Source organism: Mobula birostris, chromosome 26 (genome assembly GCF_030028105.1).
Source record: "Mobula birostris isolate sMobBir1 chromosome 26, sMobBir1.hap1, whole genome shotgun sequence".
NCBI classification, from domain to species: Eukaryota; Metazoa; Chordata; class Chondrichthyes; order Myliobatiformes; family Myliobatidae; genus Mobula; species Mobula birostris.
Genome location: NC_092395.1, coordinates 51,810,049 through 51,942,295, shown reverse-complemented (window position 1 = coordinate 51,942,295; position 132,247 = coordinate 51,810,049). Strand labels below are relative to the sequence as shown.

The following is a 132,247-nucleotide window of genomic DNA, read 5'->3' as shown; positions in this document are numbered from 1 at the left end:
CTTCCAGTCAGAGGTTAAAGCAGACTGGAGCAGTTACTTTGATACTGTATGGCCATAATGACTTCATTAAAGCAAACATCAATCCAAACTCAGGTTTAGATATTAATGTCATGCTGACATCAATTCTGGCTGTGATACCAAAGTGCTTCTACATAGCAAATGAGACCTGCCAACTGCTTAAGGGAAAGAATAAGGTGGAGAATTGTCAAACAGCATTGCCACTACAAAAGAAATGTTTCTGTCCTATTGATTTTGATATGATCTATTTTCCCTAGCAATGGTGCCCAGAACAGCTCCAAAGCTTAAAACATCAGAGAGCCACACCAGATAGAAATGTCAAAGGAGCAGTGAGGCACTGGTGAGCAGCTTCCTGTACCAGTGCATTGGTTTCAGGGAAGTCTAACTTTGGGCCTGGTCTGGTGGTACAGGTTGGTCAGTGTCCAACAACCAGGCTGAGTTCTGGTGCCACCTGTCTGTTCCTCTACAACAGTGCAACACAGTACAAAGGATTTCTGAAAGTGGCAATGCTAAACAAGCAGACAGAGTAGCGAAATAAAACAGTAGCTTCAGTAGTTGGAAGATAGAACATAAGAGAAGGGAAATCTTGGTATAACTTAGGCTACAGTTGTATATAGTTCTGGTTGCCACACTGAGAGGAGGTTCACCAAGATAAAAACAGGTCCAAGATGGCTCCAAGCTCAGTTTCCAGTTTTTTTTTCTAGGTGTATAAGGAAGGATTTTGGGACTAAGGGGAGTTAAGATCAGGAAATACACATCAAAGTTGCTGGTGAACGCAGCAGGCCAGGCAGCATCTGTAGGAAGAGGTGCAGTCGACGTTTCAGGCTGAGACCCTTCGTCAGGACTAACTGAAGGAAGAGTGAGTAAGGGATTTGGGAGGGGGAGATCCAAAATGATAGGAGAAGACAGCAGGGGGAGGGATGGAGCCAAGAGCTGGACGGGTGATTGGCAAAAGGGGATACGAGAGGATCATGGGACAGGAGGTCTGGGAAGAAAGACAAGGGGGGGGGGACCCAGAGGATGGGCAAGAGGTATATTCAGAGGGAGAAAAAGAGTGAGAGAAAGAATGTGTGCATAAAAATAAGTAACAGATAGGGTACGAGGGGGAGGTGGGGCCTTTGCGGAAGTTAGAGAAGTTAAGATCAGGATCTGGTTTAGGGACAGGGATGTGGGGGAGTTAGAGGTCAGGTTAGAGTCTAAGTCTGTGCATTGTGTTTGAACACCAGTGATGTGGATGTGGGACAGCCACAAGTCTGAATCTTAGTGAGTCTGCTGGGAAAGTCAAAGCCTGAGCCTGAGTCCAGTGGAGGCTGGAGGCTGAAGATAAGTCTGTCCTGGGGTTAGATGGCTGTGTATGTGTGAGGGTTGGAGGGAAGAACAGGGCTTGTTCTGTTGTTTAGTTGCTTGCTTTGTGTTACTCTGCTGGACATACTATGTTGCATCCAGAATGTGTGGCAACACTTGTGGACTGCTCCCAGCACACTATTCGGTGTGTTGTTAATGCAAATTATGCATTTCATAAACAAAAGAAAATCTGCAGATGCTGGAAATCCAAGCAACAAAATGCTGGAGGAACTCAGCAAGCCAGGCAACATCCATGGAAAAAAGTACAGTCGACATTTTGGGCCGAAACCCTTCAGCGGGACTGCCTTTCATTGTATTTTTTGATATACACATGATAGATAAACTTGAATCTTAAATATCGGTAAATTGATTTATTGCAGTTGCGTGTACTATTACATTATATGGTCACATTATAGTCGCAAGTGCAGTGGAAATCTTGTTTTGCATTCCATTCATACAGATCAAAACATTACGACAGTGCATTGAGGTAGTACAAAGGAAAACAATATCAGAATGCGGACTAAATTGTTGGAGTTACGGAGAAAATACAGTGCAGCTGGATAATGTGTAATATCATTGAGATTGTCAAATCAAAAATCTATCTTACTGTACTTAAAAACATTACAAGATTGGACAGGATCTAACATGCACTAAGCCATGTTAATTATTGTTCAGGCTTTTATTTTGAAATATAGCTCTGCTGATGTTAATTCTGATTGCACTGACTACTTTAATTCTGATGGCGCTGCTGCCTTTAAATTTGAAATATAGTTGGACCACATGAGGAGGGAGGCCATTTTGTTTTGGCAGAGTTTTTCAGTCAGACTGAAGCACATTTATACAATCATGCATTTTCATTCTTGCATTTGCACCATTGAAACCATCGTCAGTAGGGGTCAGTTTAGTTTATAAGAATGCAATCTGAGCAATATTTTGTGTTAATATTACATAAGTTTATTCTTGATCTGTATAGTGTTTGATCAGCCTTAATAATTTAAGGAATGCTTACATGCCATTAATCTTCTCACATACTTTCAAACTTAATTAACTCATTCTGTGTATAATTTTGGATATTTTACATGCAAGTCTAGCTTCATATCTTCCTAATTTCTTATGGATGTGTAACTTAGTCATCATAAATTTGCTGCATTAAGTAAGAATATTTTTCTAGTTAGTTCTCAATTTAACACTATTAATTGTAATGAGAGTGCTGCCCAAATAAAGCACTTAGAGCTCAGACACTATATCCTGATTCCTTGTTCAGCTGAGTGGGCTACTAGTGAATGAAAGTGTACTTCCTACTTCACACACAATATCCCGAATCAGGCCCTGGTCTATCCCAATACCTATATATCTGCTCCATCAGAATACCTTCCAATAACTGATTCAGTATAACACTTGGAGCACTAGTGGAGGCACACCTATTCTGGTATAACACTGAGATACAATACTTCAGGGACAGATTTGTCAGTGTATTTTCCTTGGGAACAGAATTGAATTGACTTTATTACTTACATCCTTCATACATGAGGAGTAAAATCCTTTGTTACATCTCCATTTAAAAGTACAATGTGCAATTTATAATAAATAGTTGTTCAACAGGACAGTCAATATAACATAGAAATACAATTGCATCAGCATGAGTTAATCAGTCTGATGGCCTGGTGGAAGAAGCTGTCCTGGAGCCTGTTGGTCTGGGCTTTTATGCTGTGATACCATCTCCTGGATGGTAGCAGCTGGAACAGTTTGTGGTTGAGGTGACTCAGGTCTCCAATGATCCTTCAGGCCCTTTTTACACACTTGTCTTTGTAAATGTCCGGAAGAGTGGGAAGTTCACATCTACAGATGTACTGAGCTGTCCGCACCACTCTCTGCAGAATCCTGTGATTGAGGGAAGTAGACTTCCCATACCAAGAGACATAGGAACAGAAGTAGACCATTTGGCCCATCGTGTCTGCTCTGACATTCAATCATGGTCTGATCCAATTCTTCCAGTCATACCCACTCCCCTGCCTTCACCCCATTCCCTTTGATGCCATGGCTAATCAAGAACCTATCTCACTCTGCCTGAAGTATACCCAGTGATCTGGCCTCCACAGCCACTTGTGGCAACAAATTCCATGGATTTACCACCCTCTGACTACATACATGAGGTTTAGGAAGCAGGGATCAGATGGGTCTATTGAGAAATATAGGGAAGCAAGAAAGGAGCTTAAGAAGGGGCTGAGAAGAGCAAGAAGCAGGCATGAGAAGGCCTTGGCAAGTAGAGTAAAGGAAAACCCCAAGGCATTCTTCAATTATGTGAAGAAAAAAAATGACAGGAGTAAAGGTAGGACCGATTAGAGATAAAGGTGGGAAGATGTGCCTGGAGGCTGTGGAAGTGAGCGAGGTCCTCAATGAATACTTCTCTTCGGTATTCACCAATGAGAGGGAACTTGATGGTGAGGACAATGAGTGAGGTTGATGTTCTGGAGCATCTTGCTATTAAGGGAGAGGAGGTGTTGGAGTTGTTAAAATACATTAGGACGGATAAGTCCCCGGGGCCTGACGAAATATTCTCCAGGCTGCTCCACGAGGCGAGGGAAGAGATTGCTGAGCCTCTGGCAAAGATCCTTATGTCCTCGTTGTCCACGGGAATGGTACCGGAGGATTGGAGGGAGACGAATGTTGCCCCCTTGTTCAAAAAAGGTAGTAGGGATAGTCCGGGTAATTATAGACCAGTGAGCCTTATGTCTGTGGTGGGAAAGCTGTTGGAAAAGATTCTTAGAGATAGGATCTATAGGTATTTAGAGAATCATGGTCTGATTAGGGACAGTCAGCATGGCTTTGTGAAGGGCAGATCATGTCTAACAAGCCTGATAGAGTTCTTTGAGGAGGTGACCAGGCATATAGATGAGGATAGTGCAGTGGATGTGATCTATATGGATTTTAGTAAGGCATTTGACGAGGTTCCACACAGTAGGCTTATTCAGAAAGCCAGAAAGCATGGGATCCAGGGAAGTTTGGCCAGGTAGATTCAGAATTGGCTTGCCTGCAGAAGGCAGAGGGTCATGGTGGAGGAAGTGCATTCAGATTGGAGGATTGTGACTAGTGGTGTCCCACAAGGATCTGTTCTGGGACCTCTACTTTTTGTGATTTTTATTAATGACCTGGATGTGGGGGTAGAAGGGTGGGTTGGCAAGTTTGCAGACGACACAAAGGTTGGTGCTGTTGTAGATAGTGTAAAGGATTGTTGAAGATTGCAGAGAGATTGATGGGATGCAGAAGTGGGCTGAGAAGTGGCAGATGGAGTTCAACCCGGAGAAGTGTGAGGTGGTACACTTTGGAAGGACAAACTCCAAGGCAGAGTACAAAGTAAATGGCAGGATACTTGGTAGTGTGGAGGAACAGAGGGATCTGTGGACACGTACACCCAGATCCCTGAAAGTTGCCTCACAGGTGGATAGGGTATTTAAGAAAGCTTATGGGGTGTTAGCTTTCATAAGTCAAGGGATAGAGTTTAAGAGTCGCGATGTAATGATGCAGCTCTATAAAACTCTGGTTAGGCCACACTTGGAGTACTGTGTCCAGTTCTGGTCACCTCACTATAGGAAAGATGTGGAAGCATTGGAAAGGGTACAGAGGAGATTTACCAGGATGCTGCCTGGTTTAGAGAGTATGCATTGTGATCAGAGATTAAGGGAGCTAGGGCTTTACTCTTTGGAGAGAAGGAGGATGAAAGGAGACATAATAGAGGTGTACAAGATAATCGGAGGAATAGATAGAGTGGATAACCAGCACCACTGTTCAATACAAGAGGGCATAGCTTTAAGGTAAGGGGTGTGAAGTTCAAGGGGGATGTTAGAGGAAGTTTTTTTACTCAGTGGTTGGTGTGTGGAATTCACTGCCTGAGTCAGCGGTGCAGGCAGATACACTAGTGAAATTTAAGAGACTTCTAGACAGGTATATGGAGGAATTTAAGGTGGGGGGGTTATATGGGAGGCAGGGTTTGAGGGTTGGCACAATATTGTGGGCTGAAGGGCCTGTACTGTGATGTACTTTTCTATGTTCTATGTAAAGTAATTCCTCCACATCTCAGTTCTCAATGGCCATCCTTCAATCCTGAAGTCATGCCCTCTTGTCCTAGAATCCCCTACCATGGGAAATAACTTTGCCATATCTAATCTGCTCTGGCCTTTTAACATTCGGAATGTTTCTATGAGATCCCCCCCTCATTCCCCCGAACTTCAGGGAATACAGTCCACGAGCTGCCAGACTTTCCTCATGTGGTAACTCTTTCATTCCTGGAATCATTCTCATGAACCTTCTCTGAATCCTCTCTGATGTCAGTATATCCTTCTAAAATAAGGAGCCTAAAACTGCACAAAATACTCCAAGTGTGGTCTCATATGTGCCTTAGAGCCTCAACGTCACATCCCTGCTCTTATATGCTATACCGCTAGAAATGAATGCCAACATTGCATTGGCCTTCTTCACAACCAACTCAACCTGGAGGTTAACCTTTAGGGTATCTTGCACAAGGACTCCCAAGTCCCTTTGCATCTCTACATTTTGAATTCTCTCCCCGTTTAGTCTGACCGTTTATTTTTTCCATCAAAGTGCATGGCCATACACTTTCCAACATTGTATTTCATTTACCAGGCAGTGATGCAGCCAATCAGGATGCTCTCAATTGTGCCCCTGTAGAAAGTTCTTAGGAAAGTTCTTAGAATAGGTGAGAACAGGAGTGTGACTGTAAAACTGCGTATTGTACTGCTGGGAATAAGGATGGATCTAAATGAACAAAATGACCCTGGGGTACAGGTTGATAAGTCCAAGAAAGTAACACCTCAGGAGAGAGAATGTTGAAGAGGGCAGATGCGATGTCTGAAAATTTTTAAAAAGTATTGCAAATGCTGGAAATCTAAAAAAGAGCAGAAAATGAGAAAAAAGCTCAACAGGTCAGGCTGTATCTATGAAACCATTAAAGTGTCAGTGGAAGTGATAGCAGACCTGGGAGTCACAGAGGGAGCAGTCCCTGTAGAAGCAAAAGGGACGGGAGAGGAGATGTAGAATGTTGTTGCAATTTACAGAATTTATTATGTGTTATAGAATGTTAAGTCTGCCTTATTCTGAATTGTTTAGGAAACTTTGCTCTCAGCACCTAAACAGGAGCATAATCCTGGGGACATCAATGTTTGGTATTCCAGATTCAGATTAATTTATCACGTGTACTGTACATCAAAATGTACAGTGAAATGTTACTTTTGTTAACAACAAACACCATAAGGATGTTAACACCATACCTCGACATTGTTTTATGCCCCCTTGTTCAAACCCTTCCCACCTATGTTCGTGACACTTCCCACACTCTGAATCTTTTCAATGATTTTAAGTTCCCTGGCCCCCACCACTTTATTTTCATCATGGATGTTTAGCCCCTATATACCTCCATCCCCCACCAGGAAGGTTTCAAAACTCTCCACTTCTTTTTGGATTCCAGACCAAACCAGTTCCTCTCTACACCACTCTCCTCCATCTAGCGGAATTAGTCCTTACTCTTAACAATTTCTCCTTTGGCTCCTCCCACTTCCTCCAAACTAAAGGTGTAGCTATGGGCACCCGTATGGGTCCCAGCTATGCCTGCCTTTTCATTGGCTTTGTGGAACAATCCTTGTTCCAAGCCTGTACTGGTATCTGTCCCACTCTTTTCCTTCGCTACATCGACTGCATTGGCGCTGCTTCCTGCATGCATGCTGAGCTCATTGATTTCATTAACTTTGCCTCCAACTTTCACCCTGCCCTCAAGTTTACCTGGTCCATTTCTGACACCTCCCTCCCCTTTCTTGATTTTCTGTCTCAATCTCTGGAGACAGCTTATCTACTGATGTCTACTATAAGCCTACGGACTCTCACAGCTACCTGGACTATTCCTCTTCCCACCCTGTCTCTTGCAAAAATGCCATCCCCTTCTCGCAATTCCTCCGTCTCCGCCGCATCTGCTCTCAGGATGAGGCTTTTCATTCCAGGATGAAGGAGATGTCTTCCTTGTTTAAAAAAGGCTTCTCTTCCTCCACCATCAACTCTGATCTCAAACACATCTCCCCCATTTCACGTGCATCTGCTCTCATCCCATTCTCCCGCCACCCCACTAGGGATAAGGTTCCCCTTGTCCTAACCTACCACCCCACCAGCCTCTGGGTCCAACATATAATTCTCCGTAACTTCCGCCACCTCCAACTGGATCCCACCACTAAGCAAATCTTTCCCTCCCCCCCCCCCCCAGCTTTCCGCAGGGATCGCTCCCTACACGACTCCCTTGTCTATTTGTCCCCCCCATCCCTCCCGGCACTTACTCTTGTAAGCGGAACAAGTGCTACACATGCCCTTACACTCCTTCCCTCACTTCCTCCCTCAGACAGTCCTTCCAGGTGAGGCGACACTTCACCTGTGAGTCAGCTGGGGTGATATACTGTGTCCGGTGCTCCCGATGCAGCCTTCTATATATTGGTGAGACCCAATGCAGACTGGGAGACCGTTTCGCTGAACACCTATGCTCTGTCCACCAGAGAAAGCAAGATCTCACAGTGGCCACACATTTTAATTCCACGTCCTATTCCCATTCTGATATGTCTATCCACGGCCTTCTCTACAGTCGAGATGAAGCCACACTCAGGTTGGAGGAACAACACCTTATGTTCCATCTGGGTAGCCTCCAACCTGATGGCATGAATATTGACTTCTCTAACTTCCGTTAATGCCCCTCCTTCCCCACGTACCCTATCCGTTATTTATTTATTTTATATAATTTTTTATCTTTCCCCCCTTTTTCTCTTTTTTCTCCCTCTGTCCCTCTCACTATAACTCCTTGCTTGCTCTCCACACTCCAGGCTCCCCTCCCCCCTTCCCATCCCATGATCATTGCCCTTCTCCAGCTCTTGGCTCCATCCCTCCCCCTCCTGTCTTCTCCTATTGTTTCAGATCTCCCCCTCCCCCTCCCACTTTCAAATCTCTTACTATCTCTTCTTTAAGTTAGTCCTGACGAAGGGTCCTGGCCCAAAACATTGACTGTACTTCTTCCTATAGATGCTGCCTGGCCTGCTGCGTTCACCAGCATTTTGTGTGTGTGTTGCTTGAACTTCCAGCATCTGCAGATTTTCTTGTGTCACCATAAGGATATGCTGGGGTCAGCTTGCAAGTGTTGCACATTCCTGCGCCAATGTAGCATGCCACCAATACAACAGAACCAACAAGCACCAAAACGACAAAATCAAACAAGTCCATTCCAAGGCAGAGAGAGTCAGTAAATTTAAATTCTTTGATATTACATCAGAGGACCTGCCCTGGGACCAGCACATAACAGCCATCACAAAGAAGGCACAACAGCATCTCTACTTTCTGGGCGTCTTGCATAGACTTGGCGCGTCATCTAAAATTTTGACAAACTCCTACAGATGTACAGCGGAGAATATCTGCCTCAGAATCCAGTATGGAAACACCAATGCCTGGGAATGGAAAGGTCTACAGAAAGTGGTGGATTGTACCCAGTCCAACATGGGCAAAGCCCTTTCCATCATTGAGCACATTTACAAGAAGCACTGCCACAAGAAAGCAGCATCCATCATCAAGGACCCAGGCCATTCATTCTTCTCGTCACTACCATTGGCAGGAGGTACAGGAGCATTAGGTCCTACGTCATCAGGTTCAGGAAGTTATTACCCCTCAACCATCAGGCTCCTGAACCAGCACAGGTAACATCACTCACCTCAACTCTGAACTGATTCCACAACTCATCTTGTCAGTATTATTTATTTACTTTTTGTACAATTTGTATTCTTTTGTACATTGATTATCAGTCTTTATGTATATTTTTCATTAGTTCTATTATATTTCTTTATTTTCCAGTAAATACCTGCAAGAAAATGAATCACAAGATAGGATATGGTAACAAAAATGTACTTTCGTAATAAACTTACTTTAATTTGACTTACTTCCAATTGACCTTTAGGCTTTTATCTTTGATATCATCGCCCGGACTATCCAAGAGATGATGAAATCTGGGCTCGCTGACTCATTGCCCCTTGAGCCTCCTGCTCACATCAACTTCCAATCCCAGGACCCACTGACCTGGGATGGTCCAACACCTGCAGATGTCCTTTGTCACACATCCTCATTGCTAGCCTCTGAGCGTGTAGTGTAATGGCCAATGAGCAGGTCATGGCAATGTAAGGAAAGTGCAAAGATTTCACTTGCACAGTTAAAGGGTGCCGAAATTCTTTCACTTTACAAATGTATCAGCACAATATCATGAGGATACAGCAAGAGGCAGTCATATTACACTGACTATACCCTCCGCTTTTTCCCTCCACTGACCTAGATCACAACAACGTGCTGTGCTACTCAGACTCTCTCAGTAACACTATACCCTTATCCTTTCAGGAGGAATGCACACATAGTGCCACAAACAGAGTGAAACCATATGAAAGTTATCATCTGGGCAATGAATTAAGGGTCAGACCAAGAGAGGAGGGGATAACACAATTCAAAGTTACCATCACACCCCACACCCAAACTTCTAATCTCTCCTCCAGTCTATATGACAATTGAAAGCATATTGACACAGATGTTTTCAGAAGTTATGGAACATATTGCACCTTCTTTCCCTCCTTTATGTTAATGGCTGCCTATGCAGTGATCTTTGGTGATAACTTCCATTTATAGTAACAGCTGAACAAAGGAACCTTCAACAAAGCTGTTTATTCTAATTGTAACAACAAGAAACCCACAATCCACATTATGATGATTTCATAATGTTGTCTGTCACATGACTTATTTACATAGCTACTCACACACCACAGTGCTCTTTTTCCTTTTTTTCAAAACTTTTTATTAATTTCTTACATAAAGGAATACAGAGTACAGTAGGATATATATCGATTACAATATATTGAAATCACAGATAAACCTCATTTTTATTTTTGGTGCAATACTGAAATCACAGATACCCCATATCCATATAAAATTAAAATTAAACATAATATTGAAAAGAGATAATTTTATTATACAAAAATCTAAACCCACTGCCAGAAAAAAAACAGCTGTTGGGTTTTAAAAAAAAAGAAAAGGAAGAAACATATAGTAAAACATATTATTAGCCACATCTGTGCTTAATAGCAAATCAAAAATTTTGAAAATAATTCAAAAACAGTCCCCACAATGTTAAAAAATCTTGTCTAGGTTCAGAAATTGAACAGCGAATCTTCTCTAAATTTAAGCATGACATAACATCATGTAACCAATGAGTATGAGTAGGCAGAGTGGAATCCTTCCCCTTAGCAACAATGCCCTCCTGGCTGTGAGAGATGTAAAGGGCAAAATATGCAGATCATGTGTCTCCAAAATAATATCATTTCCTCCAACAATACCAAATAAGGCAGTCAAAGGATTTAGGTTTTAAATTTACTTTAAAAAACACCAAAAAAGTTTGAAATATTTCCTTCCAATATTTTTCAAGATTCGGACAAGTCCAAAACATGTGAGCCTGACAGAGATACCCGCATGGTGTGTTGCCTCCCAGGTGCCAGGGTACGGGATGTCTCGGATCGGGTCCTGAATATTCTGAAAGGGGAGGGTGAGCAGCCAGTTGTCTTGGTACATGTTGGTACCAATGACATAGATAGGACAAAGGAGGAGGTCCTGAAGAGAGATTTCCGGGAGTTAGGAAGGAAGCTGAGAAGCAGGACCTCTGGGGTAGTAATCTCAGGATTGCTACCTGTGCCACGTGCTAGCAAAGGCAAGAGTAGTCGGATCAGGCAGATGAATGGTGGCTGAGAGACTGGTGCAGGGGGCAGGGCTTCAGATTCTTGGATAATTGGGATTTCTTCTGGGAGAAGTATGACCTGTTCGAAAAGGACAGGTTACACCTGAGCCCGAAGGGGACCAATATCCTGGCGGGAAAGTTTAATAGAGCTGTTAGGGAGGGTTTAAACTAATTTGGCAGGGGGATGGGAACCGGAATGACAGAGCGGAGGAAGGGGAAAACAGACATAAATCTAAGATAGTGAGCAGTAAAGATGTCAGGAAAGACAGGCAGGTGATGGGGCAAATTTGTAGCCATTGGGATGAGTTGCAGTACAATAAAGTTGCAGTGAAATCCAAGCGAAAAGTACCAAATACTGCTCTAAAGGTGTTGTACTTAAAAGCACGCAGCATAAGGAATAAGGTGGATGATCTTGTCGTACAGCTACAGATTGGCAGGTATGATATTGTGGCCATCACTGAGACGTGGCTAAAGGATGCATGTCTCTGGGAGCTGAACATCCAAGGATACACGGTGTATCGGAAGGATAGGAAGGTAGGCAGAGGGGGAGACGTGGCTTTATTGGTAAGAAATGATATTAAATTATTAGAAAGAGGTGATATAGGATCGGAAGGTGCAGAATCTTTATGGGTTGAGCTCAGAAATAGCAGGGGTAAAAGGACCCTGGTGGCAGTTATTTATAGGCCTCCAAACAGCTGCAGGGATGTGGACTTCAAATTACAACAGGAAATAGAAAAGGCTTGTCAGAGGGCAGTGTTATGATAATTGTGGGGGATTTTAACATGCAAGTAGATTGGGAAAATCAGGTCGGCACTGGATCTCAAGAGAGCATTTGTAGAATGTCTGCGAGATGGCTTTTTAGAACAGTTTGTTGTTGAGCCCACGAGGGGATCGGCTGTACTGGATTGGGTATAGTGTAATGAACCGGAGGTGATTAGAGAAATTGAGGTGAAGGAACCGTTAGGAGGAAGTGATCATAACATGATTGAGTTCACTGTGAAATTTGAAAAAGAGAAGCCGAAATCTGATGTGGCAGTATTTCAGTGGAGTAACGGAAATTACAGTGGTATAAGAGAGGAACTGGCCAAAATTGACTGGAAGGGGACACTGGCGGGAAAGACGGCAGAGCAGCAGTGCCTGGAGTTTATGCGAGAAGTGAGGAAGGTGCAAGACAGGTATATTCCAAAAAGAAAGAAATTTTCGACTGGAAAAAGGATGCAACCGTGGTTGACAAGAGAAGTCAAAGCCAAAGTTAAAGCAAAGGAGAGGGCATACAAGGAAGCAAAAATTAGTGGGAAGACAGAGGATTGGGAAGTTTTTAAAAGCTTACAAAAGGAAACTAAGAAGGTCATTAAGAGGGAAAAGATTAACTATGAAAGGAAGCTAGCAAATGATATCAAAGAGGATACTAAAAGCTTTTTCAAGTATATAAAGAGTAAAAGACAGGTGAGAATAGATATAGGACCGATAGAAAATGATGCTGGAGAAATTGTTATGGGAGATAAGGAGATGGCAGAGGAACTGAACGAATATTTTGCATCAGTCTTCACTGAGGAAGACATCAGCAGTATACCGGACACACAAGGGTGGCAGGGAAGAGAAGTGTGCGCAGTCACAATTACGACAGAGAAAGTACTCAGGAAGCTGAATAGTCTAAAGGTAGATAAATCTCCCGGACGGGATGGAATGCACCCGTGTGTTCTAAAGGAAGTAGCTGTGGAGATTGCGGAGGCATTAGCGATGATCTTTCAAAAGTCGATAGATTCTGGCATGGTTCCGGAGGACTGGAAGATTGCAAATGTCACTCCGCTATTTAAGAAGGGGGCAAGGAAGCAAAAAGGAAACTATAGACCTGTTAGCTTGACATCGGTGGTTGGGAAGTTGTTGGAGTCGATTGTCAAGGATGAGGTTACAGAGTACCTGGAGGCATATGATGAGGAAGGCAGAACTCAGCATGGATTCCTTAAAGGAAAATGCTGCCTGACAAACCTATTACAATTTTTTGAGGAAATTACCAGTAGGCTAGACAAGGGAGATGCAGTTGATGTTGTATATTTGGATTTTCAGAAGGCCTTTGACAAGGTGCCACACATGAGGCTACTTAACAAGATAAGAGCCCATGGAATTACGGGAAAGTTACATACGTGGATAGAGCGTTGGCTGATTGGCAGGAAACAGAGAGTGGGAATAAAGGGATCCTATTCTGGTTGGCTGCCGGTTACCAGTGGTGTTCCACAGGGGTCCGTGTTGGGGCCGCTTCATTTTACATTGTACATCAACGATTTGGATTATGGAATAGATGGCTTTGTGGCTAAGTTTGCTGACGATACAAAGATAGGTGGAGGGGCCGGTAATGCTGAGGAAATAGAGTCTGCAGAGAGACTTGGATAGATTGGAAGAATGGGCAGAGAAGTGGCAAATGAAATACAATTTTGGAAAGTGTATGGTTATGCACTTTGGCAGAAGAAATAAATGGGCAGACTATTATTTAAATGGGGAAAGCATTCAAAGTTCCGAGATGCAACAGGACTTGGGAGTCCTCGTACAGGATACCCTTAAGGTTAACCTCCAGGTTAAGTCGGTAGTGAAGAAGGTGAATGCAATGTTGGCATTCATTTCTAGAGGACTAGAGTATAGGAGCAGGGATGTGATGCTGAGGCTCTATAAGGCGCTGGTGAGACCTCACTTGGAGTAATGTGGGCAGTTTTGGTCTCCTTATTTAAGAAAGGATGTGCTGACTTTGGAGAGGGTACAGAGAAGATTCACTAGAATGATTCCGGGAATGAGAGGGTTGACATATGAGGAACGTTCGTCTGCTCTTGGACTGTATTCCTTGGAGTTTAGAAGAATGAGGGGAGACCTCATAGAAACATTTCGAATGTTAAAAGGCATGGACAAAGTGGATGTGGCATAGTTGTTTCCCATGATGGGGGAGTCTAGTACGAGAGGGCATGACTTAAAGATTGAAGGGCGCCCATTCAGAACAGAAATGCGAAGAAATTTTTTTAGTCAGAGGTTGGTGAATCTGTGGAATTTGTTGCCATGGGCAGCAGTGGAGGCCAAGTCATTGGGTGTATTTAAGGCAGAGATTGATAGGTATCTGAGTAGCCAGGGCATCAAAGGTTATGGTGAGAAGGCGGGGGAGTGGGACTAAATGGGAGAATGGATCAGCTCATGATAAAATGGCGGAGCAGACTCGATGGGCCGAATGGCCGACTTCTGCTCCTTTGTCTTATGGTCTTATGGTCTTATATGGATTAATGAAGCTTCTCCATTATTTACATCTATCACAAAAGGGAGATATATCCGAATAAAAATGAGACAGCTTATCTTTAGACATATGGGCTCTATAAACCACTTTAAATTGTAGAAGGGAATGACGGGCACATAACAATGTGGTATTAACTAATTTAAAAATTTCATTCCAAGTGTCCTCAGAAATTGAAATCTGTAAATCTTGTTCCCAAAGATTTTTAATTTTATCTGAAGGAATATTTCTCATTCCCAACAAAATACCATAAATATTAGATATAGATGCATTATGGAAGGGTTTCAAATTAAAAATTACATTAAGTAAATTTTTATCTGGACTTTTAGCCAATGTATGTACTTGAGAACGTAAAAAGTCTCTAATTCGTAAATATCGAAAAAAGTGAGTTCTCGGTAGGCTATACTTAGCTGACAGTTGTTCAAATGAAGAGAGACTATCTCCAAATGTTTCTCCAATCATGAAAACATTTAATACCCAATATATTCCACTCTTTAAAAACTACGTCAGTCATAGAAGATTAAAAAAAAATAGTTAGAAAAAATGGGACTGGAAAGTGAAAAACTCAATAAACCAAAATATTTTCTAAATTGTACCCAAATCCTCAAGGTGTGTTTAACTGCAAGATTATCAGTTAGATTACTTAAAGATAAAGGAATTGAGGATCCGAGAAGAGAAATGATAAAAAATTTATTAACAGAGTTAACTTCTAAAGAAACCCAGACCGGACAGTCTTGTCAATTAATATAACTAAAATGTAAGATTCCGTATATTTACTGCACAGTGCTTTTTTTTTACCCCTTTTCTTCAAATTGTTACTTCCTGTCATCCTGAAAGCAAAATTCCCAGTCCCTTCCCATGCTTGGACCTCTATGAACAGCACCATTGCCAATGCATAAAATATCTCGGTGCAAAGTGTTACATATCCCGTGAGCATGATGTAATTATCTTGTGAGCATTATGTCATTATCTCGAGATGGACATGATGTAATTGTCTCATGATAGCGGGGTGATGTGATGTCACGTGATGGCATGGTATAAAAGAAAAGCCCGCCACTGTGACGCAGTTTTCATTTTTATTTTTTGGTGCAATGTTGTTGTTGCTGGTCAGATGTTTTGGAGACACCACCGATTTTGTTTATTGTACGTTTATTTTCCCCTTATAGTCCAGTATCGGAGAGTGAAGACATTACCAGCATTATCTGAACCCAAAGCATTGGGTAAAGTTAACGTCGTTCAGCGTCTTGGGAATGAACGACCTTTTTGAATTTTCATTCAGGAATTGTGGCATGCGCATTTGAGTTATACCCCTACAAGGTTGGGAAGGTTTGTGCAGTGACCACCCTCCAGCCAAAAGTCAGTTCCTTTAGGACACTTTATTTCTTCATGATTTCTTCAGACAAGGCTGTGATCAGCAGATTTGTCATTACTTCGAAGGAATCGGTGTTTCGGGGAAGTCTCTCCTTAATGACTGTATAAATCACTTGGACTTATTAAACTACCACCTTAAGACTGTGCTTAAGTAATATCTGTTAAGAATTAAGTTCAACTGTTTGATAACTATAGACGCATAACACCATTAACCCGTTTAAGTTAGTCGTTTGTTTACTTTTCCATATTTTTGAGTAGAGGTTAATAAATTTTGTTGTTTATTTATAAAAACCTGACTCAGTTTCATATCCATTGCTGCTGGTGCATAACAAAAGTGACTCTTGAAAAATATACAAATATATCAGAAAATGTAACCAGGAAATAATCTGTAAGTGCTGCATGGATAACTTTAACTGCTGCAGTAAGCCACTCTGAAACAAGGACAGAAAATGTTGGAAATAGTCAGTGGGTTAGACTACATCACCGGGAAGAGAAACAGAGTTAATGTTTTGGGTCAGAGAATCTTTGCCAGAACTGAAAAGGAGGCAAAACAGTAGGGAGGGTGAGAAGGTGATCTCTCTGATAAGGTGAAACTGGGTATTCATGGTGATAAATGGTAAGCAGTTTGTCTGGTCAGTGACTGAATGGGAGCAGTTAGAGGGTGAGAACATAGACCAAAGAATGTAGACAAAAGAACATGGAAGCTGCAAAACGCACAGAAGGAGGACACAGCCGATAAATCAGGCTGGGCAGCTCCTGCAATCCCAGAGAGAGAAAGAGCAATTGTCACAGGTGACTGAAGACTAAGAAATGGAGTTGTCTGAAATTGTGGAATTCGATTTTGAGTCCAGAAGACTACAATGTCCCTTGATGTTTCACAAGCGGCTACAAACCAAGAGGTCAAAGTGGGAGTGGGACAAAGAATTAAAGAGGCTGCAATGGAGCTCAGAGTCAGCCTTGCTGATTGAACATAAGCATTACGCAAAGTGATCACCCAATTACCCTTTGATTTCTCCAGTGCAGAGAAGGCCACATTAGCAAAGAAGGTGTATGGCATCCTTGCCTTTATTAATCGAGTCATTAACTTCAAGAGCCAGGACCTTGTATTGCAGATTTATATATGACCATAAAATTTAGAAGCAGAATGATGCCATTCAGCACATTAAATCAGCTCTGCCATTTCATCGTAGCTGATTCATTTCCGTCTCAGCCCCAATCTCCTACCTGCTCCCTGTGTCCCTTCATGCCATGACTAATCAAGAATCTATCACCCTCTACCTTTAATATACCTAAAAACTTGTATGTGGCAGCAAATTCCAGATTCACCTCTAGCTAAAAATGATTCCAGATTTAAATGGCTTGTCATTTGAAGAGTATGTGATGGCCCTGGACCTGTATTCACGAGAATCAGAAGAATGAGGGAAGACTTAATTGAACCCTATTGAATGGAAAAGGCCTTGATAGAGTGGATGTGGAGAGGACGTTACCTATGGTAGGAGAATCTACGACCAGAGGACACAGCCTCAGAATAGAGGGGCATCCTTTTAGAACAGAAATGAGGAGGAATTTCATTACCCCTGTGGCCCAGAAGGGCAGGAAACTGAAAGAATGGCAGCAGTGACAGGGGACTCTATAGTTAGGGCAAAAAGGAAACATGGATGGTAGTTTGCCTCCCAGATGCCAGGGTCCGCGATTTTGCTGAATGCATCCACAATATTCTGAAAAGGGAGGGTGAGCAGCCAGAAATTGTCGTACATCCTGGTACCAACGCCATAGGTAGAAGGAGGGAGGAGGTCCTGAAAATAGAATACAGGGAGTTAGAAAAGAAGTTTCGACTCGTAAAGGAGAATGAGGCAGTCATAGATGAGTGCTACAGGGAGGTAGTCACACCTAGGCTGCCGGAAGCATGTTGTTGGGTGACAGTCAGAGGGGGGAAAGCAAAGGTGAGTAGATAGGTAGTGCAGAGCACCCCTGTAGCCATTCCCCTGAATAATAAGTTTACCATCCTGGATACTGTTGGCAGGGACAACTGACCAGGGGTGACCCATGGTGGCAGGGCCTCTGGCACTGAGTCTGACCCTGTGGTGCAGAAGGGTGGGACGGAGAAGAGGAGAGCTGTCGTCATTGGAGACTCTATAGTCAGGGGAGCAGACAGGAGATTTTGTGGTCATGAGAAGGACACCCGCATGGTTTGTTGCCTCCCGGGTGCCAGAGTCCGGGAAGTCTCTGACCAGGTGCACGACATCCTGGTATGAGAGAGAAAGCAACCAGAAGTCATGATACATGTTGGCACCAACAACATAGGCAGGAAGAGGGATGAGGTCCTGAAGTGTGAGTTTCGGGAACGAAGCAGAAGGCTGAAGAACAGGACCTCAAGGGTGGTGTTCTCAGGATTGCTGCCAGTGCTACGTGACAGTGATGGTAAGAATTGGAGGAGATGGCAGTTGAATGTGTGGCTGAGGAGCTGGTGCAGGGAGCAGGGTTTTAGACTTTTTGGATCATTGGGATCTCTTCAGGGGAAGTTGGGACCTGTACAGATTGGATGGGTTGCACCTGAACTTGAGGGGGATCAATATCCTTGCAGGTAGGTTTGCTAGCATGGTTCAGGAGGGTTTAGACTAATTTGCAAGGGAGATTGGGACCCGGAGCGATAGAGCAGTGAAAGAAGTGCATGGAATAAAGCTAGTTCTAACATATAGAGAGGCTTTGAGGAAAGGGAAGCAGAATAAACGGTGTAAAGATAGTAAGGAAGAAGAGCTAAAGTGCATGTACTTCAATGCAAGAAGCATCAGCAACAAAGGTGATGAACTGACAGCTTGGATACATACATGGAATTACGATGTAGTGGCCATTACAGAGACTTGGCTAGTACCAGGGCAGGAATAGATTCTCAATATTCCTGGATTTCAGTGCTTTAAAAGGGATAGAGAGGGGAGAGAAAGGGGAGGAGGGGTGGCATTACTGGTCAGGGATACTATTACATCTACAGAAAGGGTGGGTAATGTAGCAGAATCCTCCTTTGAGTCAGTATGGGTGGAAGTCAGGAACAGGAAGGGAGCAGTTACTCTATTAGGAGTATTCTAGAGGCCCCCTGGTAACAGCAGAAATACCGAGGAGCAGATTGGGTGGCAGATTTTGGAAAGGTGCAAAAATAACAGAGTTGTTATCATGGGTGACTTTAACTTCCCTAATATTGATTGGCACCTGATTAGTTCCAATGGTATAGACGGGGCAGCGTTTGTTAAGTGTGTCCAGGACGGATTCCTGTCACAGTATGTTGACGCCATCTGGGGGGAATGCCATACTAGATCTAGTATTAGGTAACAAACCAGGTCAGGTCACAGATCTCTCAGTGGGTGAGCATCTGGGGGACAGTGACCACCGCTCCCTGGCCTTTAGCATTATCATGAAAAAGGATTAAATCAGAGAGGACAGGAAAATTTTTTAATTGGGGAAGGGCAAATTATGAGGCTATAAGGCGAGAACTTGTGGGTGTGAATTGGGATGATGTTTCTGCAGGGAAATGTACTATGGACATGTGGTCGATGTTTAGTGATCTCTTGCAGGATGTTAGGGATAAATTTGTCCCGGTGAGGAAGATAAAGAATGGTAGGGTGAAGGAACCATGGGTGACAAGTGAGGTGGAAAATCTAGTCAGGTGGAAGAAGGCAGCATACATGAGGTTTAGGAAGCAAGGATCAGATGGGTCTATTGAGGAAGATAGGGAAGCAAGAAAGGAGCTTAAGAAGGGGCTGAGAAGAGCAAGAAGGGGACATGAGAAGGCCTTGGCGAGTAGGGTAAAGGAAAATCCCAAGGCATTCTTCAATTATGTGAAGAACAAAAGGATGACAGGAATGAAGGTAGGACCGATTAGAGATAAAGGTGGGAAGATGTGCCTGGAGGCTGTGGAAGTGAGCGAGGTCCTCCATGAATACTTCTTTTCTGTATTCACCAATGAGAGGGAACTTGATGATGGTGAGGACAATATGAGTGAGGTTGATGTTCTGGAGCATGTTGATATTAAGGGAGAGGAGGTGTTGGAATTGTTAAAATACATTAGGACAGATAAGTCCCTGGGACCTGACGGAATATTCCCCAGGCTGCTCCACGAGGTGAGGGAAGAGATTGCAGAGCCTCTGGCTAGGATCTTTATGTCCTCGTTGTCCACGGGAATGATACCGGAGGATTTGAGGGAGGTGAATATTGTCCCCTTGTTCAAAAAAGGTAGTAGGGATAGTCCGGGTAATTATAGACCAGTGAGCCTTACGTCTGTGGTGGGAAAGCTGTTGGAAAAGATTCTTAGAGAAAGGATCTATGGGCATTTAGAGAATCATGGTCTGATCAGGGACAGTCAGCATGGCTTTGTGAAGGGCAGATCATGTCTAACAAGCCTGACAGAGTTCATTGAGGAGGTGACCAGGCATATAGATGAGGGTAGTGCAGTGGATGTGATCTACACGTTTGTACATGGATTTTAGTAAGGCACTTGACAAGGTTCCACACGGTAGGCTTATTCAGAAAATCAGAAGGCATGGGATCCAGGGAAGTTTGGCCAGGTAGATTCAGAATTGGCTTGCCTGCAGAAGGCAGACGGTCGTGGTGGAGGGAGTACATTTGGATTGGAGGGTTGTGACTAGTGGTGTCCCACAAGGATCAGTTCTGGAACCTGTACTTTTCATGATTTTTATTAACGACCTGGATGTGGGGGTAGAAGGATGGGTTGGCAAGTTTGCAGATGATACAAAGGTTGGTGGTGTTGTAGATTGTGTAGAGGATTGTCGAAGATTGCAGAGAGACATTGATAGGATGCAGAAGTGGGCTGAGAAGCGGCAGATGGAGTTCAACCCGGAGAAGTGTGAGGTGGTACACTTTGGAAGGACAAACTTCAAGGCAGAGTACAAAGTAAATGGCAGGATACTTGGTAGTGTGGAGGAACAGAGGGATCTCGGGGTACATGTCCACAGATCCCTGAAAGTTGTGTCACAGGTAGATAGGGTAGTTAAGAAAGCTTATGTGGTGTTAGCTTTCATAAGTCGAGGGATAGAGTTTAAGAGTCACGAGGTAATGATGCAGCTGTATAAAACTCTGGTTAGGCCACACTTGGAGTACTGTGTCCAGTTCTGGTCGCCTCTCTATAGGAAGGATGTGGAAGCATTAGAAAGGGTACAGAGGAGATTTACCAGGATGCTGCCTGGTTTAGAGAGTATGCATTGTGATCAGAGATTAAGGGAGCTAGGGCTTTACTCTTTGGAGAGAAGGAGGATGAGAGGAGACATGACAGAGGTGTACAAGATAATAAGAGGAATAGATAGAGTGGATAGCCAGCGCCTCTTCCCCAGGGCACCACTGCTCAATACAAGAGGACGTGGCTTTAAGGTAAGGGGTGGGAAGTTCAAGGGGGATATTAGAAGAAGGTTTTTTACTCAGAGAGTGGTTGGTGCGTGGAATGCACTGCCCGAGTCAGTGGTGGAGGCAGATACACTAGTGAAATTTAAGAGACTACTAGACAGGTATATGGAGGAATTTAAGGTGGGGGCTTATATGGGAGGCAGGGTTTGAGGGTCGGCACAACATTGTGGGCTGAAGGGCCTGTACTGTGCTGTACTATTCTATGTTCTAAGCTGAGAAGCAGGACCTCAAGGGTAGTAATCTCAGGATTGCTGCCTGTGCCACGCGACAGTGAGGGTAGGAATACAATGAGTTGGTGGATAAATGCATGGCTGAAGAATTAGAGTAGGATGCAGAGATTCAGATTTCTGAATCATTGAGACTGCTCCTGGGGCAGGTGTGGCCTGTACAGAATGGACGGGTTGCACTTGAATCCAAGGGGGAACAATATCCTGGCGGGGAGGTTTGCTAGAGCTGCTAGGAGTGGTTTAAACTAATATGCCAGGGGGATGGGAAAAAGTATGATAGAGCTGAGGATGAGCCAGCAGGTTTACAAGTAGATGGTGTAATATGTATAATGAATGTAAGGAAGGACAAACCAATGATTGGGTACAACTGCAGACAGAGCAAAGAGTTAAGTTGAACCAGAGAGGCAAAATTCATAAGGGCGAAGGATGCAGGACTGGAGGTGCTGAATTTAAATACACGTAGCATTCGGAATAAGATGGACTAACTCGTTGCTGAATTGCAGATTGGTCGGTATGACGTTGTGGGCATCACTGAGTCATGGCTCAAAGAAGGCCATAGTTGGGAGCTTAATATCAAAGGATATACCTTGCATCAAAAGAACAGACAGCAAGGCATAGGTGGTGGTGTGGCTCTGTTGGTAAGGGATGGAATTACAGCTTTAGAAAGAGGGGACATAGGGTAAGAGAATATCGAATCTTTGTGGGTGGAGTCAAGAAACTGCAAGGATAAAAAAAACTATTATGGGACTCACAGATAGGCCTCCAAATAGTGGCCAAGGTGTGGGGTTCAGATTGCAAAAGGAGCTGGAAAAGGCATGTAATAAGTCTACTGTCACTATTGTAAAGGGGGACTTCAATATGCAAGGGATTTGGGAATATCAAGTTGGTATCGGATCACAAGAGAGGGAATTTGTCGAATGCCTACGAAATGGCTTTTTAGAGCAGCTTGTGCTTGAGCCTACTAGGGGAAAGGCTATCTTAGATTGGGTGTTGTGTAGTAAACCAGATCTTATTAGGGAGCTTAACGTAAAGGAACCCTTAGGAGGCAATGATCACAATATGATTGAACTCATACTGCAATTTGAGAGGGGGAAGCATAAGTCACATGTATCAATATCACAATGGAATAAAGGGAATTACAAAGGCATAAGAGAGGAACTTGCCCTGGTGAATTGGAGGGGGATAATAGCAGGGGTGATGGCAGAACAGAGGTGGCTGAGGCTTTTCTGGGGATAGTTCACAAGGCACAGGATAGATATGCCCACAGAGAAAGAAGTTCTCAAATGACAGGGGTAGGTAACTGTGGCTGACAAAGGAAGTTAAAGACTACATAAAAGCCAAGGAAAGGGCATATAAGGTAGCAAGAGTGAATGGGAAATTAGATATTTAGGAACCTTTTAAAATCTAACAAAGGCAACTGAAAAAGCTACAAGAAGGGAAAAGATGAAATATGAAGGCAAACTAGCTATAATATAAAGCATATACAGTTATAAAGCTTTCTTTACAACCCTATTTACCTGTGACACCACTTTCAAGGAATTATGGATCTGTATTCCCAGATCTCTCTGTTCTATGCACTCCTCAGTGCCCTTTCGCTCATAAACAGTAACAACAATCCAATTGTGTGAGTAGGCCCCATCAAAAATTAGTAAACATCAAAAAATTATAATAGGTATAATCTCACGTGAAAAAGTATCAGTATTGAATATACATGTAAAAATAAAATTAGTTTTTTAGGTAGTAATTTTCCCCCTACCCGTCAGTCTGGGGCTTTGTATTGCCACGTGCTCTTGTTTGTTTTCATGTCCCATGTGCTCTTGTCCCCGCTTATGCTCTACTCCGGCCTCTGTTTTACTGAGTAATCCGCCTCTCACCTGTTTTGCTGCCACTTCTGTCTCATTGTGCTCCACTTATCATCTGCCTCTCTGTTTATTGCTCAGTGTATTTCAGTCCCCCCTGTGTTTTCACCTGTTTGTTGCCAGATTGTACCAGTGAGTTTTCCTGAGCCTTTCCAGCATTCGTATCTGAACACTGTCCGTCTGAATATCAACTCTGCCTGTTTTCTGATTCTGGTTTTTGGATTTTTCTGGATGTTTTGATCTCTGCCTGAACTTTGACGCTGACTTTGTTTGCACCTCGGGATTTGTTACTCAATTAATATCACTGTGTGCACAGTCTGCGATTGGATCCCTGCTTCAGCATCCTGACAGCTATTATAAGTGCAAATTCTATGTGACAATAAATAGTGTGTACTTAGCAAGAAAAGCACATTGAACTTCCTTTCAATATATGATAAGAATCAGGGATTTAATGGAAGTTGTAGTGGTATACAGTGATGATAGACTTCACACGTTCCTGCCCTCTGCAGTTCAGCCGTTTCTGGCAGATGACCCTCAGTGCAGTAACTGTAGCCTTCACGTTACGTTTTATAAGCATTATAACACGTATGGGTCAGTGAAAGGCAAGCAGAACCAGCCTTTGCTGCATACTCGGTGATTAACCTTGCTGCAGACAGCCCCACCCAATCCAAGTTTGTTTGTGGTACACTTAATGCTTTAATTCGATTTCTACAATATGGGCCATGCCATATTAATCTGTTTCTGATAAGGGTTTTGATTTGGAAAATCTGGTAACTTCTGACTGCTTTTCAGTTTGAATTAGATGTGAATGATTCCTTATTAGCATGTAATTATCAATAACAAATCATGAGCTGGTGGACCATGCCTGCCTATTCACTGCCTAATCAGTGACTTGGAGCACGTGGAGTGGGCTGCTCAGCAGGGTGTGAATGGTGATCTGTACATGGTCAAGCAGGAGCAGAGGGAGGGGCATGACGCATGCTCCCCCCCCCCAACACACACACACACACACACACACACACACACACACACAGTCTAAGCTGTTTTTCTGCCTCATTTCTATCACCTAGCACATTTTTCCCATTCATTTCATTCAGGGTCCCATGAAGTTACATATATTAATTTCTTTTCTATTTATATATATTATAGTAACATTTCATTGAAACTAATCTTATCACTGCCCATCCACAAACTCCTGTGGCCCCCAATTTATTGTTTTTTACTTGTGGCCTTACAAAATTTAGCATGACCTCCTGGGAGGGGGGCATATGGCCCATGCTGAGAACCACTACCCTAGAGCAAAGAAGATGGGATGGTGACCTTGTTACCAAAGCTTAATTAGCATATGGTTCTTTCCAAAACTCATTAGGCCAACACATGTACGTGACTCTTGCACTGTATATTTGAGAATATGTTTAGTGTATCTGTATACAAATTACATATGTTTCATATGTCATACTTATCCTTGGCAACAATTGCTGTCATGACTTCAAACACAAAGTTCTCAGACTAATTGCTTTCAGTGTTAAAACCATGTAGCAAAAGCTTGAGTCTGGAAGAAACTCACAGAAAGATTGAATTTATTTCCTCACACTTTGACGCTGTTCTGTCTCCCCTTGTCCTAGTCCCTTCCCACCTTTCTCCTGAACACCTCACATGCCCTCCACTATTTTGATCACTCCTGATTCCCCAGTCCCCACTGCTTGATCTTCACTCTAGACGTCCAGTCTTTATACACCTCCAGAAAGGTCTTCAAGCCCTTCTTCATTACTCATCTGCCTGGCTGAACCTGTTCTTCCCTGAAACAACTCTTGATTTCATATTCTTTCTAAAATTCAAAGGGGTAACCATGGACACCCCAGCTATGTCTGTCTTCTGATTGGGTTTGAGGAACAGTCCATGTTCCTAACTTTCTCTGGTACAACTCCTCAACTCTTTTTCTGTTTTTTCAATAACTTTATTGGTGCTGCTTCTGCACCATGTGCATACAGCTCATGAATTTTTTAAAAAAAAATCTTAACTTGTACTGTATTCTGCATTGTATCTTACAATACTAACAGCAGTGTATTTTCTTTTACTAACATAGACTAATAAACCTTTTATTTCACACCTTGGAACTTATAACATGTGTGACTTTGCCTCAAACTGTGTGAGACTGTATGTATGTCTAGTCTCTGTATCTAGCTGGAAGTTTGACTTGTCTCCCAGACCGTGTGTGATACAACTGTGATTGTGCTTGTCCTTCATCAATGTCAGTCTCTCGAGTGGCCTCTGTGTCTTTGCGGTCTGCATCACTCTTGGTGTCGTTTATTTCCAAGTCTGTATATGTGGAAATGTCCTGTGCATCTGTACGTGGAAACTTCCTCTCGCCTGTCTTCAGCAGATGCTCCCTGTTCCTCCTGTAGACTTTTCCATTCAGCGTGCGAATTATGAAGGATCTTGGTTGCTGATGTCTGTTCACAACCACAGCTGGTTGCCAAGTGTCTCCTCTCTGTATCCTGACATTTTCACCTGTATGCAGATCTGGCAACTATCTTGTATGTCTGTCATAGTAGCTTTTTTGCTTTATTTGCTTGTACTTTTGCTTGTCATGTACTTGAGCATTACCTTCAAGAGTCAGTAGAGTTGTGGATGTTGGCAGTCTGGACTTCAGACGACGTCCCATCAACAGCTGTGCAGGAGAGAACCCCACACCCTCAATCGGTGTGTTGCGGTATTCAAGCAGAGCAATGTAAGGGTCACCGTTGCTGCTTTGTGCCTTCTTGAGCACGTTCTTGACAGTTTGTACAGTTCTCTCTGCTTGTCCATTAGACTGAGCGTGCCCTGGACTGGAAGTAACATGTTGAAATTCCCAGCTTTCTGAGAACCCTCTGAACTCACCACTGGCATATTGTGGACGATTGTCACTAATGACAATATCTGGAAAATCATGTCTTGCGAGTGTCGACTTCATTGCGGTAATGACACCTCGACTGGACGAGTCACTTAACTTGGTGATCTCCGGATATTTTGAATAGTAGTCCACACAAAGCAGATATTCTGCACCATTGTAGTGAAAGGGATCTGTGCCAATCTTCTCCCATGGTCTTCCTGGTAGTGGGTGGGGAAGCAGAGGCTCTCTTGGATTGCTGTTTTTGTTTTCATTACAGACAGCACACTGAGACACAATGTCCTCTGAGTTGATATGCCTGGCCAATAGAGAATGTCCCTTGCTCTTTCTTTACATTTCACTATCCCAGGTGTGACTCATGAATTCTGCTGAGCATTTCCTGTCTCATTTTGTTTCGATAAGTTTTGCCGTTTTGAACATGAGTCCTGATGCATAGCTGATTTCGTCTTTAAGTGTCCAGTATTTCTGCATTTCCTTTGGAACATCTTTTCTTTCTGTTGGCCATCCATTCATTGTAATGCCTCTTAGCATTTGCATTTCAGGATCATCTGCAGTCGCTTTCCTGAACCCTTCTCCTCAGAGATGGGTAGCTGAGGTGCAACCCAGTTGACCTCCAGCTCCCTTCCTAGCAACTCTTCCTTTTGCTCTTTGAGGTAAACACGGCTCAAAGCATCAGCGATGTACAGTTCTTTTCCTGGCTTATAGGTGACTGTAAGAGTGTACCTCTGTAAGCCTGAGAAGCATCCTTTGCAGACTTGTAGGAGCTTGGTGGAGTGGCTTTTTAAAGATGCTCTCAAGTGGTTTGTGATCACTCTCAACCTGGATTTCTTTGCCATATACATATTGGTGGAACTTCTCACACCCATAAACTATGGCGAGTAATTCCTTCTCGATTTGAGCATATTGGCGTTGACAGTCCGTAAGTGCTCATGATCCATACGCCACATGCCTCCCATCCTGTAGTATAACAGCTCCTATCCCCTCCGAACTGGCATCCACAGACATCGTCACTGGTTTATTGGCATCATAGAACTTGAGTGCTGGTGCATTGTGTTATGTACCCCGTAACTGGGTTGCCAAACCAGCAGAAATGGACCACTCAGTTGGAGTCTGGATTACTGGAACTAAGAAAGTTTTATTAAAGAAATAAGCAACACAGTACTCTAATAGTAAGGATATAAATGCAACAGGTTAGCAATGAATAAACACACATGTACACAGAACTAGGATAATAGGGTCACTCAGCTCTATCGCAGTCTAGGGGTAAAATGATCAATCACAAGTAAACAGAGTTCAGTTTTGTTCAGTTCGCAGTAATCGCCGTCGTGCCGTTGGGGAGAGAGAGAGAGAGAGCGAATGCTGATATTCAAATCGGATTCAACAGACCTTTGATATTCCTCACAGTTAGCTTTCGGGCGAGTCCTTTGTAATGTCTTCTGAGGTCACCGACTGTGACCCCTCCGTCCAGATACGATCGTTCCTCTGCGGTGAACCCGGCACCCAGGCAAGGGTGGACACACACACCTGGTTCCTGCCGACCATACCTTTCCACCCTGTGTGTCTATGGCTGGTCCCGTGTTCAGTCCTCCAAAAACTCCCACCGACTTGTGGGGGCACACTGCTTCCAGGGTCTTGTTACCTCGTGGTGTCGTGTGTGTTGTCTTAGCGAACCTGCCCCTTTTTATCCTCCTGCTGGGGTATCGCCTGTCCATCACACTTCAAACAGTTCAGGGTTCAAAAGGAGCCGGTCTTGACAATACTCAGACCGGTGTCTCCTTCCATTAAACTCTCTTGTCTCTTCATTAATATTTCCAAATGCTGCTCCATTGTCTTACTTATCTCTCTCTCCTGAAGACAGGTGGCAGATCAACTGTTGATCCCACTGGTGCTAGCACAGGACAGCTAACATCTTAGTCTATGTGTACTTTTGTAACCTTCTTTCGTCACAATTGGTAACCAACTGCTTCAATGTGTCAAAACTTTTTATCAATATTCTTGATGCATACCTCCTGTTCCACTTCAACTGTGCCAATGAACATGTCACTGTTGCCCTCAATCTGTTCCACAGCATGCATTTTCCTTGCGTGCTCCTTCGATTTGCACATCTTTGCAAAGTGATTTCTTTTCTGGCATAACTTGCATATCTGACCAAAGGCTGGACATTTTCTGTATCCATGTTTATAACCACATCTGTTGCAGTTAACTTCCTTTTGATCATCCTGTGGAGCTGGCTTTGTCCTACTCTTATCAGTTCTCACAGTTTTTATTTTGTGCACTTCAATCTCTTCATTGAGCACTTTAACCTGACTTGACTCGATCTTGCTGGCACGGCAAACATCAATTGCCTTTTCTAATGTAAGGTCCGCCTCTCTCAATAGCCTGTCTCTCATTTGATCATCTCATATGCCGCATACAATCCTGTCACATATTAAAGAGTCATGCAGTTGTCTGAACCCACAGTCTTTTGCCTTGTTCTTCAAATCTGTTACGTAGGCGTCTATGGTCTCCGTTGGTCCTTGAGCCCTCGTGAAAAACACGTGTCGGATGTACGGCAGGTTTTCTCTCGGTTTGCAGTAACCTTGAAACTTTTTCAACACTTCAATTTTAACTTGCTCATCATCTTGGAAGACAAACGTGTTGCAAACCTTTATTGCCTCTTCTCCCGCTACGTGCAGAAACATAGCACATTGCACTTTCTCCGTCTTTTCAGCTACGCTGCTAGTGGTGCAAAACAGCTCAAACTTCTGGATCCATATTTTCCAGTTCTCAGCAAGATTACCTTGTAGGTTAAACTTGACGGTGGCTGTAACTGTAACATCTTTTACGTGTCTTCTCTTCCTTTTTTTTTGTGATTTCTTCTGACACCATGTAATATTGATGTGACTCGGACACCGCTGTAGATTGAACAACCACTTTTATTCAACAGACTTCCATGTTTTTACCTCTCTACATCCTAACATCATACGTACTCTGACGCTACGAATACTCACACAATACATTACAGTCCTGATGGGCCCCTGCCGACACTGTAAAATGCTGCTGTACCAAGCAAAAAAAGGCAAGAACAAGAGCAAAGGTCGTACTGGTCTAAATATCAAAGCTGTGGACCAAGACATTGGTTTAGGCTATAAACTTACAGGCCTTATGAGGGAGGACAGAAAGTAATGCAGATTCTTAGTTTGAAGGACAACATCTAAAGCATTCAAAAATTGACCTAGGCTTAGTTGGCTTAGTAAAGTTATAAGGGAGACAAGTATGATGTACCAATCTTAAATTTTCATTTAGCTATTGCTGCACATACCATAGGCCTTATTTCTCAAACAATACCAAAGCATTTTTATCTAGGTATTTTTCTCAACCGTGTGTTCTGAGAAAGTAAAATGGAAATGAGAGACAAAAAGGCCAAGAGAGATGGCACTATGGCAAACTAGGAAATACTCCAACAATCTTTCTGAAAAATAAGATGTAGCACATACTAACCTATTGCTGTGCTGTGTGGCTTGCAGAGTAAAGACCACATATTAGTTACTAAGTTTGTAAACAGTCAGCTATTAGCCTATTAACACAAAAACAGGAACAGCACTGACACACAAGCCTAAATATTTACGAAGTCAGAGGCTTGTTTTTTCAAAATTAAAGCCTAGTTCTTCTGGATTTCTTTGCAGCAAAGTCCTTGATCAGATCACTAAAATCCAGTTTCCGAACAAGATCACTTTCAAGTGACATCAGAGTAAGATGACTCAGCCTGTCCTGTCCCATTGTGGATCTGAGCCTATGTAGTTGCCGTTATCAGGCCTGCCAAATATGTCACTGGATAGCCAGTTCCCTCTCGACCAAAAACTTCACAATCGCCAACACTCTTCTCAATACATCAGTCCAGTAGACACACTCTGACTCGAACTGTTTTTGCAGTTCTGTATCTATTCTTCCACTGTCAGACGCTAGTGTAGCGTAGGTCAGTATCATTTTCCATATAACCATATAACCAGAGATGTTGGAATAAATAATTATTTTATTTTAAATGTCCATACAACCATAACAGCATGGAAACAGGCCATCTCGGCCTTTCTAGTCCATGCCGAACTCTTACTCTCACCTAGTCCCACCGACCTGCACTCGGCCCATAACCCTCCATTCCTTTCCTGTCCATATATCTATTCAATTTAACTTTAAATGAGAACATCGAATCTGCCTCAACCACTTCTGCTGGAAGCTCGTTCCACACAGCTACCGCTCTCTTTCCTACATTTTTCCTGTGGTGGTCACTATTGTCACGCTCTCCTATGCGCTCAGCGGCATGTTTCCAGTGGCTAAAGCCAGTTTCGAAGGTGGACTGACAGTGAGGATGCGGCATGCAAAACAAAACACACAGCCGGTGGGAGGGGAATATAAGAGCCATTGCCTTGATATATACTCACCATTTACGAGCTTGCGTTTGAAGAAAACATCTCTGCTGTTTGTATACTCGTTCTGAAGCTTTGATATCCACATCCTTATTCTGGCAGGGCTCCGGCCCTTTCCTAGCCCAGTATACTCGGACTGAATCATCTAACGTTTCCTTTCCCCAGCGAGCAGGATCAGTGCTGTAAGGATCCTCAGTAGCAGTAACGCTAACATTAATGGCGGCCCGACTTGGTTGTTCGGAGGCCTTTGTGGTCGGGAATCCCAAAGTTATGCCTTCTGCCTCTTCAACGTTAGCTGCTGACCGTGGCAAGGACGGTGGTCCTGTGCTAATGCTGACGCTAGTGCTAGCTGTTGAACAAGTCTCTGTTTGTCCACCGGTCTCAGTCTGTGACAAGAGCCATGTACCGCCGCATCATCGAGAACAGGTTTAAAAAATTCTGTCAATTTCAATGTCTTTTTTAATGCTTCTTTCTCACGGTCCTCTTTTTCTTGTTTCTTTTTTCTTTTCTCTGCTCCACTCTCGTATTTTTTTGTTCGCCATGATGATGGCTACCTATTTTGGGCCCCTCTGCAGCTCGAGCCTCTGGGCTGCAGCCCAGTCTAGCCCTGACTAAAGTCCGGCCCTGCTAATCACTGATACATACTATAAACTAACCGAGTCTGACTGCTACAGAAAATAGTTTATCCCCACATTGCTCCTATAAGGATATTACCTTTTTCTCCTAGTTTTTGCATCTCCACCGCAGCTGCTCTCAAGGTGAGACTTTCCATTCCAGGGCTTCCAGGACCTCTTTTCAGAACACACAGCTTCCCTCTACTGTGGTTGATAGAGTTCTTTCCTGCATCTCCTCTGTTTAGTCATAGTCATACAGTCTGAAAACAAGCTGACCACAGTGCCCACTGAGCTAGTTTTATTTGCCTGTATTTGGCCCACATGCTTTTAAATGCCTCCTATACCCAATGACTTCTAACTGTTCCAGAGTTTGTTTTTCTGCCTTCTGCTCTCATCACACTCCTCTCCAGGCAGAAGAGCGATAGAGCTCCTGGAGTCTGCCCTAACAGTTTCAGCATTCAACTCATCATCCTTTTCCATCTTCACCAGCCATACCTTCTCCAGCTTTCTGCCAAGGACCACCCCCTCTCTGATTTCCTAATCCATGCATCTCTCCTCACCCACCTCTCCCTGTCCCCTGCAATATTCCTGCTTTCTCTGGGGACCACTTTTCTGTGATTACCTGGTCTACTCACCTTGCTCCCTGTCACTTTCCCCTTGTTCCTACAGCTGCTTCCTCATCACCACCCAGAGACCTAAACAGCCCTTCAGACAAGGATTCACGTACATTATCTACCGCATTCAGAGCCCTCAGTGGACCCTGCTCGACATGAATGGGACTGGGCAAGTGATTGGCAAGCACCTCAGGTCTATTCCAGCTCCATGCCATTTCGACTATCCATTCCTTCCATAATGGCAGCTGGCCTTTTCCACTGTCAGGGTGAGGTACAACATAAACTAGAACAACACGATATTGTGCCTGGCTAATGTACAATTGAACGACATGAATACAAACTCTTCCGGTTTTAGGTGACCATCCCTTCTTGTGGCTATCCGTGAGGACAGATGGGTGCTGAGCAGAGTCTGCAGTGAGACCTGCGGACTGACCAGACTCCTGCTTCCCAAGCCGCCGAACCAGATTAAAAAGATCAAGACGTCAAAGCTGAGGGAAAGGGATGAACCGGTTTTTAGTTCACTACTCTGCGAGATTTACTCGATTCAGCTCTAAACTAACTCTGCGGCTGCGAATTCACTTTCGGGGATTTGCATTTCATGTTCTGTGTGTTAATTGTTTACTTTTTATTGTTTGCACACTGGTTACTTAACGGTCTTTGTTATGTGGGTTTTTAACGGGTTCGATTGAGTTTTGTAACTGCCTGCAAGAAAACGAGTCTCAGCGTACATTGATAATAAATCATTTTGAACTTTGAATGTTGCGTCTCTAACGCCGGCTTCCCCGTTCATAGGAAGTGGCCGTCCATTCTGGAATCACATGACGGTGCTGCGGGCTGGGCTCGGCTCGGAGTTGGGGACTGGAAGCAGGTGGGTGAGGAGACAGGAGTGAAAGGGGGCTGGTGGTCAGACTGGGGCGGGAAGGGAAGGGGTGAAGATCGGACAGGACAGCTCCCCACTGCCGGAGCGCCCGAGACGCGGACTGTTTACGCCTTCCTATGCTGCCCGACCTGCCGAGATCCCCCGGCACTCCCCGTGACCTCCGACTGATGATCGGTGGAGACATGTTCGTGCTAGGGTTGTTCTGCCGTTTCTTACTCATTTCTGAAGGTAGAGCGCCTACGTGTTTCGGACTAGATCAGGGATCTGTCGGCTGAACCGCAACCCGAGAAAGGGTTTAACCCAGGATTCTGTGTTTCACTTGTAATAATGGCGGGACCCAGCATTTTTTGCCCATATAAGAAACCGGCAACTCGGCTCCTGTTTCGGCCACGCCATTTCCTCAGCCTGACAGCAGCGAATCCAAGCAACACACAAAATGCTGGAGGAACTGAGCAGGCCAGGCAAACCCAGCTCCTTATTTGACCTGACTGAGCCTCTATCCCACTTCAGATCACCCACACTTTGGGGGTCTCGTCGGGCGGAAAGGACCGCGCTTTATCTCTAAGTAAATAAATTAATAGATAAAATAACATACTGCAATGTAAGATATTAACTTACCTTAAATTTGACGATGATACAACCGTGGGCTCTACCTCACATCTACCGCCCCCCATCCCCCATCCCGTCCAGGACATATACTGTACCAGGAGCATTACGTTTGCAGAGTCCCCAGTCAAGGACCTCTCTCATCCAACGCACAGTTTCTTTGACCTCCTACCATCAGGTAGAAGATACCACAGTATAAAGACAAGAACTGTTAGGCGGGATATCAGTTTCTCCCCACCCCCAGGCTTTGAGACTTCTGAACACTCTGCTACTTCCCAGTATACATTATTTATGGTAGTGGCAGTAGCATTATACTGCTGTATATTTAACTATATGCCATATATGCACTTTTTTGTAAAATTGTAAATCTATAGAATACTTTATTATTCTCTTAAGATTATTAGGTGTGCTGTATATGATATACGTACTGTGCTTTGCAGCTTGGTCCCAGAGAAACGTTGTTTCATTTGTATACATATCTATAATTGAATTATAATAGATGGAAACATAGAAAACCTACAGCACAATACAGACCCTTCAACCCACAAAGCTGTACCGAACATGTCCTTACTTTGGAAATTACCCATAGCCCTCTATTTTTCCAAGCTCCAAGTACCTGTCCAGGAGTCTCTTAAAAGCCCTTATCGTATCCGCCTCCACCACCGTCGCCGGCAGCCCATTCCACGCACTCACCACTCTCTGTGTAAAAAAACTTACCCCTGACATCTCCTCTATACCTACTTCCAAGCACCTTAAAACTATGCCCTCTCATGCTAGCCATTTCAGCCCTGGGAAAAGCCTCTGACTATCCACACAATCAATGCCTCTCATCATCTTATACACCTCTATCAGGTCACCTCTCATCCTCTGTCGCTCCAAGGAAAAAAGGCTGAGTTCACTCAACCTATTCTCAAGGCATGCTCCCCAATCCAGGCAAATCCTTGTAAATCTCCTCTGCGCCATTTCTATGGTTTCCACATCCCACATGAGGCGACCGGATCTGAGCACAGTACATCAAGTGTGGTCTGACCAGGGTCCTATGGAGCTGCAATATTACCTCTCGGCTCCTAAACTCAATCCCACAATTGATGAAGGCCAATGCAGTGTATACTTTCTTAACCACAGAGTCAACCTGCGCAGCAGCTTTGAGTGTCCAATGAACTCGGACCCCAAGATCCCTCTGATCCTCCACACTGCCAAGAGTCTAACCATTCATGCTATATTCTGCCATCATATTTGACCTAACAAAATGAATCACCTCACACTTATCTAGGTTGCTGCAACATGTAGGCATGGTTGATAAATGGCGAATATGTAATGACACAAGTACTGGATAACAACCATTAACAAGTGTGATTTTCAACTATTGACCTTGACATTGCTTGCCATTATGACCTCTGACCTCCTGTGCTGTACTATTGACCAGAATCTTACTAGATCAGGCCTTACAGATGGGTGGCTAATAGTCCTGTGGAAGTTGGAGCAGTTGAGTACAAATTTTAAAACCAAGCATGCTGTTGGGAGTTATAAAGTTCATGTTAAGAAATAATCATACTATAAATTTGCAACACATTTTAAACAAGCTGCCTCTCCTGTTAGTGTAACAGGTGGATAAAAGGGAACTGAAATTATATTCAAACAATTTGAAAAATGGACCACAATTTAAAATAATGAGTGCTTTTTCAAACTATCAGATTGAACTCCACTAATTTCAAACTCTATTCAGCAATAATGTTGCGTGTCAGTTACTTGCTCAGTCACTAGAAATTTGGTGTGTTTTTTCCCCGAGAGCAAATCTTGGCCAGATATTAGTATTCACCAGATTTTTGAGGCAAAGGTGTCAATAGATGTTGACAAGATAAGTAAATAGAGTTAAGCAGGTTAGTCATTAAGTTATGCAGTGGTAACAGGATCAACTGGGCCGATTGCCTTTCTTCAGTGTCTGTGCTGATTTCTCACATTGAGATTCCCAGACAAATATGAAAATACCAATAATTTATACATACAGAAAGATGGAGGAACATAGAGCAGATAAGTGCATGTTGTTGCATTTTGGAAATTCAAATCTAGGTAGAACTTTCACAGTAGAGCCCTGGAGAGTGTTCCAGGATAGACGGACCTTGGAGTTCAAGTATATGGTTCCTGAAAGTGGGGTCAGTTGGTGGTGAAGAAGGTTTTTTTGCACACTGGTGTTCAGCAGCCTGAGTATAAAGATTGTGGGGTTGTGGCGTGGGTTGTACAGGATGCTGGTGAGGCTGGTGTTCAGTTTTGATCACACCTTAATGAAACTGGAGGAATAGAAGAAAGATTTACTAGAATATTGCCAGGACTTGAGGGACTAAGTTATAGGGAGAGGTTGGACAAGTTCGGACTTCATTCCTTGGAGGGGTATGTATAATCATGAGGAACATAGATAGGGCGAATCTATAGCCTTTTTTTTCCAGTATGGGGAATCATGAACTCGAGTTTATAAGGTGAGTGGAGAAAGTTTTTAGAGGAATTTGAGGGCTAATTTTATTTACAAAAACAGAAGCATGGTATGTATATTGAATGAGCTGCAGAAGGAAGTGATTAAGACAGGTACAATAATGTTGGACGAATACATGGATTGGAAGTGTTTGGTAGGTTATGGGCCAACATGAACAAATAGAAAAGCAACAGACACTGTTGCTGGAGGAACTCAGTAGGTCAGGCAACATCTATGAAACTGAATAAACAGTCAACATTTCAGCTGAGGTCCTTCTTCAGGACTGAAAAGGAAGAGGGAAGACACCAGAATGAGGCACGAACTAGAGAGCATAGGTTTGAGCAAATGGAACTGCGTTGAATGGGGCATCTTGGTTGGCATGGACCAGATGAGCCAAAGGGCATGTTTCCATGCTGCAACACTACAGTAAAGCACAAGAACTGGTCCTTCTGGCTATAGTCTTGACTGACTATGATACCAAATTGAAATAATCCCGTCTGTCCGGTCTTCATACATATCTTTCCATTCCCTACCTGCACACGCCTCTTAAATATCACATTCACATCACTAGATACTTGTGTATTGGTTTCATATGGAAAATGTGTATTCTACACTTCAGAGCAAATCTAATCTAGCTTTAAGGAACTGAATCAAGAACTGAACTTTGCTCACAGAAAACATTGTAAGGTCCTCTACAAGCAAAACGCTCAGCGTTTCCAAGTCCTATAGACGTTACATAATTAATTTCTGACACACATTTCCTGTTTCTATCTAGGTTTAAATCTGAAGGATGAAACTCCAATTAATGCTGTTGATTCTCCTCTACTATTTATTCCGACTCGAAGTACAGTGCCGTGAGTATCCAGCGTAGAATCAACTCATTTGAACCAATTAGTTTTTAGTGGTGACATAAAATACTGCAGATGTAGGAATCTGGAGCAACTAACAATTTTCTGGAGGAACTCAACAGGTCAGGCAGCTTTTGTAGGGGAAAATGGACAGTTAATATTTCAGGCCAACATCCTTCATGTGGACTGAAAGAGCAATGGAAAGATACCCAGTATAAAGAGCTGATGGGGTAGAGCTGAGAAGCAGTAGCTGGATCTGGGTTAGTATCGGTTGATTGGCAGATAGATTGAGGTGGGGGAAGAAAAAGATGGAAAGAGTGACAGTGGCTGGGAGGTGATAGATGGAGGCAAAGGAGGGCTGCAGGTGATCAACTGATAAAAATGGAAGCTGGAGCTTAGAAACAAATAATGGTGGTGGCTGAGCAGATGGGAACCAGGCAGGGAGATGACCCACTGGGAGCGGTATGTGGGTGATAGGCAGACGAATGTGGGAGGAGAAAGAAACTGGATGACAAAAGTCTTGGTGTGGGGTGTGTAGAATGTGTGTATGCAGAGCTGGGTGGATGAGAAGGATAGAGAAAGGAACCATTTTGGATGGATTACCTGAAATCAGGAAATTCAGTGTTCATTCTTTTGGATTGTGGACTGCCTGGGGGAATAAGAGGGGCTGTTCCTGTAGTTTGCATTTGGCCTCATTCTGGCAGTGGAGGAGGCCCAAGATGGACAGATAGGAATGGGAAGGAGAGTTGAAATGGCTAGCAATCGGGGTAATCAGCATAGTGGACAGAGAGCAGATGCTCAGAAAAGTGGTTGCCTGGTGTGCAACTGATCTCATCATCATACAGAGGACCACATTGTGAAAACTAATTGAAATAGACAGTGTTGACAGAGGTGCATGTGAACCTCTGTCTAACCTGATGAGGGGTGTTTAGGTCCCTGGATGGTGGAAAGGACGAAGTGCAAAGACCGCTATTGTATCTGTGATTTCAGGGGAATGTACATGGTGGGGAGTGAATCAAAGAGACACAGCAAAGCTTTTCTGGACTTAGGAGCCTTCCCAGCTATTGAGTAAAACCATGGCTGTTCCTCTGCTTCAATCCCACTTTCTGATATTTCTATCCCACAATATCCTCACTATCCAAAAATATGACTTTGCCTTGCATGTGCACTGCTCAGCAAACTTATAGTCCTCTAGAGGTACAGAATTCCAAAATTTCTCCCAACCCCTATCTAAAGTCCTTACTTTGAGTCTCCAGTTAGAGAAAATAACATCATCGTATCTACCTTGTCAATCCTTCTGTGAATCATTTAGGCATCAGTGAGATTACTAATTCTTCTAAAATCCAAATGAGAGAAGCCATCCAATATTCTCCAGCCAAACAGACCAATCTTTTTGCATCCTCTACTGGTGTGCCTCCAAGGTTTTTCTTAGAGGTGCAAACCCATATGTTCAGTCTTCAGGATTGCTGTAACCTCTCATAATAGCTCTGTTTTTCTTTGCAATTTCTTCACTGGTGACATGGCCCTTGAATGGAGACTAGAGCTGTGGGCAGGCAGAGTTGGTTTTGGTAAATTGATGAGTTTAAAATTATTGTCATATGTGCTGAGATACAGTAAAAAAAAACTTACCTTGTATGCCAATCATACAAATCATTATAGCAGAGCACTGAGGTAGCACAAAGGAAAACAATAACAGTACAGAATAAAGTGTTAGAGAAAGTGTAGTGCAGGCAGATAATAATCTGCCACACATTAATTTAGCTTCCCCTTAACGAATGTTTGCTATTTGCCTGAATGGATTTCTGTGGTAGTGACTTCCACATTCTAATCATATTCTGGGTGGAAAAAAAAAATCCAGTGAGTTATTTTAGTTTTGATTACAAGTGGCCTCTTTTATACCCAGTCTTGAAATTGCTTAGAACTTGTCCATTTCTGACAGATCAGTACCTTTAATTTTAAATATATTAATCAGTGCTTGGATCCTAACCTGTCACTATAAAAGTTTGCTCTGATATTGTGAGTATAGCGGAAGTGTAAAGAGTCTGTATGGGGATGTGGGCAAATTGAGTGAGTGGGTAAGAGCAAGGCCTGGCTTTCCTTGCCTGGTCTGCCTTAAATGTCCCACAGGAAAGTTGAAGGCTCCTAACTGCTGTCTGAATATTTAGTAGAAAAGGGCAAATGTTCAAGTGACACCTCGTAATCACCTGCAGACAGACAGTGAACGCTGGCCCAACCAGTGACACTCAGATTCCCATAAATTAATACATTTATTAAAATCAAGTGTTTATACTGAACCTGCAGTATTTTAAGTCAAGTTAACAGTGATGATTGAAATGGTTTATTAATCAAGAGTAATGAGGGAAATCCAGTGGACTTATTCTGAACCAACAAGAATTCAAGCATACTTAAAAAAAAATATAGAAAAACAGACAAATACAAAATAGTATTGCTGAAAGTTATAACCATATAACAATTACAGCACGGAAACGGGCCATCTTGGCCCTTCTAGTCCGTGTCGAACTCTTACTCTCACCTAGTCCCACTGACCTGCACTCAGCCCATAACCCTCTATTCCTTTCCTGTCCATATATCTATCTAATTTAACTTTAAACGACAACATCGTACCTGCGTCAACCACTTCTGCTGGAAGCTCGTTCCACATAGCCATCGCCCTCTGAGTAAAGAAGTTACCCCTCATGTTGCCCCTGAACTTTTGTCCTTTAACTCTCAACTCATGTCCTCTTGTTTGAATCTTCCCCACTCTCAATGGAAAAAGCCTATCCACGTCAACTCTATCAATCCCCCTCATAATTTTAAACACCTCTATCAAGTCCCCCCTCAACCTTCTACGCTCCAAAGAATAAACACCTAACTTGTTTAACCTTTCTCTGTAAGTTAGGAGATGAAACCCAGGTAACACTTTAGTAAACCTCCTCTGTACTCTTTCAATTTTATTGACATCTTTCCTATAATTCGGTGACCAGAACTGTACACAATACTCCAAATTTGGCCTTACCAATGCCTTATACAATTTCAACATTACATCCCAACTCCTATACTCAATGCTCTGATTTATAAAGGCCAGCATACCAAAAGCTTTTTTCACCACCCTATCCACATGAGATTCCACCTTCAGGGAACTATGCACCATTATTCCCAGATCCCTCTGTTCTACAGCATTCTTCAATGCCCTACCATTTACCATGTATGTCCTATTTTGATTAGTCCTACCAAAACGTAGCACCTCACATTTTTCAGCGTTAAACTCCATCTGCCATCTTTCAGCCCGCTCTTCTAACTGGCCTAAATCTCTCTGCAAGCTTTGAAAACCTACTTCATTATCCACAACGTCACCTATCTTAGTATCATCTGCATACTTACTAATCCAATTTACCACCCCATCATCCACATCATTAATATATATTACAAACAACATTGGACCCAGTACAGATCCCTGAGGCACACCGCTACATACCATCCTCCAATCTGACACACAGTTATCCACCACTACTCTCTGGTGTCTCCCATCTAGCCACTGCTGAATCCATTTTACTACTTCCATATTAATGCCTAACGATTGAACCTTCCTAACTAACCTTCCGTGTGGAACCTTGTCAAAGGCCTTACTGAAGTCCATATAGACAACATCCACTGCTTTACCCTCGTCAACTTTCTTAGTAACCTCATCAAAAAATTCAATAAGATTTGTCAAACGTGACCTTCCACGCACAAATCCATGTTGACTGTTCCTAATCAGACCCTGTCTATCCAGATAATTATATATATCATCTCTAAGAATACTTTCCATCAATTTGCCCACCACTGACGTCATACTCACAGGCTGATAATTGCCAGGTTTACTCTTAGAACCCTTCTTAAACAATGGAACCACATGAGCAATACGCCAATCCTCCGGCACCATCCCCGTTTCTAATGACATTTGAAATATTTCTGTCAGAGCCCCTGCTATTTCTACACTAACTTCCTTCAAGGTCCTAGGGAATATCTTGTCTGGACCCGGAGACTTATCCACTTTTATATTCCTGAAAAGCACCAGTACTTCCTCTTCTTTAATTGTCATACTTTCTATAACTACCCTTCTTGTTTCCTTTACCTTACACAATTCAATATCCTTCTCCTTAGTGAATACCGAAGCAAAGAAATTGTTCAAAATCTCCTCCATCTCTTTTGGCTCCGCACATAGCCGTCCAGTCTGATTCTCTAAGGGACCAATTTTATCCCTCACTATCCTTTTGCCACTAACGTAACTGTAGAAACACTTTGGATTTATTTTCAAGCAACACACATCAAAGTTGCTAGTGAACGCAGCAGGCCAGGCAGCATCTCTAGGAAGAGGTACAGTAGACGTTTCGGGGCGAGACCCTTCGCCTGGCCTGCTGCGTTCACCAGCAACTTTGATGTGTGTTGCTTGAATTTCCAGCATCTGCAGATTTCCTTGTGTTTGAAGATTTATTTTCACCTTACTTGCCAAAACAGCCTCGTATTTTCTTTTAACTTTAATTTCTTTCTTAAGATTCTTTTTACATTCTTTATATTCCTCAAGCACCTCATTAACTCCAAGCTGCTTATATTTAATGAAGATCCCTCTCTTTTTCCGAACGAAGTTTCCAATATCTCTTGAAAACCATGGCTCTCTCAAACTTTTAACCTTTCCTTTCAACCTAACAGGAACATAAATATTCTGAACCCTCAAAATTTCACCTTTAAATGACCTCCATTTCTCTGTTACATCCTTCCCATAAAACAAATTGTCCCAATCCACTCCTTCTAAATCCTTACGCATCTCCTCAAAGTTAGCCCTTCTCCAATCAAAAATCTCAATCCTAGGTCTAGTCCTATCCTTCTCCATAATTACACTGAAACTACTGGTATTGTGATCACTGGACCCGAAGTGCTCCCCAACACGTGCCTCCGTCACCTGGCCTGTCTCATTCCCTAACAGGAGATCCAGCACTGCCCCTTCTCTAGTTGGTACCTCTATGTATTACTCCAAAAAACTATTCTGCACACATTTGACAAACTCCAAACCATCCAGCCCTTTTACAGAATGGGCTTTCCATTCTATGTTTGGAAAATTAAAATCTCCCACAATCACAACCTTGTGCTTACTACAAATATCTGCTATCTCCTTACAAATTTGCTCCTCCAGTTCTCGGTTCCCATTAGGTGGTCTATGATACACCCCTATAAGCGTCACAACACCTTTCCTATTCCTCAATTCCACCCAAATAGCCTCCCTAGACGAGTCCAATAATCTATCCTGCCAGAGCACCGCTGTTATATATTCTCTGACAAGCAATGTAACACCTCCCCCTCTTGCCCCTCCTATCCTATCCCACCTGAAGCAGCAAAATCCTGGAATATTTAGTTGCCAATCACACCCCTCCTGCAACCATGTTTCACTAATAGCTACAACATCATATTTTCAGGTATCAATCCATGCTCTAAGCTCATCCACCTTTCTTACAATGCTCCTAGCTTTAAAATAGATGCATTTAAGAAACTTTCCACCTCCCACTCTTTGTTTATCCTTAATGGAGCAAACAACTTTGTTACCTTTTTCTTCCTTTTCCCCTACATCAACCTCCCCTCTCCTAGTCTCCTTAATTTGATTCCCTCTCCCCAACCATTCTAGTTTAAAGTCACCTCAGTAGGCCTCGCAAATCTCCCTGCGAGGATATTGTTCCCCTTAGGATCCAAGTGCAACCCGTCCCCTTTGTACAGGTCATGCCTGCGCCAATAGTGGTCCCAATGATCCAAGAACCCGAATCCCTGCCCCCTGCTCCAATCTGTCAGCCACGCATTAATCCTACATCTCATCGCATTCCTACTCTCACTGTCGAGTAGCACAGGCAGTAATCCTGAGATTACTACCTTTGCGGTCCTTTTTCTCAACTCCATTCCTAACTCCCTGTATTCTTCTTTCAGGACCTCTCCCCTTTTCCAACCTATATCATTGGTACCTATATGTACCACGACCTCTGGCTCCTATCCCTCCCACTTCAGGATCTCTTGGAAGCGATCAGAAACATCCTGGACCCTGGCACCAGGGAGGCAAACTACCATCCAGGTCTCCCGACTTCATCCACAGAATCGCCTAACCGACCCCCTAACTATTGAGTCCCCTATTACTACTGCCCTCCTCTTCCTTTTCCTACCCTTCTTAGCTACAGGGCCGGACTCTGTGCTGGAGGCACGGCCATTGTTGCTTCCCCCAGGTATGCTGTCTACCCCAACAGTACTCAAACAGGAGTACTTATTGTCAAGGGGCACAGCCACAGCTACAGGGGTACTCTCTATTACCTGATTCTTCCTATTCCCCCTCCTAACCTTGACCCACTTGTCTTCCTGCCTTGGCCCTGGTGTGACTACCTGCCTGCAACTCCTCTCTATCAACTCCTCACTCTCCCTGACAAGACGAAGGTCATCGAGCTGCAGCTCCAGTTTCCTAACACGGTCTCTTGGGAGCTGCATCTCAATGCACCTGATGCAGATGTGGACATCCGGGGGGCTGGGAGACTCCACATCCTCCCACATCCAGCACTGGGAATAACAAGCTGCCCTCACACTCATACTTCCCCCTCTCTTCAAATAACAGGGAAAAAAAAATGAAAAACCAAACCCTCTTCGCCTCGCCCGTTTCTGCCTAAGCCCGTTGAGCCAAAGCCCTTAAGCCTTCACTCTGTTCCCGGCTCACTACGATGCCCACTGTATAAGGCTGTGTTCCTTTTAAATCTTCCTGGCTTCACTCCCTGATGTCACGCGCCTGCGCAGTCCTGCCTCTCTCAACACTGATGAATAAAACCGAAAAATTCAAAAAAGGCTTCCTTCACACTCCCGCTCCGAAATTCTCAGTCTTCCTTCTCTGAATTAAACCCGAATCAGGATTTGTGTCCTTTTAAATCTTCCTCGCTTCAATCCTGAAACTTATATTTGGAACAGTGCTCATTAACCAAAAATATTTATTTTCCTTTCCATTTCTCCTACCTAACCTAGTGAGTATTTGAGAGGTGCTTTACAGGAGCATTAAGCAAGCCCAAACCCACAGTCAATCCCGCACTCACTCATTTTGGCCAGACATTCGCATTTGCATGGCCATATTGCAACCATTACAAAGTGCCTTTACTATTTCCAGAAGTCTCTAATGATCAGAGACATTTATAAATAAGTAAAAATGTTTGCATGGCCTTGATGGGACCCGAGTTTATATCTCCAAATCATCAGTCCTGGCCTCTGAATAATGAACACCGAACTACTGATTACACCCAAGATCCGAACTACTATCACCACAACTTTCCTCCCCAAACCATTTACCATTCTGCCACTATTCACTAATTAATCTACTTTCCATTATATTTCTTAGCTTACATTGCCATTTATATCTTCTCTCTGTTACTTTTGGTTTTGCCGTACCTTACTGGCCTTTCATAGAAACATAGAAAACCTACAGCACAATACAGGCCCTTCGGCCCAGAAAGTTGTGCCGAACATGTCCCTACCTTAGAAATTACTATGCTTATCTGTAGCCCTCTATTTTTCTAAGCTCCATGTACCTATCCAAAAGTCTCTTAAAAGACCCTATCATATCCGCTTCCACCACAGTTGCCGGCAGCCCATTCCACGCACTCACCACTCTGAATAAAAAACTTACCCCTGACATCTCCTCTGTACCTACTCCCCAGCTCCTTAAACCTGTGTCCTCTTGTAGCAACCATTTCAGGCCTGGGAAAAAGCCTCTGACTATCCACACGATCAATGCCTCTCATCATCTTATACATCCCTACTTTCTGCATACTTGCTCTCTTAATAGGGAGCATATCTGCTACATAACTGAGTCATGTCCTCCAATTTCACTCTTCAAGCCTTCTCCCAGCATTCCCTATCCTTGCATCAAAGAGTTTGTGGATCTTTTCCTCTCTGCCAAACATTCCCAACTACTCTTAGCATCCTCCACCCCACCCTATTGGCCTATACTTGCAGCTGATTTCACTCATGTATCCTACTTCAATCTCTCTCCAGTCCTCAGAAATCCAATCCACCTCTGTTCAAAGCCTGTTTATTGCCTGAGGTTCAGACTTTAACCAGCTCCCTAATTTGTTTCAATGGATCTATCTTTGATCTCCATTCCTTCCTGAATTACTATCACTCTGTGAAGTGATTCACAAGCACAATCCTGTACAGTCTAGCCTTTTTGTTTGTTTAGCTATAAGTTGACATAATCATAGTTTCCACATTTGAACATAAATGGAGATCTTAATTTTATACCCTACTACAGTGTTTTCTTAACTGGATCACATTCTTGGGCTGAAGCAAACCATGTCCTATCGTGAGATTCAAACCATATACTATATACCCCTGAAACATTGTGTCTCACTGACATTCATTGACCATGTCACTGCTCTGCAGTGAATCAAAATTCCTTGCCATTACATCCCTCACTTTCTCCATTACCTGTGTAATCTTGCAGCAACTTCGTAAACTGTTACTCTTTTTGAGCCAACCCCACCAGCCATTAACTCTGACCATTTCTTTCTTAAAACTCTTCTTTTTCTTTTTAAATACCTTTATTGATATTATATAAATTACATGAATACAAATACACAACTCATAAGGATACAAGTAAATAATACGAATTACATTACATTTAAATCACAGTAATATGATCACAGTATCCCATATTCCAAATCAATCATGTATAAAAAAAACTCTTGAGCCTATTTCTTTTACCAGGTCCTTTGATCCCTTTAATTGATTATGATTCAGAGTTGAGATAAATGAAATAGTCAGGCCACTTGGCTATCTTAAACCCGTTCTTCATATTGTTAACTTTTTATTTCTCAAATCAATTTCCTCAATCTCTACCAATCCACTAGATTGCTGTCATTGTTCCCTGGGACATTTTGACTTGCTGATTCCAGGAATGTAGCTCCTTTATCAAAAGCATCAGGTTATGGCGAGTTAACCTGACGCAGTGACTGAGCTCGGATTTTCTGATATGTGTGGCACATCAACCCACAGGATTCATTTGGATGATTTCAAATTGTTCTAGTTGAGGTTCACTCCCATGCACTTATTTTATGCCTTTATTATTGTGATTGCATCCTGATTCTTATTGCTGTCTCTGTCTGTAAACAGAAACTACCATGAAGCTTAAGACACCTGAAAGTGTTGATTTAGAAGTTGGTAGTCTTCGAAACATCAGTGTTACTCCAAGGTGGGTGTTGTTTGATTTAATCCTTAGACAAGCAGAATACCAGCTTGGTAATTAGTTGCATAAGTCTTGATGCATGGGGAGGTTATTACAATTCAGAAAAAATGTACAAATGCAGTCAGTCTTCAGTTCTTAAGGCAATCCCAATATTCAGGGAATTGTGAATCATCTGTACCTTAACCCAATAAAATTACACTATAGGAGGAGTGCCATAGCACTGGAAAGACTGCAGATGAGGTGGTGCCTTGATTGGTGCACTTAAGTTCTGGGGAGAGTCATAGGGTCTTACAGTATGGAAACAGGCCATTTGGCCTGCCAACCCCACACCAACCAGTGGACTTCTATTCACGTTAATCCCATCTCCCAGCACTTGATTCATAGCCTTGTGTCCAGATGTTTGAAGTGCTTGTCTAGATACTTCTCAAATGCTGTCAGTGACTCTGCTTCCACCATTCACTCAAGCAGTGTGTTCCTGTTACTCCCTCAGGTTCTTTCTGAATTCCTTACTCTACCCTACCCTAAATATACGTTCCCTACTTTCACTCCCACTTGAATAACTTTCCTGCAGGCTGCTCATCTGACTCTTCAAATTTTTATGCAGATCAATTTTGCCCCTCTTAACCTTCTCCACTCCAGAGAAATCACAACCCCTTAAATCTTAAGATAGCTGTGGATACGGATAAGTATGGACCCTACAGGAAATCTTAAACTGGGGGAAGTCAAATTATGGGAAAATTGGACAGCAGCTAGGTAGAGTGAATTGGGGACAGATATATTTGGGCAATCCACATCTGTCAGTAACCCTGTCAATCTTCACATCATCTGCAAAATTGCTGATCATGCCACCAGCATTTGCATCCAAATCATTTAGTAACAGCAAATATCCAACTGTCACTAGTCATGGACATCTAATCAAAAAAAAACATAGCCCTCTACCGTCACCCAGTGTCTCCTGTTGCCAAGCCAATGTTGGATCCAATGTGCCATCTGGCCCTAGATTCTATTGGCTCTAATCTTTTGGATTCATCTTGTGGGACCTTGTTGAAGGCTTTACTGAAGTCTGTGTAAACCACATCTATTGTACCATACTACCTATTCAAATAATACAATCGTATTGGTCAGACAAGATTTGTCTTTGACAAAACCAAGCTTGAGATCTCTGATTGGTCCCTGCTCTGTCCCTCAGAATGTTGTTGAATAAGTTCTCGACTTCTGATGTTAGACCCATGGGTCTGTAATTACAGACTTCTTGGAAAAAAAACTACATTTGCTCTCCTCAAGTCATCTGGTATCTCAGTTATGGCTGGTGAAGATTTAAGAATCTCTCCCTATCTACAGCATTCCCTTACTTTGCCTCCCACAGCAGCCTGGTATTAATCAGAATCAGTTTACTGTCACTGACATACGATATGTCATGTATTTTGTTATTTTGCAGCAACTGTACAGTGCAATAGATAAAAAATACTAAGTTACAATAAGAAATATTTTAAAAATAAGTAGTGCAAAAAGAGAACAAAAAGTGAGTTAGTGCTCATGGGTTCATGGTCTGTTCAGAAATCTGATAGCGGAGAGCAAGAAGCTTTTCTAAAATTTTGAGTGTGTCTTCAGGCTCCTGTAGCTCCTGTCTGATGGTAGGGTCCTTAAAGATTCCCACTTTCTTGAGGCATTGCCTATTGAAGATGCAGTCGATGGTGGGAGGCTAAAGCCCATGACGAGTGCCTAAGTTTATAATGCTCTGCAGATTTTTCCAAACCTGTACATTGGTACCTGCATACCAGACAGTGATGCAACCTATATAAAATTTACATATATAAAATTTTTCTAGAGTCTTTGGTGACATACCACATCTTCTCAAAGACTTAATGAAATATAAGTCACTAGCTTGTCTTCTCTTTAGTTGCATCAAATGTTGGGCCCAGGATAGATCTTAAGAGATATTGACACCCAGGAACTTGAAACTACTCACCCATTGATGAGAACTGGTATGTGTTCTCCCGACTTCCCCCTCCTGAAATCCACAATCAGTTCTTTGGTCTTACTGATGTTGAATGCAAAGTTGTTGTTGTGACGCCACTCCACTAGCCAATCTGTCTCACTCCTGTACACCTCCTTGTCACCACGTGAGATTCTGCCAACAACAATTGTGTCATCGGCAAATTTATAGATGGTGCTTAAGCCACACAGTCACAAGTATAGTGCGAGTAGAACGGTGGGCTAAACACACATCCTTAAGGTGCTCCTGTGTTGATTGTCAGGAGGAGATATAATTTCTGCTACTGATTCACTGTGGCCTCCTGATGAGGAAGTGCAAAGGATCCGGTTGCAGAGGCCTGTTTTGAGACTTGTTGACTGGTACTGAGGGGATGATAGGACACTGAGCTGTAATCAATAAACAGCAGCCTGATGTACGTATTGCTGTTGTCCAGATGGCCCAAGGCTGAGTGAAGAGATCTATTGTGGCAGTGGGCAAATTGCAGTAGATCCAGGTGTTTTATAGAACACAATGTTGTGCTGACCACATAACCTACTCTAGAAACTGCCTAGAATTTCCTTACCACATAGCCCTCTATTTTTTTAAGCTCTATGTACCTATCTAAGAGTCTCTTAAAAGACCCTATTGTATCTGCCTCCACCACTGTCACTGGCAGTGCACTCTACGCACCCACCACTCTCTGTGTGAAAAACTTACCTCTGACATCCCCTTGTACCTACTTCTAAGCACCTTAAAACTGTGCCCCCTCGTGTTAGCCATTTGCAACTCCCAATCCTCTGATAATTTTCCCGTCCCTATTGATGATGCAAAGATCATCGCCAAAGGCTCAGCAATCTCCTCCCTTGCCATGCCCCATAGTAGCCTGGGGTATATCTTGTCCAGACCCAGCAACTTATCTAACTTAATACTTTTAAGCCCTGGGAAAAAGCCCCTGGCTATCCACATGATCAATGCCTCTCATCATCTTGTACGCCTCTATTGGATCACCTTTCATCCTCCATTGCTCCACGGAGAAAAGGACGATTTCACTCAACCTATTCTCATAAGGCATGCTCTCCAATTCAGGCAATATCCTTGTAAATCTCCTCTGCACCCTTTCTATAGTATCCACATCTTTCCTGTAGTGAGGTGACCGGAACTGAACACAGTACTCAAAGTGGGGTCTAACTAAGGTCTTATACAGCTGTAACATTTCATCACGGCTCTTGAACTCAATCCCATACCTGATGAAGGCCAACACACCATATGCCTCCTTAACAACATTGTCAACCTGTGTAGCAGCTTTGAGTGTCCTATGGACAAGGACCATAAGGTCTCGCTGATCCTCCACACTGCCAAGAGTGTTACCATTAATATTATAATCTGTCTTCAAATATGACCTACCAAAATGAGCCACTTCACAGTTATCTGGGTTGAACATCTGCCACTTCTTAGCCCAGTTCTGCATCCTATCGATAACCTGCTGTAACTTCTGACAACCCGCCAAACTATCCACAACACCTCCAACCTTTGTGTCATCAGCAAACTTACTAACTCACCCTTCTACTTCCTCATCCAGGTCATTTATAAAAATCACAATGAGGAGAGCTCCCAGAACAGATCCCTGAGGCACACCACTGGTCATCGACCTCCATGCAGAATATGGCCTGTCTACAACCACTCTTTGCCTTCTGTGGGCAAGCCAGTTCTGGATCCACAAAGCAAGGTCTCCTTGGATCCCATGCCTCCTTATTTGCTGAATGAGCCTTGCATGGGGAACCTTATCAAATGCCTTACTGAAATCCATATACACTACATCCACTGCTCTACCTTCATCAATGTGTTTTGTTACATACTCAAAGAATTCAATCAGGCTCATAAGGCAAGACCTGCCCTTGACAATGCAATGCTGACTATCCCCAATCAGATTATGCTTCTCCAAATGCTCATAAATCCTGCCTCTCAGGATCTTCTCCAACAACTTGCCCACCACTGAAGTCAGACTCACTGGTCTATAATTTCCTGGGCTATCTCTATTCCCTTTCTTGAACAAGGGAACAGCATTTGCAACCCTCCAATCCTCCAGAACCTCTCCCATCCCTATTGATGTTGCAAAGATCATTGCCAGAGGCTCAGCAATCTCCTCCCTCACCTCCCACAGTAGCCTGGGGTATATCTCATCCGGACCCAGAGACTTATCCAACTTGATGCTTTCCAAAACCTTCAGCACAACCTCTTTCTTAAAGTCTATATACGCAAGCATTTCAGTCTGCTGTAAGTCATCCCCACAATTGTCAAGGTCCTTTTCCCTGATGAATACTGAAGCAAAGTATTCATTAAGTACCTCCGCCACCTCTTCCATGCACACATTTCCACTATCGCACCTGATTGGTCCTATTCTCACTTGGCTCATCCTCTTGTTCTTCACGGACTTGTAGAATGCCCTGGGGTTTCCCTTAATCCTGCTTGCCAAGGCCTTCTCATGACCCCATCTAGCTCTCCTAATTTCATTCTCGAGCTCCTTTCTGTCAACCTTGTAATTTTCTAGAGCTCTAACAGTACCTAGTTTCTTGAACCTTTCAAAAGCTTTTCCTTTCTTAATTAGAATTTCTGCATCATTTGTACACCATGGTTCTTTTACCGTACCATCCTTTCCCTGCCTCAATGGAACATACCTATGCAGAATGCCATGCCAATGTTCCTTGAACATTTCCCACATTTCTGCCATGCATTTCCCTATGAACATCTGCTCTCAATTTATGTTCCCAAGTTTCTGCCTAACAGCATCATATCTCCCCCTATCATAATTAATGTTTTCCCAAATTGTCTGCTGCTATCCCTGTCTAGCGCTGTGGTAAAGGAAATAGAGTTATGATCACTGCCTCTAAAATGCCCTCCTACCGAGAGATCTGACACCTGACCAGGTTCATTTCCCAATACCAGATCAAGTACAACCTCTCCTCTAGTTGGCTTATCTACATATTGTTTCAGGAAACTTTCCTGAATACACCTAACAAACTCCACCCCATCCAAATCCCTTGCTCTAAGGAGACGCCAGTCAATATTAGGAAAGTTTAAATCACCCATCACAACAACCCTATTATTATTGCACCGTTCCAGAATCTGCCTCCCTATTTGTTCCTTGATGTCTCTGTTACTATTGGGGAGACTATAATTAAACTCCCAGTGGAGTTATTGTCCCCTTCCTGTTTCTGATTTCCACCCACAATGACTCAGTAGACAATCCCTTCTTGACTTCCTCCTTTTCTGCAGCTCTGATACTATCCCTGATTAGCAATGCCACACCCCCACCTCTTTTGGCTCCCTCCCTGTCCTTTTTGAAACATTTAAAACCTAGCACACTCATCAGTCATTCCTGCCCGAGACATCCAAGTCTCTGTAATGACAACATCGTAGTCCCGTGTACTGAACCACGCTCTAAGTTCATCCACCTTGTTTATGATACTCCTGGTATTAAAATAGACACATCTCAAACCACCTGGCTGAGTGCATCTTTGCTCTATCATCTGCCTATCCTTCTTCACAAGCTCCCTACAAGACGTCTCTACTTGTGCGCTGACCGCTCCGTCCTCTGCCTCTTCATTTCGATTCCCACCCCTGCAAATCTAGTTTAAACCCTTCCCAATAGCATTGGCAAGCTTCCCTTCTAGGATGTTGGGCTCTCTCCAGTTCAGGTGCAACCCGGCCCACTTGTACAGATCACCCCATCCCCAGAAAAGGTTCCAACGATCCAAGAATTTAAAACCCTGCCCCCTGCACCATATCCTCATCCACTTATTCATCTGTGCTATCTTCCTGTTCTGACTTTCCCTAGTTCTTTGCACTGGGAGTATCTGGAGATTACCACCTTGGAGGTCCCCCTAACTGTCGAGTCCCCTATGCCTGACTTCACCCTAACCTTCTGAGGCTCAGAGCTAACCACAGTGCTATTGGTGTGGCTGCTGCTGCCTTGCCCAGATAGGTCATCCCCCTCAGCAGTATCCAAAGGGGTATACCTGTTGCTGAGGAGAATGGCCACAGGGAGTCCTGCACTGACTTACTGTTGAAGATAACGGGTGATGAGGAATGTGTGCCATCTAATTAGGATGGTAAAACTGAGAGCAGGTTTCTCTGGTGAGAGACACTAAGGTGGGCCTTGAGACTTTTGTTCGGTGCGAGATGAAGAGAACTGGGAAGTGTGTTACGACTCGGTGGGAGATTTGTTTGTTTGAGGTGGATTGCGAGCGACATTCGGAAGGTGGTGTGTGCTCAGTAACCCAAACAGGCTGAAAGCAGAGCAGACCGCTCTTACAGAACTGATAAATGAAATACATACAGCATAACAGTAAAGATGTGAACTAAGACATTACACTCCCCCGCCCCAACCAAAATAGTTATGTCCTCTTGATTTTGAAGTAATTTGTCATTCCGTCATTAATAACACCATTAGTAATTATGGGCCCCAGCGCGTGAGTGACTGAGACATTCAACAAGTCCAACTTGTGTACATTTGACTGTTAAATTAAAATGGGCCCTTTTTTTTTGTTTTCCTTTACTAACCCTTAAGATTCATAAATATAAATATATTCATAAATATTTTGTGGCACTAATTTGTAACAGGGTAGCACATTACACAGCATCCACACTAACAGGAGTTTGGTGGAACCGGAGAGTGTCTTCCCTAGACTTGCACAACCGAGAAAACCAGGGGGCTTCCACCTGGAATTGCTTTTTTGCTCTTCAGAGAGCCTTCCGTAGATCATGCCTGGACTTCTTGTAGAGTACCGGATCACCGGTCTTGAACACCACAGACCCAGCCCTCAGCAGACTGTGAATCTCCTGATCTTTCAATTCTTCTGGTTTGGGTATGCCCCATACGTTCTCAAAGGCACACACTCATTCACATAGTTCTTCATGAAGTTGGTAACAACTCATTCAGATCTGACAATGCATCCCAGAATATGGTCCAATCCACCGGTTCAAAGTGGTCTTATAAGTGGTCCTCCATCTCCCTTTGCAGCCTGTATGCCAGGAGTAGGAACACAGCCAGGTGATCAATCTTGACAAAGTGCATGGGTAGGATGGAACAGTAAGCATTCTTAATGGTCTTGTAACAATGGTCCAGTGTATTACCTCCTCTGGTTCAACAGGTGACGTGCTGGTGGTAGTTGGTCTGGGACTTCCTCAAGTTGGCCTGTTGGAAATCCCCCACAGTGATTGGGAAGCCATCAGTATGTGCTAACTGATGATTGATAATCACGGTCTTCAGTTACTGCTTGATGTTGTCCGGGTGGAATATAACTACAGCCAAGATGATGGTGGAAAACTCCCTCGGCAGATAAAATAGATGACATTTAACCACCAGATTTTTCAAGTTGGGGGATTAGGATTGAGATAAAACCACTGCATCTGTGCACATTGGTGAGTTATTTGTGAAGTAAACACCATCAACTCTGCCTTTATCTGATACCATTGCCCAGTCCATGTGGTGGAAGTTTGAAGCACACTGGCTGAAGCACTGGGTCTGGAGTGCCGGGGTAAGCCGTACACATTACAGCACAGAAACAGGCCTTTTGGCCCTCCTTGGCTGTGCCAAACCATTTTTCTGCCTCGTCCCACTGACCTGCACCTGGACCATATCCCTCCAGACACCTCTCATCCATGTACTTGTCCAAGTTTTTCTGAAATGTTAAAAGTGAGCCCACATTTACCACTTCATCTGGCAGCTCATTCCACATTCCCACCACTCTCTGTGTGAAGAAGCCCCCGCTAATGTTCCCTTTAAACTTTTCCCCCTTCCCCTTTAACCCACGTACTCTCATTTTTTTTCTCCCTTAGCCCCAGTGGAAAAAGCCTGCTTACATTCACTCTATCTATACCCATCATAATTTTATATACCTCTATCAAATCTCCCCTCATTCTTCTACACTCCAGGGAATAAAGTCCTAACCTATTCAACCTTTTTCTGTAACTCAATTTCTCAAGTCCTGGCAACATCCTTGTAACCCTTAACAGGAGGAATTCTGCAGATGCTGCAAATTCAAGCAACACACATCAAAGTTGCTGGTGAACACAGCAGGTCAGGCAGCATCTCTAGGAAGAGGCACAGTTGACATTTCAGGCCGAGACCCAAAGTGCTCCCCAACACATACCTCCGTAACCTACCCTGTCTCATTTCCTAACAGGAGATCCAACACTGCCCCTTCGCTAGTTGGTACCTCTATGTATTGCTCCAAAAAACTATCTTGCACACATTTGACAAACTCCAAACCATCCAGCCCTTTTACAGATTGATTGATTGATTGATATTTATTTATAAATCAATACTTTGATTTATAAAGGCCAATGTACCAAAAGCTCTCTTTATGACCCTATCTACCTGTGATGCCACTTTTAGGGAATTTTGTATCTGTATTCCCAGATCTCTCTGTTCCACTGCACTCCTCAGTGCCCTACCATTTACTTTGTATGTTCTACCTTGGTTTGTCCTTCCAGAGTGCAATACCTCACACTTGTCTGTATTAAACTCCATCTGCCATTTTTCAGCCTATTTTCCCAGCTAGTCCAAACCCCTCTGCAAGCTTTGAAAAACTTCCTCTCTGTCCACTACACCTCCAATTTTTGTATCATCAGCAAGTTTGCTGATCCAGTTTACCACATTATCATACAGATCATTGATAGAGATGACAAATAACAATGGACCCAGCACTGATCCCTGTGGCACACCACTAGTCACAGGCCTCCACTCAGAGAAGCAATCCTCCACTACCACTCTCTGGCTTCTTCCATTGAGCCAATGTCCAATCCAATTTACTACCTCTCCATGTACAAACATTTGTATACCCAGTGGTTGTATCTTCCTAACTAACCTCTGATGCGGGACCTTGTCAAAGGCCTTACTGAAGTCCATGTAGACAATATCCACTGCCTTCCCTTCATCCACTTTCCTGGTAACCTCCTTGAAAAACTCTAATAGATTTGTTAAACATGACCAACCATGCACAAAACCATGTTGACTCTACCTGATAAGTCCCTGTCTATCCAAATACTTGTAGATCCTATCTCTTAGTACTCCTTCCAGTAATTTACCTACTACCGATGTCAAACTTACCGGCCTATAATTTCCCGGATTACTTTTCGATCCTTTTTTAAACAATGGAACAACATGAGCTATCCTCCAATCCTCCGGCACCTCACCCATAGTTACTGACATTTTAAGTATATCTGCCAGGGCCCCTGCAATTTCAACACCAGTCTCCTTCAAGGTCCGAGGGAATACCCTGTCAGGTCCTGGGGATTTATCTACTCTGATTTGCCTCAAGGTAGCAAGCACCTCCTCCTCTTTAACCTGTGTAGGTTCCATGACCTCACTACTTGTTTGCCGTATTTCCATAGACTCCATGACAGTTTCCTTAGTAAATACAGATGCTAAAAACCCATTTAAAATCTCCCCCATTTCTTTTGGTTCCATACATAGCCGACCACTCTGATCTTCAAGAGGACCAATTTTATCCCTTACTATCCTTTTGCTCTTAATACACCTGTAGAAGCTCTTTGGATTATCCTTCACCTTGACTGCCAAAGCAACCTCATGTCTTTTAGCCCTCCTGATTTCTTTCTTTAACTATTTTTTGCACTTTTTGTAGTCCTCAAGCACCTTATTTGCTCCCTGTTTCCTATACATGTCATACATCTCTCTCTCCTTCTTTATCAGAGTTCCAATATCCCTTGAAAAGCAAGGTTCCTTATTCTTATTCACTTTGCCTTTAACCCTGACAGGAACATACAAACTCTGCACTCTCAAAATTTCTCCTTTGAAGGCCTCCCCCTTACCAATTATGTCCTTGCCAGAAAACAACCTGTCCCAATCCATGCTTTTTAGATCCTTTCTCATTTCTTCAAATTTGGCTTTTTTTCAGTTTAGAACCTCAACCCAAGGATCAGATCTATCTTTATCCATGATCAAGTTGAAACTAATGGTGTTATGATCACTGGAACCAAAGTGTTCCCCTACACACACTTCCGTCACCTGTCCTAACTCGTTTCCTAATAGGATATCTAATATTGCATCCTCTCTAGTTGGTACCTCTATATATTGATTTAGAAAACTTTCCTGAATACATTTTACAAACTCTAACTCGTCTAGACCTTTAACAGTATGGGAGTCCCAATGAATATGTGGAAAATTAAAATCCCCTACTGTCACAGCTTTATGTTTCCTGCAGTTGTCTGCTATCTCTCTGCAGATTTGCTTCTCCAATTCTCGCTGTCTATTGGGTGGTCTATAATACAACCCCATTAATGTGGTCATACCTTTCCTGTTTCTCAGCTTCACCCCTATGGCCTCGGTAGACAAGCCCTCTAATCTGTCCTGCCTGAGCACTGCTGTAATATTTTCCCTGACTAGCAATGCCACCCGCCCCCCCCCACCCTTCATTCCTCTGCCTCTATCACGTCTGAAACATCGGAACTCTGGAACATTAAGCTGCCAGTCCTGCCCCTCCTGCAGCCAAGTTTCACTAATGGCTATAATGTCATAATTCCATGTGTCAATCCACGCCCTCAGCTCGTCAGCCTTCTCCACAATACTCCTTACATTGAAATAGACACACCTCAGAAGATTATTACCACCACACACAACCCTTCTATTTGTGACTTTGCATGAACTTTTAACATCATTTATTTTCACCCCGGCTCCGCTATCTGCTCTGACACTCTGGTTCCCATCCCCCTGCAAGGATATTGGTCCCCTTATAGTTCAGGTGTAACCTGTCTCTCTTGTACAGGTCCCACCTGCCCCAGAAGAGGTCCTGAAATTTGAAACCCTGCCCCCACCCCAGTTCCTCAGCCACGTGTTCAACCGCCAGAGCATCCTATTCTTACCCTCACTGACATATGGTACAGGTAGCAATCCTGAGATTACCATCCTCGAGGTCCTGCTTTTTTAACTTCCTACCAAGCTCTCTATACTCTCTCTTCAGGACCTCCTCACTCTTTCTTCCTACGTCATTGGTACCGATGTGTACCATGACATCTGTCTGATCACCCTCCCACTTCAGAATGCTGTGCACGCAATCAGAGACATCCCTGACCCTGGCACCCGAGAGGCAACAAACCATCTGGGGGTCTCTGTCACGACCACAGAACCTCAAACTATCGAGTCCCCTATCACTACTGCTCTCCTCTTCTTCTACCCTCCCTTCTGCACTGCAGAACCAGATTCAGTGCCAGAGATCTGGCTGCTGCAGTTTATCCCAGGTAAGTCATCCCCCCCAACAGTATCCAAATCGGTATCTTTATTGTTGATGGGAATGGCCACAGGGGAACCCTGCTCTGCCTACCCTTTCCCCTTCCTTGCCTGACTGTAACCCAATTACCTGTGCGCTGCTTCTTTGGCGTAACTACCTCCCTGAAACTACTATCTATAAACACCTCATTCTCCTGAATGATCCGGAGGTCATCCAGTTCCCTAATGCGGTTTGTTAGGAGCTGCAGCTGGATGTACTTCTTGCTGGTGTTGTTGTCAGGGACACCGGAGGTCTCCCTGACTTCCCACATCCCGCAAGAGGAGCATTCCAACATCCTGCCTGGCATTCTCTCTACTCTAAACAAACAAAACAAAAACTTACCAGAACCTACCCTCGCCTCTGCCTATTCATGCCAAAGCCTGTTGAGCCAAAGCCATCCCACACTGCTCCCTCTCACTCCGCTGCCCGCTGTATATGATGGTCTGTTTTGTAAACCTTTGGTGCTCTGCGTCATGTGCCTGCGCAGTCTAGCCTCTTTTCCCTGAGCAGCGTAAAAAAAAAAGACTTCTCTCCGAGATTCTTTACTCCTTCACTCTCAGCCTCTTGCTCCGATTAAAAAAAAACATAAAAAATGCTGGTGAACGCAGCAGGCCAGGCAGCATCTATAGGAAGCGGTACAGTCGACGTTTCAGGCTGAGACCCTTCATCAGGACTAACTGAAAGAAGAGCTAGTAAGAGATTTGAAAGTGGGTGGGGGGGAATCTGAAATGATAGGAGAAGACAGGAGGGGGAGGGATGGAGCTGAGAGATGGAAAGTTGATCCCTTCCTACATATGTTCGTGACACTTCTCATGCTCTGAATTTTTTCGATGATTTTAAGTTCCCTGGCCCCCACCGCTTTATTTTCACCATGGATGTCCAGTCCCTATATACTTCTATCCCCCACGAGGAAGGTCTCAAAGCTCTCCGCTTCTTTTTGGATTCCAGACCTAACCAGTTTCCCTCTACCACCATCCTGCTCCGTCTAGCGGAATTAGTCCGTACTCTTAATAATTTCTCCTTTGGCTCCTCTCACTTCCTCCAAACTAAAGGTGTAGCCAGGGGTACCCATATGGGTCCCAGCTATGCCTGCCTTTTCGTTGGCTTTGTGGAACAATCCATATTCCAATCCTATACTGGTATCTGTCCCCCACTTTTCCTTCGCAACATCGACGACTGCAATGACGCTGTTACCTGCACACATGCTGAGCTCGTTGACTTCATTAACTTTGCCTCCAACTTCCACCCTGCCCTCAAGTTTACCTGGTCCATTTCTGACACGTCCCTTCCTTTTCTAGATCTTTCTGTCTCTATCTCTGGAGACAGCTTATCTACTGATGTCTACTATAAGCCTACGGACTCACAGATACCTGGACTATTCCTCTTCCTACCCTGTCTCTCGCAAAAATGCCATCCCCTTCTCGCAATTCCTCCGTCTCCACCGCATCTGCTCTCAGGATGAGGCTTTTCATTCCAGGACGAAGGAGATGCCTTGTTTTTTAAAGAAAGGGGTTTCCCCTCCTCTGCCATCAACTCTGCTCTCAAACGCATCTCCCCCATTTCACACACATCTGCTCTCACCCCATCCTCCCGCCACCCCACTAGGAATAGGGTTCCCCTTGTCCTCACCTACCACCCCACCAGCTTCCGGGTCTAACATATAATTCTCCGTAACTTCCGCCACTTCCAACGGGATCCCACCACAGCTTTCCCTCCCCCCTCCACTGCATCCCGCAGGAATTGCTCCCTACGTGACTCCCTTGTCCATTCGTCCCCCCCATCGCTTCCCACCAATCTCCCTCCCGGCACTTATCCTTGTGAGCGGAACAAGTGCTACACATGCCCGTACACTTCCTCCCTCACCACCATTCAGGGTCCCAGACAGTCCTTCCAGGTGAGGCGACACTTCACCTGTGACACTCACAAAACGCTGGAGGAACTCAGCAGATCGAGCAGCATCCGTGGAAAAGATCGGTCGACGTTTCGGGCCAGAACCCTTCGTTAGGACTGTAGAGGGAAGGGGCAGAGGCCCTATAAAGAAGGTGGGGGAAGGGTGGGAAGGAAAAGGCTGGTAGGATCCAGGTGAAAAACCAGTAAGGGGAAAGATAAAGGGGTGGGGGAGGGGAAGCAAGGAGGTGATAGGCAGGAAAGGTGAAGAAGGAATAGGGGAAAACACAATGGGTAGTAGAAGGAAGCAGAACCATGAGGGAGGTGATAGGCAGCTGGGGAAGGGGGCAGAGTGAAATAGGGATAGAGGAAGGGAGGGGGAGGGAATTACCGGAAGTTGGATAATTCTATTTTCATTCCAAGGGGCTGGAGACTACCTAGACAGTATATGAGATGTTGCTGCTCCACCCTGAGTTTAGCCTCATCATGGCAGTAGAGGAGGCCATGTATAGACATACCTGAATGGGAATGGGAAGCAGAGTTGAAATGGGTGGCTACTGGAAGATCCTGTCTGTTGTGGCGGACAAGTCATCCGTGAGTCAGCTGGGGTGATATACTGCGTCCGGTGCTCCCGATGCGGCCTTCTATATATTGGAGAGACCCGACGCAGGCTGGGAGACCGTTTTGCTGAACACCTACGCTCTGTCCTCCAGAGAAAGCAGGATCTCCCAGTGGCCACACATTTTAATTTCTTTTCTTTCCAGTCTTTTTATTAATTTTCAATATTATAAACATAACAATAATATTGATAAACAGAGAATAGGATTACATTATTAATAGCTAACATTTGCAAATATAAAATTGTTGGTAGTACAAGTATGTTAGATCTCCCCAACTCTAAATATAATTGAACATGGTAAAAGATAAATGGAAAAAAAACTAAAAAAAAACCCCAAACTAGAAAAGGAAAAAAAAACACACTAAATTAAGCTAACCAAAACTAGACTAAATTAAACAAAGCTAAAACAAAGTCGGGCTAACATATTACATTGGATATAATCGTTAATGTCATTAACTCCACTCCTCTATCCGTATATTTTTAGTTAGAAAAAAAAGGCTTTGAAAAGGTCAAACTGCATCATATGAAAATGTTGAATAAATAGTCTCCAAGTTTCTTCAAATTTAAGGTGGGGCGGAATCCAGAGGATGGACAAGGAGTTATAGTGAGAGGGACAGAGGGAGAAAAAAGAGAGGAAAAAAGAGTGAAGGAAGAAAAAAAAATAAATAAGGGATGGGATACGAAGGGGGGGGGCATTAATGGAAGTTAGAGAAGTCAATGTTCATGCCATCAGGTTGGAGGCTACCCAGACGGAATATAAGGTGTTGTTCCTTCAACCTAACTGTGGTTTCACCTTGACAGCAGAGGAGGCCGTGGATAGACATGTCAAAATGGGAATGGGACGTGGAAATTCTCCGTAACTTCCGCCACCTCCAACGGGATCCCACCACTAAGCACATCTTTCTCTCCCCACCTTTCTACTTTCTGCAGGGATCGCTCCCTACACAACTCCCTTGGCCATTTGTCATCCCCCGCCCCCTATCCCTTCCCACCAATCTCCCTCCTGGCACTTATCCTTGTAAGCGGAACAAGTGCTACACATGCCCGTACACTTCCTCCCTCACCACCATTCAGGGCCCCAGACAGTCCTTCCAGCTGGGGTGATATGCTGCGTCCAGTGGCTCCCGATGTGGCCTTCTATATATTGGCGAGACCTGACACAGGCTGGGAGACCATTTCGCTGAACACCTATGCTCTGTCTGCCAGAGAAAGCAGGATCTCCCAGTGGCCACACATTTTAATTCCACGTCTCATTCCCATTCTGATATGTCTATCCACGGCCTCCTCTACTATCAAGATGAAGCCACACTCAGGTTGGAGGAACAACACCTTATATTCCCTCTGGGTAGCCTCCAACCTGATGGTATGAACGTTGTCTTCTCTAACTTCCGTTAATGCCCCACCTCCCCTTCATATCCCATCCGTTATTTATTTGTTGTTATTATTTTTCTCTCTCTCTCCTTTTTCTCTCTCTGTCCCTCTCACTATACTCCTTGCCCATACTCTGGGCTTCCCCCCTCCCCCTTTCTTTCTCCCTGGCCTGCCGTCCCATGATCCTCTCATATCCCTTTTGCCAATCAACTTTCCAGCTCTTAGCTCCATCCCTTCCCCTCCTGTCTTCTCCTATCATTTTGGATTGCCCCCTCCCACTTTCAAATCTCTTACTAGCTCTTCTTTCAATTAGTCCTGACGAAGGGTCTCGGCCCAAAACGTCAACTGTACCTCTTCCTATAGATGCTGCCTGGCCTGCTGCGTTCACCAGCATTTTTTATGTGCGTTGCTTGAAATTCCAGCATCTGCAGATTTCCTCGTGTTTGCTTAAAAAAAAGCCATTGTGTTTTTGTGGAACGAAGTATGCAGCAGTCCCTGATGTCCCTCTGGTACAGCAGTTTTTGCTCTAAGGTCCTTAATTTTATTTTCCAGATACTGTACATTAGCCAGCATGATGGAAGGGAGTGGAGGCATCAGGACCCTAAGTTCAGTTTTACCTGTAGCCCAGCACATTGGCCATGTTTTCTTAAAGGGAAGCTGTACTGGATACCTGGATGTACATAAACTGCCCCTAATGTGCACCATTCTTTCTGGTTATTCCTTTGGTCATAATATTTTTATAAAACCCTTTAGATTTACCTAAATCCTGTCTGCAAGTAATTTTTGTGATCCCTCTTTGTCTTTCTAGTTTGTTTTTTAAGTGTGACTCTACACCCTTGATGGGTCCTCCTCGTGAGGGCTTGCTTTCCTTGGATGGAAGGAGGCTGAGCGGTGACTTGGCAAAAGCATATTAGATTATGAGAGTGAAAGTCAGAGCCCTTTATCCTTGGCAGGAGTATCAGAGGCATAGGTTTAAGGTTAGAGTAAGGAGACTTGAAAGGAATCTGAGTGGTAACTTTTTTTCTTACACAGAGGCAATGGTAGAATCAGATACAATTACTATGTTTAAAAGACATTTAGCCGGATAGTTATATTGGCAAGGCATAGGATACAGTCCTATAATGCAATCAATGTAGATAGTTAATATGGTTAATAGTCGATTGAAGGGCGCATTTCTGCATCATACGCTTCTATGAACTTCTCTTAACCGATATAACCAAAGACAAAATATATAATCAAAAATTATTGGATTTGTGAGACTGTTGTATACAAATTAGTTGCTGTCTTCCCTCAAAACTTTGACTGCATTTGGACATCCTAGGGTTTTGAAAGTTGCTATATAAATGCAGATAGTTACCATTATGAGCATGAAGAAATGTTCTGTTCTTTCCTCAGTGAACCTCCGCAGGAAACATTATTTATTAGGTTTAATATGACGTTCTCATCTAAACAGACCTCAATTGTTGAGCTTCCAGAAAATGTAAGTAATGACAGAATCTTCTGCTTAATGTTACATTTAGTTGGATGTTTGTTTGCTTGGGAGATTTCTATGAGGCGGAAATCATGAGCGTGGCTCATTGGACACATAAAATAACTGGCCTCTCCTGGCAACACAGATAACAGTAGACTATTTCATTGACTGTCAACAAGAAACAAGTTGCATTTTTATCAGAAAATATTGATTTTGCCTTGTACTGCCAGCCCACTGTAAAAGTACTGCTGTCTTTAGTTCAGAATTCAGTAAGTGGATGGGCCATTGATGAATCTTCCACAATGGATCCAATTTGTACATGGTAGTTTGCCTCCTAGGTGCCAGGGTCCGGGATGTTTCAGATCACGTCCAAGACGTCCTACAGTGGGAGGGAGAATGGCCAGAGGTCGTGGTACATACTGGTATCAATGACCTAGGTAGGAAAAGGGAAGAGCTCCTGAAAAAAGACTACAGGGAGTTAGGAAGGAAGTTGAGAAGCAGGACCGCAAAGGTAGTAATCTCGGGATTACTGCCTGTGCCACGCGAATGAGGTGGAGGTTAAATGCGTTGCTGAGGGATTGGAGCAGGGGGCAGGGATTCAGATTTCTGGATCATTGGGACCTCTTTTGGGGCAGATGTGACCTGTACAGAAAGGACGGGTTGCGCTTGAGTCCCAGGGAGACCAATATCCTGGCGGGGAGGTTTGCTAAGGCTACTGGGGAGAGTTTAAACTAGAATTGTTGGGGAGTGGGAGCCGAACTGAAGAGACTGGGGAAGAGGAGGTTGGGTCACAAATAGAGAAAGCTTGGAGACAGTGCGAGAGGGAGGATAGGCAGGTGATAGAGAAGGGACGCGCTCAGACCGAAGGTTTGAGATGTGTCTTTTTTAACGCAAGGAGTATTGTGAACAAAACGGATGAGTTTAGAGTGTGGATCAGTACTTGGAGATATGATGTGGTGGCCATTACAGAGACTCGGATGGCTCAGGGACAAGGATGGTTACTTCAAGTGCCAGGCTTTAGATGTTTCAGAAAGGACAGGGAGGGAGGCAAAAGAGGTGGGGGCGTGGCACTGTTGATCAGAAATAGTGTCGTGGCTGCAGGAAAGGTGGGCGCCATGGAGGGATTGTCTACGGAGTCCCTGTGGGTGTAGGTTAGGAACAGGAAAGGAACAATAACTTTACTAGGTGTTTTTTATAGGCCGCCCAACAGTAACAGGGACATCGAGGAGCAGATAGGGAGACAGATTCAGGAAAGGTGTAATAATAACAGGCTGAGATTTTAATTTCCCAAACATCGATTGGCATGTCCCTAGAGCGAGGGGTTTAGAGGTGTGTTCAAGAAGGTTTCTTGACACAATATGTAGATAAGCCTACAAGAGGAGAGGCTGTACTGGCTCTGGTATTGGAAATTAACCTGGTCAGGTGTCAGATTTCTCAGTGGGGGAGCATTTTGGAGATAAGGATCATAATTCTATGTCCTTTACAATAGCATTGGAGAGAGATAGGAACAGACAAGTTAGAAAAGTGTTTAATTGGAGTAAGGGGAATTATGAGGCTATCAGGCAGGAAATTGGAAACTTAAATTGGAAACAGATGTTCTCAGGGAAAATGTACAGAAGAGATGTGGCAAATGTTCAGGGGATATTTGTGTGGAGTTCTGCATAGGTACATTCCAATGAGACAGGGAAGTTTGGTAGGGTACAGGAACTGTGGTGTACAAAGCCTGTAATAAATCTAGTCAAGAAGAAAAGAAAAGCTTACAAAAGGTTCAGAGAGCGAGGTAATGTTAGAGATCTAGAAGATTATAAGGCTAACAGGAAGGAGTTTAGAAGGAAATTAGGAGAGCCAGAAGGGTCATGAGGAGGCCTTGGTAGGCAGGATTAAGGAAAACCCCAAGGCATTCTACAAGTATGTGAAGAGAAACATAGAAACATGGAAAATAGGTGCAGGAGTAGGCTATTCGGCCCTTCGAGCCTGCACCGCCATTTATTATGATCATGGCTGATCATCCAACTCAGAACCCTGCACCAGCCTTCCCTCCATACCCCCTGATCCCCGTAGCCACAAGGGCCATATCTAACTCCCTCTTAAATATAGCCAATGAACTGGCCTCAACTGTTTCCTGTGACAGAGAATTCCACAGATTCAGCACTCTCTGTGTGAAGAAGTTTTTCCTAATCTCGGTCCTAAAAGGCTTTCCCTTTATCCTCAAACTGTGGCCCCTCGTTCTGGACTTACCCAACATCGGGAACAATCTTCCTGCATCTAGCCCTTTAGGATTTTATATGTTTCAATCAGATCCCCCCTCAATCTTCTAAATTCCAACGAGTACAAGCCTAGTTCATCCAGTCTTTCTTCATATGAAAGTCCTGCCATCCCAGGAATCAATCTGGTGAACCTTCTTTGTACTCCCTCTATGGCAAGGATGCCTTTCTTCAGATTAGGGGACCAAAACTGCACACAATACTCCAGGTGTGGTCTCACCAAGGCCTTGTACAACGGCAGTAGTACCTCCCTGCTCCTGTACTCGAATCCTCTCGCTATAAATGCCAGCATACCATTCGCCTTTTTCACCGCCTGCTGTACCTGCATGCCCACTTTCAATGACTGGTGTATTATGACACCCAGGTCTGGTTGCACCTCCCCTTTTCCTAATCGGCCACCATTCAGATAATAATCTGTTTTCCTATTTTTGCCACCAAAGTGGATAACCTCACATTTATCCACATTAAATTGCATCTGCTATGAATTTGCCCACTCACCCAACCTATCCAAGTCACCCTGCATCCTCTTAGCATCCTCCTCACAGCTAACACTTCCGCCCAGCTTTGTGTCATCCGCAAACTTGGAGATGCTGCATTTAATTCCCTCATCCAAGTCATTAATATATATTGTAAACAACTGGGGTCCCAGCACTGAGCCTTGCGGTACCCCACTAGTCACTGCCTGCCATTCTGAAAAGGTCCCGTTTATTCCCACTCTTTGCTTCCTGTCTGCTAACCGATTCTCTATCCACATCAATACCTTACCCCCAATACCGTGTGCTTTAAGTTTGCACACTAATCTCCTGTGTGGGACCTTGTCAAAAGCCTTTTGAAAATCCAAATATACCACATCCACTGATTCTCCCCTATCCACTCTACTAGTTACATCCTCAAAAAATTCTATGAGATTTGTCAGACATGATTTTCCTTTCACAAATCCATGCTGACTTTGACCGATGATTTCACCACTTTCCAAATGTGCTGTTATCACATCTTTGATAACTGACTCCATCAGTTTCCCCACCACCGATGTTAGGCTAACCGGTCTATAATTCCCAGGTTTCTCTCTCCCTCCTTTTTTGAAAAGTGGGGTTACATTAGCCACCCTCCAATCCTCAGGAACTAGTCCAGAATCTAATGAGTTTTGAAAAATTATCACTAATGCATCCACTATTTCTTGGGCTACTTCCTTAGACACTCTGGGATGCAGACCATCTGGCCCTGGGGATTTATCTGCCTTTAATCCCTTCAATTTACCTAACACCACTTCCCTACTAACAGGTATTTCGCTCAGTTCCTCCATCTCACTGGACCCTCTGTCCCCTACTATTTCCGGAAGATTATTTATGTCCTCCTTGGTGAAGACAGAACCAAAGTAATTATTCAATTGGTCTGCCATGTCCTTGCTCCCCATAATCAATTCACCTGTTTCTGTCTGTAGGGGACCTACATTTGTCTTTACCAGTCTTTTCCTTTTTACATATCTATAAAAGTTTTTACAGTCAGTTTTTATGTTCCCTGCCAGCTTTCTCTCATAATCTTTTTTCCCCTTCCTAATTGAGCCCTTTGTCCTCCTCTGCTGAACTCTGAATTTCTCCCAGTCCTCAGGTGAGCCACTTTCTCTGGCTAATTTGTATGCTTCTTCTTTGGAATTGATACTATCCCTAATTTCTCTTGTCAGCCACGGGTGCACTACCTTCCTTGATTTATTCTTTCGCCAAACTGGGATGAACAATTGTTGTAGTTCATCCATGCAATCTTTAAATGCTTGCCATTGCATATCTACCGTCAATCCTTTAAGTGTCATCTGCCAGTCTATCTTAGCTAATTCATGTCTCATACCTTCAAAGTTACCCCTCTTTAAGTTCAGAACCTTTGTTTCTGAATTAACTATCTCACTCTCCATCTTAATGAAGAATTCCACTATATTATGGTCACTCTTACCCAAGGGGCCTCTCATGACAAGATTGCTAATTATCCCTTCCTCATTGCTCAAAACCCAGTCTAGAATAGCCTGCTCTCTAGTTGGCTCCTCGACATGTTGGTTCAAAAAACCATCCCGCATACATTCCAAGAAATCCTCTTCCTCAGCACCTTTACCAATTTGGTTCACCCAATCTACATGTAGATTGAAGTCACCCATTATAACTGCTGTTCCTTTATTGCACACATTTCTAATTTCCTGTTTAATACCATCTCCGACCTCACTACTACTGTTAGGTGGCCTGTACACAACTCTCACCAACGTTTTCTGCCCCTTAGTGTTATGCAGCTCTACCCATATCGATTCCACATCTTCCCGGCTTATGTCCTTCCTTTCTATTGCGTTAATCTCATCTTTAACCAGCAACACCACCCCACCTCCTTTTCTTTCATGTCTATCCCTCCTGAATATTGAATATCCCTGAACGCTGAGCTCCCATCCTTGGTCACCCTGGAGCCATGTCTCTGTGATCCCAACTATATCATAATCATTAATAACAATCAGCACTTTCAATTCATCCACCTTATTACGAATGCTGCTTGCATTGACACACAAAGACTTCAGGCGCTCTTTTACAACTCTCTTAGCCCTTATACAATTATGTTGAAAAGTGGCCCTTTTTGATGCTTGCCCTGGATTTGTTGGCCTGCCACTTTTACTTTTCTCCTTACTACTTTTTGCTTCTACCCTCACTTTACACCCCTCTGTCTCTCTGCACTGGTTCCTATCCCCCTGTTGTGAACTAACCTCCTCTCACCTAGCCTCTTTAATTTGATTCCCACCCCACAACCATTCTAGTTTAAAGTCACCTCAGTAGCCCTCGCTAATCTCCCTGCCAGGATATTGGTCCCCCTAGGATTCAAGTGTAACCCGTCCTTTTTGTACAGGTCACGCCTGCGCCAAAAGAGGTCCCAATGATCCAAAAACTTGAATCCCTGCCTCCTGCTCCAATCCCTCAGCCATGCATTTATCCTCCACCTCATCGCATTCCTACTCTCACTGTCGCGTGGCACAGGCAGTAATCCCGAGATTACTACCTTTGCGGTCCTTTTTCTCAACTCCCTTCCTAGCTCCGTATGTTCTCCTTTCAGGACCTCTTCCCTTTTCCTACCTATGTCATTGGTACCTATATGTACCACGACCTCTGGCTCCACACCCTCCCACTTCAGGATATCTTGAACACGATCAGAAATATCCCGGACCCTGGCACCAGGGAGGCAAACTACCATCCGGGTCTCTGGACTGCGTCCACAGAATCGCCTATCTGACCCCCTAACTATCGAGTCCCCTATCACAACTGCCCTCCTCTTCCTTTCCCTACCCTTCTGAGCTACAGGGCTGGACTCTGTGTCGGAGGCACGGCCACTGTGGCTTCCCCCAGGAAAGCTGTCCCCCCCCCCAACAGTACTCAAACAGGAGTACCTATTGTTAAGGGGCACAGCCACCGGGGTACTCTCTATTACCTGACTCTTCCCCTTTCCCCTCCTAACCGTGACCCACTTGCTGCCTCCCGTGGCCCCGGTGTGACCACCTGCCTGTAACTCCTCTCTATCAACTCCTCACTCTCCCTGACCAGACGAAGGTCATCGAGCTGCAGCTCCAGTTCCATAACGCGGTCCCTTAGGAGCTGCATCTCGATGCACTTGGCGCAGATGTAGACGTCCGGGAGGCTTGGAGACTCCAGGGCCTCCCACATCCAACACCAAGAACAACAAACTGCCCTCACACTCATACTGCCCCTCTCGTCAAATAACAACAGAAAATGAATACCAAACCTTCCTCGCCTCGCCTGTTTCCACCTAAGCCTGTTGAGCCGAAGCCCTTAAGTCTTCACTCTGCTCCCGGCTCACTCCGCAGCCCGCAAACTACGCTGCCCGCTCTGAGGATCTGTTCCTTTTAAATCTGCCGCGCTGCACAGCCCGACGTCACACGCCTGCGCAGTCCCGCCTCTGAACGCCGATGGAGGAAAAAAAAACGAAAATTTCAAAAATGTCTTCCTCCGCACTCCCGCTCCGACTCTCAGACTTCCTTCTTCGAATCAAACGCGAAGCAAGATTTCTGCCCTTTTAAGTCTGCCGTGCTGCACTGCCCGACGTCACACGCCTGCGCAGTCCTGCCTCTCTGAACGCCGTTGGATAAGACGTGAAAGAATGGGACCTATCAAGTGTGACAGTGGGAAAGTGTGTACGGAACCGGAGGAGTGGCAGAGGTACTTTCCCTATGTGACTCCCTTGTCCATTCGTCCCCCCATCCCTCCCCACCGATCGCCCTCCTGGCATTTATCCTTGTAAGCTGAACAAGTGCTACACCTGCCCTTAGACTTCCTTCCTCGCCACCATTCAGGGCCCCAGACAGTCCTTCCAGGTGAGGCGACACTTCACCTGTGAGTCGGCTGGGGTGATATACTGTGTCCAGTGCTCCCGATGACTGCTCTAACTTCTGTTATTCGCTCTCTCTCCTCTCTGTCCTCTCTCTCCTCTCTCTCCTCTCTCTCCTCTCTCTCCTCTCTCTCCTCTCTGTCCTCTCTGTCCTCTCTCTGTCCTCTCTCTGTCCTCTCTCTGTCCTCTCTCTGTCCTCTCTGTCCTCTCTGTCCTCTCTGTCCTCTCTCTGTCCTCTCTCTGTCCTCTCTCTGTCCTCTCTCTGTCCCCTCTCTGTCCTCTCTGTCCTCTCTCTCCTCTCTGTCCTCTCTCTCCTCTCTCTCCTCTCTCTCCTCTCTCTCCTCTCTCTCCTCTCTGTCCTCTCTGTCCTCTCTGTCCTCTCTGTCCTCTCTGTCCTCTCTCCCCTCTCTCCCCTCTCTCCCCTCTCTCCCCTCTCTCCCCTCTCTGTCCTCTCTGTCCTCTCTGTCCTCTCTGTCCTCTCTGTCCTCTCTGTCCTCTCTGTCCTCTCTGTCCTCTCTCCCCTCTCTCCGCTCTCTGTCCTCTCTGTCCTCTCTGTCCTCTCTGTCCTCTCTGTCCTCTCTGTCCTCTCTCCCCTCTCTCCCCTCTCTCCCCTCTGAAGGGCCTGTTTCTGTACTGTATTTTTCTATTATTAAGTGCAGAATAGGACCTATCAAATGTGACCGTGGGAAAGTACGTATGGAACCAGAGGAAATAGCAGAGCTTCTTAATGAATACTTCAGTATTCACTATGGAAAAGGATTTTGGTGATTGTAGTGATGACTTGCAGCAGACTGAAAAGCTTGAGCATGTAGATATTAAGAAAGAGGATGTGCTGGAGCTTTTGGAAAGCATCAAGTTGGATAAGTCGCTGGGACCGGATGAGATGTACCCCAGGCTACTGTGGGAGGCGAGGGAAGAGATTGCTGAGCCACTGGCGATGATCTTTGCATCATCAATGGGGACGGGAGAGGTTCTGGAGGATTGGAGGGTTGCGGATGTTGTTCCTTTATTCAAGAAAGGGAGTAGAGATAGCCCAGGAAATTATAGACCAGTGAGTCTTACCTCAGTGGTTGGTAAGTTGTTGGAGAAGATCCTGAGAAGCAGGATTTATGAACATTTGGAGAGGTATGATTAGGAGTAATCAGCATGCTTTGTCAAGGACAGGTCATGCCTTACGAGCCTGATCGAATTTTTTTGAGGATGTGACTAAACACATTGATGAAAGAAGAGCAGTAGATGTAGTGTATATGGATTTCAGCAAGGCATTTGATAAGGTACCCCATGCAAGGCTTATTGAGAAAGTAAGGAGGCATGGGATCCGAGGGGATGTTGCTTTATGGATCTAGAACTGACTTGCCCACAGAAGGCAAAGAGTGGTTGTAGACGGGTCATATTCTGCATGGAGGTCAGTCACCAGTGGAGTGCCTCAGGGATCTGTTCTGGGACCCTTACTCTTGTGATTTTTATAAATGACCTGGATGAGTAGGTGGAGGTATGGGTTAGTAAGTTTGCTGATGACACAAAGGTTGGAGGTGTTGTGGATAGTGTGAAGGGCTGTCAGAAATTACAGCAGGACATTGATAGGATGCAAAACTGGGCTGAGAAGTGGCAGGTGGAGTTCAACCCAAATAAGGGTGAAGTGGTTCATTTTGGGAGGTCAAATATGATGGCAGAATATAGTATTAATGGTAAGACTCTTGGCAGTGTGGAGGATCAGAGGGATCTTGGAGTCTGAGTCCACAGGACGCTCAAAGCAGCTGCGCAGGTTGACTCTGTGGTTAAGAAGGCGTACGGTGTATTGGCCTTCATCAATCGTGGAATTGAATTTCGGAGATGAGAAGTAATGTTGCAGCTATTTGGAACCCTGGTGAGACCCCACTTGGAATACTATGCTCAGTTCTGGTCGCCTCACTACAGGAAGGATGTGGAAACCATAGAAAGGGTGCAGAGGAGATTTACAAGGATGTTGCCTGTATTGGGGAACATGCCTTATGAGAATAGGTTGAGTGAACTCGGCCTTTTCTCCTTGGAGTGATGGAGGATGAGAGGTGACCTGTTAGAGGTGTATAAGATGATGAGAGGCATTGATCAGAGGCTTTTTCCCAGGCCTGAAATGGTTGCCACAAGAGGACACAGGTTTAAAGTGCTAGGGAGTAGGTCCAGAGGAGATGTCAGGGGTAAGTTTTTTCACTCAGAGAGTGGTGAGTGTGTGGAATGGGCTGCCGGCGATGGTGGTGGAAGCGGATATGATAGGGTCTTGTAAGAGACTTTTGAATAGGTACATGGAGCTTAGAAGAATAGAGGGTTATAGATAAGCCTAGTAATTTACGATAGGGTCTTGTAAGAGACTTTTGAATAGGTACATGGAGCATAGAAAAATAGAGGGCTCTAGATAAGCCTAGTAATCTCTAAGGTAGGCACAACTTTGTGGGCCGAAGGGCCTGTATTGTGCTGTAGGTTTTCTTTGTTTCTGTAAATTTCCAGTAAGACTGTAACATGGCACTGTTAATGACATTTTATGTAATTCTGGAAAAAAAAACAATCCAACCTTGTGTGGCTGCAGAATTGGAGTCTGGGTTGGTTGTAATCTAACGACCTTTGTTTGGTTCTAGAAAGTATTCAGGATTAGAAAAGCGTAACACAGTTTTTCAAGGAATTATTATGTTGTTCAGATGCTGTGTGGATGGCAAAGGACTAAGAAAATGCAGTATGTTGCCCCTCCTCCACTCCCACCCATCTGGGTATTACCATTGCTCCTCTCCCTGTCCTACCTGCGGGGCTGTCTTCCCATCCACTCTTTTCACAGGTTGTCATGGCAACTGTGGCTAATCCATTTTCTAGAAAAAATGACTGAACTAAATTTTTCTGCTAACCTCACATAAGCCAAGTGCATTTGCAACCGATTGAAGACCAGCTCACTCTGTGTTATGTTGGAGGATGGGATTGTATTGCCAATCTGCCTGTAATTTGCAGATTCAGTTGGTTATTTTACAGTTTTCTATCAGCTACACCCCCTCTGCCTACTCACTATTCCTTTTGGACCCCTTCCATAAGATATAGGAGCAGAATTAGGCCATTTGACCCATTGAGACTGCTCTGCCATTTCATAATCGTTGATCCATTTTCCCTCTCAACCCTAATAATCTCCGATCTCCCATATCCCTTCATGTCCAGACTGATGAAGAATCTATCAAACTCTACCAAATGACTTGGCCTCCACAGTCGCCTGTGGCAATGAATTACACAGTTTCACCACTCTTTGTCTAAAGAAATCCCTTCTCATTTCCGTTCTAAAAGGGCGCTCCTCTGAGGCTGTGTCCTCTGGTCAAAACCCCCACCATAGAAAACACCCTCCTCACATCCACTCTATCGAAGCCTTTCAATGTTTGATAGGTTTCAATGAGGTCTCCCCTCATTCTTTTGAAATCCAGTAAGTACAGTCCCAGAGCCAACAAACGTTCCTCATATGAGAAGCCTTTCAATCCCAGAGTCATCTTCGTGAACCTCCTTTTAACCCTCTCCAATGTTAGTACATCCTTTCTTAGATAAGGGGCCCAAAAACTGCTCACAATACTCCATTCAGTCAGTCAGTGGGTGCCGTCCCAAATCTGGGGTTGGTGTCTATGCTCCTCCATCTTATTCGATCTTGCAACAGCCCCGACTACAGCCTCTCCTCCAGTTTGTTCTCGCTGGCCGCCTTGGCACTACCCACTGCCGCCTCCACCGAACTCAAGCCTGAGGCCGTGTTGGCCTCCAGCCGCGGCCGCTTCTTCGAGCTCAGCCCTTCCTTAGGCAGAGGCCTTGGGCAGGTCCAGGCACACAGTGCAGCGCCCAAGTTCATTATGTCTCTTCTAACTCGGTGCGTAGCGTACGATTCGTAGATACGTGGTGAGGCCTTAATCTTCCACGGAAGATGGCCGTTGGCTCACAAGGAGCTCATCCACCCTTTGTCAGGTCTTGTTTTTTAGTCCTGCTGGGTGTCCTCACACCCTCTTCACCAGACTAAGTCCAGTGGGGGAGCCGGCCCAAGTTGCCGACCACTCGACCACAGCCCCCAGCCGAGCGCCGGGCGCCCAACCCCCGCCGAATCTCTCCCAGCATCTGGTGCCCGACGGAAAATCATGGTCAAGTGGCCGATGACAAAACCGGAGTACTCCATTAGTGCTTTATAAAGCCTCAAAATTAAATCTTTGCTTTTGTATTCTAGTCCTCTCAAAATGAATTCTAACATTTTATTTGCCTTCCTCACCACTGACTCAACCTGCAAGTTAACCTTTTGGGAATCGTGCACAAGGATTCCCAAGTCCCTTTACAGCTCAGATTTCTGAGCTGTCTCTCCATTTAGCAAATAGCCTACGCTTCCTGACTGTATTCTACCTGCCTCTTCTTTGCCCATTTCCTAATCTGTTTAAGCCCTCCCATAGCCTCTCTACTTTCTCAAAACTACCTGCCCTTCCACCAATCTTCATATCGTCTGCATACTTGTCCACAAAGCCACCAAATCCACCAGCCACGTCATTGACATATAACGTAAAAGGAATCAGTCCCAACACAGACCTCTGTGGAACACCCACTAGTCACCAGCAACCAACCAGAAAAGGCTCCTTTCATTCCTTCTCTTTGCCTCCTGCCAATCAGCCAGTGCTCTATCCATGCTAATATCTTTCCTGTCATACCACAGGCTCTTAAGTTGTTAAGCAGCCTTGTGTGGCACCTTGTCAAAGGCCTTCTAAAGATCCCAGTACAAAACACCACCTATTTTCCTTTGTCTATCATGCTTGTTATTTATTCAAATAATTCCAACAGATTTGTTAGGCAAGAACCATGCTGACTATGGCCTATTTTATCATGTGCCTCCAAGTGCCCCGAAATGACATCCTTAACAATCGACTCCAACATCTTCCCAGACTAACTGGCCTATAACTGCACATGCCTTAAACAAAGGGAAAAGAGAGCAAGCCCCTTCCATATGCTATTTTATATACCTAGGGTATTTGAAACTGGACACCAGGTAGCTATCCATAGGGAAAAGCAGCTGCAGCTACTAAACTAACCAATCACAGCGGAAGTGACTTTCAGCAATCAGAATAAGGCATGCCTCCACAGGATACTCCCCTCAAAAATTGCAAATGCGATAATCCAACCATCAGACAAGAATGAGTCTTACGAACTCCCCAACTAAGTTATACATAAAGCACAAGAGTACAGTACCCAGTACCGTAAAGCCAATAGTCGCCTCCTGGTATACTACAGTAATCCACCAACTTCTCTTTGCCCCAAAGTACCACCAGCCCCACCCTAGAGTGTAATAGCCAAAGAGCTGATCCCCCACTTAAATTTATACATTGACTCTGAGATATGATCAACCAGGTGAGAGATGTTCACCAACCCATCAGGAATGTAGGTGCAGCATTCTTAACCAATGACAGTTCAAGTGCCATTTTCCTTTATGAGCAGGTAATCCAAGGCATCAGTCCCTGGGACAGTTGGGCCATCATTCAAAACATCCTTCTTTTGTAACAGCCCTGTTACTGACTAGCATGGATAAGGTGTTTATTCAGGGCACTGGGTGGCATGCATACAGCACCACATATCAACCACACAACCCTGTGGGAACAACGGGTAGGCCTAAGAAATGTGTATCCAGTAAGTGCCCAGCTTCACAACACCATTTGGCATAGACACAACTGAACCAGGATACCGTTCCTGCTCACACTTCCCTTCCACTTTGCACCTTGTACCTGTACTCGACATACCACCTATGCTAGTGGTCACCAACCTTTTTAAGCCCAAGATCCCCTACCTCGGCCTTAGTGAAAGGCAAGATCGACCTACTAAATCGTTTAGTCACACGCATGTGCACCAGGCAGAAAAGACCGGAAGTAAAACCCTGCTACCCAGAAACAACCTCTCTTTACAAACAACTTTCCGTAGCAGGAGTATTGCTATATTACCATTATCTTAATTAGTATTACTTATTTTTATAATGCTCACATTACAACACCTTTAATTCTGTGTTTCATTATTTAATTTTATTTCAACACGGAAAAATAAATGAATAAAAATTGACTGTTGCACTCAGTGTGCCATAGTCATACTTTACTGATCCTGGGGGAAACTGGTGTTCGTTACAGTTGCGCCATAAATAATAAATAGTAATAGAACCATAAATAGTTAAATAGTAATATGTAAATTATGCCAGTAAATTATGAAGTAAGTCCAGGACCAGCCTATTGGCTCAGGGTGTCTGACCCTCCAAGGGAGGAGTTGTAAAGTTTGATGGCCACAGGCAGGAATGACTTCCTATGACGCTCTGTGTTGCATCTCGGTGGAATGAGTCTCTGGCTGAATGTACTTCTGTGCCCACCCAGTACATTATGTAGCGGATGGGAGACATTGTTCAAGATGGCATGCAACTTGGACAGCATCCTCTTTTCAGACACCACTGTCAGAGAGTCCAGTTCCATCCCCACAACATCACTGGCCTTACGGATGAGTTTGTTGATTCTGTTGGTGTGTGCTACCCTCAACCTGCTGCCCCAGCACACAGTGATGACTGGGGCTGAATACTTTCTGCTAGTTCCCTGAAATTTGCCTCGTAACTACAGACATCCAGTCTTAGACAGTCTATGAGGTGTCTGTCAGTAAGATAGCTCCTGTACTTAGATTTCATAATTTTCATCTGTTGCAGCATAGCACCCTCACAAACCTCCTGACAGACTGAATATTTGAATGGACAGTTTCCTTTGTTAGACTGAATGTTGAATCTGCCACATTTTTCAGGTGTTTTGTATTGGTAAGCTGTTATTGAGACACTAATATAAGTTTCAGAGGTACGCAAGATAATGACACCACTGTTTTTTGTTTTCCAGTTATTTACATTTGGGAAATGTTGGAATTTAAAGGGGGAGAAGTGTTGTAATGTGAACATTATAAAGATAAGTTAATACAAATTAGGATAATAGTAATATAGCAATACTCCCGCTGCGCGGCTACAGGAAGCTGTTTGTAAAGAGAGGTTGCTTCCGGGTTGCGGGGTTTTACTTCCAGTCTTTTCTACTGTGGTGCATGGGGGGAGCTACACACACATGCAGAAAGAACGGAACTAAGACCCCGCAACCCGGAAACAATCTCTCTTTACAAACAGCTTTCAGTAGCTGGAGTATTGCTATATTACCATTATCCTAATTAGTATTACTTGTTTTTATAATGCTCACATTACAACAGTATTTGTGTATTTATTTATTTTCCATTTTTTTCGGGATCTTTTGGGGAAATTCTCAAAGATTGATTGGTCAATCGCAATCGACCGGTTGGCGATCACTAACCTACACCGATACCCTGTCAGGTGGGGAAATCACCAATTAAACAAATTGTGTGTTGGGAAATACCCACCCTTAAATCACTCACTCCACCAGGCTATTAAGGCTCAAGCCCCTTAAGGCTGTTACCATACTCTGGATCGAGATCGGCTGGAATAGACTACTCTGTCCTAGCTCCCCCAAAACAGAATGCCAAAACCCCAGAGTCCAGGTAATTACCCCCAACAGTCTTTTCTTTGTTGCCAAAGGGATTGATATCAGTGGCCCCTTCTGTGATGTGAGTCTTCATGCAAATTCAGCAATCTGACCCGTTGGTCCGGGCAAATTCCCACCACAAATTAGCATTCGCCACTTTGTCATTCTGTAATGCGGGGAGATAGAAATGCACTCGCTCCTGATTAATCACTAGGTATTTAGAAAACACAAAAGCAATAGAACTACAAAAATTGCTCCCCAAATGCTCAGTTCCCTCTGAAATGTGGGCATCTTGTATCCAGAATAAAATTGCCCAAATTTCTTCCAAATTTCAACTCAAATTTCATATAGCCACTACGAAAAATGAGTCATCCCTAAAACCAATTACAAAAACCATGGGAAAACAAATAACAAAGTAAGAGATTAAGACATAATAAACTCATAACAGGTTAGAACACAAAACACGAAGCCCAGGCTGTACTCCTTTTCTTTTAAAACTAAGTATGGAACTGCAAAAACTTAAGGAAAAAGCAACTGGGTAGGACCCAACACATTCAGAGTCTCTTAAAGACAATGTCCACACACGCACACAAAAGTAAACTGACACATGTGGCCGCATCTCGCATTTCTCCACATTCAAATAATTCGTGCTCTATTTACAGGGTAGAGGGATTCAAATCGAATGAGGTGTAAATGTATTAACCCCCCCCCCCCCCGATTCCCACTGCAAGTGAACAATAACCTTTGCAAGGAACCCTGAATGGAAGGCGAGGAATCTGGTAGAAGACAAAAGGAGCCCTTATCTGCAGAGAATTTGAAGAATGACCCTTCCCCCTGAAAAGTCTCGCTTTCTTGGTCCTCCTGACAGTATTTCCACTTTGCATAGAGGATGGGGGTAGGAACCCCTTTTACCTGCTCCTCTGGAACCCCAACTTTAAGCAACGGTACAAACATCTCTTTACGGGACATGCCCCATCTACCTATCGTAACTTCCGTACCTGGCTACATGCATCCTCTTCTACGAACTCTAAGCCTTGCATTAATTGAACCACTGTACTTACAGGATGACCAACAGCTGGTGTTATTAAATGCAACTCTACACCTTTTATTCGAAATATTGCTGCTGTTACCACGTGCCCCACCATTCCAGAAGTTAATTCAATATCCTCTGGTGGGATACCGCTATTGCAGTATGTTTCTGTGATAAGAGACTGATGTAGAGCTTTAGTACCCTCCTCTACTGTGCTCCATTCCACTTGGGTTTTAAACTCCATTCAGTAAGAGAGGGATGCCTAAGTTTAACTGCTGCTGTTATCTGAACTCATAGTGATGCATTATGCTCAGGGGAAGCAAGCAGTGTTCTCAGGGCATTATTGACCATGTTTTGGGACGATAGGCTCCCTAAGGCACCCATCCCTCTATTAGATAGGCTCATTCTGGTACCCCCTTCATCTCATAACCTCAATAACCACATGGCCAAAGACTCCCCAGCCTTTTGACTGTACCTATCCCCTAACCCCTCTAATTCCTTAGCGGTGTTACACCATTACACCATCCCCTGCACATTTCTGAGCCCACTTCCCCTCATCCACCTGAGAAGAAACTGCTGCAGGCCAATGCCTCCCCCCCCACCCACCCATGGCAGGTACGGGAACGTGTAACCACTGACCTGGCCCGTACAGTTTCGGACACATAAGGGAGAGAGCGATCATTTCGAGGATTAAACTGAGGGGTCCATTCTCTCTCCCTTATTTTCATCATCCAGCCAGATGTCCCCGTCTCCCAGCTCCACAGGAGGATCATCGCCCTGTCTCAATGTGGCTCGAACCTTAACGGGATCAGGTTCCCAATTGACCCTTCGAGCCACCTCTAAATTCTGTACTTTCATTAGCCGACAGGCTATCTGTATATTCGTATCTTCTAACTTTGTCATTTTTAAATCTTTTTATTAATGTAATCTTCTACATCTGTAAAATACAGAGAATCAACAAATTAGTGTATATATATATATATATATATATGTGTGTGTGTGTGTGTATATATATATATATATATATATATATATATATAAAATTAATAAAGCTGAAGAAAAAAACCATATATATGCTAATGAAAAAAAAATTATAAAAGAAGAAGGGAAAAAGAGAACCCCAGCTAACTAAAAAAAACCCACTAACTATAAAACAAAAAAAACCCATCAGGAACCAACTCCCGGAGCGATATATCTTACAATCATTTATATATATGTATATATACACAAAAGAAAAAGAAAACAACAATCATCAAATCACATTTATATAACATAAAATTGGAAGGAACTAACTTTGTAGCCCTACTCTGAGCCATCAATAGTGAATCACTCAGAATGATACAGCACTGACTGACATCTTCCAATTCATTCTCAAGACTCATTATCTTTTTATACTGATGCCTTACAATTACTGCAAACAGCCAGAAAGCATCTCGCCGGCTTTCTTTTCTTTTGGGCAAACCCAGTGATTTAAGGTTTATTGAGAAAGTAAGGAGGCATGGGATCCAAGGAGACCTTGCTTTGTGGATCGAGAACTGGCTTGTCCACAAGAGTGGTTGTTGACAGGTCATATTCCGCATGGAGGTCGGTGACCAGTAGTGTGCCTCAGGGATCTGATCTGGGATCCCTACTCTTCATGATTTTTATAAATGACCTGAATGAGGAAGTGGAGGGATGGGTTAGTAAATTTGCTGATGACGCAAAGGTTGGGGGTGTTGTGGATAGTGTGGAGGGCTGTCAGAGGTTACAGCGGGACATTGATAGGATGCAAAACTGGGCTGAGAAGTGGCAGATGGAATTCAACCCAGATAAGTGTGAGGTGGTTCACTTTGGTAAGTCAAATATGATCACAGAATATAGTATTAATGGTAAGACTCTTGGCAGTGTGGAGGATCAGAGGGATCTTGGTGTCCGAGTCCATTGGACACTCAAAGCAGCTGCGCAGGTTGATTCTGTGGTTAAGAAAGCATACAGTGCATTGGCCTTCATCAATCGTAGGATTGAGCTTAGGAGCCGAGAGGTAATGTTGCAGCTTTATAGGACCCTGGTCAGACTGGAGTACTGTGTTCAGTTTCTGGTCGCCTCACTACAGGGAGGATGTGGAAACCATTGAAAGGATACAGAGGAGATTCACAAGGATGTTGCCTGGATTGGGGATCATGCCTTATGAGAATAAGTTGAGTGAACTCAGCCTTTTCTCCTTGGAGCGACGGAGGATGAGAGGTGACCTGATAGAGGTGTATAAGATGATGAGAGGCAATGATTGTGTGGACAGTCAGAGGCTTTTTCCCAGGACTGAAATGGCTAACACAGCTTTAAGGTGCTTGGAAGAAGGTACAGAGGAGATGTCAGGGGTAAGTTTTTTATGCAGAGAGTGGTGAGTGTGTGGAATGGGCTGCCGGCGATGGTGGTGGAGGCAGATATGACAGGGTCTTTTAAGAGACTCCTGGATAGATACATGGAGCTTAGAAAAATAGAGGGTTATGGGTAACCGTAGGTGATTTGTAAGGTAAGGACATGTTCGGCACAGCATTGTGGGCCGAAGGTCCTGTATTGTGATGTAGGCTTTCTGCGTTTCTAAGTATAGAAACTGTGATGTCCCATTTTAACGCTGGCGATATCAAACTGGTCTGACCTATCTACTGGCATTCCACAACCCATCAGTAAATTAACGAGAGTTCCAAAGCCCTCACTACTATCTGCCCACCCTGGGACTCTGCATCTTTCAAATAGAGGTTCCCTTCTTTTAAATAACCTCTTGAAGAAATGCATTTCTGCTCAAAGCAGCGCCAAATGTAATGTTGAATCAGGTTCATTGGTCTGGCAAGTGATACAGAAAGCACTCTCTGCAAATAGGTATATTAATCATTTTTTACAAACAGTAAAAATCGACCGAATATTCATGTTCCCCAAGTTACAGGCACTACGAAGCCCAATACTCAATGGACATATGTACATTTAACAAATACTTAGTTAAGAGTGCACGCAGAGCATACTTTGAACAAAGGAAAAAGAAAGCAAGTGCCTTCCATGTGCTATTTCACTTAACCAGGATATTTGAAATTGGACACCAGGCAGTTATCCAATGGAAAAAACAGCTGCAGCTTCTAAACTAACCAATCACAACAGAAGCAACTTTCAACAATTAAATAAGGCATGCCCCCGTAGGACAGTTGGAACCAATTTGTAGATGTCAGTGATTTCGACGATGGAATTGATGGCTTTGTTGTAAAAATTGCAGATGATATGAAGAGGTGTAGAAGCAAGTAGTTTTGAGGAAGTAGAGAGGCTAGAGAAGGACTTAGACAAATTAGGAGAATGGGTAAATAATACAGTGATAATAAACCTGATTCTGATTCTGGGTTGACTTTTCTAAATGGAGAGAAAATACAAAAACTGAGGTGCAATGGGACTTGGGAGTCCTTGTGCAAGATTCCCTCAAAGTTAATGTACAGGTTGAGTCTGGTAAGGAAGGTGAATGCAGTGTTAGCATTCGTTTCAAAAGGACTAGAATATAAAAGCAAGGATGTAATGTTGAGACGTTATAAAGCACTGGTGAGGCCTCATTTGGAGTATTGTGAGCAATTTTGGGCCCCTTAAAAAGGGTGTGCTGAAAATAGGAAGGGTTCAAAGGAAGTTCACAAAAATAATTCCAGGATTGAATGACTTGTCTTATGCAGAGTGTTCTATGGCTCTGGGTTGTATTCAGTAGAATTCAGAAGAATGAGGGATGGTCTCATTGCAACCTATTGAATGGTGAAAGGCCTTGATAGAGAGGATGTGGAGAGGGTGTTTCCTTTGGTGGGAGAGTCTAAGACCAGAGGACACAGCCTCAGAATAGAGGGGCGTCCTTTTAGAACAGAGATGCGGAGGAATTTCTATAGCTAGAGGGTAGTGAATCTGTGGAACTCATTGCCACAGGCAGCTGTGGAAGCCATCTTTATGTATATTTAAGGCAGAGGTTGATTGACTCTTGATTGGCCAGGCCATAAAGGGGTACGGGGAGAAGGCAGGAGATTGGGGCTACTAGAGAAAATTGGAATACTCATGATGAAATGGCGGAGCAGACTTGATGGGTCAATTGGCCTAATTCTGCGCCTATAGTTTTATGGTCTATAATTTCCTTTCTTCCACCTTCCTCCCTTCTTGAAGAGTAGAGCGACATTTGCAATTTTCGATTCCTCCAGAACCATGACAAAATCAATTTATTCTTGAAAGATCATTACTAATGCCTCCACAACCACCTCTTTCCCAACCCTGGATGTACGTCATCTGTCCAGGTGACTTATCTGTCTTTCAGTTTCCCAAGAACCTTCTCTCTAGTAATGACAACTTCACACACTTCTGACCCCTGACGCTGTTGAACTTCTGGCATACTGCTAGTGTCCACAGTGAAGATTGATGCAAGATACTTATTCAGTTCATACACCATTTCCTTGTTCTACATTACTACCTCTCTAGCATCATTTTCCAGGAGTTCGATATTTATGCTCGCCCCTCTTTTACACACTGTATAGCTGAAGAAACTTTTGGTATCCTCTTTAATATTATTGGGTAGATTACCTTTATATTTCATTTTTTCCTTCTTTATGACATTTTAGTAGCTTCCTGTTGATTTTTTAAAATCTTCCCAAGCCTCTAACTCCCCACTAATTTTTGTTCTATTATCTCATACCTCTGTAATTCCCTTTACTCTACTGTAATACTGATACATCTGATTTTATCTTCTCCTTCCCAAATTGCAGAGTGAATTCTATCACATTATGATCACTGACACCCCCCCGCCCCACAAAGGTTCCCTTACCTTCAACTCTCTAATCAATTTTGGTTCATTGCACAACACCCAATCCAGGATAGCTGATCCTCTGGTGGAACTGCTCTGAAAAGCCATCTCATAGACATTCTAGAAAATCCCCCTTTTGGGATCCAACATGGACCTGAATTTCCCAAACTACCTGCCAGTTGAAATCCTACGTGACATTTGTAAAATGTCCATTTTACTACTTACTACTGCATCTTCCATGAAGTATTATTAATATCTGTGCAACACCTCCAATAGATTGTTCCTCCAGGTTCCAGCATCTACAGTCTCTCGTGTCTCCATTAAACGCGTGTGTTTTATTCTAACAGATTACATTGCCCTTTAACTCAACAAGTGCAACAGTTTTCCAAGCTAAAGGAGTTGGAATTGGGCGGGTCACCGTCTTCCTTGAAAACAGCACCAGGTGGGCTGATGGCATGTGGAAAATCTTAATTTACTTTCTGTGATAATTACTGTAGCATTTTTGAAAGTGATTTTGTTTTTGTGTGTATATGGTTCAACGTGAAGGGGGAGATATTCATGATTATAAATGAAGGTAACCGTGATTTTCATCTTTTTTGTGCTGTAGGTTGTATTAAAAAAAATGTTCTATGTAACTGTCTCTTCATTAGACCCACAGGCCTGAATTTGCCAAGTACAGGTAGCCCCTGTGGAAAGGTGGATCAAGTCAGTGAAATAGTTCTTTACAAAATTTGCAAATTGCTACCAAACTTTTTGGGATATGGAATAAGCATTTGCTCTTACAAAATCTCTGGGGCCAAAAAGTAAATAAATGGATTAATGATCATAATCGTATACTTGGCGTGTGCTCTTTGGGTTGGAAGGGTCTGTTGCCATGCAGTACCTCAAAATAAATAACTAAAAATACTGTTTTCTGTGAATGCAAACCCCCTACTGTAATGCAAGGTTTGTCTTTATCATCATTTGTTCATAAAAACTATCTCTACTTTAATTCCCTTGCATTTTGATCCCAAGAAAAAGAGCAGCAAAAGCTAGATGCCTCTATGCTAAAATATTTCCTTTAAAGTCTAACCTACAATGTGTGAACACAGACATTTGTAGACACTGTTGTCTGTGCTTTGGGGATCTGACAACTTAAGTTACATGCCAGTGGAAATTCTGAGAAAATGAGTGGGAATTTTCTACAGAGGATGACCAGGGTGATCAGTCTGTTAAACATTTACTGATTTAGGACTTGAGGTTAGGATGAGCCATAGAAGCTGAGATATAGCTAGTATCATTTAGAGAAAGAGAGCCTGTACATGAGTAAACAAAAAACATTTGAGATAAAAAGCAAGAAGCTGTAAGATTGAATTGATTCGTGTTCTACTATTGGTCCAAAGCAATGAAGGTGCAAAATGATTGAACAAAAGGAAGGAAGGTGGCTAACTATCAGAGATGGGCAGCTTTTCTAAAAGCTAAGGTACAAGTTGGATAAGTTAGTACAAAGAGGTTTACACCAGCTGCTTACTTATGCTCATAGGTGATGGAGGGTGATAGTAGAGGGTTGTTTTTCAGACTGAAGCCCTGTGCCACAGAAGTCATTGTTGGGTCCAGTCCTGTATGTGATTTATATCAATAAGGATGTATTTGGCATGGTGAATGGCACTAAAATTAGTGGCATACTGGACAGTGAAGAGGTTATGAATCTTGATTAACTGGGCCATTGGGTTGATGAATAGCAGAGTTTAATTTGAAAAGGCAAACTAAGCCAGGACTTACCCAGTAAATGGTCAGGTCTTGGGGAGTGTTGTGAACCAATAGTATAGGTATATAGTTCCTTGAAAATGGTGACAGATATTGACAGGGTGATGGACGTGATGTTTAGCACACTTGCCTTTGGTCATCGAGTATAAGTGTTGGGATGTAATGTTACAATTATGGTCTTATGGTCGCATTGTGCAAGTCTTTGGTGAGTCCAGACGGAGGGGAGGAGTTTGAGGCATATGGGCTGAATACAAGAAATTGGAAGTAACACGAAAGCAAATTATTTTTATTTTATTAATTCTTTTTCTCTTCTAGATTATGTATTGCATTGAACTGCTGCTGCTAAGTTAACAAATTTTACATCACATGCCGGTGATAATAAACCTGATTCTAATTCTGACGCAAACAACAGGAATTCTGCAGATGCTGGAAATTCAAGCAACACACATCAACCATTCACCAGCAACTTTGACGTGTGTTGTTCTAATTCTGACCTTGGTTTGGCACAGACTCATTGTGCTAAAGGGCTGGTTTCTATGCCATATTGCTTTATGACCACTCAGGCTTGTGGATGGCATTAAGCTGCAAAAGGTACAGAAAGATTCCCAAGGATTTTACCAGCACTTGAGGACTTGTGTTATAAGGAGAGGTTGGATAGGCTGGGACAGTTTCCTTTGGTGCGTAGGAGGCTGAGAAGTGTTAATATAGAGGTTGTAAAATCATGAGAGACAGAGATGAGGTGGATAGTCACAGTATTAATCCCTGAGTATGAAACATAAAAAGCTTCTTGCTTTTTATCTCAAATGTTTTTTGTCTACTAATGTACAGGCTCTCTTTCTCTAAATGATACTAGCTACATCTCAGCTTCTATAGCTCATCCTAACCTCAAATCCTAAATCAGCAATGTTAATGTTAAAATACATTAGGATAGATAAGTCCCCGGGGCCTGACGGAATATTCCCCAGGGTGCTCCACGAGGCGAGGGAGGAGATTGCTGAGCCTCTGGCTAGGATCTTTATGTCCTCGTTGTCCACGGGAATGGTACTGGAGGATTAGAGGGAGGTGAATGTTGTCCCCTTGTTCAAAAAAGGTAGTAGGGATAGTCTGGGTAATTATAGACCAGTGAGCCTTATGTCTGTGGTGGGAAAGCTGTTGGAAAAGATTCTTAGGGATAGGATCTATAGGTATTTAGAGAATCATGGTCTGATCAGGGACAGTCAGCATAGCTTTGTGAAGGGCAGATCGTGTCTGACAAGCCTGATAGAGTTCTTTGAGGAGGTGACCGGGCATATAGATGAGGGTAGTGCAGTGGATGTGATCTATATGGATTTTAGTAAGGCATTTGACAAGGTTCCACACGGTAGGCTTATTCAGAAAGTCAGAAGGCATGGGATCCAGGGAAGTTTGGCAAAGTGGATTCAGAATTGACTTGCCTGCAGAAGGCAGAGGGTCATGGTGGACGGAGTACATTCAGATTGGAGGATTGTGACTAGTGGTATCCCACAAGGATCTGTTCTGGGACCTCTACTTTTCGTGATTTTTATTAACGACCAGGATGTGGGGGTAGAAGGGTGGGTTGGCAAGTTTGCAGACGACACAAAGGTTGGTGGTGTTGTAGATAGTGTAGAGGATTGTTGAAGATTGCAGAGAGACATTGATAGGATGCAGAAGTGGGCTGAGAAGTGGCAGATGGAGTTCAACCCAGAGAAGTGTGAGGTGGTACACTTTGGAAGGACAAACTCCAAGGCAGAGTACAAAGTAAGTGGCAGGATACTTGGTAGTGTGGAGGAGCAGAGGGATCTCGGGGTACAGGTCCACAGATGCCTGAAAGTTGCCTCACAGGTGGATAGGGTAGTTAAGAAAGCTTATGGGGTGTTAGCTTTCATAAGTCGAGGGATAGAGTTTAAGAGTCGCGAGGTAATGATGCAGCTGTATAAAACTCTGGTTAGGCCACACTTGGAGTACCGTGTCCATTTCTGGTCACCTCACTATAGGAAGGATGTGGAAGTATTGGAAATTGTACAGAGGAGATTTACCAGGATGCTGCCTGGTTTAGAGAGTATGCATTATGATCAGAGATTAAGGGAGCTAGGGCTTTACTCTTTGGAGAGAAGGAGGATGAGAGGAGACATGCTAGAGGTGTACAAGATAATAAGAGGAATAGATAGAGTGGATAGCCAGCGCCTCTTCCCCAGGACACCACTGCTCAATACAAGAGGACATGGCTTTAAGGTAAGGGGTGGGAAGTTCAAGGGGGATATTAGAGGAACGTTTTTTACTCAGAGAGTAGTTAGTGCATGGAATGCACTGCCTGAGTCAGTGGTGGAGGCAGATACACTAGTGAAATTTAAGAGACTACTAGACAGGTATATGGAGGAATTTAAGGTGGGGGGTTATATGGGAGACAGGGTTTGAGGATCAGCACAACATTGTGGGCCGAAGGGCCTGTATTGTGCTGTACTATTCTATGTTCTATGTTCTAAGCTATTGTTAAAATAAGGTGACGTTGAAATAAGGTGACATCAATAAGATATAAAAGGGATTTGAAGGCAACTTTTTCCACAGTGTGGAATGAATATATGGAATAAGCTTTTAGAGCAGGGGTTCCCAACCATTTTTATGCAATGGACCAATACTATTACTGTACTGGCTTGGGTATTGCTCCTTTGTCTTATGGTCTTATTAAGCAAGGGGTCTGTGGACCCCACATTGGGAACCCAGTTTTAGAGGAAGCTGTAGCAGCAGTTACAATAACAATGTTTAAAAGACATTAAAGGACAGGTACATGGATGGAAAAGGTTTAGTAGGATATGAGCCAAGTGCAGGCAAATCAGTTTATGTCTCTAATAAATAAAGAGACTTGTTTAGAAAGTGTATATTGGCTCCGTAGGATGTAGATGAAACTAAATAAATGTGTTGGCAGAGATCTCCAGTTGAGAATTGTACAAAAGAAGTTAATTTTGCAATGAAAAGGTTCCCTGAAAACAGTTTCCAGAGAGGGTCTTGTCCTGAAATGTCAAGTGTCTATTCATTTCCGTAGATGCTGCCTGACCTGTGGAGTTGCTCTAGCATTTTGTGTTGTTACCATGTTTTCACAGAATCTGCAGAGCCTTTTGTGTCCCTGACGTAATGGGACATTTACAAGGGGTAGAGTCATAAAATGTTCAGTATTAGTCATGGGAGGTTTCATTCTGTTGGCCAGAAATCAAAGCTGAGCATTTCTTGTGATGTTGAGGATCATTTTCCTGTTTATTCTGGTAAAGCAGCCAGGTTCATTGTATGTATCAAGATATTTCCATTTTGCATGGATGCATTCATATATAGCCGAAAGAATGACATGTAACCCTAAAGGCTTATTTCAGCTGATGGTTTTGCCCTTGTGCTTAATTTAATCCTTGATCTGTTTGGAACAACAACAGTTTGCATTACACAGTGAAACGTCCCAGGTGTTTCACTGGAGCAGTAACTCTGAATATGACGCTGGGCCATGTAGATGGACATTGGGACAGGAATCAAAAGCCATTCCCTAGAGGTAGTCTTGAAGGAGCAGGTACAGAAGAGGGGAACTCTTAGCTGTAGTCCAATTTCTTTGAATGGTTACTTTCAATCTTTGAGTTTCTTGGACCCTGGGAGAAAAAGAGGTAAGGCATTGGAGCATGTTGTAGAACAGAGACTTAAGAGTACAGGTGTACTGCGCTTGATGAGGCATTGTAACATCAACTAGACCGTCAGGCAAACTCCACTCAGCAATGACATGAGAGTCAGGATGTAGCCTCCTAGCTCCTTGATTTTATTGCAGACTCAATGGCACGACATAGTGAATAAGGAGTGAAAAAGCAATTCCTTCTGCTGGGGAAGCAACAGGATGGCTTTAGATTGAAACTGCTTTAGCTCATAATTTAAACCTCTTGTACTTCTGTACTTACTATTTCCTGACTGCACATGAAGTCAGATCAGAAAATGCTCATTTCAAAATCAAATCTGAATGTGCTTAATTACATAGAAAAAGAACAAACATAAGTGAATTGCCCAAAGAACATGTACATATTTCCTTCAAAGTGACGTCACAAGTAGACTTGATAGTGAAGAAAGCATTTAGTATGCTTGCCTTTATCAGTCAGACCACTGAGGACATGTGTATAGATGTCATGTTATAGCCATATAAGACCTCATTCAGAGTACATTGCACAGTTGTGGTTGCCCTGCTATGAAAAGAAAGTCATTTAACTGGATATGGCGCAATAAAAAATTTAAAAGAATGTTACTGAGGCTGGAGGGCTTGGGTTAGAAGAAGAGGCTGGATGGTTTTTATTCCCTAGAGCATTGGAGGTTGAGAAATTTTAGAGCTATACTAAATCATGAGCGTCATAGATAAAATGAATAGCCACTTTTTCCCCCAGGTAAGGGGAGTTCAAAGCCAGAGGGCATAGGTTAAAAATGAGAGGGGAAAGATTTAGAAAGGACCTGCTCAACAGAGGGTGTTGTTTATGGAGTGAGTTGCCAGAGGAAAGGGTGGAGATGTTTACAGTGTGACGACAAACCAAGTTATCAGACGATTAACGCTAATGAGAGAGATAAGGGAAACAAATGGAGAAACGTTCAAAATGTTAATGAGAGAGGAGAGAGATAACGGAAAAGAAACACAATTCAGAATATTGACAGACCGGTTGCTTTGAACCTGAACTGTTTGAAGTTTGATGGACAGGCGATACCCCAGCAGGGGGATAAAAAGAACAGATTCGCTAAGGCATGACGCACACCACGAGATCACGAGATAACGAGACCCCTGGAAAGAGCGATGTGCCCCCACAAGTGGTGGCAGTTTGGAGGTTTGGTTCGTGGGAACTGACCATAGGCTCACAAGGTGTAAAGGTACAATCGGTGGGAACCTGGTGTGTGTGTCCGCCCTTGCCTGGGTGCCGGGTTCACCGCGGAAGAACGATCGTATTTGGAATGGAGGGGTCACAGTCGGTGACCACAGCGGGATAGAAGACATAAAAGGGTCCTCCTGAAACGACCTGTGAACATCAAAGGTCTGCCTGAATCCAATTTGCATCCATCTCTCTCTCCCTCCCTCCCTCCCTCCCTCTCTCCCCCCCCCAATGGCACAACAGCAATTACTGCGAACTGCACTAAGCTGAACTGAACTCTGCGTCACTTAACACTGATCATTTTACCCCTAGACTGCGATAGAGCTTGGTTGATTCCTGTTACCCTAGTTCTGTGTACATGTTTGTTTTATCATTGCTAACCTGTTGCATTTATATCCTTACGATTAGAGTACTGTGTTACTTATTTCTTTAATAAAACTTTATTAGTTTCTAGTAAACCAGACTCCAACTAGTGGTCCATTTCTGCTGGCTTGGCGACCCATTTACGGGGTACGTAACAACAGTTAGACCATTTTAAAAAATTTGGACAGATAAAGAGTTCTGAGGAATATGGACCAAATGCAGCAAATGAGACTAGCTCAGTTAGGCAACTTGGTCAACATGGACAAGTGAGGCCTCACGGAGTATTGTAAGCAGTACTGGATGTGCTGAAACAGGAGAGGTTTCAAAGGAGGTTCAAAAAATGATTCCAGGATTGAATGGCTTGTCATATGAAGAGCGTTTGATGGTTTAGGGCCTATACTAACTGGAATTCAGAAGAATGACGGCTAACCCAATGGTGATAAAGCCTTGATAGATTGGATGTTTCCTGTGATGGGGGAGTCTAAGACCAGAGGACATAGCCTCAGAATAGAGAGGCGTCCTTTTAGAACAGAGGTGAAAAGGATTTTCTTCAGTCAGAGAGTGGTGAATTTGTGGAATTCTTTGCTATAAGCAATTGTGCAGGCCGAGTCTTTATATGTATATTTAAGGCGGAGGTTGATAGATTCTTGATTGGTCAGGGCATGAAGGGATGCGGGGAGAAAGCAGGCGATTGGGGCTGAGAGCAAAATTGGATCAGCCATGATGAAATGGTGGAGGAGGCTTGATGGGTCAAATGGCTAAATTCTGCTCCTATATCTTATGGACTTATGGACAAATTGGGCCAATGGGCCTGTTTCCATGCTGACTATTAAGGGTCTTTACTTTGCCCCAATGTTGGCAAATGTGTTTGGAACATGATTTTGGAATTCCCCCCCTAAGCTCATCTATTTCTTGAAGGTCCTCCTCAAAAGTTCATCCCTCTTACCAAACTTTTCATCATCCTCCCCAATGTTTCCACTGAATATTTATTCTGTTATGCGTTATTTACTTGTGCTGAATATATCCTGTTTATAATATAAATCTGCTTTTGTAGAAATCTGGCAAGAATTAATTTTCTGGTAATGCAGAGCAGTGCTCTGTACCTCCTAAGTCAAGTGATCGGCTGGATTTACTTCTTGGCTTGGTCTATTTCATTCTACCCTCAAGTGATTGAAAATTGGAGGCGTAAAAGGTAAGCCTTGCATGCTGATAACTTTCATTACATCGGAGCTCTTTTAGGTTTCAAGGAATTTAAGCAATTGCTGAATTCTGCAAAATTCTGTTCCTGCTGTTGGAAGTTGATGGTTATCCAACAGCTGTCCATCCCTCTCTCTAGGCATCCTCTTTCTCTTGATATACAGTACTGTGCAAAGTCGTAGACTGATATACATTGTATAGCTAGGATGCCTAAGACTTTTGCCCAGTACTGTAATAATTTTATGTTTTGCATTGTACTGCTGTCACACAAAAAAAATGACATATTTGAGTGATGATAAACCTAATTCTAGTCTGCGTCTCTGCTGAGGCTGTGAATGGGATGGGGGTAGGGAGGAAGGGATCATGGTTGGGAAAAGAGAAAGGGAGAGGGGAGTGCTACAGAGACATTCTGCAATGATCAATAAACCAATTGTTCAGAATCAAATTACCTTTCCTGGGGTCTCAGGCCTGGGTACGTCTGTACCGGCGCCACCCCTACCCCGGCATTCCTTCTCTCCCACCTGTTCACTTCCCTCCTGCAGCACTCCACCCTCGCCATTCCCAACATTCTTTGTTTCTGGCCAGGCAGCATCTCTAGGAAGAGGTATACTCGACATTTCAGGCCGAGACCCTTTGTCCAACATCAACTGTGCCTCTTCCTAGAGATGCTGCCTGGCCTGCTGCGTTCACCAGCAACTTTGATATGTGTTGCTTGAATTTCCAGCATTTGCAGAATTCCTCGTGTTTGCACTCTTTGTTTCTGCCAGATTTACAAACTCCCTCTCCAGTCCACGTTGTCAAATACAGTACAGGCACACTAGCTATGTATATGTGCCTAAGGCTTTTGCACTGTATTATTTGTATAGGATCCCTTAGGAGTCTCTTAATTCGGCCTGATTTTAAAAGAGATGAGTTAACTGTGATGGCTTGGTGTCTGCTCAGTTGTCGATCATTAATAATTAAAGTATCAGCACTGAGCTTTGCCTAGAGTTTCTCTTGGATAAGGAATATTCATGATACATATCCCGAACAGAATAGTACCATGTCCTTATCGACCATCTGTGTTAATCCCATTTACCAATGCCTTCAATGCACCAATGATACAAGTGTGAATTTAGATATTAAAATGTTGTGAGAGACTGCTTTCACAGATCTCTCAGGCAGTGTATTCTGCATACCAGTTACCCTGTGGATGATAAATTCTTCCTTCATTGCCTCTAAACTTTGCCTTAAACCTGTAGTGGAAGGGTTTTCATCCTGTAGTCTGAATGTAAGGTTCTAATCTTTATTCCAGTGTTACATTCTAGTTTGTGTTGGAATAGGTGGATGGGTCAAATGAAAGTAGGGAGGGAGATGAAGATGGGAGGGAGAGCTACAGATTCTGGGGAAGATGATCCCTGTAGAAGCTGGACAAGTTGCATCTGAACAGGGACAGTTTGAAGATCCTTGGGGGAGGTTTTCTTGTATTGTCGGGGAAAGACTTGGAAAGAATACCCAGGTTGCTGCCCGGGATAGTGTTTTAGCAATGAGGAGAGTGTGAATAGAAGAGCGTAGTACAATAATAGGAAACTTTTGCCCAATCGTAGAGTGTCAAAGATTAACATTTATGGGTTTAGGGAGAGGCTTTGAGTTTTAGAGATCAGAGGAAGAGATTTTTTTCACTCAGAGAGTGATTGGAATCTCACAACCTGCCTGAGCAGGTGGTGGAGGCAGATATTGTCACAATATTTAAGCACTATCTTGAGTCTAGGGGTGGTGTACTTGTGGCTCATAGGTTCAAAAAGTGACAAAGGTTTTGTTGACATGTGGGATACAGTGCCATCCTTCGATTCTTTGGACCCCAACCGTAATAAAAAGTTATCTTTACTGCTAAGCCGGAGATTGCTGAGTGAGTTGGGGACAGTTCCTTGTGTACTTTATGTGTCAGATTTAAAAAGTGAGCAGCGCTTGTCAGGATGTGTACTGAGCGAGAGGTTACTTGGGTTATTTTTAACTTAGCAAGGTCCAATAAAAAGAAGTGAGGTTTAAGTGGAATGGCCATTGTGGGAGTGGGCCAGTGTTAGAATGGTCAGCCTTTGGTAAGGACAGGCAGAGGCCAAGGTTGCTGATTCATTTGGAATCATTTAGTTAATTGTAGAACTTAAGCTTAAGATGTTTGAATCAAAGGGATAACAACTGTAGGCAGGATGATAGTTCGGCAATGGGATTTCAGGGAACCTGACAGTCTCCCTGATGTCTACATCTGCAGGAAGTGCAGCCAACTTCAGCTCCTGACTGACAAGGCCAAGGAGCTGGAGCTGGATCAGGACCATCTGAGAGGCTGAAAACCTCACAGATGAGACTTTACTGAGGTGATCACACCCAGCGTGCAGGCTTTGGAAACGTGACCACCAGGAGAAGTAAAAGGAGTAAGGAGTTAGTGCAGGGTTCCCTTGTGATCCTTCCCCTTAAAACAAGTATACCCCTTTAGATACTGCTTGGGGTGGGGAAGAGGAATGACCTTTCAGGGCACAAAGGCAGCAGAGAGGTTGGGGACATTGTGGCCAGCTTTAAGGCTCAGCAGCGAAGGGTAAATTCAGATAAAATAATCGTAATAGGAGACTCAATAGTTAATGGGACAGACAGGAGATTCTGTGGCTGCAAGAGATGCCAGGATGGTGTGTCGCCTCCCAGGTGCAAGGGTCAGGGATCCCTCAGAGTGGTTGCGTAAGACTCTCAAGAGGAAGAATGAGCAGCCAGAGGTCACGGTGCACATAGGCTCCAGTGATATAGGTGGAAAGGGAGAGGGGTCCTGTGCATTGAGTATAGGGAGTTAGTGAAGAGGCTGAACTACAGGATCTCAAAGGTAGTCATCTCAGGATTCCTTCCAGTGCTGATGAAGCTGCACTTGAAGAACTGTGTTCAGTTTTATAGGAAAGATGTTATTAAACTGCAAAGAGTGCAGAAAAGATTTACAAGGGTGTCATTAGGACCTGAGGAACTGAGTTGAAAGAAGATGTTGGACAGGCTAGAACTTCATTCCTTGGAGTGTTAAGGTTCTGATAGGTGATCTGAGCAGTATACAAAATCTTGAGGGCCATAGACAGTCTGAAGGTGCGCAACATTTTTCCCAGGGTTAGACAACAGACAGTAGGGGCAGGAGTAGGCCATTTGGCCTTTCGAGCCAGCACCGCCATTCACTGTGATCATGGCTGATCATCCACAATCAGTATCCAGTTCCTGCCTTCTCCCATAACCTTTGATTCCGCTATCTTTAAGAGCTCTATCCATCTCTTTCTTGAAAACATCCAGAGACTTGGCCTCCACAGCCTTCTGGGGCAGAGCATTCCATATATCCACCACCCTCTGGGTGAAAAAGTTTTTCCTCAACTCTGTTCTAAATGGCCTACCCCTTATTCTTAAACTGTGGCCTCTGGTTCTGGACTCACCCATCAGCGGGAACATGCTTCCTGCCTCCAGCGTGTCCAATCCCTTAATAATCTTACATGTGTCAATCAGATCCCCTCTCATCCTTCTAAATTCCAGAGTATACAAGCCCAGTCGCTTCATTTTTTCAACATATGACAGTCCCGCCATCCCGGGAATTAACCTTGTGAACCTACGCTGCACTCCCTCAATAGCAAGAATGTCCTTCCTCAAATTTGGAGACCAAAACTGCACACAATACTCCAGGTGTGGTCTCACCAGGGCCCTGTACAGCTGCAGAAGGACCTCTTTGCTCCTATGCTCAATTCCCCTTGTTATGAAGGCCAGCATGCCATTAACTTTCTTCACTGCCTGCTGTACCTGCATGCTTGCTTTCAGTGACTGATGTACAAGAACACCTAGATCTCGTTGTACTTCCCCTTTTCCTAACTTGACTCCATTTAGATAATAATCTGCCTTCCCGTTCTTACCACCAAAGTGGATAACCTCACATTTATCCACATTAAACTGTATCTGCCATTCATTTGCCCAATCACCCAGCCTGCCCAAGTCACCCTGCATTCTCATAACATCCTCCTCACATTTCACATTGTGTCATCTGCAAATTTGCTAATGTTACTTTTAATCCCTTCATCTGAATCATTAATGTATATTGTAAACAGCTGCGGTCCCAGCACTGAACCCTGCGGTACCCCACTGGTCACCGCCTGCCATTCCGAAAGGGACCCGTTAATCGCTACTCTTTGTTTCCTGTCAGCCAGCCAATTTTCAATCCACGTCAGTACTCTGCCCCCAATATCATGTGTCCTATTTTGCCCACTAATTTCCTATGTGGGACTTTATCAAAGGCTTTCTGAAAGTCCAGGTACACTACATCCACTGGCTCTCCCTTGTCCATTTCCATAGTTACATCCTTAAAAAATTCCAGAAGATTAGTCAAGCACGATTTCCCCTTCGTAATCCATGCTGACTCGGACCTATCTTGTTACTGCCATCCAAATGTGTTGTAATTTCATCTTTTATAATTGACTCCAGCATCTCCCGCACCACTGACGTCAGGCTAACCGGTCTATAATTCCCTGTTTTCTCTCTCCCTCCTTTCTTGAAAAGTGGGACAACATTAGCCACCCTCCAATCCACAGGAACTGATCCTGAATCTATAGAACATTGGAAAATTATTACCAATGCATCCCCGATTTCTAAAGCCACCTCCTTAAGTACCTTGGGATGCAGGCCATCAGGTCCCGGGGACTTATCAGCCTTCAGACCCAACAGTCTATTCAACACCATTTCCTGCCTAATATAAATTTCTTTCAGTTCATCCATTACCCTAGGTCCTTTGGCCACTATTATATCTGGGAGATTGTTTGTGTCTTCCCCAGTGAAGACAGATCTAAAGTACCTTTTCAACTCGTCTACCATTTCCTTGTTCCCCATAATAAATTCACCCTTTTCTGTCTTCAAGGGCCCAATTTTGGTCTTAACTATTTTTTCCCTTTTCACATAGCTAAAGAAGCTTTTACTATCCTCCTTTATATTCTTGGCTAGTTTACCTTTGTACCTCATTTTCTCTCCACGTATTTTTTTTTAGTTATCTTCTATTGCTCTTTAAATGTTTTCCAATCCTCTGGCTTCCCACTCATCTTTGCTATGTTATACTTCTTCTCTTTTATCTTTATACTGTCCTTTGCTTCCCTTGTCAGCCACGGCCTCCCCTTACTCCCCTTAGGATCTTTCTTCCTCTTTGGAATGAACTGATCCTGCATCTTCTGCATTATTCCCAGAAATACCTGCCATTGTTGTTCCACTGTCATCCCTGCTAGGGTATTGTTCCATTGAACTTTGGCCAGCTCCTCCCTCATAGTTCCCTTTGTTCAGCTGTAATACTGACACTTCCAATTGGGGAATCAAGTACAGGACAGCATAGGTGAGAGATGAAAGATTTAATAAAATTTTCAGGGGCATCTTTTTTTTAACATTAAAGGTACTATGAAGAGAATGAGCCACCAGAGGAAGTGGTTGAGGCTAGTACTATAACAACTTTTCAGAGAAGGTTGGACAGGTGCATGAAGAGGAAATGTTTAGCAGGTTATGGCCAAATGTTGGCAAATAAGACTAGCTTGGATAGGCCTCTTGGTTGGCATGGATGAGTCTGGCTGGAGGGCCTGTGTCCGTGCTGTATGATTGTTGTACACTGTGAACCAAGTGTACGAGGCTGCAGACTGTGAAGGGATTAGTGTGATAAGTACTTGGACATGGTGAGCTGAAGAGCCTGTAGTTGTGCTGTGTAACTCAGATTTGGAAGTGTGCCTACAAAATGAATTGTGTGGCGGATTTGCAAATTCAATGTAAGCAGATGGGTTTATAATCATTGAGGTGCTACTGCATGATGCCTTTCTTCTCTCTTTCAGTGTGGTTGGACTGAATTTTGATTTTCTGGCACTAAATCTGACTGGTCATATCGCATATGGAATGTTTAATGTTGGTCTCTTCTGGATTCCAGATATTAAGGTAATATTCAATTCCACATATTACTGAAATACACATTTTCATTCTCTTCAAGTGCTAAAAACTTGCAGGTTTTTCTAATTAAATCCTTTGGGAAGGTATAAAGTACATGGTTACATCACGCAAAGGAACAGCATTTCATCCTAACAAAAAATGCGTTAATATTGGTTTAAAAATATCAGTAAACTATTCCTTGCCTATTGCATCATCAAATCATACAACTCAAAACACTCAACTTGTTGTACAAGCTCTTTAGAAGAGCTGTCCTATTAGTCCTAACACACTACTTTATCGTGCACCCTACAAATATTTAACAAATTGAAAAGTAATGCTGAGTCTTGTTTCACACAAAATGTTGGGAGAGACTCAACAAGTCAGGTAGTATCTATGGAAAGGAATAATGAGTAGATGTTTCACGCCAAGACCCTTCATCAGGACTCTATATTCCTTTCTGTAGATGTTGAGTTTCTTAATGAAACCTTGCTCATACCTGTCACATGTTTACTTCATGTATCCTGTATAGTTCAGAAGGAAACTGATCTATTTAAGCAGTTTTTACAGCTATAATTGCTTAAAGTAAGTCTGCATATCCATGAAACTGGATTGAAAATATTTTTGAAATAAAACACTAAACGGTAGATAGATTTTGTGGGAAAGAAGCAGAATTAAACTTCAACTCAGTCATGGAGTTAAAAAGTATAGAAATAGGCATTTTGGCCCACTGCGTCTAAACAAGTTCTGCTTGCCTGCATTAATGCCATGTCCCTCTGTGAGCTGCTCATTTAAGTATCTGTCCAAATGTCCCTTAAATATTGTTTCTGTTTCTGCCTCCACCACCTCTAGCAGTTCATTGCAGATGCCAACTATTTTTGTGAGAAAAAACTATCCCTCAGATGCCCTTTAAGTCTCCTCCCTCTTATGTCCCTACTGTCTCTCAGCCTCATGCCCTAGAAAGAATAGACTGTTCATTAGGATTAGTAAGTTATGAATCAAATATGTTCTAAGTGCCAGGAAAGAGGGTAGGATGGAGAAAAGAAGTAGAATATTTGACAGGTGAAGATCAAAGAATTGTGAGTAAGACAAGGTGACAGAAACAGCTGAGAGAAAATGGTGAAAGGTCAGGAATTGCAATCATGGAGGAGGTATTAGTAGAATGAAACGAATGCGGAGAGAAGAAAGGCATTGCTGGAACTACATATTGTGATGTCGTTCCTTGTAACCAGCAGTGTACTACAGGGTTGGGTGCTGGGATGCGTGTTGTTTATTGTAAGAGGTATGGTTAGTAAGTTTGCAGGTGACAAGAAATTTGGTGGTGGCATTGATAGTCCGAATTCAGAATGATATTGGTCATCAGTTAAGTTGGGCAGAGCAAAGACAGGTGGAATTAATCCTGATCAGTGTGGAGTGCTGCAGTTTGGAAGGTTTAATAAAAGTCATACATGTTCTGTGAATAGAGGAATGAAGAGACCTTATGTCTTTGAGTCCAAAGGACTGCAGCATAGATAGATAGGGTGGTGTGCATAATGCATGCATGCACTATGGTGAAGTACTTTGAGAGATTGGTGATGACCCATGACAGCTCCTGCCTGAGAAGTGATTTGGACCCACTCCAATTTGCTTATTGGAGCAACAGGTCAACAGCAGATTTCATTGGGTCTTCACTTGATCCTGGAATATTTGACAGCCAAGATGCATACATCAGGATGCTCTTCATTGACTACAGCTTGGCATACTTCGCACTACACTGCCGTGGCACACAGATATGTGCTTGATGGTTAACATGGGTCAAAAAGCCTGGTTCTGTTCTGTATGACTATAAAATATCAAAGTTGCTGGAAATCTGAAATAAATTGGAATCCTGGAAATTTTGAGCAGTTGAGGCTGTATCACTTCAGTGAAAGACTGAATTAACATTACATATTGATAGCCTGCATCAGAATTAACCAGTTCTGACACAAACTGGAAAGACGAGTTATCTGAAATTGTTGAGTACAATGTTAATATAGAAGCATAAGCAATAAGAACAGGAGTAGGTGTTTTGACCCTTCATACTTGCTTGCTTATCAATGTGTTTGAGATTGGGAAAGAGGCAGTATTAGATCTCTTGAAAAACATTAAGGTGGATTAAGTGATGGGTTATTGAGAGTGGCAGGAGATGAAATTGCTCGGGCCTTGGCCAAGATCTTCATCTTCTGAGTCACAGGTGAGGTCCTAAAGGACTGGAAGTAGCTAATATAGTTCCATTGTTCTAAAGGGAAAAAGGGATAATCCTGGAGACTAGTGAATATCACATCAGTGGTAGGGAAGCTAGTGGAGAGGATTCTTGGGGACAGGATTGATGAACATTTGGAAAACAATAGCCTAATGAGGAGCAGTCCACATGGTGTGCAAATCCTGGCTATCTTCCCTCTATATTTCAGATAAAGGTACTTGACCTAGAATAGCAACTGTCCATTTCCCTCCAGGCCTTTGACAAGGTGCCACACATGAGGCTGCTTACCAAGACAAGAGCCCCTGGTATTACAGGAAAGTTACTGACATGGTTAGATCATTGGCTGACCAGGAGGAGGCAGTGAGTGGGAATAAAATGATCCTTTTCTGGTTGGCAGCCAGTGAGTAGTGGTGCTCCGCAGGGGTCAGTGTTGGGACCACTTCTTTTTATGCTTTATATCAATGATTTAGATAATGGAATAGATGCTTTGTTGCCAATTTCGCAGTTGATACAAAGATTGGTGGAGGGGCAGGTAGTGCTGAGGTGGGCAGGTAGGCTGCAGAAGGACTTGAACAGATTAGGAGAATGGACAAGAGAGTGACAAATGAAATATAATGTTGAAAAATGCATGATCATGCACTTTGGTAGTTGAAATAAATGTCGGAGCGCCCCGGGGTATCAGAGGAGCCAATTTGGGTACAGAGGAGCTTACCTGGCTATAGACCATGTTGCTGCCCCTACTCAGAAGCACTGAAGTTGGTGCAGTATAACCATAGGAGACTGCCTTGGACATTTTGGTTGGACAGTGATAATGTAACTTGCCGTGGGCCTGTTACTCTTGTCTGGTGGAGGGATCGTTGACATAGGAGCTGTGTAGCGGAAGCACTGCAGCATGGCGTCTGAGCTCAGCTGCAGCCTAGCCTCACCCTTTGGTGTTGCCCTCCCATGTCTGAGCAGGCTGGATTGCCAGGGAGCTGTACTGTAGATTGCTGGACATTGTCACTCAGGGTCGTGGACTATATGAATATTCTTCTTTGCTTAATATTTTGAATATTACTTTCTATTTTTGAATGTTTGCTTGCTAATTTGAATATTTTGCACCTCAGCCCCAGAGAAACACTGTCTTGTTCAACTGTATCTATATATGGTTTAAATAATGATTAAACTTGATTTGACTTAATTTGACTTTGTTACATTCAATCTGTTCAATGGAGTCAAGTTTAGTACACACTCAAAATGCTGGAGGTCAGGCAGTATCTATGGAAAAGAGTGAACAGTTGATATTTTGGGCCGAAACCCTTCTTCCTTCATCCTGAAAGGGATGTTGAAAATTTGAGAGAATAGGTTTTAGATGAGCAATAAGAGAATTAGCGGGATCTCCATAATAACCTATTCACCCAGAGGATGGTTACAGTCTGTAACATGCTGATTCAGTGGTAAAGAAAACAATTGTGACAAGGTTTAAGAATAATGTGAATGAGCACTTGAATTGCAAAGAGACAGTGGGCTACGGACCAAGTGCTGACAAGTGATGCGTATAGATGTGTGTGATGATTGTCATCAAAGGGGTGGGCTGAAGGACATGCTTCTGTACTGTATGTAGACAGGGGAAGTAAGTGGACGATGGTAATAGGTAGATTACAATGTGGAGAGAACAAGGGCACATACCTTGGGAAAGGAAAACTCCTCAATGGCAAAAAAATCATTGTAGGTGTATAGCAAATTTGATGTGTTAATTGCTGAAACACAAAAAATTAGCTCTACTTGTATGCTCATAATTATATATCAAAGGTAATGGTGGCTTTCATTAGGAGAGAGTTGTTAAGATCGTTCCCTGGTGAGGTGACTTTTCGAGCACGTTTGGTCCCCACATATGAAAGAAAATAAACTGGCCTTGAAATTGCAGTAGCATAGATTCACAAGGTTGATTCTTGGAATCTGGGGATGCTCCTGTAAGAATGCATAAACTTGACCTTTGTGCACAGTAGGTTAGTAGAATGAGGGGTGATCGTGTTCAGATGTGCAGTCCTTTTTTCTTGCTGGGCAGTCTAGGACTGGGAGACATGGTTTCAGAGGAAGAGATTATTTAACACCATGACAAGCAGTCTCTGTTCAGAAGTATAAATATTTGAGATTCTCTCTACTGAATCCTGGATTCTTATTCAAGGCAGAATTGGTGGATTTTTGGCGGATGTGGGGATAAGTTAACCAAGTGAACAAGGCATGGAACTGTGCATAATTAAAGGACTGTATGATTACCTCTCGGCTCCGAAATTCAATCCCATGCTTGATGAAGGCCGATACACCGTACGCCTTCTTAACCACAGAGTCAACCTGAGCTTTGAGTGTCCTATGGACTCGGACCCCAAGATCCCTCTGATCCTCCACACTGCCAAGAGTATTACCATTAATACTATATTCTGCCATTATACTTGACCTACCAAAATGAACCACCTGACACTTATCTGGTTGAACTCCATCTGCCACTTCTCAGCCCAGTTTTGCATTCTATCGATGTCCCGCTGTAACCTCTGACAGCCCTCCACACTATCCACAACACCCCCAACCTTTGTGTCATCAGCAAACTTACTAACCCATCCCTCCACTTCCTCATCCAGGTCATTTATAAAAATCACCAAGAGTAGGGGTCTCCGATCAGATCCCTGAGGCACACCACTGGTCACCCACCTCCATGCAGAATGTGACCTGTGTGCAACCACTCTTTGCCTTCTGTGGGCAAGCCAGTTCTGGATCCACAAAGCAAGGTCCCCTTGGATCCCATGCCTCCTTACTTTCTCAATAAGCCTTGCATAGGGTACTTTGTCAAATGCCTTGCTGAAATCCGTATACAGTACATCTACTGCTCTACCTTCATCAATGTGCTTAGTCACATCATTTAATCAGGCTCGTAAGGCACGACCTGCAATTAAGTAGGGTCACTACAGCTTCATGAGGGGAGAGTTCATAGAACATATAGCAGGACAGCGCAGGAACAGGCCCTTAGTCAACACTGCCCAACGCATCTCCGGCATTAGCCTACCCGCTGTCAAGGACACACATACAGAAAGATGGTGGAAAAGGGCCAGTAACATGAAGTAGCACCCGTCCTGCTCTTGGATTGTTCGTCCCACTCCCATGAGAGAGGAAGCTATAAAGCATCCAATACCAGGACTACCAGAGTCAAAAACAGTTACTTTCCCCAACCAGTAAGGCTGATCAACACCTTCACCCACTAGCCCCTCTACACCCCTCACCACCACTACTACCTTATCATTTCCTGTCAGTCACCTTATGTACAGATACTCTTGTGCTTAGGGTCACTTTATGGATATACAATCAATCTATGTATATAAGCTATCTTATGTATTTATATTTATTGTGTTTTTAATTAATGTGTTATTTATCTTATTGCAATTTATTGTGCGCTGCATCGATTCAGAGTAACAATTTTTCACCTTTACACTTATGTACTGAAAATGACAATAAGCAATCCTTGACCCAATATGTTGTGCCAGACTAATTGGTCTAGTAATTAAACATCTATCCAAATTAATTCCTTCTGCTTAACAATGTCCATATGAGTCTATTTCTTGAACATTCATGTGCCTGTTTAAGAAGCTCTTACATGCCTCTAGACCCATTCCTGGCAGCACTTTCCAGGCAACCACCTGGTACATTTTGACCCTGGGACCTATCTATTCTATGGGAGAAAGATACCACCTATCTATTCTCTCTATGTCTTTTATAATCTTATAAACTTCAGTCAGCTCTCCCTTCAGCCTCCTCTGCTCACAGGAAAACAACCCAAATTTGTCCAATCTGTCCTGCCCTCTGATCCAGGCAGCATCCTCGACGCCCTTTTCAAAGCCTCTGCATCATTTCTATAATGGGGTGACCAAAATTGAATTATGTCTGAGGTTAATAGTTACTTGAGGAAGTGTCAGCCAGTGTGGATAGAGGGAAACCAGCAGATGTAGCATATGTGGGGTTTCTGAAGGTATTCAACAAGGTGCTATACAAAGGTTAGTTTGTGGATTTGGAGATGGTATACTCATGTGAATAGGAGATTGGCTAACTAACTGGAGCCAATAGGCTTAATGGAGCATATTCAGGTTGGTCAAACTGCGACAAGGGGACGTGCAGAGATATCGGTGCTACATCGTGTTCAATGTGCATTCACGATTTAAGAAGGAGAAACAGAAGTCCTGTAGCTAGATTCGCAGATGACATAAAGCTTGGAGGAACGTGAGCTATGATGCAGGTTGATTAATGAGCGATACTAAGAGTCATACTGCACAGAAATAAGTCCTGCAGCTCAAAGTTCAAAGTAAATTTTATTATCAAAGGCCAAGTATGTCACCATATGCAGCCCTGAGATTCATTTTCCTGTGGCCATACTCAGCAGATCTATAGGATAGCACGATCAATGAAGGATCAACCAGAACGCACAAGACATCAAACTGTGCAAACACAGAAAGTCCTTCAGATTCGAAGAAGACATGAAACCTGTCTGTGACGGAGTTTTAAGTGGAACAGCCGTTGCACAGGGTCAATCCCACTCACTCGGCAGAAGAGACCTTGAATCAGTGGCACGGACAACCGTTACCGCTGGAGACCTCTCCTGCTGCAGTGGATGACCAGGACGTCTAAGTGTCTTGTCGTGCTCTTGGTGCTCCACAACGCCTGCTGGGCCTGCCTTCTTGACCGCCGGACCATTAATCGGTCTCCTCCGCCCAATCTGCCAGGGCCAGACTTCACACGCTGGGATAGGCAGATCCCCTACCTCACCGAGGGTTGAAGACCAGTTGGCTACCCTCACCTGGTTTGGCCCGTCTGCCGAGATGGTTTACCGGGGTGTGGCTGCTGCGCGTGTTACAGCTACTTGGAGCCACAGGTGAGAGCTGAGCGCCAGGTGGGGACCGAAGGTGGACAAGCTGCCCTGTAAAGGGTATGGCAGGCCCCCCCACTGGAGGTGCTACCCCTCCCTAGACACCCCATACCCCCCAACACAAATATATAGTAAATAAATAGCAATAAATTAATAGAACACGTGGTAATGAGATAACGCGTCTTTAAAGTGAAATCATTGGTTGTGGGAACATCTCAGTGATGGGACAGGTGAGTGCAGTTATTCAAGAGCCTGATGGTTGAGGGGTAGTAACTATTCTTGAACTAGGCTTTGGGAGTCCTGATAGCAACAGCGAGAAGAGAGCATGACCTAGATGACGATGGATGCTGCTTTCCTACAATAGCGTTTCATGTAGATGTGCTTAGTGGTTGGCAGGGGTTTACACATGATGTACTGGGCCAAATCCACTACCTTTTATTGGATTTTCCATTCAAAGACATTGATGTTTCTGTTCAAAGGCTGGGATGTAGGCAATTAATACACTCTCCACTACACACCCATAGAGGTTTGCCAAAGTTTTAGATAACATGTCGAATCTCTGCAGACTCTTAGGGAAGTAGAGGTGCTGCTGTGCTTTCTTCACAATTGCAGTTGTGTGCTGGGTCCAGGACAGGTCCTCTGGAATAGTCCCACACCATTGAACACCTATTTATACCAATCCCATTTAACAGCACCTGGTTCCTATTCTGTTACTCAACAAATCCAGTTCATTACCGAACACCCAATCCAGAATAGCTGATCTCTTGGTGGGCTCAGGCACAAGCTTGCTCTTAAAAAGCCATCTTGTAGGCATTCTACACGTTCTCTCTCTCTTGGGATGGCAAATCAGCACCAAACTGATTTTCCCAATCTACCTGCATACTGAAATCCCTGCTGACTATCATAACATTGCTCTTCTGACATGCATTTTCTATCTCCCATTGGAATTTGTAGCCCACATCCTGGCTACTGTTCGGAGGCCTGTATGTAACCCCCATAAGGGTCTTTTTACACTTGCAGTTCCTTGACTCTACTTACAATGATTCCACATCTTTCTATCCTATGGCACCCTCCTTCGAAGGATTTCATTTCTTTTTTTTCCCTAAAAGAGCCATGCTGCCTATCTGCCTGCCTGCTGTTGGAAAGTTTCCTACTATCTTCCTTACCTGTGCCAACCTATTCAGTCCTTCCTCAATAACTGAAATAGAGGAACCTGGTGAAGAACCTCTCTTATGCAGTCACATTATTCCTGTTATGTATCACTAAATGTGAGCTTTGCATTGTCTCTCTGTACATATGACAATAATAAACCAATATTGGTTGAGTGAGTGAGAAAGTGGATATAATGTAGGAAAATATGAAATGGTTAACTTTGGAAGGAAGAATGATAAAACAGGCTTAAACAGGAGAAGCTGCAGCACAAGGGACTTGTGATGCTTAGACACTGAAAACCAGCTTTCAAAGGAAAGCACGTATTTGTAGAAAATGTCGGGAAAGAACTACATGTGAGGCCACACCTTAGAGGATTGTGTATAGTTTTGGCTTCCGATGTGTTACCTCTACATGCAGTGTCTTATCATATGGAAGTTGTAAACTCAAAATACGGAGAACCCATTTCATACAGGAAACATTTATTCTCTTGTAGGTTTCGGAGTCCTTGGAATTCTTTGTGTGTTGTAGATCAGAAAGACCTAGGGATGTAAGTGGTTAGTTCCCTGAATCTGGCATCACAGGTAGAAGCGGCTGGGTACAGTTTTGGTTACAGGAAGAACGAAAAAGAGATTTACAAGACTGTTGCCAGGAACTGATTCACAAGGTGAGTTTGTGCAGTCTAGGATGTGGGAGGAATAACCTTAATAGATCATGAGATTATGAGATGGTCTGTTGCCTCCCTGGTGCCAGGGTCCGCAATATCTCGGATCAAGTTCTCAGTATTCTTAAGAGGGAGGGTGAGCAGCCAGATATCATGGTCCATGTGGATAGGAAGAAGGAGGAGGTCCTGCAAAGAGAGTTTAGGGAGTTAGGTGCAAAGTTGAAGGACAGGACCTCCAGGGTTGCAATCTCAGGATTGCTACCCGTGCCACGTGCTAGTGAGCTAGAAATAGGAAGATAATGCAGCTAAATACATGGCTAAGGAGTTGGTGCAGGAGGGAGGGCTTCATGTTCCTGGACAATTGGGCCTTGTTCCAGGGAAGGTGGGACCTGTTCTGATGGGACGGGTTGCACCTGAACTGGACGGGGACTAACACCCTTGCGGGAAGGTTTGCAAGATGGTGCCGGTATCTGGCGACTCTGCGCGTGCTCTCCTGAGCAAATTGCCCTCTACACAATCCTATACCCGAGAAACCCTTCTAAACCTCCAATCTGCTACATCTAGCAAGATCAACAACACCTTGGTGAAGCTACTGACCCAGCTGGAAAGATCACCGCGCCAGAATTGCTTCTTCAACTCCGGACCGCACCTGGACACGACAAGCGAGGCCTGGTCCGAGGCCCACCACATTCCTGAAGACCCGCGGCCTGCTACTGTGCCGGAGCGCTTGGAGACGCAGCCCATTCCAACCAGCACCTCTCCGGAGCAGGCAACCACACAGAAATGACGTCGGAGACCTCAAGGTGCCCCAGAGGCTTCCCCGAAGCGACCACCGTAAAGCCCCGTTGGTGGACATCCACAGCTGCCGGAAATGAGGCCTCCGCTGCCGACCTCGGAAATCGAGCCCGAGGCTCGGCTGGAGCGGAGGCCTCTGCAGCTGTGACTCAGCTCATGGACTTGTTTCAGCCAGGAGCCTGACCCGACCCAATCGACAGCCTGGGCCCGCGGCAGCTGGAAGTGGCAGCAGAGCCTCCCCCATCACTCAGCCCGACCCGGAGCACCTGACAACGCGACCCGACGATCGATCCCCGCGGGAGGCGTCCACCAATCTCAAAGAGCTGACAACAACACACTGCATCGATGGAAACCTGGAAAGATGCACTATTTACCAAGGAAGCGTGGGAAAAGAGCTGGGCTGCTGGTCAGATTGAAGCTGAGGGGCTTCAGGGTCCCTATGCCCACCATCCTACTAGCTAATGTGCAAGCTATAGAGAACAAGGTGGATGATCTTAAAGGGAGACTCACCTACTGCAGGGAGATGCAGAACTGCTGTGTATTCTGTTTCACCGAGACCTGGCTCTCCCCTGCCACCCCCGACTGTGCCATCCGACCGGAGGGATTTTTGATCCATCGGATGGACCGCACGGCGTCTTCGGGCAAGGCTAGGGGAGGTGGTGTCTGCCTACTGATCAACACTGGGTGGTGCTCGGACACAGTGGCACTGACAAGCTCCTGCAGCCTGGACCTGGAACACCTGTCCGTGAAGTGTCGTCCCTACTATCTGCCACGGGAATTCACCTCGGTCATACTGACAGCGGTCTACATTCCCCCCCAGGCAGACGTGGAGTGTGCTCTGAACATACTGTATGCCAACATCAGTGAACTTGAGACCAGGTACCTGGAGGCTTTGCTCATTACAGCCGGGGACTTTAACCAGGCCAACCTCAGAAAGGTGCTGCCAAAGTTATACCAACATGTCTCCTGCCCCACTAGAGACCTGAATATACTTGACCACTGCTACACAGCAATCAAGGATGCCTACCATTCCATTCCACGACCTCACTGTGGCTTTGATATCAATTGCTATGAAGTGCTTCGAGCGATTAGTTATGGCACACATCAACCACAGCCTACCGGTCAACCTCGACGCTTTGCAATTCACCTACCAGAGCAACAGGTCAACGTCAGATGCCGTCTCTCTGGCCCTACATTCCTCCTTAGAACACCTGGAGCATATGTAAGGCTCCTTTTCATTGACTACAGCTCTGTCTTTAATACCATCATTCCAAATAAACTGATTCCTAAGCTCCAGAACCTGGGCCTTAGCACTCAGACCTGCAGCTGGATCTTCAACTTCCTCACAGACAGGACCCAGGCTGTAAAAATAGTGGACAAGCTCTCCTCTACAATCACTCTGAGCACCGGTGCCCCACAAGGTTGTGTACTCAGCCCCCTGCTGTACTCACTGTACACCCATGATATGGAGCCAAGTTTCCATCAAACTCAATATATAAGTTTGCTGATGACACAACAATTGTAGGCCGTATCTCGGGTAATGATGAGTTTGAGTACAGAGAGGAAATTAAGAACCTGGTGGCATGGTGCAAAGACAATAACCTATCCTTCAACGTCAGCAAGACGAAGGAATTGGTTGTTGACTTCAGAAGGAGTAGCGGACCGCACGACCCCATTTACATCGGTGGTGCGCAAGTGGAACAGGTCAAAAGCTTTAAGTTCCTTGGGGTCAATATCACAAATGACCTGACTTGGTCCAACCAAACAGAGTCCATTGCCAAGAAGGCCTTCCAGCACCTTTACTTCCTGAGAAAGCTAAAGAAATTTGGCCTGTCCCCTAAAACCCTCACTAATTTTTATAGATGCACTGTAGAAAGCATTCTTCTAGGGTGCATCACAACCTGGTATGGAAGTTGTCCTGTCCAAGACCGGAAAAAGCTGCAGAAGATCGTGAACACAGCCCAGCACATCACACAAACCAATCTTCCGTCCTTGGACTCACTTTACACCGCATGCTGTCGGAACAGTGCTGCCAGGATAATCAAGGACACGACCCACCCAGTCAACTCACTTTTCATCCCTCTTCCCTTGGGGGAGAAGACTCAGGAGCTTGAAGACTTGTACGGCCAGATTTGGGAACAGCTTCTTTCCAACTGTGATAAGACTGCTGAACAGATCCTGACCCGGATCTGGGCAATACGTTCCAAATATCCGAACCTGCCTCTCAGTTTTTTTGCACTACCTTACTTTCCCTTTTCTATTTTCTATTTATGGTTTATAATTTAAATTTTTGATATTTACTATCGATTTGTACTCCAGGGAGTGCGAAGCGCAGAATCAAATATCGCTGTGATGATTGTACGTTCTAGTATCAATTGTTTGGCAAAATAAAATATAAAGTATAGTGCTGCTCCGGAGGGTTTAAACTAGATTTGCAGGGGGAGGGGAACCAGAGTGTTAGAGCAGATAGTGAGGTGGAGGAGGATAAAGGTCATGCGAGAACTGCAAGAGTAAAGTCAGATCTAACGTAAAGAGGAGTGCATGGAGTAAAGCCAGATCTAACGTAAAGAGGCTTTGAGGAAAGGGAAGCAGAATAAAGGGTGTAAAAAGGTAGTAAGGTAGAATGGCTAAGGTGTGTGTACTCCAATGCAAGAAGCATCAGGAACAAAGGTGATGAACTGAGAGCTTGGATGGAATTATGATGTAGTGGCCATTACGGAGACTTGGCTGGCACCAGGGCAGGAATGGATTCTCAATATTCCTGGATTTCAGTGCTTTAAAAGGGATTGCGGGGGGGGGGGGGGGAACAGGGAGGAGGGTTGCCATTACTGGTCAGGGATACTAATACAGCTACAGAAGGGGTGGGTAATGTAGCAGGATCCTCTTTTGAGTCAGTATGGGTGGAAGTCAGGAACAGGAAGGGAGCAGTTACTCTATTGGGAGTATTCTATAGGCCCCCTGGTAACAGCAGAGATACCGAGGAGCAGAGTGGGAGACAGAGTTTGGAAAGGTGTAAAAATAACAGGGTTGTTATCATGGGTGACTTTAACTTCCCTAATATTGATTGGCACCCGATTAGTTCCAATGGTTTAGATGGGGCAAAGTTTGTTAAGTGTGTCCAGGACGGATTCCTGTCACAGTATGTTGACAGGCCAACTAGGGGGAATGCCATACTAGATCTAGTATTAGGTAACAAACCGGGTCAGGTCACAGATCTCTCAGTGGGTGAGCATCTGGGAGACAGTGACCACCGCTCCCTGGCCTTTAGCATTATCATGGAAAAGGATAGAATCAGAGAGGACAGGAAAATTTTTAATTGGGGAAGGGCAGATTATGAGGTTATAAGACTAGAACTTGCGGGTGTGAATTGGGATGATGTTTTTGCAGGGAAATGTACTATGGACATGTGGTCAGTGTTTAGAGATTTCTTGCAGGACATTAGGGATAAATTTGTCCCAGTGAGGAAGATAAAGAATGGTAGGGTGAAAGAACCATGGGTGACAAGTGAGGTGGAAAATCTAGTCAGGTGGAAGAAGGCAGCATACATGAGGTTTAGGAAGCAAGGATCAGGTGGGTCTATTGAGGAATATAGGGTAGCAAGAAAGGAGATTAAGAGGAGGCCGAGGAGAGCAATAAGGGGGCACGAGAAGGCCTTGGCGAGTAGGGTAAAGGAAAACCAAGGCATTCTTCAATTATGTGAAGAACAAAAGAATGACAGGAGTGAAGGTAGGACCGATTAGAGATAAAGGTGGGAAGATGTGCCTGGAGGCTGTGGAAGTGAGCGAGCTCCCTAATGAATACTTCTTTTCGGTATTCACCAATGAGAGGGAACTTGATGATGGTGAGGACAATGTGAGTGATGTTGATGTTCTGGAGCAGGTTGATATTAAGGGAGAGGAGGTGTTGGAGTTGTTAAGACATTAGGACGGATAAGTCCCCGGGGTCTGACAGAATATTCCCCAGGCTGCTCCACGAGGCGAGAGAAGAGATTGCTGAGCCTCTGGCTGGGATCTTTATGTCCTCGTTGTCCACGGGAATGGTACTGGAGGATTGGAGGGAGGCGAATGTTGTCCCCTTGTTCCAAAAAGATAGTAGGGATAGTCCGGGTAATTATAGACCAGTGAGCCTTACGCCTGTGGTGGGAAAGCTGTTGGAAAAGATTCTTAGAGATAGGATCTGTGGGCATGTAGAGAATCGTGGTCTGATCAGGAACAGTCAGCATGGCTTTGTAAAGGGCAGATCGTGTCTAACAAGCCTGATAGAGTTCTTTGAGGAGGTGACCAGGCATATAGATGAGGGTAGTGTAGTGGATGTGATCTATGTGGACTTTAGTAAGGCATTTGACAAGGTTCCACATGGTAGGCTTATTCAGAAAGTTAGAAGGCATGGGATCCAGGGAAGTTTAGCCAGGTAGATTCAGAATTGGCTTGCCTGCAGAAAGCAGAGGGTCATGGTGGAGGCAGTACATTCGGATTGGAGGGTTGTGACTAGTAGTGTCCCACAAAGATCTGTTCTGGGACCTCTACTTTTCGTGATTTTTATTAACGACCTGGATGTGGGAGTAGAAAGGTGGGTTGGCAAGTTTGCAGATGACACAAAGGTTGGTGGTGTTGTGGATCGTGTAGAGGATTGTCGAAGATTGCAGAGAGACATTGATAGGATGCAGAAGTGGGCTGAGAAGCGACAGATGGAGTTCAACTGGGAGAAGTGTGAGGTGATATACTTTGGAAGGACAAACTCCAAGGCAGAGTACAAAGTAAATGGCAGGATACTTGGTAGTGTGGAGGAGCAGAGGGTCTGGGGGTACATGTCCACAGATCCCTGAAAGTTGCCTCACAGGTAGATAGGGTAGTTAAGGAAACTTATGGGGTGTTAGTTTTCATGAGTCGAGGGATAGAGTTTAAGAGTCACGAGGTAATGATGCAGCTCTATAAAACTCTGGTTAGGCCACACTTGGAGTACTGTGTCCAGTTCTGGTCACCTCACTATAGGAAGGATGTGGAAGCATTGGAAAGGGTACAGAGGAGATTTACCAGGATGCTGCCTGGTTTAGAGAGTATGCATTATGATCAGAGATTAAGGGAGCTAAGGCTTTACTCTTCTGAGTGAAGGAGGATAAGAGGAGATATGATAGAGGTATACAAGATATTCAGAGGAATAGATAGAGTGGACAGCCAGCACCTCTTTCCCAGGGCACTACTGCTCAATACAAGAGGACATGGCTTTAAGGTAAGGGGTGGGAAGTTCAAGGGGGATATTAGAAGAGGGTTTTTTACTCAGAGAGTGGTTGGTGCGTGGAATGCACTGCCTGAGTCAGATACACAAGTGAAATTTAAGAGACTACTAGACAGGTATATGGAGGAATTTAAGGTGGTGGGTTATTTGGGAGGCAGTGTTTAAGGGTCGGCACAACATTGTGGGCCGAAGGGCCTGTACTGTGCTGTACTATTCTATGTTCTTAAGACCATAAGATCATGAGAGGCATGAATAGAGTGAATGCACTCATTCATTTTCCCAGAAAAGAGGGCGTAGATTTAAGCTGAGAGGGGCCAGATTTAAAATGTGGGCAACTTCATCATTCAGAGAGCTGGGATGAGCTGCCATTGGAAATGTTTGATGCAGATGCTATAACAATACCCAAAGACGGATAGGAAAGGTTTCAGGGTGTATGGGTCAAATGTAGGTAAAGGGATTTGCTTAATTGGGAATCTTGGTCAGGTTGGACCAATTGGGTTGAAGGGCTAGTTTCTATGCTGTATCACTCTAAGACTCTATAATAGTCCAATGTGTGTTTCTACTTTTTTTTAATTATTCATTTATGGGAAGTGGGTATTGCCAGCTAAGCCAGCATTTATTGCCCTTGAGAAGGTGGTGATGAGCTGCCTTCTTGAACTGCTACAGTCCCTGAGGTGTAGGTACACCTACAGTGCTGTTAGGGAGGGAATTCCATGATTTTGACCCAGCAACATTGAAGGAATGGCGATATGTTTCCAAGTCAGGTTGGTGAGTGACTTGGAGGGGGATTTCCAGGTGGTGTTCTTCTGTATCTACTGTTCTCGTCCTTCTAGATGGTAGTGGTCGTGGGTCTGGAGGTGCTGCCTTGGGAACTTTGGTGTGTTGTTGCAGTGCATCTTGTAGACAGTACACATTGCTGCAACTGTCCGTCGATGGTGGAGGGATTGGATGCTTGTGGAAGGGGTACCAATCAAGTGGGCTGCTTTGTACTGGATGATGTCAATGTTCTTGAGTGTTGATGGAGCTGCACTCATCCAGGCGAGTGGCAAGTATTCCATTACACTCCTGACCTGAGCCTTGTAGATGGTGGACAGGCTTTGGGGAGTCCAGAGGTGAGTTACACACCGCAGGATTCCTAGCTTTTGTCCTGCTCTGGCAGACATGGTGTTTATATGGCTAGACCAGTTCAGTTTCCTTGGTAACCCCAAGTTTGTTGATAGTAGGGGATTGAGTGATGGCGATGCCACTGAATGTCAAGGGGCGATGGTTAGAGCCTCTCTTGTTGGAGATGGTCATTGCCTGGCACTTGTAAGTTGTTTACTTTGTTGATCTGCTTGGGGCTTTAATTCCAAGAATGTCATTAAATTAATATTCAGTAACTGTGTATAATTATGTTTGCTGCTGTTTCAGAATGAGTTTTTGAAGTATAATCCAGGAGGGATAAACCCAGTAGGTGCCAGCGATGTCTTCTTCAGTCTTCATGCCATCTTTCTGACAGTACTTACAGCCTGTCAGTGTTTTCTGTATGAGGTTAGTCATCTTCTGAGATGCTAATATATTCATGATTTTGGAATGATATAGTATTTTCCCTACATTTACTTGTACTTCTCCTAGTCAAGTCCTATTCCAATACTATTTTAAACGTCTCCTCTTAATTGGTTGCCTTTAAGGACTGTAAAAAATGTTGCTTCTAACTTCTGTTTTTGTTGAATCTTTGCTTCCCTCAATAATTTATACAGTGGCCACTGAGAATCTGTCAGAATTGTAAAACCTTATTAAATAAGACCATAAGACATAGGAGATTTAGGTCATTTGGCCTGTCAAGTCTGTTTTGACATTCAATACATGGCTGATCCTTTATCCCCCTCCTCAGCCCCACTCCCCAGCCTTCTCTTTGTAACCTTTGATGCCGTGTCCAATCAAGAACCTGTCAAGCTCTGCCTTAAACACATCCAATGACCTGGCCTCCACAGCTGCCTGTGGTAATAAATTTCACAAATCTACCACCCTCTGGCTAAAGAAATTTCTCCGCATCTCTGTTTTAAATGGATGCCCCTCTATCCTGATGCTGTGCTGTCTTGTCTTAGACTCCTTCACCGTCAGAAACATCCTTTCCATGTCAGCTCTGTCTAGGCCTTTCAATATTCGAAAGGATTCAATGAGATTCCCCCTCATCCTTCTAAATTCCAGTGAATACAGGCCCAGAGATATCAAACGTTCCTCATATGATAACCCTTCCATTCCCGGAATCATCCTTGTGAACCTCCTCTGGACCCTTTCCAATACCAGCACATCTTTTCTTAGATGAGGAGCCCACAACTATTTACAACACTCAAGGTGAGGACTCACCAGTGTCTTATAAAGCCTCAGCATCACATCCCTGTTCTTGTATTCTAGACCTCTTGAAATGAATGTTAACATTGCATTCACCTTCCTCACCACTGACTCTACCTGCAAGTTAACCTTTAGGGTGTTCTGCACAAGGACTCCTGAGTCCCTTTGCATCTCAGATTTTTGGATTCCCTGCCCCCCCCCCCCGCCATCCATTTAGAAAATGGTCTGCACATTTATTTCTTCTACCAAAGTACATGACCATGCATCTTCCAACATTGTATTTCATTTGCATTCTCTTGCCCATTTCTCAAATCTGTCTTTCTGTAGCCTACCTATTTCCTCAACACTACCTGCTCCTCCACCAGGTCATGCCTTCCACCCTGAACTGGATACCATTCCAACTTCCATTCTAACTGTTAATCGTTCATTTCAGGTAAAATTTGAGTGAATCTGCAGTCTTCCCTTTTGAGACAAGGTTCAAATGTTTACCATATGAAATATCTGGAACCACACAGAACAGTTTGTACTGAACCCATGTCCTGTACACACTCAGCTTTACCTTGTTATCTGTCCTGATCTATAAGATGCTATTTCTGCATTTTCAATTCTCCATGTACAGGTAACTGTAACTCTGGATCTCTGTTTCTCCAGACCTTTTAAGTCTTTGATTTACAATGTTTTTCTGATGCTTCCTTTCTCTCAGCACTGAATTGTATTTTCTGTCATTCTGCTAACTGATCAGCACTCCTCTTCACTCCTGCATTTAGTATCAGAAATAATTATGTTGTTCCTGCAAATAATTTACAAAAATAAAATGTTGTCATTATCTTTTTTCCACCAGTCCTGAAACCATTCATTTGCCCTAACTTTGTGCTGTTGTAGCTAAGTTATTCTATCTAACTATGCCGTTTTAATCTATCACTGCCTTATGCCTTATGTTTGCAAATTTACGTGGCATTTAAAATTCCTTTTTAACTTCCCACTGCATGATGAAAGGATTACTTAATATTGTCACCTTATGATCTGCAGACTTCTGTCTCATCCACCCCAGAGGCTCCTATAGACTGAGCCTGGCTTCATTCAAATACAGCATCAAATAATCATTCAAATAATGCTTTTGCCATTTGAGAATTTTTGTTCAACATCTTTGAGGTAATGCTGTGTTTTGACATTCTGTCTTGCATTCATATGCCACAGAGAGGACAGCAGAAAGTATCGAAGCTTGCCACTTTACTTCTAGCAGCTATCTGGCTATTTGGTCTTATCACCCTGTTTGTGACCATCGCTGGCAAAATCACATGGCTACAATATCTCTACTATTTCTCTTACATCAAACTTGTGATCACACTGATCAAATATATCCCTCAGGTAAGTAGTGATTGTTGTGCATTTAATATTTCAGTAATATTTGAGTTATGTTGTAACTACACTATATTGTTTGATAAAGCATTTTTTGTTATTTACATAATTCATTGTAAAAGTACATGAATGGCACATGTAATAACACCACCGTGTCTAAGAGTAGACACGTTACTCCTGGGTCTGTATTTTTCTTTGATGAGCCAGCATGTCACAGGGTACAGTGTGAGTATGTTGCTGGTTTTTATTCGTGCAACAAAATGAGCAGGGAAATCTAATGTGTGAGTGATTCATTTAATCACCAGTTATGCTGAGGACAGCAGCCTCTCTACTTCCTTAGTCTTCGGAGATCTGGCACGTCACCAAAACTCTGATAAACTTCTATAGATGTGTAGTGGAGAGTGAATCGACTGTCTGCTTCACAGCCTGGTATGGAAATTCCAATGTGGAAAATCTTACATAAGGTGGTGGATTTGGGCCAGTACATCACAGGGAAAGCACCCCCCCCGCCCTCAAACACTGACCACATCTACATGAAACACTGTTGTTGGAAAGCAGCACCCATCGTCAGAGATCTTCCACCCCCAGGCCGTCCTCTTGATGCTGCCACCAGATAGAAGGTACAGGAGCCTCAGGACTTGCACCACCAAGTTCAAGAACAGTTACTACCCCTCAGCCATCAGGCCTTTAAACAAAGGGGATAATTACACTCACCTGCCTGTCCATTGAGATGTTCCCACAACGAATAATCTCACTTTAAGGACTCTTTATCTTGTTATTTCACGTTCTCATTATTTTTGATATTTATTTACATTTGCATTTGCACAGTTTGTTGTCTTCTGCACTCTGATTTTTCATTTATCCTGTTATGGTTACTATTTTATAGATTTGCTGAGTATGCCTGCAGAAAAATTAATCTCAGGGTTGTATGTGGTGACACATAAGTACTTTGATAATAAAATTTACTTTGTACTTTGGAATTGATTGTTGCTCAACATTTGATATTCCCCACTCTGTATAAATGGCCAGAACGCCAACACTTGCTGATGTCAATATTAACCTCTGGTGAAGTTGCTGCTTTTGAAACTTCGATTGAGGGACAAAATTAAGAAGTGTTGGGGGAGAGAGACTTAATACCAATATACAGAACTGGGAGATTGGAAGTGACTAACTCACCGCATGTAAGGCAGCTATAGTGTTAGATCTAGGCATTCCCCTCTTCCTACTGCTGCGCCCTCATTCCACATTTGCATTCTATGTAATCCCTCAGCAGAGATGTAGAAAGAGAGAATAGCTTCTCCTCCCGGTATCCTTACTGGTTGACACAAGAGGTCCCATGGAGTGCATGTTATCTATAAAATCACTTGGTCTCTTTACAGTAGTGTTTCTGCTGATTTCCCTTGAGGAAAACAAAGTGTTGGCATCCCTGGCACCAAGCTGTAATGCAAGCCAGAGGCTCACTACCAGGTGCTGGCAGTGCTAATGGGGGTCTGTGTTTATTGTGTCCTTTGTGTTTCATTGTCTACTGTAGGCCCTAATGAATTATCAAAGGAAGAGCACAGATGGTTGGTCCATTGGGAACGTGCTGTTAGATCTTACTGGAGGCAGCTTCAGCATTGTCCAGATGTTCCTTCAGTCCTACAATAACGGTAATGGCACCCTTCCTTGGGAAATGATATACTTACTCGGCGAAGGTTAAATTTCAATGAGTGCTAGGATCAAAGGCCCTGAAATTCCAAGGGTTCTATGCTTTGCTGGTGTCTGTGTCCTCTGTGCTCCCAGCCACAGAGGGAAGCTATCCTGCAGTTATTTCTGTATAGTGCTGCTGTTCAGTCCCTGCATATGTGGACAATGGGCTCACATTCAAATCCTGGTCTTTTCATTCAGGCAGCCTATTAGGCTTTATATTATTTCTATATATACTTTATTGTGTACTGCAATTTAATGTTGCATTGGGTGCCTTCACACCCACAACAACTCGTAATATTTAAAGAAAAACACATTGATCTTTTTCTGCCAGGCACGTTAGTCAGTCAGTGCCCTTTGGTTACCAACCCTCCTCTCAACGGAACACTGCTTACTTGCCTATCCACGAGATATTGTCTAGGACATTTCTGCTTTAAGGGGAGTAGTCTTAGCATTGCCATTCTTTCCACATGTCCCCACAGCCTCTGCTACAAGGGAAGCATGTGCTTAGAAGCATCAACACCTGCAGGTTCCTCCCTGGGTTGTGCTCCCTCCTGACTTGATAATGTATCACTGATCCTTTATTGTCACTGGATTTAGTTCCTAGACTTCCCTCCCCATGTGGTGCAACTTCATCTGAAGGACTGCAGACCTTCTGAGGGGCCATGAAAGATGGTCAACAAAGCCTGACCGAGGCAGCACTGCCCAGATCCCGTAAATGAGTGATAAGCATTAGGATCAGGGCAGTGCTGCTCAGGTCAGGCTTTATTGACCATCTTTCACTGGGATCTCTTCTGGGGAAGGTGGGACCTGTACAGATTGGATGGGTTGCACCTGAACTAGAGGGGGAGCAATATCCTTGCAGGTACGTTTGCTAGCATGGTTCGGGAGGGTTTAAACTAATTTGCAAGGGGGATGGGACCTGGAGCGATAGAGCAGTGAAAGAAGTGCATGGAGTAAAACCAGATCTAACATATAGGGAGGCCTTGAGGAAAGAGAAGCAGTATAAACGGTGTAAAGACAGTAAGGTAGAAGGGCTGAAATGTGTGTACTTCAATGCAAGAAGCATCAGGAACAAAGGTGATGAACTGAGAGCTTGGATACATACATGGAATTATGATGTAGTGGCCATTACAGAGACTTGGCTGGCACCAGAGCAGGAATGGATTCTCAATATTCCTGGATCTCAGTGCTTTAAAAGGGATAGAGAGAGCGGTAAAAGGGAAGGAGGGGTGGCATTACTGGTCAGGGATACTATTACAGCTACAGAAAGGGTGGGTAATGTAGCAGGATCCTCTTTTGAGTCAGTCTGGGTGGAAGTCAGGAACAGGAAGGGAGCAGTTACTCTATTGGGGGTATTCTATAGCCCCCTGGTAGCAGCAGAGATACTGAGGAGCAGATTGGGAGGCAGATTTTGGAAAGGTGCCAAAATAAAAGGGTTGTTATCATGGGTGACTTTAACTTCCCTAATATTGATTGGCACCTGATTAGTTCCAAGGGTTTAGACGGGGCAGAGTTTGTTAAGTGTGTCCAGGACGGATTGCTGTCACAGTATGTTGACAGACTGACTAGGGGGAATGCCATACTAGATCTAGTATTAGGTAACGAACTGGGTCAGGTCACAGATCTCTCAGTGGGTGAGCATCTGGGGGACAGTGACAACCGCTCCCTGGCCTTTTAGCATTATCATGAAAAAGGATGAAATCAGAGAGGACAGGAAAATTTTTAATTGGGGAAGGGCAAATTATGAGGCTATAAGGCTAGAACTTGCGGGTGTGAATTGGGATGATGTTTTTGCAGGGAAATGTACTATGGACATGTGGTCGATGTTTAGAGATCTCTTGCGGGATGTTAGGGATAAATTTGTCCCGGTGAGGAAGATAAAGAATGGTAGGGTGAAGGAACCGTGGGTAACAAGTGAGGTGGAAAATCTAGTCAGGTGGAAAAAGGCAGCATACATGAGGTTTAGGAAGCAAGGATCAGATGGGTCTATTGAGGAATATAGGGTAGCAAGAAAGGAGCTTAAGAAGGGGCTGAGGAGAGCAATAAGGGGGCATGAGAAGGCCTTGGCGAGTAGGGTAAAGGAAAACCCCAAGACGTTCTTCAATTATGTGAAGAACAAAAGGATGACAGGAGTGAAGGTAGGACCGATTAGAGATAAAGGTGGGAAGATGTGCCTGGAGACTGAGCGAGGTCCTCAATGGATACTTTTCTTCGGTATTCACAAAAGAGAGCGAACTTGATGACGATGAGGACGATATGAGTAAGGTTGATGTTCTGGAGCATGTTGATATTAAGGCAGAAGAGGTGTTGGAGTTGTTAAAATAAAATAGGACGGGTAAGTCCCCGGGGCCTGACGGAATATTCCCCAGGCTGCTCCACGAGGCGAGGGAAGAGATTGCTGAGCCTCTGGCTAGGATCTTTATGTCCTCGTTGTCCACGGGAATGGTACCGGAGGATTGGAGGGAGGCGAATGTTGTCCCCTTGTTCAAAAAAGGTAGTAGGGATAGTCCGGGTAATTATAGACCAGTGAGCCTTATGTCTGTGGTGGGAAAGCTGTTGGAAAAGATTCTTAGGGATAGGATCTATAGGCATTTAGAGAATCATGGTCTGATCAGGGACAGTCAACATGGATTTGTGAAGGGCAGATCGTGTCTAACAAGCCTGATAGAGTTCTTTGAGGAGGTGAGCAGGCATATAGATGAGGGTAGTGCAGTGGATGTGATCTATATGGATTTTAGTAAGGCATTTGACAAGGTTCCACATGGTAGGCTTATTCAGAAAGTCAGAAGGCATGGGATCCAGGGAAGTTTGGCCAGGTGGATTCAGAATTGGCTTGCCTGCAGAAGGCAGAGGGTGGTGGTGGAGGGAGTACATTCAGATTGGAGGATTGTGACTAGTGGTGTCCCACAAGGATCGGTTCTGGGACCTCTACTTTTCGTGATTTTTATTAACGACCTGGATGTGGGGGTAGAAGGGTGGGTTGGCAAGTTTGCAGATGACACAAAGGTTGGTGATGTTGTGGATCGTGTAGAGGATTGTCGAAGATTGCAGAGAGACATTGATAGGATGCAGAAGTGGGCTGAGAAGCGGCAGATGGAGTTCAACCCGGAGAAGTGTGAGGTGATATACTTTGGAAGGACAAACTCCAAGGCAGAGTACAAAATAAATGGCAGGATACTTGGTAGTGTGGAGGAGCAGAGGGATCTGGGGGTACATGTCCACAGATCCCTGAAAGTTGAAAGATAGGGTAGTTAAGAAAGCTTATGAGGTGTTAGCTTTCATAAGTTGAGGGCTAGAGTTTAAGAGTCACGAGGTAATGATGCAGCTGTATAGAACTCTGGTTAGGCCACGCTTGGAGTACCGTGTCCAGTTCTGGTTGCCTCACAATAGGAAGGATGTGGAAGCACTGGAAAGGGTACAGAGGAGATTTACCAGGATGCTGCCTGGTTTAGAGAGTATGCATTATGAACAGAGATTAAGGGAGCTAGGGCTTTACTCTTTGGAGAGAAGGAGGATGAGAGAAGACATGATAGAGATACACAAGATAATAAGAGGAATAGATAGAGTGGACAGCCAGCGCCTCTTTCCCAGGGCACCACTGCTCAATACAAGAGGACATGGCTTTAAGGTAAGGGATGTGAAGTTCAAGGGGGATATTAGAGGAAGGTTTTTTACTCAGAGAGTGGTTGGTGCGTGGAATGCACTGCCTGAGTCAGTGGTGGAGGCAGATACACTAGTGAAATTTAAGAGAAACAGGTATATTTAAGGTGGGAGGTTATATATTAGGCAGGGTTTGTGGGTCAGCACAATATTGTGGGCCGAAGGGCCTGTACTGTGCTGTGCTTTTCTATGTTCTATGTAAATATGGAGATCCTGTGTCCAAGGACAGCTAAATGAATGTATATAATAAAGTAACATAAAAACCTACTAATATACTTTTAAATTCAAGGAAGCTAGTATACCAAAGGGTTACAAGTTGCATTACAGCTACTGCAAAGCTCAGGCTGGACTCAGGCATTGCCATCTAAACCTTGTGTCCCCAGCAGTAGAAGGTGGTGGCTCACCACCATGTCCTTGGCAAATTCTAGGAGATCTAGAAGTGCTGGCCTTCCCATGAATATCCATGTTCCATACCGAGTATAAAACAGTACAACACAGGAAGAGTTCCTTTGGCCCACAATGTTGTGTCAAGCTAATCAAACTAGTAATTAAATCCCTAATTAAACTCGTCCCTTCTGCCTAATTAAACAGTATCTCTCCATTGTCTGCACTTTCACGTCTATCCAAGAGCATTTTAAATGTCTGTATATTTGCCCCACCACCGGCACCCTTGGTAGTACATTCCAGGAACCCACTACTCTGTAAAAAAAAAAAAAAAAAATTTGGCCCGCACAACTCCTTTGAGCTTATGCCTCTCACCTTAAATACATTCTCTGTAGTATTATCATAAACAGGAGATTCTACAGGTGCTGGAAATCTTGAGAAACACACACAAAATGTACATCAAGCAGCATCTGTTAAGTTTTTAACGGCTGACATTTTGGACCAAGACCTTCTTAACATTAGACATTTCAACCCTGAGTAAAGAAATACTGGCTCTTTACTCTATCTGCGCTGCTTGTAATCTTAGAACTTATATGAGGTGTCATCTTGGCCTCCACCAATCCAGTGAAGTGGCTGAAGTTTGTCCAACTTCTCCTAATACCACATGATCTCTAATCTAGGCAGCATCCTGGTATCATTCTTCTGCACCTTCTCCAAAGCTTCCACATTAGAGACATTAAGTCTTACAGCACAAAAATAAGCCCTTTTGCCCAATTTATCCGTACTGATTTCTGTTGCACAATGAGCTAGTACCACCTACCTTCATTTGGCCCATGGCCCTCTACATCTCTGTTACCCTACCTGAATGGATTTTAAATGTTGCTAATGTGCCTGCCTCAACCACTATTTTTACGGCTCATTCCAAATACAAGCCATCTATGAAGAAGCTGCTCCTGATGTTCCTTTTAAATCTCCTGCACCTGATCTTAAACCTATGCTGTCTCACTTTCAGCACCCTCCTCCTGGGAAAAACATTATGTGCCTTCATCTTGTTTATGCCTGTTATGATCTGAAATACCTCTAACAGACCATCCCTCAATCTCTTACATTCCAAGTATGTTCCCAGACTGCAGAAGCTCTACTTGTAACTGCCCCCCATCCCAAGTCCACACAACATCCTGGTAAATCTTCTGTGAAGTTAAAAAATGTACACTTGGCCATCAAGTCTACCTCAGTGCAGGCCAGCTTTTCTCACATTTCAAACACCCTTCACCAGGTATTGCTCTGGACCTCAGTGCCCAAGCCTTTATCTCTGCAGGGCCATTTTCAGCTTTAACCCAGATGACTACAGACCATGCTCTGTAAATAGTTCAGGAGCACACACGCCCCTGGATATCACTCACACATATTCCCATTGTGCCTCCATCATCTTTTCATAGAAGCCTATGATGGAAGTTAAAGAGCTCTCTGTAGAACACCATGAATCTTGTGCAGGGTACAATATCAAAATCTGCCCTTCAACAGTTAAATCCTGAGTTTTTATGCAAATACTCTCAACAAATCCTCACTATGGAAGTTGTAAATAAAACATTATCCTTCCACCTTCTCGTGCAAAAAATGGAACATTAGCTCAGATTTTTCTTGGCACTTTCAGTACTGTACTCTGGATTCCTTCAGTAACACTATATAGTAGCGAGCTAATTATACAGAAAGTCTGGGTTCAGGTGCCATCAACTGAATCTGAGCATTAACACAGAATGAAGAAGTTGGTGTTAATTTGTAATGATAAAGGTTTATTTTAAGTGAAGTGCACAATATCTGGTGAAGTCTGTTGTGGGTAAATTTGCTTCCTTGTAGTTGAAAGTTGGTGTGGCAGCACAACGCCTGTGCGAGTAGAGGTTTTTCTAGAGTGAAATGTGGATTGTTTGAAAGACTGATTGATTCAAATTGAACTTGTTTGGATTGTAGTGAAACAGCTGTTCAGTGAGCAAATGTTTTATTTTTATTACAGATGAATGGTTGCTGATTTTTGGAGATCCAACCAAGTTTGGCCTTGGAGTATTCTCAGTTTTGTTTGATATTCTCTTCATTGTACAGCATTACTGTTTGTACAGAGTTAAAGGCCATCACTACAGTCGAATGAATGAGGATGACTGAGGCTGTTCCTGCTACACACATCAAAAACAAAAAAAAACATTCAGGTCAAATTCAGATTTATTTATCACATGTACATTGAAATCCGTCGCAACCAACACAATTTAAGGATGTGCTGGGGGCAGCCAGCACCAACATAACATGCCCACACTCAGCAGGTTAGGAGTTAACAGCATCTGTGGAGGGAAATCTGGAGATATTAATCAATGACTTTTCATCAGGAAACATTAGATCTAAACAGAATTGAAAGGAACAAAAAGGGTCAGAGCAAAAAGGAAGGTATAAGGCAGTGGAAGACTGTAGGCATTAAAATAAACGGAGGAAAGTTGATATTATTGGAAATTACCTGTGGAAAAGCTGAAATGGAAGTGGCAGGCATAAACTTTACCATAAAGGTTTAGCAGGCATGAGGTGTGTTACAGAAGATGAGTAGCTTTACCTCACTAGTTGGGTTCACTCCAACTAGCATTCATTGGCAGTCTTCAACTTCAAGACCTTGCTTACAGACCTGCTGTTAAATGGTTGCAGTTGCACCCATCATGCAGTAAAACCAAGGAACATGGTTATTTTTAAACTAAATCATCAATCATTAATGTATCTAGAGAGTTCTTCTCAGACTCAAATTTTCTTTTAGAAGCAGTATATATATATTTATTTATATTGACATCAGCCAACAACGGTTTTCCCCTGGGACCAGTGTGGTGTAGCAGCAGGCATTCTGTAAAGCTTGGGTGTTAAAATGGAAGATTTACTTACTAAAACTTACTCTGGACTTTGCTGCCAAACTGGGAGAACCTTTAATTAAGATAGGTTAGTACAGGTGTCCCCCGCTTTTCGAACGTTCGCTTTACGAAGCCTCACTGTTACGAAAGACCTATATTAGTTACCTGTTTTTGCTAACAGAAGGTGTTTTCACTGTTACGAAAAAAGCAGCACGCGCCCCGAGCAGCCAAGCTCCTCCCCCAGAACTGCATTCTAGCCAGCATTGCTTAAACACATGCCTGTGAGCAGCCATTAGCAAGATGAGTTCTAAGGTATCTGAAAAGCCTGAAAGAGCTCATAAGGGCGTTACACTTAGTGTAAAACTAGACATAATTAAGAGTTTCGAGATAGAAGAAGATGACCTGCCTGCCCTGATGGAAACAGACAACGATGAGATGACACCCCGGTGTCCTACCACCCCAACCCCCAGGCCGTGGACCGATACATTGCCGCGGAGAATGCAACAGTAGCCAGGACGCACCCAGCACATCTTTAAGGAAAAAGCCGAAATAAACAAGCTAATTAATTAGGTGCTGCCCGGCACATAAATGTCAGCCCAGATCAGAGGCGATTAGGTGCTGGGGTGACCACCTTGTGGATCATTTTGTGATTCTGAACATCTATTGATCATATCTCCAGTCCTACCCAGCCTTTAGAGTCTGATGAAATTCAAGCTAAGCTCCAAAAACAATACCTCATCATTCAAAAAGGCACATTAGTCTTCTAGACTTGATACAAGTTCAGCAATTCTGCTATAGCTCACTCAGATCTATCTTTGGCTTATTTACACCCATTACCAATTATGTCCTTCAGTCTTCCTCATTTTGCACCTGTCTATGTTTGCTATCCTATGCTCTCACCTCCCCATGGTCTGCTGTTTAATTTAGAACTTTTTGCACATCTGCAGAATGATCATTAACCCTGTTCCTCTTTCCAGTCTATCATGTTTGTATTAAAGATTTACAAATATGGGTCTAATTTGTTTTTGGGGTTTGGGAGATGGGTCACATAAATACTACTATTACGTCAACTCAGGCCTAGGGGGCTGGCATCGGGCACAATGACGGACTCTCCACTTCTCCCTCTCCCTCATCAGTATGTTCAGTTCATCTACATTAGCTGTCGCTGTCTTCTAGGAGCGTGTTGACCATAGTCTTGGGAGGGCGCCCAGGGCTCATCCTCCCGTGCTTGGGCTCCCATATGATGACTAGGCTGGCAGGTAGCTCAGGGTGGCGTAGACAGTGCCCCACTAGTTGCAGTCTTCTCTCCTCGATTTTAGTGGTGAGCATTGGTAGGTTGTCATAGAGCTTGACGTTCGTCATGTGCTGTTGGCAACTCACATCAAGAGCCATCTGGCGCATTCGTGTATAGCAATCATAGCTTTCGCATAGTCTTGGTGAGTGTCCATGTCTCGCATCCGTACGTGAGAATGGACTCTATGACTGAAGATCAGGCCTCACAATTTACTTTGTAATCATCAGTATGTCCCTTTAATTATCTTTTAGAAAGGGGGGGGGGAATTTATTGCTCACATAATTCCACTTGTATGTGGATGTTTTTATTGCTTTAAAGAGTGATACCAGAGAATTATTGTGAAATTCCCTCAGTCTTGGAAGGCGGGCAGTGAGGCTGCTTTATTTCTCTGCTGAATTGGGTTTACATTTCGAATATGTCTTTGGCTCACTGAAATCACTTTATTTTGCTGACTTAAAATAATAACATTCATGAATTTTTTGTAAATGCTAGCAATGTTCACAATTTATCAAATGAAATTTATTAAATATTTTCCAAAAAGGAAACTTGCCTTCATTTTGTTGTGTTCCAGTTCTTCACCACACCCATATTATCACTGTAGTGACAAAGTCCCCAACTATCTTTCCAGTCATTTCATTAGTCATTGGACACCCAAATAATGTCTATATTTTCTTCTCTGTCACTTTGTAACTCAAATGTCCAAATGATGCTAATGGTGGAGTGTGGAATAAACCAGATGCTGAGGATGGCTAAACACCGTCACTGCTACAGTCCAGAGGGACATTCGGCTCAATTAACCACATCAATATTACGTACTCATAGAAAAGGGCTGGCAGAGAACACCACGGAGGGTGGCATTAGGGTAATTGTATGCGCCACAGTTCCTGCGCAGGCATTGGATTGTGTAGAGGAAGAAAAGAAAAGGTTTAAAACACTTCTTCAGACATTAGTTTGCGTAGAGGGATCGCGAGTTTAAAAGAATGGAGCGGGGGGCAATTGGCACATTTCATGTGCCACAGTTCCTGAACAGACTTTCAATTGCCGAGAGGGAGAGAGTTTAAAACAAATAACCGGGGTTGTTTCACGCGCCACAGTTCCAGAGAGGACATTGGATTGCATTAAGGAGACAGTTTAAAAGAAGTGAGCGGAGATGGTCTGCATATTTTGCACGCGCTTCCAGATGAGCCACAGAATTGTGTAGAGGGAGAGTAGCGAGCTTCAAAGAAGCGTGTGGGAGCCTGCAGGTGATAAGCAGTAGTCCTCCAGTAACTCCAGGATGAGTCTGCTCTTGAATCCCATTCCTGAGCACTACATATCGCCTGGGGAGGTCATAATAAATGAAATACTTCTCCCCTAACACTTTTGCCACCCTAGGTGCACTCTGGTCCTTGGTTGGGAAAGCCTGCGCATATCTGGTGTAGTGATCGGGATGACCAAGACATGTGCCACGTTGCTGGCATCTGGCTCTATTGACAGGAAATCCATACACACCGGGTCCAGGAAGCTCCTCCCTTCTTTCCCCAGGGGAGGGTAACCACACAGAAGCTGATTCAACCGGTGGCTCACTTTCGCGTAGCCCCTCACGAACCTCCAATAGTAACCACAGAACCCGAGGAACGATGGCGAATCACTCACAGTCTGGGGCCTTGGCCAGGTCCACTCTGCAAGTGGGACAAGGGAGCTGCCCTCATAGGCGACTTGCAGTATTCAACCTCTGGTTTCATTTGGGGCCAGTAGAACTGGTCTCTCAGCAATCCATAGGTCTTTTCAACCCCAAAATGTCCACAATCATCATGAAATGACTTCAACACAATCCTCCGATACTTCTCAGGCAGAACCAGCTGGGAATGCTGAGGTGATGTGACCTGGTATAGGATCTGGTTCCTCAACTCCAACATGGGCATTCTGTCAGTAATGGAGGCACCCCAGCATATTTCATCTTCTCTGCCTAAGCCATTTCGACCGCTGACCAAATGGTACTGATATCCAGGTCATCTTGCAGAGCAGCTGCCACTTTCCCAGAACTCAATTCCAGTAACTGGTTTGTCTTCAGAGCAGTCAGGTTACAGTAAGCTTGTGGAATGCACCATCAGAAGCTCCCAATTGATCGACCGCTCGATCTTGTCCTTGCTTTCCGTCCGCTTTCACCGTGACGGCAAACTGACACATGGCTTTCACCCCCGGAGCAGAAACGCTCTCCCGCTCTTCGTCCCTGTTCAGCCCTTCATGAGCACATCAGGACAGCAAAGCATCAGCATCAATGTTTTTGCTTCCCGGCCGGTACTTCAGGGTGAAATCATAGGCAGACAATGGGATGGCCTGTGGCATCCAATTTTGCCGAAGTCAGGATGTAAGTTAGGGGATTGTTATCCGACCTCACCTCAAACTTGGCACCACAGAGGTAGCCACTCAACTTATCCACCACAACCGATTTCAACGCCAGAAACTGTAACTTGTGCGTGGGATAGTTTTACTCAGAGGGTGACAGACTCTGGCTGACAAACACAACAGGTCTCAACCCAGTGCCCTGATTCTGATATAGGACACCCCCTAAGCCCTCTCTGCTGGCATCCGAATGCAGTACGTATGGCAATCGGGGGTATGCGAAAGGTAGCACGGGAGCCTGCATCAGTATCTTCTTCAACAACTGAAAGGCCTCTTCATAGTTTGCATCCCACCTCAATCCGAAGGGCTAAGATACTATTTACCTTCCTCCCTTTCTTCCCTAAGGGAGGGTAACCACATAGAAGGTGATTCAACCAGTGACTCACTTTCGTGTAGCCCCTCACGAACCTCCAATAGTAACCACAGAACCCGAGGAATGAGCGTATATCATTCACAGTCTGGGACCTCGGCCAGGTGGTCACCACCTCTATCTCAGACGGATCTGTACCTACTCCATCCCATGAGACTATGTGGCCAACATAGCTAACAGACATCTTGCAGAACTGGCACTTGTCCAGGAAAGTTTTAACCCTTCAGTTTTCAGCTGGCCCAGTACCTTCAGTAGCCTCGCTTCATGCTCTTTCAAAGTGGACCCAAACACTATGAGGTCATCCAGATATACCAATACCTCAAGCATGTTCATGACCCCCACCGTTTTCTCCATGACCCGCTGGAAGTTTGCAAGGGCTCCCTATATGCCCTGGGGCATCCCTTCGAATTGGAAGAATCCCAGGGGACATACAAATGCTATTTTCTCTTTGTCAGCCTCACTCATGGGGATCTGGTAATATCCACTCCTCAAGTCCAGCACACTGAACTACTTCGCACCACTCAGACAGGCCAGTGCTTCTTCAATTCATGGGACCGTATACTGGTCAGGGATGGTACGCCTGTTCAGAGTCCTATAGTCCACACACATCTGTAGCTTCCCATTTTTCTTTCTGGCCATTACTGTTGCAGATGGTCCCAGCTTCCTTCAACTTACACAAATATGTTGACATCCTCCACCTCTCCAGGGGCCAGTCAGTTCAGCTTTCTCTGAACGGGGTGTCCTCGGTCACCCAGATGGTGTGGCGAGTGCTCTTGGAACAACCTACATCAAACTCATCAGTGGAAAAAGACACTTTCCAGCTTCAACATCTTCTCTACCTACCTCCTCTTCCAAGCCGCAGGTACCGGGAGTCCCCGAAGTTGAATGACTCAGCGGTCAATTTGCTCCCCTTTACAGAGGGTTTCTCCCTGGCTTGTCTCAGCGGGATGCTAGACATTACCATCACTAGGAACAGATGTGCATCCCCTGCTTTGCAGCATTCCTGACAATCACTGCCATCCTGCTCGCCTGTACAACCGAGGGCCTCTGGCCTCACCAGTACCCCCAGAAGGAAATCCCGACTCCTCCACGTGGTCTTCCAGAGTGTCCACTAAGAGGGCTTCACCCTCAGGCATTCCAGGAAATTTGGGCATCCCTGTCACTCTCGCTACTTCCTGGGCTGCAACACAATTGGCTTTGACTGGGTGAACCACACCATCCCTCGACTAATCTCGGTATCCGGCCCAATGCAGCAACACACTTCCTCAAAAGCAGCCTGAAACACTGAGTGCACAGACAGTGCTCCAAGAAAGCTCTCACCAGCATTCTCCTTGCAGGTCCCCATGAGCCTCCTCACAAGAGAGGAGTTGCTCCCCACCAGAATTGAAACACCGCCCTTCTCAAAGGGATCAAGGACCTCCGATACTCCCACATCGGCCTCCGAAAACTCCAGCTTCACTGACAAATAACCATCGTATGGATAATCACCAGTGCTAAGACCCCAGATCTCCAGTGCACTGAATGGTGTAAATAGTAAATGCATCAGATACCAGTTGTAAAACGAACGGTACAACGACGTAACCTGCAACCTGGTGTCGAATATGGCTTTAGCATAAATACCCTCTATCCGTAGCGATACACTGGAGCTTGGCCCTACTAAGCCTTCAGGAATAGGGTCTCTCACTTTTGGGAGTTCCTTGGTATATTGCTGGAAACGTGTCCCCCCAGAGACACTAGGCCATTCCCTCACTGGGTCTCGTCTAAGTTCCCCAACGTCTCTCTCTGCTTAGGTACCCGGGCTCACTCTCCGAGGGGCTTCCCGGCGCTCACACACCCACCTGAAGTGTCCCTCTTCACCAGATACAACAGAACCCCAGCCCCCAGCAGCCCCCGTCCCCTTAGGGGGTCCGCCCCTCTATCTGTCCCATCATTCATGGGGTGGAGGCACACCAGCTGTTAACAACCGGGACATCTCAGTTCTCAAGTCTGTCACAATCTCTTTTATTACCCTCGGGTTGGGCTAGTCGTAGTCACTTCACCATAAGGGGTTACTACCAAGGACTGTACCCTGCTGACCAGAGACCTCCCGCACCTCCAACGTGCTCTCCTCCTCCCATATCTCTCTGATCAGCTCAACAAAAAAGAGAGGGGGCACGTACAAGACAGTTGGAGACCACAACCAATCAGGTCCTGGGACTGGGTGCGCTTTGCTATCTGGTCCATTCTTAACTGATCCACCTCAGCCGCCTGAATGACCCCTCTTCGCCACAAGCAATTTAGCTGCCGCTGTAGCAGAAAAATGTAGTCAGAAAGCTTCTTCCTCATTCCTGCCGCATGTTCTGAAACCCGCCATGAGCTCCATTGGGCTCCCTGTCCTGCCAAAAGCTTTTTCCAATGCCCCCATATAATTGGCAGTATTAGGTAGGGGGCACCAGGTTTTCACAGCTCTCGCACATCTACGGCCCGCCCCCTCAAACTCTCAACCAATCACTGTCACTTTACGTCATCAGCACACTGCCACTCATCTAGCACTGAGGGGTCTGCTCCACCCAAGTCTCATACTCCTCTTCCCCCTCGGGGGTGGGCATTATTCCAGAGTACATTCTCAGCTTCCGGTGGGGACCCTCTGCCTGTGTATTGGGCCACTTATTCACCAGAAAGATGAGGGCTGATGCCAACCCAGAACTCTCACTCTTCAGTGGGGGCTGAGGACTAATTAGACCTACCAAATCTGACCACTCCTCCTCCTTGCTCCTCAGAAACGATAGAACCCTGTCTTTGAAGTCTCTGCCGCCAGTTACAGAAGCTAGACTTCTGATTTGGCCCGCTCCACTACACTCTCCTCCTTCCTGACAGTATGGACAGGCCATGGCCCCGCCTCCCTGGGCACCATAGTAGTGGGCAGTTCCACTAACATTACGTCAGTGCTAGTCGCAGTAAAACGAGGTCTGTGCCCGCCACTTTATCAAACCTCTTACCCGCAATTCTAACTTTGCCGACAACTTTAACAGTACGTAAAAGACGAATTAACAATTTATCCGACGTACGAATATCTAGCCCACTCAACACGCATACATTAGTTACCAGTAACCCCCATGGAGGCATACCACTGTTCCCCAGCAGCATTCATACCAACACAGAACCCACAGGTTCAATGCTCGGGGCAATCACACAGCGTCTAACAAAATCAATCCCGGACAAGCCCCCACAATTGTAACCCCCAGGTTCGGTGGGCTGCAGTAGTTTAGGGGAAGACAGTCGCCACCCTCACCAAGCTGATGAAATCTGATTTGTGTGGATGCTGCGTGATGTATTCCCCTGTTACAACTCAGTATCACAAAAGATCAGATTTTACACCATATGCAATTAAACAATTGAGCTTTATAATTCTGAAATTGACTATAGGGTTAGCACAGAAAATAAAAAGGGCCCATTGTAATGAAAGAGTCTATTGTGCACGTTTGCTGTCCTTGAATTTCCCATCAATTTCCTCTGAGCGTTGTCGACTCCTGGACTCTCATTCTAAGTCCACTCCGCCCTGCGGTCTACCAGCTTGTTCCTCGCACGTCTTCTCTCTTCATCTCTCCCCAACAAAAGACCGTGAATACCTCCTCTCAGACAGACAAGAAGCAACAAGCCTCTCATTGAATGGCGCACATGCCAAAGCCCCTGTTATCTCCAGTCATAACCCAAACACTGCTGCTACAGAGAAACCATTACATTAGCTGTGAAACCTTACAAAGCATTACATGTGGAAGGCATCAAGATGGAGTGTAATGGACAGTAAGGAAGACTATTAAACCTTGCAGTAGGATCTGGATCAGCTGGAAAAACAGGCTGAAAAATGGCAGATGGAATTTAGTGCAGATAAGTGTGAAGTGTTGCATTTTGGAAGGACCAACAATTTGGTAGGTCTTACATAGGGAGCGATAAGGCACTGAGGAGTGTGGTAGAACAAAGGGATCTAGGAATACAGGTCCATAATTCATTGAAAGTGACATCACAGGTAGAAAGGGTCATAAAGAAAGCTTTTGGAACATTAGCCTTCATAGATCAAAGTATTGTGTACAGGAGATGGGATGGTATGTTTAAGTTGTATAAGATGTTGGTGAGGCCTAATTTGGAGTTTTGGTCACCTACCTACAGGAAATATGTAAATAAGATTGAAAGAGTGCAGACAAAATTTACAAGGTTGTTTCCAGAACTGAAGGACCTGAGTTACAAGGAAATCAAAGTTAGAACTGTATTCCATTGAAGATTGAGAGGAAATTTGATAGAGATATATAAAATTGAGGGGTGTAGACGGGGTAAATACAAGTAGGCTTTTTCCACTGAGGGTGAGTGAGACTACAACTAGAGGTCATGTGTTAAGGGTAAAAGGTGAAATGTTTAAGGGGAACGAGGTTCAGCATGGACCGATAGGCCTAAGG

At 44.1% G+C, this 132,247-nt stretch overlaps 1 protein-coding gene across 4 annotated transcripts; it reads left to right on the top strand.

The window, feature by feature from the left end:
* Positions 1-32,589: 32,589 nt before the first annotated feature.
* On the top strand, positions 32,590-125,617 carry LOC140188412 (cystinosin-like). 4 transcript variants are annotated; one of them, XM_072244659.1, is made up of 11 exons: positions 32,590-32,684; positions 36,545-36,623; positions 45,774-45,852; positions 62,381-62,465; positions 82,760-82,854; positions 90,447-90,584; positions 96,427-96,526; positions 112,877-112,996; positions 114,998-115,168; positions 116,691-116,808; positions 122,904-125,617. In XM_072244659.1, the coding sequence occupies exons 2-11, from the start codon at positions 36,560-36,562 to the stop codon at positions 123,047-123,049; spliced, it is 1,116 nt and encodes a 371-aa protein (XP_072100760.1). In that variant the 5' UTR covers positions 32,590-32,684; positions 36,545-36,559; the 3' UTR covers positions 123,050-125,617. The 4 variants fall into 4 exon arrangements, with proteins under 4 accessions (XP_072100760.1, XP_072100761.1, XP_072100763.1 ...); XM_072244660.1 differs by lacking the exon at positions 32,590-32,684 and adding an exon at positions 32,742-32,924; XM_072244662.1 differs by lacking the exons at positions 32,590-32,684; positions 36,545-36,623; positions 62,381-62,465.
* Positions 125,618-132,247: the final 6,630 nt, after the last annotated feature.

Coding starts and splice junctions, on each gene's coding strand:
- LOC140188412 (XM_072244659.1), top strand. CDS start 36,560: ATGAAACTCCAATTAATGCTGTTGATTCTCCTCTACTATTTATTCCGA. Junction 96,527..112,876: donor TCTGGATTCCAGATATTAAG/GTAATATTCAAT, acceptor CTGCTGTTTCAG/AATGAGTTTTTGAAGTATAA. Junction 112,997..114,997: donor GTCAGTGTTTTCTGTATGAG/GTTAGTCATCTT, acceptor CATATGCCACAG/AGAGGACAGCAGAAAGTATC.